At 40.2% G+C, this 144,179-nt stretch overlaps 5 protein-coding genes and 1 pseudogene across 10 annotated transcripts in view; 2 read left to right on the plus strand and 4 right to left on the minus strand.

Annotated features, from left to right (window-relative positions):
* Nucleotides 1–217: 217 nt before the first annotated feature.
* On the minus strand, nucleotides 218–39,405 carry EOGT (EGF domain specific O-linked N-acetylglucosamine transferase). Of its 3 annotated transcripts, none has more exons than XM_045992184.1 (18): nucleotides 39,258–39,405; nucleotides 38,254–38,478; nucleotides 37,313–37,368; nucleotides 35,311–35,534; nucleotides 34,107–34,207; nucleotides 33,337–33,445; nucleotides 30,657–30,751; nucleotides 30,202–30,306; nucleotides 25,476–25,582; nucleotides 22,320–22,423; nucleotides 15,784–15,876; nucleotides 15,367–15,438; nucleotides 14,703–14,789; nucleotides 13,544–13,612; nucleotides 8,708–8,769; nucleotides 5,133–5,252; nucleotides 2,859–2,961; nucleotides 218–2,422 (listed from the first exon to the last, which is right to left on the minus strand). In XM_045992184.1, exons 4-18 carry the CDS (start codon nucleotides 35,518–35,520, stop codon nucleotides 2,276–2,278), a joined length of 1,584 nt encoding a protein of 527 aa, XP_045848140.1. In that variant the 5' UTR covers nucleotides 35,521–35,534; nucleotides 37,313–37,368; nucleotides 38,254–38,478; nucleotides 39,258–39,405; the 3' UTR covers nucleotides 218–2,275. The 3 variants fall into 3 exon arrangements, with proteins under 3 accessions (XP_045848140.1, XP_045848141.1, XP_045848139.1); XM_045992185.1 differs by having other exon boundaries at nucleotides 37,313–37,391; XM_045992183.1 differs by lacking the exon at nucleotides 37,313–37,368 and having other exon boundaries at nucleotides 39,258–39,404.
* A 6,625-nt stretch (nucleotides 39,406–46,030) lies between these two features.
* Nucleotides 46,031–81,764, minus strand: TMF1 (TATA element modulatory factor 1). 2 transcript variants are annotated; one of them, XM_045991902.1, is made up of 18 exons: nucleotides 81,412–81,763; nucleotides 77,302–77,901; nucleotides 76,706–76,932; nucleotides 74,624–74,727; nucleotides 73,460–73,586; nucleotides 70,261–70,366; nucleotides 64,265–64,407; nucleotides 63,861–64,027; nucleotides 63,406–63,562; nucleotides 58,894–58,986; nucleotides 58,030–58,186; nucleotides 54,254–54,446; nucleotides 53,406–53,475; nucleotides 53,072–53,164; nucleotides 52,104–52,205; nucleotides 51,451–51,603; nucleotides 50,195–50,320; nucleotides 46,031–48,458 (listed from the first exon to the last, which is right to left on the minus strand). In XM_045991902.1, exons 1-18 carry the CDS (start codon nucleotides 81,551–81,553, stop codon nucleotides 48,315–48,317), a joined length of 2,904 nt encoding a protein of 967 aa, XP_045847858.1. In that variant the 5' UTR covers nucleotides 81,554–81,763; the 3' UTR covers nucleotides 46,031–48,314. The 2 variants fall into 2 exon arrangements, with proteins under 2 accessions (XP_045847858.1, XP_045847857.1); XM_045991901.1 differs by having other exon boundaries at nucleotides 76,706–77,901; nucleotides 81,412–81,764.
* A 2,706-nt stretch (nucleotides 81,765–84,470) lies between these two features.
* On the minus strand, nucleotides 84,471–109,154 carry UBA3 (ubiquitin like modifier activating enzyme 3). Of its 3 annotated transcripts, none has more exons than XM_045991906.1 (18): nucleotides 109,048–109,154; nucleotides 108,820–108,861; nucleotides 106,899–107,019; nucleotides 105,479–105,559; nucleotides 101,879–101,961; nucleotides 98,955–99,035; nucleotides 93,590–93,633; nucleotides 93,200–93,264; nucleotides 92,740–92,895; nucleotides 91,808–91,910; nucleotides 91,537–91,647; nucleotides 87,272–87,325; nucleotides 86,542–86,578; nucleotides 86,374–86,455; nucleotides 85,953–86,053; nucleotides 85,769–85,832; nucleotides 85,593–85,647; nucleotides 84,471–85,266 (listed from the first exon to the last, which is right to left on the minus strand). In XM_045991906.1, the coding sequence occupies exons 1-18, from the start codon at nucleotides 109,065–109,067 to the stop codon at nucleotides 85,178–85,180; spliced, it is 1,389 nt and encodes a 462-aa protein (XP_045847862.1). In that variant the 5' UTR covers nucleotides 109,068–109,154; the 3' UTR covers nucleotides 84,471–85,177. The 3 variants fall into 3 exon arrangements, with proteins under 3 accessions (XP_045847862.1, XP_045847860.1, XP_045847863.1); XM_045991904.1 differs by having other exon boundaries at nucleotides 91,537–91,650; XM_045991907.1 differs by lacking the exon at nucleotides 108,820–108,861 and having other exon boundaries at nucleotides 91,537–91,650; nucleotides 109,048–109,127.
* Nucleotides 109,155–113,056: 3,902 nt separating this feature from the next.
* ARL6IP5 (ADP ribosylation factor like GTPase 6 interacting protein 5) lies at nucleotides 113,057–134,251 on the plus strand. The gene is made up of 3 exons (XM_045991908.1): nucleotides 113,057–113,343; nucleotides 129,964–130,181; nucleotides 132,637–134,251. Exons 1-3 carry the CDS (start codon nucleotides 113,168–113,170, stop codon nucleotides 132,807–132,809), a joined length of 567 nt encoding a protein of 188 aa, XP_045847864.1. The 5' UTR covers nucleotides 113,057–113,167; the 3' UTR covers nucleotides 132,810–134,251.
* LOC123933035 lies at nucleotides 128,534–129,398 on the plus strand (annotated as a pseudogene).
* A 3,914-nt stretch (nucleotides 134,252–138,165) lies between the features above and the next one.
* The window catches only part of LMOD3 (leiomodin 3), a 13,172-nt gene continuing 7,158 nt past the window's right edge, over nucleotides 138,166–144,179 (minus strand). Inside the window, exon 3 of the mRNA XM_045991903.1 lies at nucleotides 138,166–138,349. Coding sequence (XP_045847859.1) covers nucleotides 138,323–138,349 — 27 coding nt within the window. The 3' untranslated portion in view covers nucleotides 138,166–138,322. The remainder of the gene's footprint in view (nucleotides 138,350–144,179) is intronic.

Below are 144,179 nucleotides of genomic sequence, written 5' to 3' on the forward strand. Positions count from 1 at the left end.
AAAATGAGAACAATACTTCTTACGTCATTTTTGTAAAAGTTACACACTATACCACATGTGAAAGCATCATATAATTAACTGCTAAACAAACATAAAGCATAGTTTTTCCTGAAAGTGATTTCTTCATCAGCGAGCTATTTAATTTTTCTAATCTAAAGCTACTAGATTGCCAAAGAGTAAGCGTGTAACAGTCGGACACAGAAAACCTTGAAAAGTGTTCCAGTATTCAAATAAAATATAAAAAGATTTATTCCAAAGTCATACCCAAAATGTACAATGAAATCCATCTCTTTTCAAGACTTAATTTTTTAAAAGCCCTCTTTACATTTAAATTTTATAGCCATTTAAAGATCTTTCACTCCCATATAAAAAGTCTGATAAAAGTTAATTCTATAAAGTGTCAAATGTACTCATTTATATAAAAAGCATTCTTTCTACAAATGCAAAATATTCAAATATAATAGTTGTATTCTGCAATTGTCCTCAGTTTCTGGAATTCTTGCTAGTCTAGAGAATTGCATTTCTACATACTTCTTAAAATGAGGTAAGAATATAGACATTGACTTTTTTTCCATTCACACATTTTTTTTCAGATGCTTATGCCTCCCTGATGGAAAGTGCAACGCTGCCTTCACATTCTTTTCAAGCAAAATCTTTTCCCCGTGGTGACTCACTATCCTGCACAAAGAGCAACCACACCATTCACTGAAAAATTCATGGGTTGTAATTTCTTTTACACAATTTTAACACCCAAATCAAAGCTATTACTACAGGGAAGCACTACTGACTTTACAGAGATTTTAATAAATATCCCTAACTCTAGAAGACTGTTCATAATCCTTTAAAGCAGGGGTCAGCCAACTTGTTCTGTAAAGGTCTCAATAACCAAAATAACAAATATTTTGGGTTTCTCAGGTTACTTCTCTGTTGCATATTCTCTCTTTTTTTCCCCTTACAATGCTAAAATGTTTTTTTAAAAAAAATTCTCAGCTCTGCTAATCCTCTACTTGAAAAAATAGAAGTCATTCATCCTAAATTAGATTTCTCAAGTGTTAATAAAATGTAAACTTCACATTTTGCGGAAAATGAAATCCATGGTTTCTGACCCCTGAATTGAAAGTTCATCAACAGTGAGAAATTAATTCCGAAGTGTGGGTCTGCATTTCAGAGATTCTTTTTAATCAATGCTACTTTCTCGTGGTTTTTCATTTTGAAATGGATAATTCACATGCGACTTTACTTACTTTTGGGGGGGGGTCTAGATTTTTGATCGGGAAAAATGCTCCTTCATGTGGCTACTGTGAAGCCTGCGAACTCACAGGGGAATCCGTGTGTGCTAAAAGAGGTAGATGGCACACACAGGTGTATGCCGTCACGGTCCGTGCACACCGGAAACAACACTTTGATGAATAAATGCGGCATAAAGGCTCTCCAAGGCTAAGAAGGAATTAGTGGAAACCAGCTAGAAGTATACCCGAAGACGTTCCAAGGGATATTCTGATTTGTTTTTATCACATGTAGTTGTTACGTTTTGGGAAAACATGATTTGCATCTGAAATCCATTAGAAAAATTACTGCAGCAGCAGGGTTTATACAAATTTTTGGTGCATATAACCTGGACATCACTTAGAAGATACAGCAGAGAATTCTGTGGGACTTGGTCTGGACTCTGAGAAGGTAAAACAGACCTGTTTCTAACACTGTTTGATCTCTAACATGGAGTAAGCTACCTACAGTTAGGTTCTGAGAATCACAACAGTGTGTGTGTGTGTGTGTGTGTGTGTGTGTGTGTGTGTGTGTGTGTGTGTGTGTGTTTTCCTTTCCTACCGCAAACAGTGTTAGAAACAGATTTTGGCAAATAAAAAAGCTTCCGTGAATTTACTTAAAAATAACACAAACAAGTTGGAAGCCTCTAGAATTATAATCCCATGGTAATCTACAAAAACATTTACAAATTCTAAAGCCAAGAAACGTGAAAACTTTGGTAGACCTAAGAAGCTCAAATGTACTAGCGAGCCTAGTACAGCCTTATTTTTGAACTATGAAGAAGAAAGTTTTCAGTGCAAAAACAGTATCTTGATAAATAGCTATGACACAAAAATCACAGGAAACAGTTGAAGACTCTAAAACACTTAAGTACTATCCTGAAGGCATGTTTTGGTATAGAAAAGGTAATTTGGGGCTAGGAAATAACAAGGTGTTTTACTGACTTAAACGTGACGCTGGGTGGTGGACTATTTAAACAAACAGACTTTTGCAAACTGATTCAGCACACTTATAGCTCATCACGTTTTTTCTTAAATGGCCACTTTGGGTGTTGTACCACGTGGTCTGCAGCCTGAAGGACAAGGTACATGAATTCTTCTACATCGAAAGAGTAGTTGGTAAATTTCGGATGTTCCCCCAGAGTTGGGTGGTGGCCCTACAAAACCAAACCAAAACATAAATCTGTAAGTCACCGAGGACATGGTTTTCTGAACAGGAATAAAATTATTTTACTTTGGCCAAGGCAACTGTCCCAATAAAACTTTATTTATAAAAACCGGTTGGGGGCCAGATTTGGCCTACTGCTCTATAGTTTGTTGATCCCTCCTATATATAATTTAATAGATCTTCCTAGGCCCAAATTTCCCCAAGTTATCTTCTTAACATACAGATACAGAGTTTTGAATTTTCCTTTTGCCCTAACTTGCAAATTAAAATTTAACTCACTGTTCCAGAGAAGAAGAGTTTATCTTTGGATTGAAGTTTAATGATAGTTTCTCAATAGATATTTTACACCAATGAAAAAGCAAAATGAGGTGAAAAGAAAAAAAACAAAAACACAAAACAAGGTGAGTTTCATCATTGAACTTTACCTTATCCTGAGGAAAGACTTTGTTCTGCCTTCGCCAGGTGATGTAGTGGATGCCCCTGAGCCTGGCCAGGTCTAAGTAACAGCGCTCATCTTCACAGTTGTACCTGAGGACACAAGGGCACGCACACATGAGACCTGTGTCCAGGGGTTTCGCCAAATCAACCCTTTTCTGAGAAATAACACACCTCCTAACTACGTTCCTGCAAAAGGTTGCGTAACTAGTATACAAGATCAATGGGGAGGGGCGCCTGGGTGGCTCAGTGGGTTAAAGCCTCTGCCTTCGGCTCAGGTCATGATCTCAGGGTTCTGGGATCGAGCCCCGCATCAGGCTCTCCGCTCAGCAGGGAGCCTGCTTCCTCCTCTCTCTCTGCCTGCTTGTGATCTCTCTCTCTCTGTCAAATAAATAAATAAAATCTTTAAAAAAAAAAAAATAAGATCAATGGGGATTATTTTTTTTTAATTTATTTATTTTTTTCAGCGTAACAGTATTCATTGTTTTTGCACAACACCCAGTGCTCCATGCAATAGATGGGGATTATTTTTTAAACAGCTTCATAACTTGGCTACCTCAACTTTAAAAAACCAAACAGGATCAAGGTTTGGAAGGAACCGAAGTTTATCAACTGGACTGACTGCCTGTGAACTTGGTACTATCTCCTGATGCCCAGTCTACATGCACCGAAGGGGACTTAGGGGAGGTACCACATCCGAGGGCACACAGCGTGGGAAGCACAAACAGCCCAATCTGCCCAGCTCCAAGGCCTAAGGGTTATCAGTCACAACTCTTTCTTTCCTTCTTCCCCTCCTTCCTTCTTTACCGCCCTCCTCCCCTCTCTCCCTCTCTCTGGGACAAATGAAGTGCTGAGACAGAATCCATAATTCTCCGACTATTTCTCTAATGTATCTGTATTTCAGAGATTTTTGCAGAATGTGGGAAGTTCACAACTTTTTTCTAAATAGTCTCCCATTTAAAATACTGAGTGAGGGGCGCCTAGGGGGCTCAGCAGGTTAAGCCTCTGCCTTCGGCTCAGGTCATGATCTCAAGGTCCTGGGATCAAGCCCTGCATCGGGCTCTCTGCTCAGCCAGAAGCCTGCTTGCCCCCTCTCTTTCTGCCTGCCTCTCTGCCTACTTGTGATCTCTGTCTGTCAAATAAATAAATAAAATCTTTAAAAATAAATAAATAAAATAAAACAAAATACTGAGTGAAATCTTGGCGTTCGGACACAGAGAGAGAAAGGAGGTAAGAGTAACCGCTGCTGGCGTGTCCAGAACGAAAGATGAGGCATGGTGTCCAGGGGAGAATTACCAAGGGGGAGGAGGTCACGTCCCCATAACCACCCACCCAGTTAGAGGAGCGCCCCGGAAAGATCACTTTCACTTGAATCCTCAGTTTTCCTATCGATGGGATCAGTGAGCACAAGGCAGACTTGTGTTTTGGAACCATGCTTTTCTGAGACATACAGGTTCTTGAACCAGTTTGAATGGTAGAAAACACATAAAATGTACCATCTTGTCCACTCTTAGGCGTACAGTTCAGTAGTGTTATGTGTATTCATGTTGTACAACCAAATCCCCCATCTTGCAAAACAGAAACTCACTTCCAGGCAACACGAACTCTTCACTTTCCTCTCTGCCCCCGCACCCCTCAGTGGGCCCCTGGCAACCCCCATTTCAGGCTCCGTCTCTATGAACCGGATTCCTCTGGGTACCTCACATAAGTGACATCACACAGTGTGTGTCCTTTCATGACTAGCTGATCCCACTTAACATAATGTCCTCGGGGTTCGTCCACGTTATGGCCTGTGACAGGATCCTCTCCTTTTCTAAGGCTGGCTGAGGCAGAGGTATGCAGATAGCCACACTTCATGTTCTGTGGACCCATTCATCCGCCGGTGGACATGCGGGTGGCTACTGGGAACAATGCTGCCATGAGCACAGCTATGCAACATACGGGTTTCCTCGTACCACAATAATGACACAGAGGGCAGAGAGATGATCACAGCCTGAGAGGCACACAGGAACGAGCTTTGAGACAGAAGTCACAGAATCGCATCTCCCACATTATCGTGAGATGGAGGGAGAAAGCAGAATTTGCTTGCTAAGTAAATGGTGACTTCGTATTTTTAACTTGAGGTCTCTTTTCTTTCTAGAAGCCTATATGATGGGACTTGCCTGTAAAGAGTAAATGTTACACCTTTTGAAGGTCTGAATGACCGTCTCGGCATGCATAAAAAGCATTATTCGCCCAATAGAAAGCTGTCTCCAAACACTTACAGTTCAAATACAGCAGCCCAGTCTGGAAGGAAAAGTAAATGGGTAAGACCAGCTCCGTGCATTCCAATAAATATGTCTGTGTTATGAGTGATCCTCAGCTGATCCAAAAACCCGAGTTCCCTGCGACCGTACGGAACAACAAAAGACAGATGGGGAGAGGAGAGAAACTGTTAAGATGACTTAGCTCATGACGCATGGTAACAATATCTATACATGTGCATTTCCCAATTTAAATCGCATTCCACTATGGTGTTTTACCAATTTCAAGCCTACTTCAGTAATTAATAACTTAATAATTTAATAATTCAACATTGTTTTCTAAGTACGCTCACTTTTTTAAAAACTTAAATGCATTTATTTTTAGGATTTCATTTTTTAAAAGTAATCTCTATACAATGTGGGGCTTGAACTCACAACCCCGAGATCAACCGTTCCAAGTTCTACCCAGCCAGGTGCCCCTAAATGCATTTATTTTAGAAGGAAACTTTTAGAACTCTCTTAAATGAAAAACCAGTAACATGGGTCAAACTAAACAGTAAAAGCAGACATAGTCAAAAGAAAAAGATTCGGATCTAGGCAGATCCCACAGAAGGCAAAGCTCTGAGCCTGAAGCTTGCTCTTTCTTTATGAAAAGGGAAATTAGGCACTAAAGAGATGTTGTGCTATACTAGCATCAGACTGAAAACAACTTCCTTAAGATAATAATAGATTTTTTTTTTACTTTAAAACATTTTTTTAAAAAATTTTATTTATTTATTTATTTGTCAGAGAGAGAGCGAGCCTGCGCACACACAAGCAGGCTGAGTGGCAGGCAGAGGTGGAGGGAGAAGCAGGCTCCATGCTGAGCAGGAAGCCCGATGCGGGACTCGATCCCAGGACCTAGATCATGACCTGAGCCGAAGGCATCAGCTTAACCGACTGAGCCACCCAGGCGTCCCTAGATTCTTTTTTAATAAAAAAATTCTCCTTGTGTGACTGAAGTTTATTCAGTGCCATCTGGGTACACCTAAAATTAGCTCAGACACCACCAAGGCATTGTCCTGCCTTTGTGACAAACTAATCCACAATTTTATGCACACTAAGATCATAAAAGTGTCCTCCGAATTCAAGACCCTAAAAAAACATGCCAACTCTGAATGCAAAGTCAGTGCCAAAAAAGTTCACTGAAATGAGGCTGGCAAGAAACACCAGACTAAGTATAATCCTCTGAACACACATAGGGGCATCAGATCTTCCAGTCCCGCTTACCCAAAGGGAAAAAAAATGACCAAGATTATTTGGGATTTAAGAAGAGAATGAGAATTTCCAGCTTCTCCTATTTTATTTTTTTAAAGATTCTATTTATTTATTTGCTTGAGAGAAAAAGAGGAAGAGAGAGAATGAGTGAGTGGTAGGGGGTGCAGAGGAAGAGGGACAAGCAGACTCCAGGCTGAGTGCAGAGCCCGACGCAGGGCTCGATCTCACCACCCTGAGGTCGTGACATGAGCTGAAATCAGACACCTCACCGACTGAGCCACCCTGGCACCCCCAGCTCCTCCTCTTTAAAGAGCGTTGAAAGGAAGTCAGAAGGCACCACGCGCATGTCTCACAAGAGGCGCATGTGCCTTGGTTTCTCCAGGAATGACAGCTGATGCCGGGGGAAGGAGGAGTCTGTGCCCAGGTGGCTAGAACCCCGGAGTCTGAGGATAAGGAAGCAAAGCTCCATGTACTGTAATAGTAAGGGTTCCCTCAGACTGGCAAGGTCTGAATTTATTGTCACTCCTCCTTCATCTGAAAAAAACCTGTATATCCTAAAAGCCAGTCAACGTCACAGCGTCCAAGGTGCCCTCCCCAGTTATGTCAGCCTGACCTCGGGCCCTCTTCTTCCTCCGTGTCTTCCCGAGGCAATGACGGTAGCCACCATTGCACCGTGTAATCCGTAAGACAGGAGTAGTTTGCCACCCTCCTAGGACTGTGGGAAGAGTGAGATGAGATAAAGCATAAAAGTAAGTCCCAACAAATGGTAGCTGTTCTTACGACTGCTATTTATTTGTATTCTGGGTCTGGGGTCCTCAAGACCAGAGCCATGCCATCCTCCGTAACTGGATTCTCTCTCAGAGCCTGTGACCAGCTGGCAGGTACGTAATAAAGATTTATTGTATAAATGAATGGCTGCATGAATGAATAAGGTGTGGAAACTCCCCTGCTTACTCTTAAGTTGTTTTTTTGTTTTTTAAAGTAGGCTCCACACCCGCTATGGGGCTCGAACTCACAACCTTAGAGTCACACGGTCTGCGGACTGAGCCAGCCAGACGATGCCCTTCTTACTGTTAAGTTCTAACTCATCAATAACAGAGACCCATATGCTGGTATGTGGATACTTTTTCTTTTTTTAACATAGAAACTGTTTGTAGTGTTAAATTTGGAAAACAAGACATTGACTGTAGGTGGGCAAGCGGAGGACAGAAGAGTCTTCCTTCTGGGCTTTTCTCAACACTGCTTGACTTTTTCAACCAGGAACAGGTGCTACTTTACAGCATTGTTGTTTTTATATACACAGGGCTTACCTTGACAGTAAATGTTAGGCATATTCTATCTTTCTAAGCCTTTTGCTTATGTTGGAGCTTTAAAAGAAATGCAAATACTCTGTAACATTTTTAGAAACTTCATATTTCTCTCTGACCCTCAAATTATTCCCACAGAACTAATTTTAGGCCAACCATGGAGACCCAGCATCTAGCAGGACAAATTAGGCCAGGAACATTTTAACATTTTTTTTAAATTCAGAATTAGTTGCCAACTGTGTGTGTGTGTGTGTGTGTGTGTGTGTGTGTGTGTGTGTGTGTGTGTTTAAGATTTATTTATTTATTTTTGAGAGAGGGAGACAGCCTGCGTGTGGGGGAAGGACAGAGGAAGAGGAGAGAAAGAATCCCAAACCAGACCCTGGGTCGAGTGCGGAGACTAGTGTAAGGCTTCATCTAGGGACCCTGAGCTCACGACCTGAGCTGAAACCAAGAGTCAGACACTTAACAGACTGCACCACTCTGGCGGCCCCCCGCTTTTTTTTTTTTTTTTTTGCACCACCTTTTAAAAATTCAGAAATTTCGGGGCACCTGGGTGGCTCAGTGGGTTAAGTCTCTGCCTTCGGCTCATGTCATGATCTCAGGGTCCTGGAATCGAGCCCCGCATCGGGCTCTCTGCTCAGCAGGGAGCTTGCTCCCCCCTCTCTCTCTCTGCCTGCCTCTCTGCCTGCTTGTGATCTCTGCCTGTCAAATAAATAAAATCTTTTAAAAAAACGGTATTGTAAAAATTCAGAAATTTCAAATGAAAATGTTAATTTGAAAAAAGAAATCTGGACTTGCCATGTATCTTGAACAATTAGATGGTGTCGAAACTTCAGACCCCCACACTGCTGAGGAGAAACCAACCCTGTGCACCCAGGGTCCCCTCTCGCTCACGTCACTCCCAGAGGTGTCTGTCTGCCTCTTCCGGTCTATCAGCACCCATAGCTCCCATCAGAAAAACCCTTCTGAGGCCCCATTAATGCATCCAAGCAAAAGACAACAGCGCCTGCCCAGGAGTGGGATATTACTTACTTATATTTGTAATCGACAATCTGTACCTCAAGTGTAGACACCGTTTTCAGTGCATTTACCAGCTAGGGGGGAAAAAAAACAGTTAGGACATCTTTTGCTTCCTTCTCTTCTGTTTTATTTTCCTTTGAGTCCTAAAAGGTCTTATTTTCATCCATAATATTTTCCGGTGTTACGTATCACTGAGGTCTATTGTCTTAACCTTTAACTGCTTCCAATGCAGATCTCACCCCTCGGTCACATCACCTCCGTAAAATCCCACTGCGCTGGGTTTGCTTGTCATGAAGGCTGAAAGCAGAACGTTCATGGGAGGGAAGTGCTCACCTCCCACTACGTGTTAGCTGCTACTATTACTACTTGCTAGTTAGTCCTGCAATTTTTCAACCTAGACGGGGCACCTACCTTGTTCCTGGCTTTAGGTTAAGAGTTTTCTCCCTATCCTTTATCTCATCTCAGACAAACTACTTGTGCTTTTGGCCTTATCTTCTGAAAACAATGAATTTTTGGCAGAAGATCTACACAGAAAGACAATTATTCTCTCAGTAAACAGAAAGTAACAAAGCACAATGAACCTAGTAGCAGAAATACAGCCATGGTTCTCCATGTCCCCACACGGTGGGTCACGGCTATCCGGAAATGTTCGCTCTTGTATCTTCTTGCCTGTGGTGTGCGCTCCTACAACAGCGATGGTAATAAAAGTGTCACTTCCACTGTGTTGGCAATGCTCAGTGCTTTAGGTGTTGGTCACTGAATCCTCATACACGTCTCATACCAAGTAAATACTATTTTACACCTATTTTTTAAAGTAATCTCTACAGGCCTCTGCGGGGCCTGAACTCACGATCCCAAGATCAAGAGTCACATGCTCCTCTGACCGAGCCAGCCTCAGGCACCCCCGTATACCTACCATTTTATTTTTTTAAATAGTTTATTTATTTATCTATTTGAGAGAGGGAGAGCGCCACACGTGTGAATGAGGAGATGGGGGGGCAGGGAACGGAGGGGAGGGAATCTCCAGCAGACTGCGCTGAGACCGGGGAGCCCTACGCAGGACTTGATCTCACGACCCTGAGATCATGAGATCATCTGGGCTGAAACTAAGAGTCAGACACTTAACTGACTGAATCACCCAGGCTTCCCCGACCCCGACCCTGCCACCATAGGCCTATTTTTAAATGATACAGTGGAGGCGCAGAGATGTTAAGGAACTTTCCCAGGATCTTGCAGCTAGCAGAGAGCAGAGCCAAAATTAAATCTAGGTCCTCTGACCCTGGAACCTATGTTTTTAGGCAATGCCGTGGAAAAAGCAACAGGCAGGGACTTAGATCCAATCCCCTCCCCCGTTACATACATACACACAGTCACGGAATGGAAGTTTCTCTCTCTAGACACCGCCTGAGTCCCCTGAATGTACTGGTTATGTCAGGGAGTTGAAGGAGTGAGGATAGGCCGGAATTCCGCTTTCCGGGAGTGAATTAATCCGTGGGCATGAGCCCTGGTCTTGTAATGAGAATCTCGTCCCAGAGGGTCCTTGAACAAACAGGTTTTTGTTTATTTGCTTGCTTGCTTGTTTTTACAATTTCTGGTCACACCGTGGAGGTGGCCACAGCCCCGGACATGATTATGCACCCCAGAGGTTGGGCAGAACTGCAGGAACTGGCATTTAACAAGAGCATCTGGATTTTGTTATTTTAAAGATTTTATTCATTCATCTGAGAGAGGGAGAGAAAACACAAGCAGTGGGAGGGACAGAGGGAGAGGGAGAGGCAGACTCCCCGCTGAGCAGGGAGGCCGATGTGGGACTTGATTCCAGGACTCTGAGATCACTACCTGAGCCGAAGGCAGCCTCTTCACTGAATGAGCCCCTCAGGGGACCCTGGGTTTTATGATCTATTCATGAATCAGGGTAGACTCAAAGGGCCTTTCTTCTCTGCTGGGTAGCTACCTTTTCCAGCGATGCCAGTCACTGGGAGAAAAGCAGCCAGTGGGTGCTCTTTGGCTTAGAGTTCAGATCTGAACTGTCAAGTCCCCCTGCAGGCAACATCGTTCGCACAGTCCGTGGGGCCAGAGGTGAGCATGTCGCTGGCTATGCTGCGGCCCCCACTGGTGTTACCCCTTCGTGCTGGACCACTGGTCAGGGTCTGATGCTGCTCCTTGGCCAGCCGTCCCGACGGACGGGGAGCCGAGGCGGGTCAGCGTCCTCTCACATTCACTTGTGTTGGGGCAGTAGAGCTCTCTGGTTAAGACGCAGCCTCAGACCCTAACGATATCAGCTCGCCCCCCATTCATCTCCTCCCTCGCTGGGTGACCTAAAGCATGTTTTGTAACCTCTAAGCCTGCATGTTCTTGTCTAAAACAGAGTAATAATAAAATAGGAACCTTATGCGTTTGCTGGGAGCTTTGGAGAACATGCAGGGGGAGCACACAGTACCATGCCTGGCCCATAATTAGCACTGGGTCTGTATTGTGTCCGCCAATATGCCCTAGTGATCTGCTGGTCCGTCTATGTGATGCAGCACTGCATCACTTGATACATTTTTATTTCCAGGTCTTTAACACACATACACACACACACACTGCTCATTTCTTCCACCCACAGCTTCCAATTGATGTCTCATTACACCATATGTTCATGTCCTCCATAATCCATATGGATCTCAAGACACTAATTACATAATTTTGATCTGCCTGTTACACACCCAAATTAATCTGCGTAAAACATTCTACCCATCCAAACCTGCTTCCAGTCCCCTCCTCGTGAACTTCTTCCCTCTCAATTCCAACTGACCTGCTCAAGCTAAAAGCCCAGGAATTCAGCTCTAATTCCTAGCACCTTCCCCGGCCTGACCCCACAGGCACCTGCATATTCCAACAGAAGTGTCCTAGACCCCATCTCTGAGACCGACCTTGAACCCATTTACTTGATCATCTCTGCTGTCACCACCTCCACCCAAACTCTCACCGGCGCCGCAGCAGCAGCTCTGCGTGAATCCCCCTGCTCCTACGCTTGCAGCCAGAGTGCGGTAGGAATAAATAGATAAGCCAGTTTGCATCTCCTCCTGTGTATCCATTTTCAACGAGCTGCTGGAACAAATTACCACAGAGTCCACAGCTCAGAAGAGCACAATGGACCCTCTCACTGCTCTGCAGGTCAGCAGTCCCAACAGCAAGACAGACAGCTGTCCACAGGGCTGTGCTCCTTCCGGGGGGCTCTACGGGAGAATCCGTTTCTAGATTCTAGAAGCCATCGCATTCCTTGCCTCGGGGCCCTTCACTCATCTTCAAAGCCAGGAACACAGCCTCTCTCTGGCCCTGTTTCTATCCTCATGACTCCTTCCTGGATTCTGCGCTCCTCTTCCACTTTCCAGGAGGTGCTCAATGGAAATACGGTCAGTGAGAAGAATCCAGCCAATCAAAGAGCTTTCCAGGCAGAGGCCAGAGTTCTCCGGTGGAGATGGCTTAAGGCCCTTTGGTGATTCCATCGGGTTTGATGATTCCTCCTGAATCATCCAGGTTAATCTCCCCATTTTCAGGCCAGCTGATGAGCAACCTTAATTTCACCTGCAAGCTTAGTGTCCCTTTGCCACATAACCTAACCTAGTCCTGGGTTCCACGGATTAGGACCGGGACTTCTTTTGGTGGATTCTGCCTGCCACACCCTGCTGAAAACTCCCCAGAGGTTTCCCTCCCACCAGAATAAAACCCGCCCATCTTCTCACCTGGGTCTATGAGGCTGATGAGATATGGGACCTCCTCACACCCTGCCTGACCTTCTCTGACCTTTTGTGGGGTCACCCTCACCTCTCCCACTGTGCCAGTCATGCCGGGGACCTCTCCATTCCTGGCGCACCAAAAGCTCTGGATACCACAGGCCATTTGCTTCTGCCAGGGAGGCTCACTCCTTAGCTGGCTGCTTACGGGTCAGCTCTGTTCCCCCCAGCACATCTTTAAATACCTCACCTGACTGCTTCCCTCTTCCTACTGCATCTACCCCCAACCCATCCCCTTGTTTCGCTCCCTCTGTAGCACCACCCACTACCTGAAATCACCTTACTTAGGCATTTGTTTACTTATTTCTTGTCTGTCCCACCTTGAGAGCGTAAGCTCCATGAGGACTGGGACGTTACCTGTCTGGTCCTTTGCTGTAGGAATGGATGATTGAAAATAGGCGTGTGGTGGCAGGGTGGGGGTGAAGGAAGAGCCTGGGTGATTCAGTCAGTGAAGTGTCTCACTCTTAGTTTCAGCCCAGATGATCTAGAACATGGCCCAGGACACTGCAGGCGCTCAACACGGATCTGTGCAATCACCCACACTATTGTGAGAACATCTCCCAGCCATGCTGTTGTAGGCAGTCCTTGCAGGGGGATCTTATTTAAGGATAATGTACAAGTCGACACTATCAAAATGAATTTGAGAACCTAAGAAGTGAACAGTTTCTAAGACTCACTGTCCTTAAAAAAGTGGAGACTCTTCCAGCTTGGCCTCTGGATGCCACCACGCTCCATCAACCACCGCTTAAGAGATACTCCTGCATTTCCGCTGCTAGTCGGTTCGGCAATCTGAGGCAGTAAAGGCAGGAATCTGAATTTCTGCCTCCGTTTCCCCCCGAGTTGGGGCAGATGCACCTTTCCGGTGAGGCAAAGCTAGTTTGGGCAACCAGTGGTTTGCCGACTCCCAGGAGAGAAGTCCAATAATGAACTGGGCAGAGCCATCAAAGCTTTCTAAAAGCTAATTATTTCAAATCAAAGCATTTAATGCAATGTGAAAAAAATTAAGCACATCAGTCACAGGAAGTTAAATTCAATATGACGATATTAAAAATGCATACCAAAAACTAACCTCGTTTTGGTTTAGTATTTTCCGGTACTCTGTGCTCCGTGCAAGGATGGTGACTCGGATTTTTCCGTCCTGTCATCAAAAGGAAAAGGCAAAATCATACTGTATATGCCTGCACGTATGAGTGAATGCTAGAACGTAAAACACAATTTTCACAAAGAGATGAAACTCAATGAGGATACATTTAGGGGACGATTATGTTTTCAGCCTGATTCCTTCAGAGTTCTCTCAGGAAACCAAAATGCATCCACGTTAGCCACAGAAGACAAAACCCGTTTATTACACTTCTGTTTGGTTGGCTGGGTGGAATTTTTTTTTAATTTAAATTTTTAAAATTTTTTTATAAACATATAATGTATTATTAGCCCCAGGGGCACAGGTCTGTGAATCGCCAGGTTTACACACTTCACAGCACTCACCATAGCACACACCCTCCCCAATGTCCATAACCCAACCACCCTCTCCCTACCCCCCTCCCACCGGCAACCCTCAGTTTGTTTTGTGAGATTAAGAGTCTCTTATGCTTTGTCTCCCTCCTGATCCCATCTTGTTTCATTTATTCTTTTCCTGCCCCCCAAACCCCCCATGTTGCATCTCCACGTCCTCATATCAGGGAGATCATATGATAGTTGTCTTTCTCTGATTGACTTATTTCTCTAAGCATGATACCCTCCAGTTCTATCCACGTCGTCACAAATGGCAAGATTTCATTTCTTTTGATGGCTGCAGAGTATTCCATTGTGTATATATACCACCTCTTCTTTATCCATTCATCTGTTGATGGACATCTAGGTTCTTTCCATACTTTGGCTATTGTAGACATTGCTGCTATAAACATTCAGGTGCACGTGCCCCTTCGGATCACTACGTTTGTATCTTTAGGGTAAATAGGCTGGTGGAATTTTTGGCAGGGGTTTGTGGGTTAGGTAGGGATCTGGGGGAGAACAAGATGACGTGGGAAAAGACAGAGAAAAGCACATACTTCCACTGTCCCTTAGCTTATCTGTCACAGGTTTGTGACATCTGACTTTGGATCACTTCAGGTGGCAAATTGTTAACCCAGAAAACACTGTCTTCTGATCCTTTTTCTGAAAAGGTGGCACTGATTTTTTTTTCGGGTGAAAAGTCAGGCTCATGTCAGAACCTATAAGGTACTCCTTACCTTGGGTCCCTCCTGTGTGACGTTCAGTCTGTGAAGCACATGCTGGGAAAACGCCCGGAACAAGCCTGTGTTCTGACAGCCAGAAATCTGACACAAAACGACAGTTCATATCACAGTGAATAACTGCGCATTAGCGTGGAAGATGTTCGCAAGTTACATATAAATGATATCTTAAAACCTATCAAGAACAGGGATGTCTGGGCGGCACCTGGGTGGCTCAGTGGGTTAAAGCCTCTGCCTTCAGCTCAGGTCATGATCCCAGGGTCCTGGGATCGAGCCCCACATCGGGCTCTCTGCTCAGCAGGGAGCCTGCTTCCCTTCCTCTCTCTCTGCCTGCCTCTCTGCCTACTTGTGATCTCTGTCAAATAAATAAATAAAATATTTTTTTAAAAAAAGAAAAAAGAACAGGGATGTCTGGAGAGCTCAGCTGGTTAAGAGGCCAACTCTTGTGTTCAGGTCAGGTCATGATCTCACAGTTCAGGGGGAAGCCCTGAGTCCAGCCCCATGTTCAATGGGGCGTGTGCTTAAGGATTCTTTTTCCCTCTCTCTTTGCCCTTCCCACGGCACATGTGTGTGCACTTTCTCTCTCTCTCTAAAATAAATAAATCTTAAAAACCTATCGAGAATAAATATATAAATACAAATTTGAAACAGAGATGCTTACCAAAGGGGTATTATAGAACAGCCCATATCGCATCCGAGGGAGTAAGGAAAAAACAGCTTCTTTAAAACATACCTAAGAATGAAGGGATTGTACAGGTAAGGGAATACAATTTGTACCACATCAAAACAGTACTTATCATTACAGAAAATAAATTTTAATTCATCTCTTTTTTGCACTAAAATATTGCAAGCTACTCCACTCAAGTGAAACTCATAATTTTGGAAAATCTAAAGGAAAAAAGTTTTTTTAACACTACATGGTTAATAATTAAGATTGATTCAAAGTTATAAAAAAGGAAACTACGAAGTCAGAAATCAATGGTAATAGCTAATAGAAGCTCTTATTAAATATTTATTTGATGAGTGAGTCATCTGCAATGACTATTATTTACAGACATTTCAGGAAAATTTCCAGTACCCTTTTGGAATCATAAGTTTTCAAATGTATAACGTCATAATCCGTAAAGGCTTTCCAGGTGTCAGAGAACAGGTCACCATATCCATAGGTGCTCTGCAAGTGGAAACAGAAGAGGTTAGGGCAACCAAAGTCTACAACATGGCTTTTCAAAGGGCAACAAAATACTTGAATCAGCTTGATTCTAAATAACCTCATAAAATTCATGGAAGAAAAATGGATTTTCATCTTAGGTCTAGGACTTAGTATGATGTAATGTCATCAGAAATAATCACCCATAATTATAATCTGAGTCTGTTAAAAACATTTTGCTTTTCTACCCTATCCTTTTATATACTCATCTCTCTGAACAAAACCTATGTGGGGTTTCTTCTCCTGTGAATCTTCTATCTAAATCACAAACACACAACATACACAGACACCACCATTTGTACACTTGGGATATTCTCAGTGAGCGAAAATTATCAGGGTAAATGGAATACACTTTTGAAAAGCAATTTTCCAGGGACGCCTGGGTGGCTCAGTGGGTTAAGCCGCTGCCTTCAGCTCGGGTCATGATCTCAGGGTCCTGGGATTGAGTCCCGCATGGCCTCCTTGCTCGGCAGGGAGCCTGCTTCTCTCTCCACCTCTGCCTGCCTCTCTGCCTCCCTGTGTGCTCTCTCTCTCTCTCCTTCTCTCTGACAAATAAATAAAATAAAATATTAAAAAAAAAAAGAAAGAAAAATTTTCCAGTAAGAAAATGCCTTGAAAGTCTTAACACTAAAATATGATGAACATTATCCTATGAAATCTCCCCACTGACTAACGAGTAACATGTGGAAACACCCCATTAACATTATTAGTAATGATAATAATAATTATTTTTATTATAGCATCTTGCATATTTCCTACATCACTAGAACTTAAAATGAGCACCCCACAAACTTAATGAGCTAGGTGATATCACCATCCCCATTTTACAGAAGAGGAAACTGAAATACAAATTTAAGTAATTGCATAAATGGTAGTAGTGCTTGTGTGTTTGCAGGGCTGAGATTAAATCCAGTCTGTTTGCTTCCGGACTCAAAGCTCTTAATCTCCGTACAGTGGTTTGCCTCATAGCAGGAAGTAGTTCTTTCTAGTACATTTACTGAATGCATTTCATTTTTGAAAAGTAGAAATTAATTATGTGCTTCATCAGCAAAAGGAAGGAGATCAATTTATTTAAAAACGGTATAACTTAGATTGAAAAGTTCAGCCAAAAGAAGTAAGAACTATGCATCATGGGACAACATTCAAGGTCTACAGTGGGTTATACATTATGTTCATGTCTTTTCATCATGATTGCCTTCTTTTTTTCAGGTTTTGAAATTTTTATGTTGCACATATTAGAGTTATTTCAAAGTTACTGAGAACTGTTCGATGTAGCCATACAGAAATTTTCTTCCCCTTCGAAGCTTCTCCAGTGCTGTTCTAATAAAGGCCCTTCTCAACACCATCAAAAATGAGCTGTCCCTCTTCTGGCTCAATAATAAATAAAGGGCGATTAAAAGAAGTGATTCTAGATAGTTTCTTGCGATAAAATACTTCAGATAAAATAAGGTACCTTTGAAGGGAACATTTACTAATAAAATACAGCAATCCTGACTGATCCCTTTTCAGGGAAATCATGTATTATTCAAGAAAAACCACCTCTAGAAGCTTCTTATTCATATCCCTCAACTTCAAATTAACTGCCATAGGGGAAGAAAGAACTTCTTTCTAGCCTCATGTTCACGAATATTTGGATGTACTTTTTTTTTTTTTTTAAAGATTTTATTTATTCATTTGACAGAGAGAGAGACACAGCCAGAGAGGGAACACAAGCAGGGGGAGTGGGAGAGGGAGAAGCAGGCTCCTGCTGAGCAGGTAGCCCGAGGCAGGGCTCGATCCCAGGACCCCAGGATCATGACCTGAGCCCAAGGCAGACACTTAACAACTGAGCCACCCTGTATTTGGATGTTCCTAAAGATGGCATAAAACTGGGCGCCTGGGTGGCTCAGTTGGTTAAGCCACTGCCTTCGGCTCAGGTCATGACCCCGGGGTCCCAGAATCGAGTCCCGCAACAGGCTCCTTGCTTGGTGGGGAGCCTGCTTCTCTCGCTGCCTTTGCCTGCCTCTCTGCCTGCTTGTGTGTACTCTCTCTTTCTCTCTCCCTGGCAAATAAATAAAACATTAAAAAAAAAAAAAAAGATGGCATAAAACTTCCTCCTGTGTATGTCTCCAACTTAAACATGCACCTAACCTATGACTTAGAAATTCTACTTCTATGGGGCGCCTGGGTGGCTCAGTGGGTTAAAGCCTCTGCCTTCGGCTCAGGTCATGATCCCAGGGTCCTAGGATCGAGCCCTGCATCGGGCTCTCTGCTCCGCGGGGAGCCTGCTTCCTCCTCTCTCTCTCTGCCTGCCTCTCTGCCTAGTTGTGATTTCTCTCTGTCAAATAAATAAAATATTTTAAAAAAAAAAAAGAAAAGAAATTCTACTCCTAGGAATGTGTCCTACAGAAATGATGGAATGGGGATATAAAGACACATGTCTATGGAAAGGATGTTCACTGCATTTTCCAAAATAGCACGAAAATGGAAACAAACAAAATGCGATAGGTGTGGGGCCAGGAGCGCATACACCCCCTGAGGCGCTCATCGAATATCCAAACATCCATAACGTCCGCCGAATTAAATACCATGTAACCACTAAAAAAAATAATAACCCTAAATGTACCCACTTGGAAAGATGTCCCTGATATAATATGAAATTAGCAAATACAAGAGAGCATATTTTCTGTAAGGGTATAAAAGAAACACACCTTTACACAAATTTTATTATATCCTTATACAAATCCTTATATAAATTTTGGATAAGGATATACTTATATTTGCTAAAGTCAAGTCTTGCTGAGAATTCATCCATGTGAACTGTAGTTAGTCACCTTTGAGGGAAATGGAGTTGGAGATGAGGAAGGAAAGGAGACCTTTTTCTTTTTCTTTTTTTTTTTTGCACAACCCTATGACTTATTTATTTTATAACTGGAAGTTTGTACCTGTTGATCCCCTTCATCCATTTTGCCCAACTTCCAACTCCTTCCCCTCCAGGGACAGGGGAATTTTCTTAAAAAAAAAAAAAAAAAAAAAAAAAAGTGGGGGCGCCTGGGTGACTCAGTGAGTTAAGCCTCTGCCTTGGAAGGTCATGATCTCAGGGTCCTGGGATCAAGTCCCCCATCATGCTCTCTGCTCTGCGGAGAACCTGCTCCCCCCCCTCCCGCCTGCCTCTCTGCCTACTTGTGATCTCTCTCTGTCAAATAAATAAATCTTTTTTTTTTTTTTTTAAAGTGAGTGAGTGAGAGAAAGCACGGGGGGCAAGAGGCAGAGAGAGAGGGAGAAGCAAGCTCCCCACCAAGCAAGGCGCCCAATGAGGGACTTGATCCCAGGACTCTGTGATCACGACCTGAGCTGAAGGCAGATGCTTCACTGACTGAGCCAGCCAGATGCCCCGACAGGAGACTTTTCTTAACTTCACATACTTCTGTTTTGTGTGAACTCATTATAAACAGGTATTACTTGCATAATTAAAAGTAATCATAAGCTACGCAACTACTCAGCACAAGAAAATGTGGAAAGCCTGTAGGAAGTCCCCTTTTATTCATTCTGCTTCCTAGGATCAGTCCTGCTGTGGCCAGAAACACATCTGTGGAGGGTCCCTCCGTGCATCTCTGCAGGCTGTGGCCTTGCCCATCTCACCAAGGAAGCCGTGTGCCTGAGGACTGGAGAGGATGACAGGGAAGGCTTCCCGCAGGGACAGTTTGTAAAATGTCACTAAGACGTGAACAGCGGGCCACAGCCAGTGGCCCCTCTTCTCTCAGTTGCTCTGCCCCGCCTGGGAGGCTCCGCCACTCACTGTGGGAGGTTTGTGTCCCTGCCTTCCTGAAGGCTGCCCTGTGGCTTCCTCCAAGGCCTTATCAGCAGAAGAGAAAAGTGAGCGGCCACACAGCACTCTAATGCTGTCGTCATCCAACCTACAGTGTCCGGTGGGCCTCGAGTCTGGAGCAACCTGGCAGAATCACTTGTCCCAAGAACCAGACTGAGCAACTAGGGAAGACCTCTCTGACCAGGACACCTGGGGGGCTCCATCAGTTAAGCATCTGCCTTCGGCTCAGGTCATGATCCCAGGGTCCCGTGATCGAGCCCCGAATGGGGCTCCCGGCTGAGTGGGAGCACCTCCTTCTGCCTGCTGTCCCCTGCTTGTGCTGTCTGTCTCTCTCTCTCTTTCTGGGGGGAAAAAAAAGACCTCTCTGATGAGTTATGCAGGTTGAAAGTGTACGCACAACAAACCAAAGGAGGTAGGTCACAGCAGGGGGGCCAATCAGCTCAGCTAAATCCATCCTGCCTGTGCCTGCCTGTCATGGCCATAATGCCCTCACACCACGTGTCTGGTTAACGGAGTAACCTGGGACTTCATGGTGGCCAGGATTTCTATCTATGCCCTCCCAGCAGGTGCAGAGAAGGGGAGTTTAACTTAGTTTAACTTACTTTAACTCAGTTTAACTTAGTCCGCTTGAGGAAGGCATGGAAAAACATGCCACAAGATATAAGGAAGCTTCTGGGAAAGTGTCTAGAAAACTTTCCATCAACTTGATAGGATCTGAAGGGAATGGGGCACGGAGGAGACAGAGCACTATGGTTTCAGGGCACAAGGCTGGGGTCTCACTGCCTGACCTGGAGCCTTGACTTCACCCCTCCTGAGCTATGTTCTCTTACAACAATGACCTGAGGCTCAGAATCTCAGCTTCTTCATCTGTAAAATAAGCTAATAAAAATCCTGCCTCACAGAGGGTTGTAAGCATTAAATGAGATACTATGGGGTGTAATTTTTTTTTTTTTTTAAAGCACAACAACCCTGAGTTAATCATGCAGGGCTTCTGAGAGCTAGTGACCGTGGCCTAGAAGCACTGCACAGATGGAAGAGGAGAAAGTGACCGTTATGCCCTTTGCTCACAGAAACATGTTCAAGAACAGAAACTGTGCCAGTCACTACGCAGGCACACAAGAGGGGAACGGAAATCCTTGCAAAGAAGAAAGTCAAACGAGAGAGTCTACATGTCAAGAATTATAAACCAGTTCTCATCGGACTTCAGGTCTATGGAGCAGTGATAAAGAAAACCTTTCTACACAGCTTTACTATGAGCCTCATATCAGTGAAAAAAGGGCATTCATGAAACCATTTCCCCTTCTGCACAAGAATGTGACCTTCAGTGACCTGGCTGGCTCTGCTCTCAGGAAAGGAAGACGGCACGTGTCAAGTGTGTTTTTGGTAATCCTGCGTGTGATTTAAAAAGTCTTGACAGGTACGTTCCATACGGACTATGAAAGGCTACAGTGACTCTTGGAACTGGCCGTCTCTTGTGGGGATCCTGGGGGCTCTACCAGGGCAGCTGGTGCTGGAGATAGTGGCCCCCGTGGGATGAGAGGTATCGGTACCTGCCCCAGGTGGAGCCTGGCCCTTCACCCCTGAGCTGTGCTGTTCAGGCTTCTAGAAGGACTCTCCCTGGAAGAAATATCTGCAACCGTCCTGCCAGCAAGCTGTGGTCCCCTGCAGGAATGTTCATGCCAAGAGGGGTTGCTATGAGCATCTTGTGAGCTGGAATGTCTAGGTGAACTTTCGATGATCACTTAGTGGCTGTACCAACTTCCCAGTTTAGGCAGCCTGCCATGTATACCATAAACCCCTCGTTCTCTTTATCTTCGTCATTGTCACGGTCAACGTGCAGAGCACACGAGCTCTGTGCCAGGCACTGAGACTAGCTGCACACCCTACGGTTCAGCCTCAAAAGGACACTAGCTAGATACTAGAATCATCCCATTTCATAGTTGGGTGGACTGTGGCCCCTTTGGGGGTTACCCTGGCAGGTGGAGCAGGATATGGAAAGAAGCAGGGAAAAGGAAGGCAAAGAAAGAGAAGGGAACAAAGACTGTGCTAAAAACAGCGAAGCAAAGAGCAGGTGTAATTCAACACATGGCTTTATGTTTACGCCTAAGACTCGCCTCTGTAGTGAGATGACATGCACGGTACAATGTGTCACTGAGCGAGTAGCAAAGGGAAGCAACAGTCAAGCAAGGGCCGAGGGCAATTACAGGAGACCACCCGGCAAAACAGAGGCAAATTCTCCCCACGTGGTTCAGGTGGGGGGGGTCAGAGAGGTTAAGCAAATAACAGTCTTCCCACATGTGTCTCAGATCAACACCGAGCACACATCTTTGGGGCTCCACCAGCCCAAAGGGGGACAGAAATTGTCCACCGCTTCATTCAAAAATTCAAAGAACAAAGGTGTATGCACACAAACCTATCTGCCCATACATTCGCAGATACGTACGTGCAGAGACACGTTCATACCCATCTGCACACATATCTACACGTGTGTATATTTCAATGTGTGTGTCTTAGAAAACCCCATTTCCCCACATTAGAGCCACACATCCAAAAATCCAGGCAAAGACAAAGCTGAAGCAGAGAAGACGTTCTTACTTACTGTGTCCCACATCACGATGTATACATCTGTGCTGAATGAATTATTGATGTGCTGAGTAATATAAAGATTGATAAAGTCACAGAAGTGGTGATACATGTTCACACCTAGTATTGGAAAAAAGAAATCTATGTTGATTAACCCCAGAGAGCAAAGGATTGAACAATTTTTATTCTACCCCACTTATTTACAGTGTGATAGATTTTTAGCTGAAAATAATTGGGAGAGGGGCGCCTGGGTGGCTCAGTGGGTTAAGGCCTCTGCCTTCAGCTCGGGTCATGATCTCAGGGTCCTGGGATCGAGCCCCACATCGGGCTCTCTGCTCCACCAGGAGCCTGCTTCCTCCTCTCTCTCTGCCTGCCTCTCTGCCTACTTGTGATCTCTGTCTGTCAGATAAATAAATAGGGTCTTGAAAAAAAAATCTCATTTAAAAAATAATAATAATAAAATAAAATAATTGGGAGAAAAAAAGTTTTCTCTAAACACAGAAGGATCTGTACTTGGGTAATCCTCAATTAACAGATGACTGGGTTCAAAAATTCACCTTAGAATTGGCTATTTAGAAATCAGGAATGCATTTCCCATATACACTAAAGAACAAACGATCAGTAAATTCCAAGAAAAAAATAATAGAAGTCTATATAGCTCAGAATGGGGTAGAACTATAAGGCCATGAAGACCAAGTTTATTTTTTACGACCACTTTTAAAAATCAATTAAGCAGGGGCACCTGGGTGGCTCAGTGGGTTAAAGCCTCTGTCTTCTGCTCAGGTCGTGATCCCAGCATCCTGGGATCAAGCCCCGCATCAGGCTCTCTGCTGGGCAGGGAACCTGCTTCCCTCTTTCTCTCTGCCTTCCTCTTTGACTACTTGTGATCTGTCTGTCAAATAAATAAATAAAATCTTTTTAAAAAATCAATTAAGCAATATCTATTTATCACAGAGGTATCAACGATGATGGCACTATTAACATTCTGGTATTTTTCATTTCTGTCATTTTTTTTTTCCTTTTTCATCATGGTTTATAGCATTGCCTCTTGGGAAAATATTATCTAACTATGATTTAAAAGGGTTCAGTGTCTCATGTTCTCATTGAAAGAGTATAAACTTTGGAGTCAGAAGAACCCAGCTGAACCCAGCTCAGCCATTCATTCATTCATGAGCAATGTTCTGAGCTGGTAATGTCCCTAAGCTTCGCTTCTCTAGGAGAAACAGGAAATTCTTATACTTAGGCGGCAACTTTGTTAGGAGACACCCAAAGATTTTATGCGTCAAGGCACCCAGCCCCACACAGGTCACACAGTGAAACCATAGTGAAGACTAAAGACTACCCAGATGCTGCTGGGTCCAACAGGGGGAAGGAGCGTGTGGGTGCAGCTATTTCTAAGCTGGTAAGTCCGTCATTCCAAAGAAACCGAACATGTGTTCTTTTGCCGGAGGTATGCAGAAGCCAGTGCCCTACTTGGCAATATGCAAAACTAAACAGCCCGAAATTCCAAGAACTGACATGTCAGACATGCACTTTAAAGGACAGAAAATGTTGGTTGGACGAAAAATGGTGACTTTCAAAAATCAGAAATCACCGCATATTGTGACTTCCCACCCACAGGGAAAATAATGTTGTGTGCCCGAAAACAAGAGTAAAAGATCTTCAGTTTCTGCCTGTGAGGTCATTCTGCTGTGTACGCTCAAGTTAGACAGGGCTGCGGGTCAATTACATCTCAAGGGAACAGAAGGAGAAAAGAGAAAAGAGTCCTTTTTAGAGTGGTATCTTGGAGGAATAATCTGGAGACGACTCCTTTCATCATTCAGAACCATCTGACAAAGAGCATATTTTCCGATAAATGAGAAAAAGACAGTTCTGGGATGACACGTCCTTATTGGTGGGTAAGCACCCAGCACACATGAGCTCCTTCATGTGTCATCATCCAGAAGGTTCTGGAACAAGGACTGGGGAACACAGCCAGACGGGCGCTGGGTGGTGCAAGGACTTAATCAAGGAGGGAGAAAATGCTGGTTCCATGCTCGAGAATCACGCTCCCAAGTAAGTCATGTTCTAGAAAACGCTCATTCTCTCGTGGGGAAGTCCATGCGGAAAGGGAACCGGTATGAGGGTGTAAGTCAGAAGAAAGAAGTAGAGTTTCAAATATAGGAGAGCAACAGCACAGGTCTACACGGGCCCATTGTTCCCACTTGACACGCTTTTCTGTCTGCGTACCAGCATCCAAGTAACAGCTCACAGGCAGCAGGTCACAGCATGTGCTCCGCCCCTTTCAGTTTGCATATTTAAGAAATGAGCCAGGGACCTCGCACGCAGCATTCTTATTGGCTCTCATTTCAAAAACTTTTACTTGTCTGGGTTTCTGAACCTCATACTTTGATATATAAGAATTTCGGCTCCAGGAGGCAGAGCACATTAAAAACAGCATCAATACATTATAGCAGTTCTGAACTAATCCTGACAGAGGGCGCTCCGTATTTCCCGGGAAGCCCTGCGTCTGGTGCGTGTGGACGCGGCACAGCAAGCCTCATCTCTCGGGAGGAGACATGCAACGCGGCGGGGCCCAAAATGCTCCTCTCCAGGGCAACTGGCTCCCCAAGGCTAAGCCATGCTCGAGAGCTGAGAGTCACAAGCTCTAAGTGTAAATGGGAAAATAATTCTAAATTTAAACCCCGCCCCCCAAGAATATACTGCCATGCCAGTTTGCAGAGGAATTTTAAGTTCATTTCAGTCATGGAAACGATGTCAGGAAGTTGCCTGAAGAGCTCAGTGGGCATTCCTTTTCCACCCATGGTACGCACACGGTTTTTACTCTTAAATGTTTTCTAACTCAGCACAACGCAAATCAAGTGATTAGAGAAACCGGGTGGGGTCAATTTTGTTACAGAAGGTACCCGTGTATATATAGCTTTTTCTCTCCTCTCTTGGTTCCGAATCATTTGATATACATGTGAAAATTCCCTCTAAAATACCAAAGGTATCAAATCATGGGAAGTTCAATAGAGCTCACTTCTTCAGAGAAGAAAGCAAAATCCAAACCCACTATTTCATATCCCGCAGCCTCCCAGAAAGTCAGAGGAAATCACTATGTGCACACATCAAAAAAGGAACAAAGCCTCATTCACCAATAACTAAGTAAGGGACAAATTTAACTTCCCACCTGCGTCCAGTTTCATGAAGTAGGTTGGCTTTTCAATAACAACATCACATTTAGCATCTTCTAGAGGTCTGAAGTTGAGCTGAGTATAGCTTTGTAGCTCAGCAAACCTGGAATGATGAATAGAAGACGGTTTCGAGGGGGTCCTCCTGAACTTGTGACTGCAACGCTGTAACTGAGAATCTGCTCATTATGGGATTTTCTTACTAGAATATGCTCTTATGAAGACATGTGGAACTTCTCCAACATACTAACATTTCTATAACTTGACATCAAATTTTAGCTTTAGTTCCTTAGCTGAGACGAGGAATAGAAATGATTTGGGGGCGCCTGGGTGGCTCAGGGGGTTGGGCCTCTGCCTTCCGCTCAGGTCGTGATCTCAGGGTCCTGGGATCCAGCCCGCATTGGGCTCTCTGCTCAGCGGGTAGTCTGCTTCCTCCTCTCTCTGCCTGCTTCTCTGCCTACTTGTCATCTCTCTCTCTGTCAAATAAAATCCTTTAAAAAAAAAAAACCTTTTAAAAAAACGATTTCAAATGTCAGCCTCGTGTGCAAGATAAACTGGGCATTTTCTAGACAAAGAAGAAATTTACACAGAGACTTGACTAAATAGTCTAACAATAAAGTGGGAAAATGCAAGAAGACTTCCTGGGATCTTGTGATCGACCTTTTGGATGCTGAGACAGATGACATTCCAAAACTTACTGAGTACCTTGGGAAGACAGCACACAGCAAAGCTTCCCAGAGGAAAGAAAAGTCTTTTTCTCAGAAAATGTCTTTGGAGGGCGCCAGGGTGGCTCAGTCACTAAGTATCTGTCTTCGGCTCAGGTCATGATCCCAGAGTCTTGGGATCGAGGCCCATATTGAGCTCCCTGCTCACCAGGAAGCCTGCTTCTCCCTCTCCCTCTCCCACTTCCCCTGCTTGTGTTCCCTCTCTCTGTGTGTCTCTCTCTGTCAAATAAATAAATAAAATCTTCAAGAAAAATAAATAAGTAATTGAAAAAAATAAAAAAGAAAATGTCTTTGGAGACCACATGGCAGTTTCCTTCCACATGAAAGAAGACAATCTTTGGTCTTGGCACATGCCAAGAGGTATTTAGAGTTGACCTAAAGACTGTAACTCTTCACCTTTGAGACCACAGCTGACGTAAAACAAATATCAAACAAACCCCTTTAAAATACACACAATGCTGAATTATTGTGGTGGTTTCAAAATAATGTCCACAAATTCTTTGATACTTCTCCCTTTAAAAGGTAGAGATTAATTCCCTCCCCGTAAAGGTGCGCTGGACTTAGTGATTCTCTTCTAATGAATGGAACATGGCAGGAATGATGGTACAGGATTTCTGAGATTAGGGTATACGAGGACGGAAGCCTCCATCCCAGGGCATGTGCTTTTCTCTCCCATGCATGCTTGTGTGCGCGCTTTCTCTCTCTCTCTCTCTCTCTCTCTCTGGGAAGCTATGCTGTGAGTAGCACTAAAGGAGAGGCCCATGTGGCAAAAGGATGACCCCTCTAGCTAACAGCCAGAGACAAACTGAATGTGACAATATAAGTGAGCCTTGAAGCAGAATCCCAAGGCCGGGTTGAGCCTAGAGACGGCTACAGCCCTTGTCCGTAGCTGCTCCTGAGTCAGGACCACCCAGCTTCACTATCACCAAATCCTGACCATCAGGAACTTCGTGAGTAATAAAGAAGTGTGTTGTCTTCGGCTGTTAAATTTTGGAGTGATTTGTTATCCAACAGATAATGAATAAAACTCTACCCTAGGTTATATCTTGGAGTAATTTGTTACACGGCAATAAAGACACCTTAGAGAACTTCCACCACGTGCAATCAGATATTGAAATGCACTAGGAATCAAAAGTTCCATTAGAATGGAAGAACTCCCTACTGCAAAACTCTGTTAAAATGTTAAAAAGAAACAACAGGCTCCAAATGGAGTCACTTACGCTAAGCCTAGGTCACCAGTTTCAACCTTCTCTAGGAATGTAGTCTTAACCAGACAGTCTATAATTTTCTGGTCTGCACCAATGAGGTTATCTGCCACAGAGACCCTGCCTATCCCCCACAGGAAGATGAGGTGATCTCTCCTTTCCTTGTTCCTGCCTCCTTCTGCCTAGAAGAGTGTTTCCATTTTGTACAGCTCCTGGAGCTCCTCTCTGTTTGCTAGATGGGATGCTGCCCAATTTGCGAACTGCTGAATAGAGCCAGCTAGATCTTCAAAGTTACTCAGCTGAATTTTGATCTTTAACATAAGTTAGGGAGGATATTACACTGTAGACTACAAAATGCCATACAGATGTATGGTAGAACATTATCCTGAAGGATCTGCTTAGCATGAATGTTTAACCTCAACAATTAACATTAAGTAAGAGTACCCTATGTGACCTGTGATATTGCCATTTATAATAAGATAAATACATATTCGGTCTTCTTTCCCATTTATCCAGAGAGGTCCTGAAACCCTTGGAATTTCCAAGTGATACAAGCCTGAAAGGTGTCTTTAGTTATGCTAACGCAGTACTTTTTGCACTCCCCAAGACTGGGGACTGGTTGCCAGGAAAACCAATCATGTGACTAGAGGGTTGGAGCTTTTGGTCCCACCCCACACTTTAACGAAATAAAGAGGGGCTGGAGTTTGAATCAATTGCCAGTGTCCAATGATTTAATCAGTCCTGCCTATGTAATGGCCAATGATTTAATCAATCGTGCCTATGTAATGAAGTCGCCATAAAAACTGAAAAGGAGAGGGCTCAGAGGGCTTCTGAGTTGGAAACGACACGGAGATACAGGGACAGTGGGGTGCCTGGAGAGGGCATGGAAGCTCTGCACTCCATCCCCCTATCTTGCTCTAGGCATCTCTTCCATCTGGCTGTTCCTGAGCTGTATCCTTCTATAATAAACTGGTAGACTAATGTATCTGAGCAAAATGTATCGGAAAGTTACTTGAGCCAGTCTAGGAAATGAATCTAACCCAATCTACAGCTGATCAGTCAGAAGCGCAGGTGATCACCGGGGCTTGCAACTGGGGTCTAAATTCTGGGACCAAACCCTTAACCTGTGGTATCTAATGCTGTCTCTGAGGAGATGGTGTTAGAAATGAGTGGAATTGTAAGATTTCTGGCTACTGGAGAATCACCTGTGGGAAACTTGACACACAGGTTGGAAGTGAGTGCTCAGCTTTGAATAAAGGGGGGCAGCAGGAGAGTTTCTTTGGGATGACAGAACAGTTCTGTATCCTGATTGTGGTAGTTCTTGCATGCCTGTGGACATGTGAAATAAATTTCATACAACTATATATCCATGATAAAAAATTTAAAGAGGATGCATATAAACACTGGTGAAATTCAAAAGTGTTTAGTTAAGAACACTGTACCAGCGTCAATTTCCTCATTTTGACCATTGTGCTAAGGTTACGTAAGATGTCATCATTAGAGGAAGCTGAGGGAAGGGTTCAAGGGGAACTCCTTGTATTATTTTTAGATTTCTATAAACCTAAAACTATTTTAAAATAAAAAGGTTTTTTTTAAGTACCCTAATTTCTTAATTTCTAGAGATAACAAATCAGACTATAGAACTAGTTTATTAAAAATGTTTTAAGTCAAAATGTATCCCCCAATTTATATACAGTTCAAAAGCTGATCAGAGGTACTGAAACTCAGGGTAGGGTTTACAACTATGAAGAGGAGCCTGGCGTGCTGGTGGAGCCCAATGCAAGGTTCATCCCGGGACCCTGAGATCATGACCTGAGCCGAAGGCAGACGCTTAACCAACTGAGCCACCCGGAGGGCCCCTAATGTGTATTTCTTTTAAAAAAGTATTCCTAAAACACATGTACAATTACAAGGAGTTAATAAAAATTCATTTTTGAACTGATTTTTTTTTCTTTCACTAGCAATCACTAATTCCTATACCATACTTCCTTTTTTTTTTTTAAGATTTTATTTATTTATTTAACAGATAGATCACAAGTAGGCAGAGAGGCAGGCAGAGAGAGAGGGGAGGAAACAGGGTCCCCGCTGAGCAGAGAGCCTGATGTGGGGCTGGATCCCAGAACCCTGAGATCTGACCCAAGCCAAAGGCAGAGGCTTTAACTCACTGAGCCACCCAGGCGCCCCACTTCCTCCTATTTTAAAATACACATTTAAGGGGCACCTGGGTAGCTCAGTGGGTTAAAGCCTCTCCCTTCGGCTGAGGTCATGATCCCAGGGTCCTGCGATCGAGCCCCACATTGGGCTCTCTGCTCCACGGGGAGCCTACTTCCTCCTCTCTCTCTGCCTGCCTCTCTGCCTAGTTGTGATTTCTCTCTGTCAAATAAATAAAATATAAAAAAAAAATACACATTTAATTCAAATACAACTGATAGACTCATTCTGTAGCTATCACTCCCTCGAAGCTCATGTCAAATTCTCCATAAATAAGAAAAATTTTCCATTCCAAAATCCCTTCTTGAGGTGCCTGGGTGGCTCAGTCGGTTGGGTGGCTGCCTTTGGCTCAGGTCATGATCCCAGCATCCCGGGATGGACTACCACATCAGGCTCCCTGCTCAGCAGAGAGCCTGCCTCTCTCTCCCCTCTGCCTGCAGCATTGCCTACTTGTGCTCTCTCTCTATCTCTCTGTCAAATAAATAAAGTCTTTAAAAAAAAAAAAGAAAAAACAAAATCCTGTCCAATGTGCCAGAAACAAAAGCAAATATTTTAGAAACATGTTTTAAAAAAAACAATCTCACCAAGACTGCAGAGGGCTTTTGCGCTGACCTTGAGACATCAGCGTTCGAGTGTCCAGTGCGCAGTGTCCTCCGATTTCACCACTCTGGAGAAAATCTTCCTTAAATCTGGTGGATCACCAAATATTAAGCTGACTTTGAAAAATTTTATCATTACGTAAGCACATGATGTTAACTAAGGTGGCTTACCAATTTCCAAAATCAGTGTGTTGGAAGAATTTAACTCGATTATAAGGGAATGTTTCAAACATACACAAAAGTAGCAGAATGGTACAGAAACCCGAGGGACCCATAATCTAGCTTTGCAATGATCCACCTGTGGTCTGACTACATCTTCCATCCTCCACCCATTCCCCAACCTCATCGCCATTTTATTATGAAGCAAATCCAAGGTCTATCTCTGGACCTGGAAATATTTCAGAATTTCTGTTAGGTTTTAACATCAACCACTTCCATACCTGTCATGGTTTCTCTTGATGTTTCTTAAATCAAGATAGAGATTGGCTGCTCTGCAGTATTGAAGGTAACGGGAACACACCAGGCTTGAGTCATGCTGAATTGAGGTGGAGAAAAAAGAAAGAAAGAACTCCGGATACTAACATTTTGAGGACATTCTCAGAATTGCCAGACAAGTTCACAGCATGTACACCTTCAGGTTGAACCACACAATATGAGGAGAACAGCTTCTTTTTTTTTTTTTTTTTTTTTTTTTTTTTAATTTTTATTTAGAGGCATCTGGGTGGCTCAGTGGGTTAATGCCTTCGGATTGGGTCATGATCTCAGGGTCCTGGGATGAAGCCCCGCGTTAGGCTCTCTGCTCAGCAGGGAGCCTGCTTCTTCCTCTCTCTCTCTGCCTGTCTGCCTGCCTACTTGGGCCTCTCTCTCTGTCAAATTTAAAAAAAAAAAAAAAAGTTTAAAATTTTTATTTAAATTCAATTAGTTAACATAGACTGCATTATTACTTTTGGAGGTAGAGTTCAGGGATTCATCAGGAGAACAGCTCCTGAAAGTCTGCTTGTGTGGATGGGTTTTCTCCCTCTCCAACAGACTCTGGTCAAGCCTAGTTTTGCCAGTGTGTATGCACACTTCTGGGTTACTACACCTGCAAGTGTTCTATTTATATCATCTCAAGCCTTAAGTCTTTATGTGTGGTTCAGTTCAGTCTTCTTTAAAAAAAAAAAAGCAAAGCACTCAGAGCCATCACTAACACCATAGCTATGTGGAAAAAGCATTTTTCAAAGCCAAGCCAAATGAAACAAGAATGCACACGTTAAGAGACGTTAAAACAGACTGGAAGGGCACTTTGCCGATTTTAATAAGACATGCTGTCGCTAAACCATAAAGCTTCTGGGAGTCCCTGTCCCCGCTGCAGTAAGAGGGCGACGATTTTTCAGTCACTGCAATAAAAGAGCTTAAGAGTCAACTACCAGAGCCCGCTTCTCTTTTTTCCAGTCCGCTTTGTGCCAAAATAGGGACAGTTTCAAAAACTTTTATCTGCTGTGGCTTTTATTTATAGATTTAAATGCCATTTTATTGTTTTCCCATAATTGCCAATGAACACAAGACATTCACCTTTACTCACGTGGGGTTTTGGAATCAGTCGTTGGTAAGGGATCAGGCTCTGACTGCACAAAATCTATGACGGTAGATCCCGGCCAGGAAAGATTCTAAATACTGCCTTGGAAAAAGTGTGTGTGTGTGGGGGGGGGGGTGGGCTGTGGCTCTCCCCTTGCCCCTTCCACGTCAACAGGTGGACTCCAGCCAGACTATGCAACACACACAAAAAACGTATGTAAGGGCACCCAGCAGCAATGCGGCCTAAAGCCACGCCTCCCTCCTTCAGGGTTCATACAACTCCCTATAATTGCTTCAAGCTCTATTATGTGAGAGCTCCAAATGCACTATATAGAGCGGGAGCCTGGGTGGCTCAGTCGGTTAAGCGGCTGCCTTTGACTCACGTCATGATCCTGAAGTCTTGGGATCAAGTCCTGCATTGGGTTCCCTGCTCATCAGGAAGCCGGTTTCTCTCTCTACCCCCCCCCCCCCCCCCCGCTCATTTTCTCTCGCTCTGTCTCTCATAAAAATAAAATAAAAATACTTTTTAAAAAGCACTATAGAGCATATATTCAGTTTCTTAATCAAAGTGAATTAAGAAAAAAATTTGCTCTTCATTTTCTCGATTGCCTGGAGATAAGAGACCCCCCCGCCGAAGATGTCAGAGACTGGGCCAGGGTTCAAGAACACTGACCGATAAGATGCCTTAACAGTGAGTGCTTAAAACCCAGGGACCATTAAAAACTTATCACTGAGCCTTTTGCTGGGATCCAGGTTCCGCACTGAGCATTTCTATAAGCAGAATGAGCATTTTTATAAGCTCAGATCCTCCCAGCCACAAGCTATGACATGAGCATGGCTTGAAGGGGAAAGAGACTGAAACACGGAAAGGCTGGGTGCTCTAGGTATCAGGTTTTGAATACTACACTGTGGATGGATCCTGCTCTTCTCCTGACTGCCCAAAACTGGCTCTTGGCAATGGGCTTGGCTTACACACTGAGCGCAATGCACTATGGTTGGAAGCCCACAGAAAAGATCCGTATCCCAGTTCTACATGGACAAGTCCACTGAGTATCTGTGTGGTCCTGGAGCAGTCACTTCACGCTTCGAGGACCTTGTTTTCCTCTGTGGTCAAGTGGCATCAGTACTATCTACCCTGTCCGTCTGCTGCAGGAAAGCTTTTTGGAAACTGTAAAGTCCTAAATGAACACAGAGTGGTCTGGGGTCCATGGGTGGGCCGGGGTCGGGGGGATGGTGATGTATCATTTGTCCTGAACTCTTTGCCAGGGAATTTGGAAAGATGCAGCCTATCAATTTCTCTTCTTTAGCGTAATGTGGGGGCGGGGGGGGGGGGGCGTGGAATTCTAAACCTAGTCATATTTTAACTGCCCCATAGTAGGATTATCTGTTATATGTGTGAAAATGATGAGCCGGTTTCCAAAAGAAACAGAATGACTTATTTTAGAAAGTTAAATTAAAGTCAAAGCCAACGAACACCTGAGTAAAGATCCCTCTCCTGGAGCCATCTATCTTGTTTTTCCATGATAATCTAAACACTGGGAGTATTTGAAAGGAAACACCCACCGTTTCCTTAGGCTGGCAGAGCACAAGCAGTTCCTCTAGCCGTTCTCCCGCATATCCAAAGTCAGCCTGTTTCCAGAATATGTCCTGGGCAGATTCAAGGGTATCTGTCCTATTTGCAATCAAAAAGATTCCATGAAGAAAGAAAAAAAAAAAAGATTCCATGATTTTTCTCTTTTTACCTTTTCTGAGCCTTGAGTTTCCTTTCTAAAGGTTAAATTGTCAGAAGTCTGTCATTAAGTTTTTTAACCATCATTATCTTCCTATAACTCCCTTGCTACAAGAAGATACCAAAATAAGTTATTCATAGACTTACTTTCTTATGCTAAAAATACACAACAGAAGTGTATGATGTTAGGGTCATCTGGCCCTGAAGAAAAGGAGAGAAAATGAGCTACTAGTTACTGTATTTTCTTTATTCCACTAACCTTGCAGGTATTGGAAACTAACCTTGCAGGTATTGGTAATTATACTTCACAGTCCCTTCCAGAATCAAGAGGAAACCATCGAGTTATGTTTTTAGTATTTGCTGGGGGGAAATACTTTCTGGTGATCCATACTGTTTTCTCTCTCAGAGGAAATGACAGATATTCCTGTGTGGGGTGGCAGGAGTGTGGGGAGGTAAGTCAACCTGAACTCCTAACTGTGTAAGCAAATTAGTATCTAAAGGAATGAATATCTAAAACCGAAGAGTCCAGCTGGGAGGTGGAGCATCGGCAGACAGGACAAAGAAAGATGATTTAAAGAGGAGAGGAGTCCATCTAGAAGCTTACCATCCCATATCGACGTAGGTGCAGACAGGGTTGCCAAACCTGAACTCTGGTCTGCAGGATTTCTCATAACCCCAGCAGTATTTTAGATTTTCTAAGTGTTTCTAGAACACAAAACGTTTACATTTAGACTGGTCTCCGTTCTTCTGACATTTAGAAAGAACTCTTCAGGTTTTTCCATGAAGAAAACAAAATCTTCATAGAACTTTTATTCTCACATCTTATAATACATATTCACGCGATAAAAGGAATTAGAATGAATCCTAAGTATAAGAGTCTCCAAGTTCTCAATCACAATGATCCTTAATCATCACTCCCCCACACCACGTCTGGGCCCCAGCGAAAAGCACGGGCTTTCCCTATACTACCAAAGAACACTTGAATTGGAATTTCCTGAAGGAGCTTAATGAAACTGCCTTTCTCAGGGAGCAAAGTGATCCTAAAATCAGTCCCTAAAGAGCCACATAAAATGAAATTTCTACGATCAAAAAATCACCATGAAATTAAATGGATTAGCAACTTTACTCATCAATCACGAGCAGCAGAAATGCCACAAGACTTGGACACAGCCGTGGCTGTTGGCTGACGCTGCTCTTCTGCGAGGCCCAGGAGCAACACTGGTCTGACTCCTGGGTCTCCTTCCCCATATGCTTCCTGAGCCAGCACCATGGGAAAGGAAGTTTCTCACAAGGCCCAGCTTTGATCTCTGAGACCTCGTGAGACGTCTTAATGGGCTCCAGTTGGAGGCCTTCCCAACAACTCTAAAACAGAAGGAAGACCAGAGTAACCGTCATAATTATGTGGAGACAGGGGCGGAGGTGTTATTACCGAAATTAAATGCTAAGAGACCCTCTCAGGGGCAGTTGAAGAAAAAAGAGGTGTGAAATTCTCTAGTTAGTTTTAAGAAGACATTCCTGGCCGGATAAAATCTAATTCCCTTTGTTTACAGAGTATACAAATAGTATTGGCTGACTATGTGTTTCATGAGGGATTGAGATTTTAAATTTTAGTTGCGATTCAGATTTTAAATCTCACTCTTGCGAATGGGATATAATTTTAAGCAAAGTTCAGGCACTTGGAAGCTCTAGACAAAATGCAAACAAAGTCTTACAGCTACCTTACAGAATGCTACCTCTAAGTTCAGGTCATAAAGCAGAGCCAAAATCCTTTTAAAAAATAAGTAAGAGAAGAAAAAACGAATACCTACCTTATAAGGACAATATGAATCTTTCTTACAGGCCGTGGCAATATGCCTATTATTGTGCAAAAAGAAGGGAATGTGCTCCTCGGGCAAGCGGATACTGGCATAGTGGAACAGAGGTTCGCCTGGAATGCCATCAGCCTTGGGAGGAGCCTCATCTTGGCCACTCAGTGAAACACCATGAAGCAATATTCCAAGGACAAGCAGCTTTAACATAGCAACCGCCAAACCTAGAGATCATATTGAAAAGATTTTTGTTAAGACATATCCTTTAAAAGTCAAAGGGATCAAGGGCTCAGTGTAATGACCACGGAAACTTGCTACATCACTAACAGCACTCCTTTGTTCCACAAATACTTATCATGCACCTGTTCTGCTCCAGGCACTGCATTAGGAGCCAGGTACTCAGGATGTGAACAAAACCAGGCCCTTGTTCTGATGGAGCTTATAATCTTTCTCAAACTTTCTCACTGAAGGGCCAGAGAGCGAAGATTTTTGGTTTTGGAGGCCGTACAGTCTCAGCGGCAACTACTCAACCGTGCCTTTACCACGAAAACAGCCACAGCGTATCGTAAAGAATGGGGAAGGTTGTGTTCTAATAAAACTTTATTTATAAAAATGGGGCAAAGGCCTTGATGTGACCCCAGCTGCATATCACTGATGTCAGAAATAAAGTAGGTAATATGACAGGCAATATAACACGGTGGTTCAGAATGTGAACTCGGAAGCTAGACCACCTGGGTTTGAATCTAGCTACAGTTTCCCGGCTGTATGATCTCGAGCTGTTTAACCTTGCTGTGCTTCTGCCTTTCTAGCTGTAAATGGAAATAATAAACCTTTGTCATAGGGCTATTGTGACTTAAATATTGGTAACATATTTAGAGGTACCTGGCATATTAAATGCTATACGAGCATTTACTGAGTACATATTTAAACCCATGTGGGATGGTGGGGAAAGGAAGGGGTTGTTAAATACTCTTTGAGCTAAGACCTGAATGGTGAGGAGCAGGAAAACCATGCCAGGGAGAGGGAAGAAAAGACAGTGCAACAGCTCTGGGTATATATGTATCTGCTGAATAAAAACTGATAATCATGGGGCGCCGGGGGGCTGGGGGGTTCTGTTGGTTAAGCGCCTGTGTCTTGATCTCAGCTCAAGTCTTGATCTCAGGGTCATGAGTTCAAGCCCCACGCTGGGCTCCATGGGCCTACTAAAAAACAAAAAAACTAAATAATCACAATTGTACATGGGTTCCTTCTATGTGCCGGTACTGTTCTAAGTACGGAGGATGTGGCATTGAACATGCAGTCTAAAACTCCTTTACCTTATAAAGCTCACTTTCTAGCGAGTGTAATAACAACCTATGATAACAGTAATGACAACTCAGGGAACTTGGAGACGGTGCCATTGACCTATCCCCATCCTGCCTTAGCAACGTGAAAGAGGTCATAACCATCATGGACCTTACTGCGTGTCTAACTCACCCCACAAGGATTAAACTTTGTGGACTACAATTCTCCTATGTATCCCAGACAAAACTGTGCCATCCTTGGTTCACTTTAGTAGTATTATTTTGCTCTAGGAAAAAAAAAAAAGGTGTTCTTCCCACCGAATGACAGGACCATTACACATGAGCTACTCCCCAGCAAGATCTGCAGTCACTGGGGCATGTTGGAAAAACCAGCTTTCAGAATCAGCCTTCACTGACTATGCCTAACGAAGATGAGGCCTTTAGACATAAACTGCTATGTTTAATCCAGCCTAAAGTCCCAAGGCCAAGGCTTCATAACCAAGAGTGTGGACACTGAAAAGGAATTCTCTTCCCCTCTGGAGTGCTAAATATCATGGCTTCTCTTCTTCATGGCTCCGAAGAGTATATTGTTACCTGTTGGAAAGGTGATCTGAATTCATATTTCAGTTAGGACTCTCACCCAACAGTGAGTTGACGGTGATCTTACAAAATTTAAAAATACGCATTAATAGTAATAGTGTCCTACTGGAAATATTTACCTCTTTAATTATCCGAACCACACAGAAGCTGCTGTGATGTTTCAGGTATCTGAACTCTGCCAGAAATGAAACACAGCGCCTTAAAAGGATGCCAAAGCAGACTTTATCACTCAGGTGATATTTTTGGATTAAAGGAAATATTAAGAGAGAAAAAAATTTAATGAGATAACCTCTGAGCACAAGGCCTGGCACTTAGTGAGACATTCTGTAAGCAAAAGGCTTGACTCATAGTGTGCTTTCTTTTCCCTAGTGAACAGCAGACTGCAAAAAGCAAAGTTAAAGGTACCACGCTCCACACTCACTTAAACTAGATTCTAACGGTACGCAGAAGGCTACGGTCCACTTTATACAGGCATAAACCGCTACAGGCCAAAGAGACACTCGGTGGATAAAACCTTCCTAGAGGAGGGGTGCCTGCGTGGCTCAGTGGGTTAAAGCCTCTCCCTTCAGCTCAGGTCAGGATCCCAGGGTGCTGGGATCGAGCCCCACAGTGGGCTCTCTGCTCCTCTGCTCAGCAGGGAGCCTGCTCTGCCCCCCCCCCCCCGCCCTACTTGGGATCTCTGTCAAATAAATAAATAAAATCTTAAAAAAAAAAAACAACAAAGAACAAACAAACAAAAACCTTCCTAGAGGAAACAACGTTCCTGGTTCTCATCCCATTAATTCCACTCACTGAACCATACGCTAGTTGAGCCTTCCTCTGTACTCCTCCAGCCTGACCATCCAACAGGTAGGCTGGCCTATTTTCTTGACTCATTCTTTCCAGTAATAAAGTCATTGTTATGACTAAGTCCTGACCGTCAGTTCTTCAAGTCCACCGTCCTTGACTGAGCTCTGGCTGAAACTAAACCCACCGATCCACGGAGAAGGAGTAACACCTCAGTCATGGGAAAAATCTGAAGTCTCGGATCAGAAACCAGGCTTTTGCAAAGGACACGTACCTGTTTGCGTAAGCTAGAAGGGGGTAGCTGCTGGAGCATGAAAGCACAGCCCCGGGGCCTGGCAGAAAGCCGGTTCGGGTGCGCAGTCCTCTTGCAAGGCCCCCCCAGGGATGGGTGGGTGCGCTTCTCCAGCAGATGGAAGCTGGAGCTCGGCGCTGCTTTCCCTTCAGCACAAAGCAACCTGCTCCTTTCTCTTCTGGATTCCTTCCCCGGATTTCCTCAGGCCTAAAAGGTGGAGGAGGGAAAAGGGAAGAAAAAAAAAAGGAAGAGCCTGAAAGATGATGAGAGCCCGAGGCTGACAGGGACCACAGTGGGTGAGATGGGGCAGGGCTCCATGCCTCAGATCTTGGGAAGTTTAAAGAATACAGTGGACAAATGCAAAGTTGAACGCGTTCTGAGACTCACAAGGACTCCCAAACGCTCGCCTGCGCGGGGGCCACGGGTCTCACGGTAGGCTGAGGCAGGGGATCAGAAAGGGCTTGGCTGTCTGAGATGCCGAGGGGAGGTCCACCCGCTGGGTGACCAGAACCTCAGTCGGGGACGCGGGGCGGCGGGGGAGGCGGCGGCGGCGACAGCGATCCGGCAGCCAGCCCGCCGCGCTCGGTGTCTTCACCCCAGGCGTCCGCGGGGCTGCGTCGGGGTCGCCAGGTTCCCGCACGTCGCCCGCCACCTCGCCCCCCCGCCCACCTCCACCCAGTCCCCCGGCGCCGGGGAGGGGCCCGGGGGAGCGACTTCGCCCCGGTCTGGCACACCGACCCACGCGGCGCGGGACGGGGAGAAGGGCATCCTTCCCCGTGGTCGGCGGGCTCCCGGGAGCCCCGCGCGCCGGGGCCAAGCGCCCCCCTCCCTGGCCCGCAGGCGGTGGAAGGCGCGGCTGAGTCCGGGGAGAGACTGCAGCCCGCGGGGAAGGCGCGCCGGGAGCCCCGGCGGGAGAGGCGCGCGCAGCCGGGCGGCCGCGGCAGGGCGACGGCTGAGGGCTCTGCGGATCCCCGAGCGAGTCCCACCTGGAGCCAGGAGAGCCGGGGCTGCGGAGGAGGAGGAGACAGCAGCCGCTCGAGAGCACCGAGGCGTCATAACCGGCTGCTGCCGCTCACCGGAAACCTCGGGCGCGGGAGCCAGGCCAGGGGGCGCCAGGGAGCCTCCGGGACTCCGAGGCGGCCTGCGCCGGGAGGCGGGCCCGAGCCGGGCAAAGGGGCGGCCCGGGTCAGAGGCGGGAGCGGGGCTCGGCGCGCGCGGCCGGACGCGGGGCGGCGGGGAGGGGCGGGGCTCAGGCTGCTCCTGGGCGCGCTCGCCCGCGGGCAGGCAGTGCCGGATCCTCAGTGCCCGCTGCCGGGGCGGAGCGGGGGAGGGAAGCGGGCTCACCCGGCGGCCTGGCCCCCTGCGGCGGGGGGGGCGGGGATAAGGCGCTCGGACGCGAGGACACCTGACTCTGCTTCCCATCTACATTCTGACTGCGTCGCACTCACCCGGACGGTTACTGTTTTCTGAAGCAGGACAGAAGTTGCCGCCCTAACTTTCCGAGGTGGGGCGCGAACGCAGTCGGCAGCCCTTGCGGGGTGGGGGGGCGTTCGGGGTGGGGGGAGGTTCTCTGCAGTCCTCGTACATCATATCGCGGTGTACTTGCCCCTCTCCGTACTCACCCGAAAACTCGACAAGTTCAAATGCTGCTCTGCGTTAAGTTTATCATCGTGTTGTTTTATAATTATTTGAATTCCTTTATAATTATATTATTTTATCATAGTCATTTGCCTGTCTCCCACGCTGCCTTCAATCTTGACACTCTTCGTGCTACTACGATATCTTCTATAGAGCCCAGCACAGTTGATCATTACGGATTCAACTGGAACTGATTAAAGTAAGGCTGATACCATCAAAATAAACATGCTCAGACACATAAAGTCACCACTACCAACGTGACCATAAAGAAACAAGTTTGTTTCCAAAGGCTTGAATGCTTTTTAAATACTTTTTAAAGATGCTGTCGAGTGTTACAAATTCATTAGCCATCTGCTAAATAAGGTTATCTGGATTTTTTTTCCAAATAACAATACTGCAAGGGAACACATACGGTATTTGACATGTCCCGGGCATAATTCTAAAGCACTTTACAGTATTAACTCATTTACTCTTCATGTGTTAAGACTGCCTCTAAGGGAACTACTGCTCTCTTATGTCATACTTTGCCTGCCCCGTACCAACAAGGGCAATAATTTTTTTTTAATATTTATTTTTATTTGTTTATTTACAGCATAACAGTGTTCATTGTTTTGGCATCACACCCAGTGCTCCATGCAGTACGTGCCCTCCCTATTACCCACCAAAAGTGCTTTCTCGGCTTACTTGTAACCATCCTATTTTTTTTTTTTTTTAAAGATTTTATTTATTTGACAGAGAGAGATCACAAGTAGAGAGGCAGGCAGAGAGAGAGAGAGGGAAGCAGGCTCCCTGCTGAGCAGAGAGCCCGATGCGGGACTCGATCCCACGACCCTGAGATCGTGACCTGAGCCGAAGGCAGCGGCTTAACCCACTGAGCCACCCAGGCGCCCCTAACCATCCTATGGTTATGTAGCTTTCCTGTTAGTCGATTTAAAATGAATTGCAGTCGGGGCGCCTAGGTGGCTCAGTGGATTAAGCCGCTGCCTTCGGCTCAGTCATGATCTCAGGGTTCTGGGATCGAGTCCCGCATCGGGCTCTCTGCTCTGCAGGGAGCCTGCTTCCTCCTCTCTCTCTGCCTGCCTCTCTGCCTACTTGTGATCTCTCTCTCTGTCAAATAAATAAATAAAATCTTTTAAATAAAAAAAATAAATAAATTAAATTAAATGAATTGCAGTCATTTAAAATACATTTTTGTCACTAAGTGGTGATTTGTATTTATGTGTTTTAAACCTAATACATGAGAAAAGTTTCTAAGAAGAGGTTAGTCTCATTGCAAGCACAACAAACCAATTAAACTGGTGTGACACACACGTGGTTCTATTTTAAATGGCTTAATAGTAAGGTGCAGTCCTTCAGGCTCAGAGGAAACGTGACAGACCTTTAAGAACGTCAGATCCAGTTCTAACATATTGCAGCAGCCAGGTGCAACACAGATTTTCCACCCAAAATACCAATCTTAAAATTTAAAGTTTCTTCAAACTGACATTTAAAAAAACGCAAATATCCTTTATTGGGGAGGCTAACTGAATAAACTGGTATATCCACACAATGTAGAACTATGCAGGCACAAAAAAAAGAACTGAGAAATATCTCTATACACTTCAGGGTTTATTTTTGAGCGGGTAAAGGATGTGTAATATGCTATTATTCACCTAGAAAAGGGAATATATACATACTATTTTACAAATAAAATAACATTTAAAATGATTACCTATGGGGAAAGGAGGGAATATGTGTATAGAGACAAGGAAGACAACTTCTCTGGGTGTACATTATATAGAAGTGGCTTTAGAATCATGTAAATATTTTACATTATAAGACAAAATTTTTAAAAAGTAATCCTTAAAAATTGAAAGTCAAATGAAACCAAATTTAAATGCTATCCAGTTGTGGCGTATACCACCACAAAGGACCTATTCCAGGTGACTTTGAAACAATTAGCATGTCCTGGTGGATGTATCCTCAGGACTAAAAGAATTTTTAAAAAATCATAAACTGTTTCCAGGAACCAAACTGAAAGTTGGAATATTGGTTGGGATACCTCAAATAGGAATAATTAAGGTGGTATCTTTGAAGCTGAAATTTTGGCATGTGGTGTAGATGTAAGCCTGATGAAGTTATATAAAAATCCTATAGTTAATGAATTTGAAGGTGATAATATGCATTAACATATTTTATTATTGAAAGTGGATCTCTCCAACATCTATTGAAAAGGCCTAGAGGGGTGCCTGGGTGGCTCAATGGGTTAAGCCGCTGCCTTCGGCTCAGGTCATGATCTCAGGGTCCTGGGATCGAGTCCCGCATCGGGCTCTCTGCTCAGCAGCGAGCCTGCTTCCCTCTCTCTCTCTCTCTGCCTGCCTCTCTGTCTACTTGTGATCTCTCTCTGTCAAATAAATAAATAAAATCTTTAAAAAAAAAAAAAAAGAAAGAAAAGGCCTAGAAATAACCAACCCTGTAGCAAGAAGCACCTTTTGTGCCCAGACTATGATCTGCAAACATTTCCCATTAAAAGGAACATGGGTTCCATTGAAAAATGGATCATCTTAGGGATGCCTGGGTGGCTCAGTTGGTTAAGCAGTTGCCTTCTGTTCAGGTCATGATCCCAGGGTCCTAGAATAGAGTTCCCCATCTGGCTCCCTGCTCATCTGGAAGTCTGTTTCTCCCTCTGCCCACTCTGCCTGCTTGTTCTCTCTCTCTCTGACAAATACATAAATAAAATCTCTAAAAAAGGAAAAAAGAAAAATGGATCATCTTAGAAATGGGCATGTAGGGGCGCCTGGGTGGCTCAGTGGATTAAGCCGCTGCCTTTGGCTGAGGTCATGATCTCAGGGTCCTGGGATCAAGCCCCGCATCGGGCTCTCTGCTCCGCAGGGGGCCCGCTTCCTCCTCTCTCTCTGCCTGCCTCTCTGCCTACTTGTGATCTCTCTCTCTGTCAAATAAATAAATAAAATCTTAAAAAAAAAATGGGCATGTAATATACAAGCAGAAGCTGAAAAATCTTACATGAGGAATCAGGGAAGCAATCAAAGATTATGAGGACTGTATCAGAAGGCCTCAGGAACCAATCTGAAAAGGCTTCCTCTGGCCAAAGATAGGATAATTTAAAGCATCAGTAAAGGTTAACTGTTGGGGCACCTGGGTGGCTCAGTCGTTAAGCATTTGCCTGGGGCTGAGGTCATGCTTCTGGTGTCCAGGGATTGAGCCCTGCATCAGGCTCCCTGCTCAGCGGGAGGCCTGCTTCTTCCTCTCCCACTCCCCCTGCTTATGATTCCCTCTCTCACTGTGTCTGTCAAATAAATAAAGTCTTAAAAAAAAAAAGGGGGTAACTATAATGGATTGAAGCACACATATACTTAAATCTTATATTCAAAAGACCCAACCAATCAACCAGATGCACAAACCAAAACCTCATTGTTCATCTCTGACCACAAAGGGAACCAAGATGGCAAAGGACCCAACGCTAAATGTGAAAACAAAAACAAGAAAACTGGTAAATGAAGAAAACGATTCAAGCATATTTATCCCATCTTTCCTCTATGAACCATGATGCAAATAACCAAATATGATAATCAAGTCTTATGTCTGCAATTTTCTTCAAAACAGTGTGGATTGAGATGAAGCACAAGTGGACTATAAATGAAACAAAATGGGCCATGAACTGTTGAACACTGTTAAAGAGTGTGTGTTAATGGGTACATGGGGATTCATAATCTGTTCTCTCTTTTGTACAAGTTTGAAACTTTATATAACCATTTCTACAGTGCATTACAATCTTACTAGATGTGTTTTAAGCTCATTGCACATATACTGACATTTGGAGAGCTCACAGTACTATCAGAATATAGCTTATTGGTTATCTTATATACCCAACTGCTTGAAATGTAATTCAATGGTTCTGAAGTTTTAAGCAAATAATTTTTTAAGATTTTTATTTGACAGAGACATAGGAACACAACCAGGTGGAGTGGGAGAGGGAGAAGCAGACTTCCCACTGAGCAGGCAGCTCAATGCGGGGCTCAATCCCAGGCCCAGGATCATGATCCGAGCTGAAGGCAGCCGCTTAATAACTGAGCCACCCAGGCGCCCCAGCAAATAAATTTTGACAAAAGTTGACCTTACGCTGCAGTTGATCTATACATTTATGGTTTCACAGAAAAGGAGTAAGAGAGTCAACAGTGCAGTTAATGGTTCAGAACATGTTCTCTGGAGCCTAACTGCACAAATTAGAATCTCATCTTTGCCACTTACTTACCATATGACCTTAAGCAACTAAACCATTCTTCATTTTAAAAATGGAGATTTAACAGTATTGACTTTAAAAAAACGATTTGAACATAGAGTGCAAATATACAATCCCTTTTCCAAAATCTTTGGGACCATATGTGTTCCCGAATTTTTTAGTATACAATAGGGTATGCACACAGTTTACTACTTAACACCCTGGATGTGCCCTGGGTCAACACCCCATAATCTCACACAGTATTTCTGCAACAAAGTATATGAATATTCACACTGAGTGAAATAAAGCTTCTAAATAGCCCCCATGTCAGTAAAAGTTAGGCTTTACCACCAAAGCAGATTTGATAGCAAACTTATAAAGACACCACCTATCAGCTTGCAGAGCTTTCTAGACTTCAAAACAGTGGATAAGGGATTATGATCCCATTTAAGTGAATTCTTTCCACAGTAACAAAGCAAGCACTGTGTCTCCTATAATCCACATGACCACAGATTTTTGAGCAATATGTATTTTTAAAAATTAAGATTGTAATTTCAAGAGACAAATGAGCATGGCATTGTTTAAAAATGAAAAGGAACACCTTTATCTGTCCATCACTACCTATAAAAGCAATAGTAGAGTTTAGAGTTTACTATTAAGCAAACAGCAACTGCTCTTATTATCCCTTGGCTTAGTATTATTTGAAGATTTTAAAATTACATTTACCTTACAGGTAAATGTAGGACAAATGGAGAATAAATTCCAGACAGCACTAACAAAAAATTCTCTGTACTGCAATTGTGGACTACTAAAGTATTTTGGGTTTTTTGTTTTGAGAAGCATTTAGTATTAAGGAGAAAGAAACAATTTCCATTCTATCTTATTAAAGGACTGTGATTTGCTAAAGGGAAAATAGCTATGTGTAAAGGCAAAACTTTACAAATACTTTTAAGGATCAAAGCTGCAGAGTTCAGTATTAAAAGCAATATGAACTCAGAATAACTTATGAATGGAGGACAACTTATTTTATCTATTGTTATTGTTTGAGTACAGAACTGTTGTAAGACTTTTGGAAGAGTATTCTTATAGTGTTTAAGATTTTTAAGACACAAATCATCCATATAGCAATTTAGTTGCAAAAAGTAAATTCTCATAATTGTTTTCCAAAAACATGTTTTCATTCGAAAAACTATACCTAATATTAATAACACTCTTCATAATATAACTCATAGAAAATTTGGGTTTATCCTCATTTTAAAATACAAATTCTGAAGTTATACAAGTCCTATTATCTTCATAAAACAATACACCCTCATTCATTGGTACTGGCTGGTCTAAATTATGGTAACAGTGAAATATACTAATACTATTTTAAAATCTTTATTCAAATCAGATTCATGCTTATTACCTTTCACTTAGAATTAAAATATTTTATCCATCGGTAGTTGAAATCATACTTTTAGCCCTTTACAAAATATTAAATTATACTATAAAACTGAATGGAATAGGGAAGATTAGAATTTTAAAGGGAAATAAAAAATTATGATACATTAGAAGAAAATGTACACATACCAGACAAATAGTAGTAAAACAAGATAAAGATACCTATAGTCATTTTCTCTTTTCTCTTGTGGCTTTTTTTTAAAAACTATAATTTGTATACTTTTAATAAGCATCTGAATAAAATTTTCAATTCAGAAATCAAATGTCAACTGGAAGAATCATGAGAAAAAAAATTTCTCCAGAAATTAATTGTTTAACTACAGGAACTCATGTTTCCCTAGCTCAGAAATTTTCCTTATCTTAAATCACAATATAGATACATTGTATCTATAAAGTATAAAGATTTTATCTTTATACAATGTATAGATACATTGTATCTATAAAGTATAAAGATTTAAGTATCTTAAATCACAATATAGTACATTGAATACATTCCCATATGCTAAACAGTATAAAACTGAAACTTCACAACAGAGTCAATGGAAAAGAAAGAAATTGGTAGTCTCGATCTAGCTTCCCAAGAATTGGAAAAACACCGTTAGTCTGTGCTCAGTTTATATATTAACAAGGCTCACACCTCTTTTACTCTTTTTTTTAATATTTCTGAAATTGTTGACTTTTAGTATCTATTTTTTTCAAGAGAAATACCTGATTGCAAACTATTCTCCTAAACATTAAAATATAATTTTACAAAATATGGATAAAGTTTTAATGACCAACAGTAAAATACAGCAACTAATATTATAATAGGTATTCTGTCACTTAGTGGGGTTTTTCAAGAAACTTATTCACTACACCTTCTCAACTTATAAATGTATTGAGATCCAAGTGTATAATAAAATCTGTGTGAATATCCATTATTAATTTTTGGATAAAGAACATATGGTAATATACACCCCGAGCCCTAACTGCTTATCATTTTTAAGTTAAATAAATTGAAGACACTTTAGAATTATAAGTTGAATGGATTTTATTAATGTAAATAAGAATTAAGAAAAGAGAATGTTTAATATTATGAAATTGAAAAGCATAGGAGTTTTATTTCAATCTTTTTTCTACAACCTGAAGATTTTATTTTCTCGCTAATGGATATTTTAAAAGAATAATTTTATAATTCCTGAACTTCTAGTTTCAAACACTTGATATTTTGCAACTTAAGTTTCCTATATTTTCTAATTTTGTACATTTCTTATTGCTATCAGTCTTGTCATTCCTTGTCAGCCCCTGAATATTAAAAAAAACAAAAAAAATTAAAAAGTCCAAGCTGACAAAAAGCTATTGCACTGCTTTTTACCACTAAAATATAGAAAATTAATTTTATGAATTTGGTTCACATTGAAAGACGATTTGTTAGTGCTACAAATTAGAGATCCAATGACAGAAATTCTGTCTGGAATAAAAAAGAACAAAAATGAGGTCACTTGAATTGCCCTGAAAAGCATTCTAAACTCTTCGACATGGCTTGCTTATAGTTATACTCCAAAGTTCTAGTGTTTAAAATTCAACTAAAAATTAAATGAGAGTTTTTATTTGCAAATAAAGTCAGGTAATGACTCTCAGTAATAAAATGTATCAAAATATTTCACAAATTTAAAACAAGGCCCAGTTAACTTTTAAACAAAATAACACTTGGAAGAAAGCTAGCTATTTTTTTAAAGCTATTCCACACTATTTTTGTGTGTGAAGTTTTGAGGAAAAAATGATAAATTATACAGAATTGAAGAAGGCCAAATTTAAATTTAACTCCAATAATTTCTCTATATTCTTATATTTTATAATATCAAATATTGATTTTTAATGTGCTGAAAAATAAAGCTTTACAAAATATGAACAATTAATTTTTAAGAGAATATCATGGTATTATTTTACCACTTTTGATTCATTTTATAGGGGAGGGCAGTAAAACAGTACCTCTTCAAAAATCACTCAAATGTCACTGTTATCATCACAAAATCATTCTAAGTAAAATTGTTCCACTATCCAATCATGCCTATATAACTAACTGAATAGCTACAGCTTTACCAGAGAGATACCAAAATCTGTACAGATTTAACTGTAGAATCTGGGTGAAAGAAATTCTCAGACCACAAAAATTTTAAAGTTTAAATCATTCACCCTTTAAGCTTCAGACAGTGTGTGACTTCTACTTTAAAAGAAAAAAAAATTAGTTCAAAATTTAGTAACTGCAGGTTTAATAATTTTTTTTACTAGAACACTTAATGTCTATTTTCATGAAGTAGTAATTAGATATGTTGAAATGTGAAAGATTTCAAAGTTTCAATATGTTAATATAACTCTTTAAATGTCCTTAATATATACAAACACATATAAATTACAGATACAATTAATTATATATTTACAATACAACATATGAACACTCTCTCCTTCCCTAATGTTGATATGAGGAAAAGTAATCTCTGTGCTATTCAAGACAAAAAAACAAAAACAAAAAACATTGATGCTTTAAAAAATAAATCTTTAAAGAATAGTTTCAAAAATAAAGTTCAAATATTACACAAAATAATTTAACTGCAAATATTACTATATACTAGAAAACAATTTTTTTCAGTTCTTGAACTCTACAGTAAATTCCACTTTCTAATTCTATAAAAGAATTTATTGGAAGTCTACATTTAGATATTAAATGTTACATTCAGTTTGATAGGAATGTAATTTTCAGAAGTTAACTGAGCCTTTGCCTTAAAAGTTCATCTATTTGAGTCTTATACATATTTTTTACATCTTCAAGATCTAATCGAAGTTCTTCTGCCTCTTCTGCTTTTTCTCCATACATCTGCAGAATAGTGTTGTACCTTTGATCCAAATCCTACAAAACATGTGTTCATAATTTTTAAAATTAACTCTATAAAACATCTTTAATATTATATTTATATTATAAATGAGTCAATAGTTAAACACATTACAATCTAAATAAAAGTATCTAGTCATCTCATATAAAAATTAAAATATTCCAATCTGCTGAAATAAATAGCAAGTAAAGGAATTAAAAAAAAAAAAACTTAAGCCAGATGGCTATCAATTTTATCTCTCCACTAATCTACAATTATCCCTATATAAATATTAATCTGTCTTTTTTCTTATTAACTTAAACACATTTGATAAAATTTTATTCTCTCTGGTTCATTGTGGTTTAAGTATTACCTGGCATTTATCCCATAGAAAAAACTGAAAGAAAATATATTCTCATATGGCTTAACAATGACTCCTAATACCAAATATGCAAATTGTGATGATATATATAACATCAATGAACAAAATACTAATAAGATCATGTAAAAGAGAAGCAGTATAAATGAGCCTTGGTCAAATAAAATCCAGTTATTTTCTTATTTTGGGGACAAGACATGATTATGAAAAATACTTTGTGTAGTGTGACAATCAAGAAGAAGGTTCCTCTTCTTACACTGCTGGTGGGAATGCAAGTTGGTACAGCCAATTCGGAAAACAGTGTGGAAATTCCTTAAGAAATTAAAAATAGAGCTACCCTATGACCCTGCAATTGCACTACTGGGTATTCACCCCAAAGATACAGATGTAGTGAAAAGAAGGGCCACCTGTACCCCAATGTTCATAGCAGCAATGGCCACAGTCGCCAAACTATGCAAAAAGCCAAGATGCCCTTCAATAGACAAATGGATAAAGAAGACATGGTCCATATATACAATGGAGTATTTTATGCCTCCATCAGAAAGGATGAATACCCAACTTTTATATCCACATGGACAGGACTAGAGCAGATTATGCTGAGTGAAATTGGTCAAGCAGAGAAAGTCAATTATCATATGGTTTCACTTACGTATTATGGAGCATAAGGAATAACACGGAAGACACTGGGAGATGGAGAGGAGAAGTGAGTTGGGGGAAATCGGAGGGGGAGACAAACCATGAGAGACTGTGGACTCTGAGAAACAAACTTAGGGTTTTGGAGGGGAGAGGGGTGAGGGGTTGGGTGAGCCTGGTGATGGGTATTAAGGAGGGCATGTATTGCATGGAACACTGGGTGTGGTGTGTAAACAATGAATTTGGAACACTGAAAAAAAATTAAATTTAATTTAAAAAATAAATAAATAAAGTCCACATGGGACCAGAAAACTAAAACCAGTAAATTGACACTTTCTAGAGAACACACACAAAAAAAGAAGGTTCTTGAAACTGCTTTTCTGAAATATTAATACCATTTTCAAAGAAATCATGAAAACTTGTGTATTTTATATAAACTAACAATATGAAATTTAATGTAACTGGATAAAAATACCTTGGACTCATCCTCTTTTTAAAGGATTTACTCATTTTGTAGAGAGAGAAAGAGAGAGCAAGTGTGCATGTAAGCGAGCAGGGGGAGAGGCAGAGGGAGAGGCAGAGGGAGAGAGAGAATTCTGAAACAGAGTTCCTGCTGAGTGTAGAGCCTGACATGGAGTCCGACAAGGGGGTCACTCCCATGATCTTGAGATCATGACCTGAGCTGAAATCGAGAGTCAACCACCTAACCAACTAAGCCATCAGGCAACCCCTTGGACTCATCCTTAAATGAAGAATACTTACTCTTAGCTGAGTTCGAAGTTTGGGTATCTCTTTCACTTTCTCTTCGAGTTCATCATTTTGATTTGTTAATTTAACTAGCTCCTCAGCCATTATTGCGCGTGTTTTCTCTAGGTTGCCAATTTCTAGCTGAGAAACATACCAGAAAGTAATTTAAATCAAAATATATCTTGTTTAATACTTCCACTAATAGAAATCTATTCAATATTATTTTGGGGGAAATAGTATGTCAACATATAGCCATAAACTAACTTTTTCTTAAGGAAATGGCAACAAGAGTTTCTGCTTTCCTCAGAAGTTATCATTTATAGGGCAAAAAGAACTAGAGAAAATCCAATAGTCTGTTTGAAATATACAGCCCTATATTTTTCTCTAGAGAAACAACGTATATTTCAGTCACTCTAAATTACTGCAGAAATTCAGAGAAATAAAAACATACTTTAATGCAGCACCAGCTGTGCGGCTCATATGACAGAATCTGTCAGCACTACCCAATAAGTTAATCTGGGCCCTCAAGTACAGCACACTGGGCTACATGAACATAACACTTATAAAGATGATTCTGATCTTATTTTCCAATTCAAAGACTTGTTCTTTAATAGAGTAGTATTTCAACTAACTAAACTTATATAATGAGAATAAACGGAAAGATTTACCTCTCAGTATATCAAGTGCAACAATGCAAATAGGTAAAATGTTTTAACACCTTACCATATTAAGTTTTTAAAAAACAAGGTGAAGTGGTAGGATGCTGCCTCCCGATTCATGAGGCTTCCTTTCACATGCAGGATGTTCTAATTCTAACCTCTCTTAATCTCCTTCACTCCTTCCTCACAAAGGGAAGTGACTTATCTAAGTGGTAAATCTGGGAATAAAATGACTTTTCAGATCAGCAACTTCCTTTTTTTTTAATGTTTGGGGAAAGGCGCCTGCCAGGAGTTCTCTGCTCCTAGATGCTTGAAAGTCTTAGCTGGCAGGCTACAACACACAGGGAGGTCCACTCCAGGCCCGCATCTGCTGTGATGGGGGAGATAAGTCAAGTCACCCTAACTCAGGCAGTCAGCAGGCTCATTTGGCTCTCATCTTTGGCTATTTTCTCCAACTTGTCTTTATCATTAATATGTGATATATTTTAAACTTCACATGCCATATCTCACTTTATTTCCCAATTTGCTCAGAAGTGAGGTGGAGATGTAGGGTGCTATTTACTGGGGCCCAAAATTTCATTTACCTCTGTAGCACATTTAATTTTTCCAAACCTGTAAATGAGTAATCTCTCCTTCCCTGAGTTTTAGCTGAGACTGCAGATTTTCAATAATGCTGGATCCTGCTCCCATTCTCACAGCATCATAAAGATTGTTTCCGTTAGCTGACATAGACATTGTTCCAAATGAGTGATCATGAGGCTCATCCTATATTGAACAAACCACATTCAGTTATTCAGTTATTATAAACTGAGTTCCATTATAAGGTTCAAACAAAACGCTTCTGCTAACTCTTGTTTTAGAATGTCTGTGACTGGGGCACCTGGGTGGCTCAGTCATTAAGTGTCTGCCTTGGGCTCATCCCAGGGTCCTGGGATCAAACCCCACTTCAGGCTCCCTGCTCAGCAAGAAGCCTGCTTCTCCCTCTCCCAATACCCCTGCTTGTGTTCCCTCTCTCACACATTCTCTCTCTCTCTCTCTGTCAATCAATAAATAAATAATCTTTAAGTAAAATAAAATGTCCAGGACTTTCTCAAAGGCAAAAAATCATCTCTATTTCCTCAGTGCAATTAGCACTCCTTTGGGAATATACAGATGAATTGCCTATGGAATGGCAAGGTCATGGCTCACAGCCAAAAGCTACCTGCATATTTCCTTTATCATCATCGAGTTTAACAACTAGGTACATGTAAGAAATAAAATATCACCTGAGACAGAAAAGATGTTTGTAGCCCTGCCATATCAACTCCACTTATTGAACTCGAACGTGACATGGTAGGAGTGCTAGAAACAGAAAATGGCTTCCGTTCCTTAAGGAGTGAAAAAAAAAACGGTCACATTAAAAACTAAAATGGTAAAAAAAAAAAAGAAAGCAAGAAACTTTTCTAGGACAAATGACAACAAAGACTCATTCTCATTTCCTCATAAATGTTATAGACAGGATATCTAAAGTCTTATTTAAAGGCCCAATAGTAATTTAAAATTGTAGACAACTTGGCCAAATCATCTCAGGACCCATTTATATTACAACATAATTTATTTTTAATGGAACGAGAATGTTTTTGTTCTAACAAGTATATGAACTAACTTCTCTATATTATATATTATATCACCAATTGAACCTAATTCTTTACAGTAAGATTACTAATGAGTTTTATAAACCATCAAGTTTCTGGCTTACCCATTTTATTTTTAAATACATAGTTTTAAAATTCCAAATGAATTCAAAAGGTAATTTCCATGTACACAGAAGTAGCTTTAATATAACATGCTAACTCCCTAGTATACTCCAATCCTTCAAATACAGGAAACTCATTTTAGAAAATTACCTTCCTTAACCAGAAATAAAGTAAATAAATCAGTTTTATTCCCAAGGTAACTAGAGGCCAAATAAAGTACATTAGTTTCAGTGAACGACCACAAAATTTATTTAAAATTGGGCAACAGATTCTATCATTCGAATCCTAGAAATCACAGATCTCTTTGGATAAACAACAAATTACTTTGGACCCACTCTGACAGGATACTGATTACAATACTAGAATTCATCACTCTATTGATTTTAGATATAAGAAATGATATTTACAAAGTATAGCTAAAATTACATAACAATGATTAATCACAACAGCTACTGCCTGGTTATACCAAAAACAAAACAAAATCCAAAATTCAATACCTTTTCTTTTATTGCTTCCTGGTTGAAAACAGCTTTCTTCCTTTCCTGTTCAACTTTCATTTTCTCCATTTCTAACTGACTATTCAGTAGCATCTAATGGAGAGAGGTACAGTTAGATAATTTCTGTACTAAATCATCCTTTTAAGTCCATTCCAAAGTCAAGAACATAAAGTATGTATTCCTATTTGTTTTACTACTAAAGACCAGCTTCCGAAAGTAGTCACATTGCTCACTGCACCATGGCATCTCATTAGTTGGCTAGCATCCCCAACCATTCTCTAGTGGAGAATTATCCCCTATCATTCTCTAGAGGCAACTGAACACTGGTAAATACCTTTTCTTTCCTTGTCTCTTCAAGTGTTCTTACGTATTCATCTTTTAGATTTTCTAATTCAACCTGGTACCTACAAAGATGATAGTACATGCTATTGAAAACTACTTTATTAACTCTTTAATAGACATTTCTACCATCAGCTTGATTTTCCAAATGTATTTTCCAGATGACAGGGATTTTACACTCAGAAGCCAAGCTAGTACTTTTGTGCATTTGATTACATTGCTATTCCGAGCTAGGATTTAATTTAAAAAGAGACTTTCTAAGAAGAATTTGCATACCACCATTCTGGAATAAGTTCAGATTCTGCAAAAGCTTTTAGGGAGTCCTATGAAAGTATCTGTATAGGTTCAAGTATTTTACTTCATAAATCATTTTTACTTGGCCATTTTTTTTAAACTAAAATCTCTAAGGAAGAACTCAGGGAATAATACCACACTAATCGCAGCCTTAATACAATTTCAGATAGATGGATTTTATAGCTTATAGTTCCAAAGAACCCATACATTTATGTAGAAAGACCGGAACACTGCTAAGACCCTTGTAAAATACAAAAATATAAAAATAACTCCAATGAGTAGATTCCAAACTATTTTGTAGTTATAGACTCCTTTCAAAAAAATCCCTTTTAAAGTAATAAATTCTTTCCCTGGAAAATGCAAATACATACAGAACATGCCATACAATTTCAAGAGCCTATATAAAGTTCAATAAATCCTCAAAGCATCCTGCTATAACATCTTATTATTAAATTAATTATTATTAATTTAAACACCATAACATCTTTTTTTAAAGTGCTTTAAGATGTCACAAAACTACCAAGAATAATACTCAACAAACATGCTCACCTATTATTTTCATCCTCAAGTTTTCTTAGCTTATTTTTCTCTGATTCTAACTGGGCCTGAAATCTACTGTTTTCCTGTCTTAAGAGAGAATTCTGTGACTCCATGGAGGACATCTGAGTTTTGTTGGCAAGGAGTTCTTCTGCAGCTGCACGTTCTCTTTCAACTGCTGCTGCTAACAAAGTCTGGGATTCACCTGATTGTAGGATAAAAAAGAAAAATCACATACACTTATACCCAAGATACCAAGTATATTCTGACTTCAAATGGTTAATGATTCAAGTAGCCACACAGGAATCTGTAACTGCTTATTGCCTAAGGCTGACTGCCTACATAGACAAAAGAACAAATCTTAACTTAAAGATATGCTTTACTATTTTCTCTTATTTTACCTTGAATGTGGAGACACATATTAAAAGAGTAATGGACTACAAATGGTGCTGGAGCAATTGGATATCCACAGTTAAAAAAGAAAAAATCAGGGGCACCTGGGTGGCTCAGCCTTTGGCTCAGGTCATGATCCCAGGGTCCTGGGATAGAGCCCCGCATCGGGCTCTCTGCTCAGCAGGGAGCCTGCTTCCCCCCACCCCCGCACCTACTTCTGATCTCTGTCAAATAAATAAAATCTTAAAAAAAAAAAAATCAAACTAAATTATAAAAATTTATATATTTATATACATATATAATTTATATATATAATTGTACATGAAAATTAACTCAAAATGGATCATAAACCTAAGTATAAAACAAAACTATAAAAATTTTAGTAAAAAAGCAACACAGGAGAAATCTAGGATCTAGGAATAGGCAAAGAGTACTTAGGTTTGACACCAAAGCAGAGCCAGAAAAAGAAAAACATAAACTGGACTTCTTCAAAATTTAAGCTTTTGTTTTTATGGAACAGGATAAAAAGACAAGCTACAGCCTGGAGGAAAAAAATTCAAGCCACATTATCCATTGTCTAGAATATGTAAAGAATTCTCAAAACTCACTAGTGAAAATAAAGAGAATCCAATTAGAAAACGGGCAAAAGACATGAAAAGGTGGGGTGCCTGGGTGGCTGAGTTTGTTAAGCATCTGCCTTTGGCTCTGGTCATGATCTCTGGGTCCTGGGATCAAGGCCCTCATTGGCCTACCGACTCAGCAGGGAGCCTACTTCTTCCCTCCCTCTGCCCCTTCTTCCTGCTAGTGCATGCTGTCTCAAATAAATAAATAAAATCTTAAAAAAAAAAAAAAAAGACATGAAAAGATATTTCACTGAAAAGAATATACAAACAGAAAGTAAGCACAAGAAATGATATGCAACATGAGTCATTAGGGAAATACAAATGAAAATCACAGTAAGATATCACTACATGCCTGTCTGATTGACTAGATGAAAAAACAGATACAACACAAAATGCTGGCAAGGATGTGGAGAAACTAGATTACTGTCATAACTATTGCCACTTTGGAAAACAGTATGGCGTTTTCCTAAAAACTTATACAACTACCCACACAACCCAGCAACTGCACAATTAGGCATTTAGGCAGAGAAATGAAAACATGTTCACACTAAAACCTATACAAGAATGTTCACAGTAGCTTTATCTGTATAGAAAAAATCTAGAATGAGCCCAGATATCATTCATCAGGTAGATGGTTAAAGAAAATGTGGTATGCACATACCATGGAAACACACTCAGCAATGAAAAGACTAAATCACTGATACGCATGATAACTTAGATGAACCTCCAGGGAATTATGCTGAGAGAGAAAAAGTGAATTCAAAATTGTCACACCGTATATGCTTCTATTTATATAACATTTTGAAATTCCATAATTTTAGCTGTAGGGAGAGTTTAGTGGTTGCCAAAATTTGGGACACAAAAGGAGGGCCACGAAGGTGAGAAAGTGAGGTTCTAAAAGGACAACATAAAGGATCTTTGTGGTACTGGAACCGTTTAACATCTTCAGTGGATACCTGAACCTACACAAATGATAAAATTGTGAAGAACTTAATACAAACACACACACGTGCACAAATAAGGACCACTAAAACTGGGGAAATCTGAATAAAACTAGTACCTTGTATCAGTGTCAATACCCTGGCTATGTTATTATACTATGATTTTGCAGTGTTAACATGTGGGGATATTGGGTACAACATGCAAGGGACCACCTCTATTATTTCTTATAACTACATGTAAATCTACAATTATCTCAATAAAAAATTTCAGTTAACAAAGATTAATGGATACAACTCTTGAGATTTTTTTCCCACCGAAGTAGACCTAATTCCACTTTATATGGTTATATAATGTATTTGTACTATTAAAAGCATTCTTTAGGGGGTACCTGGGTGGCTCAGTTGTTAAAGTGTCTGCCTTTGATTCAGGTCATGATCCCAGGGTCCTGGGATCGAGCCCCACATCGGGCTCCCTGCTCAGCAGGAAGCCTGTTTCTCCCTCTCCCTCTCTCCCACTCCCCCGCTTGTGTTCACTCTCACTGTATCTCTCTCTGTGAAATGAATAAATAAAATCTTAAAAAAAAAAAAAGCATTAGTTGGTATTTGTGTCCCATGGCTTTGCTTTTATTCCAGCACAATACCACATATCCCTGAGAGGATGTAGAATCCAGTTTAAAGATGACAGTAACAGGTTCTAGTTTTCATTTACTGCTAAAAAATATTCATTTCAGTAGGTGTCATTTTCAGATGTCTGATTTTCACAGCAAATGTCTCTTAATAACAAATGACAGACCTAAAATTTATTCCTATAAATTAAACAATATATAAAGGTTCGTCTAGTTCAGTGATTTTTTTTTTTAAGGAGATGAATCTTTTTCCAGATGTAATCTCACATGAAACTCAAAAAACAAAAAAAGATCGAAAAGAAGGCACTAGTTTCATTAACGCAGCATGGAGGGATATATCAAGCACCTTAATTACAAAGCTGCCCTCTCACCATGACATGGTAAGCAACGACTGATACTAAGATAGTCCTAAGACATCTAAGGGATCACTGAATACTGTTTGAAAACCACTAATCTAGTCTACCCCTCATGATTTACAGGGATACCCATCAGACCTGCTTTTATCACTGTACCATGGTCTCTCTCAAGTAACAGTTAGTTTTAGGCATAGAAAGGACACATGAATTTTTCATGAATATATGCATGCACATATATGCATACATACTTATCTGTGCTTACATAAACAACTTGGAATAATTATTTTCTTAATAATAGTACATAAGGGCAACCTGAAGCATTTCTATAAAGAAGGCTCTTAAGACTCCTCAGAATCTCACAGACCTGTACCCCTGGGGCAAATAATACATTATATGTAAATTTAAAAAAAAAAAAGTTTCCTCAGAATCTGTCTAGCAGAGTTTGATCAGGATCCTCCTTAGACCTATCTCTGTTCTTGGAATTCTACCAAGGACTAGAATCATATCTGATCTCTACCTCCTACTATATTGCAGACAAGCTAGAAAGGGGTCAGATGTAGCAAAAGGCAAGGAAAAAAAATGATTGCAATGGTCTGTAAATATGAAAGGATGACATGGAAGTATATGGGACAGATTTTGACACACTGTGCAAAAGGAAAACAAATGGTTTGAAAGGGTCAATTAGGATATTGGAAAATCAAAGTAAAAAAGGAGAAGAGGTAAAACTCTACAAGTTAGACATAAAGTATAACTATCAAATCAAGTGGATTTCAATTCCATACCATTATTCTAATTCCATAAACAAGAGGAAAGGGCTTCTGCATTGAGCTTAAGAACTAAAGCACTTACCAAGTCTATCAGAAAGATTCTTCTCTAACTTCTCCCACGATGATGTCTGGGACCCCAGAGTTGCTTGCAAATTTTCTATCTGTCGAAGCAATGGTCTTGTTGTTGATGAAACGCTTTGACTCAGCTCTTGGTTTCGATTCTCTGCTTCCTGGAGTCTCTGAATCATGAAATTCTTAAGTCATTACCACTAACACCAATGAAAACTCTAAAAATACTAGCAACAACTTTATGAAAGATTTTTGGAAAGTATTATTTCACCAAGATGAAATTGTTTTTTAATTACATTATTTTCTAATTATTCAATCCTTAAGGTAGTTAGAATGCATAACAGTGTCTAAATAAGTGCTTCTTTACAAAGCTTTTCTAATATAAAGATAGCTTTTGATTACCTTACGGTAAAAAAGACTATCATCCAAACCTCCCAGCAGTTGTCTCATCATCCAAATATTTCTAAGTATTTACAAAAACAGAAAGATCAATCTGAGATGCATTTTCTCTCCCTTTTTCCATGCATGTTCACTGACTGAAAATTAATAGAGTACTGGTATAAAAACTGGAACTGATTATCTGCGCTAGGGTAAGCAAAGACTGATACTAATAAACTGGCTAAAAACAAATGAAAAAACAATACTAAAAATAAAACTGTCATTATAAAATTACTTTCTATATAACAAAATTAAGGCTTTTCATGTTTATTTTTAAGGTGTCCACTCTGGTATTATTCATATAAGCTATAAAAATACAGCAAATGATAAACTATGGTAGTAATCTGCTCACTACCATGATTATTATCTCCACTGAAGGATTTTTTTATTTCTAGGAAGACACATCTTGGATTTGTGTCTAGGAAAACTGTGACAGTACCTGCTGGAGTTCACTGATCTCATGGCGTAAATAATCCTCTTTTCTGGCAGCTGCTTGTTCTGCACGTTGCAGTGCCAGTCTAAGGTCTCCAACCTGTACAAAGAGAACCAATACACTATCACAAATAATATCAAAACATTACTTATAACTTCCTGACTACATTCTGTGTTATGCTGACCTAGTTTATGTATAATACTTACACTGTCCAGTGAGCTCTTACATATGATTATGACATAACCCATTCATCAAGCAGTTGTGAACTGTATGTATACTCAATAAATATATACTTAGAAAAGCATTGTTAGCATTGTTAGGCCAAAAAAAAAAAAGGCACATAAACTGGCACAGGCACTGCCGTGCAGTATAGGAGGAGAGACAGTGCCTCTATAAATGTTTGCAATGTAAGGCGGAATGTGATGGCTATAAAAGCTAGTTGCTATACTCATACACTGCTGTAAATGTAAACTGCTATAGTCTTTTTGTAAAACAATATGGCAATATGTTTAAACAATCACAAAACTTTTCACTTTCTTTCACCTGGTCATCTTGGTCTTGAGCATTTATTCAACAGAAGCAAATCTAAATATATAAAGATACTCACCTAACACTATTAGCTAGACTAGCAAAAACAGACAAAACAAGAAATAGTCTCAATATTCATCAACAGTAATCTATTTTTGCAAATGTTGATACAGCATGAATATTCTCATTAAAAATTATGATAAATGTGAGATAACTGGGTGGTTCAATCAGTTGAACATCGACTCCTGATTTTAGCTCTGGGTTGTGATCTCAGGATCCTGAGATCAGCCCACTGTCAGGCTCCACACTCAGCAGGGGGTCTACATCTCTCCCTATCCCTCTGCTCCTCCCTCCCTCATGCATGCATGCACGCTCTCTCTTATAAAATAAATAAATAAATCTTTAAAAATAATTATGATGGATGTAAAGAAATGTAAAATTTTATAATTTAATCTTAAATGAGAAAGCTGTAAAATAATGATACCAATTATTTAAAAATATACACACAGAGATGAGGATAAGAAGTTAATACCCCAAACTTAAAAGGGGTGCCTGGGTGGCTCAGTGGGTTAAAGCCTTTGCCATCAGCTCGGGTCATGATCCCAGGGTCCTGGAATTGAGCCCCACATCGGGCTCTCTGCTCTATGGAGAGCCTGCTTCCTACTCTCTCTCTGCCTGCCTCTCTGCCTACTTGTGATCTCTGTCTGTCAAATAAATAAATAAAATCTTTAAAAAGAAAAAAATTTAAAAAAAAAGAAGTTAATACCCCAAATTGACATTTATAAATGTGATGATTTTCCTCTTTTAAAGATTTTATTTATTTGAGAGAAAGAACATGCACACAAGCAGGGAGGGGCAGAGGGAGAGAGAATCCCAAGGAGACTCTGCACAGAACGCAAAGCCTGATATGGGGCTTGATCCCACGACACGTGAGATCATGACCTGAACTGAATCCAAGAGTCAGATGTTTAACCCACTGAGCCAGTTAAGGCCCCTAAAAAGTGATGATTTATAAATGGTAGCCCCATGTGCTCTGTCTTTCATTGCCCTAATGTTTATTATTGTAGCATACTTTTAATTTAAAATATTAAGATTTTATCCAACCCAGTTGTCAGAAACACAAGGGGTACATTGATGTGATTTATCATAACAAAATACTGGAAAGAGCCCAAATATCCATCAGTAGGAAATGACTGAATTAACAATGGTATAATAACAATATAACAACAGTATAAATAGCAACAGCAATGTATTACAAAACTGTAAAAAGAAATTCTGTAAAAAGCTCCAAGTTCTATTATGGAGTGAATGATCACCAGAATATTTAAAGAAAGTAAACTATAAGATGGTATAAATATTAAATTATATTTTATGTAAGAACTATGAGGGAGATACAAATAAATATGGGTATAAATGTTATCTGCGTATATATGTGCGGAGGTATATAATTAAGTGTATAGATTTATATACTTTCTTGCATTTACAAACTCTAATGAAATGGTTACTTATAGGCAAGGAAAGGGGGTGGGGCAGCTAAGCTGGAAGCAAATTTTGTCTTAATATATTGTTTTATAGCTCTCGCTTTGGAATCATGTAAACATTTTACATATTTGTGTAAAATTAAATCAAAACTGCACTAGGGTCAAAAAAAAAACTGCACTAGGGTCAATGAGGAGAGAATAGTCTTTTCAACAAATGGTACTGGGACAGCTGGATATCGATGTGCAGAAAACCTAAATGTGAGAGTTAACACTATAAAATTCTTAGAAGGAAATAGGTAAAAACCTGCAAGACCTTAGATTAAGCAACGGGATCTTAAATATGACACTCAAGGCATAGGCAGCAAAAGAAAAAATAGTTGGACTTCATCAGAATTTTTAAATTCATACATCAAAGGACATTATCAAGAAAATAAAAGACAACCTAAAAAATGGTAAAAAATATTTGCAAATCCTACATCCGATGGGAACCTAATGTGCAGAATACATAAAGATCTCTCACAATTAAACAGTTTTTAAAAAGCCTGGTTTAAAAATGGACAAAGGATTTGAGTATTCAAATAAATTCCTCCAGGGGCGCCTGGGTGGCTCTGCCTTCGGCTCGGGTCATGATCCCAGGGTCTTGGGATCGAGCCCTGCATCGGGATCTCTGCTCACCAGGGAGCCTGCTTCCTCCTCTCTCTCTCTGCCTGCCTCTCTGCCTACTTGTGGTCTCTGTCTGTCAAATAAATAAATAAAATCTTAAAAAAAAAATAACAAGACAAAAACAAAAACAAATAAATTCCTCTAAAGAAGATGCAATAATATATATACTAGTCAGGGGTGCTTGGGTGGCTCAGTCAGTTAAGTGTCCATCTCTTGACTTCTGCTCAGGTCATGATCTCAGAGTTGTGGGGTTGAGCCCGCATTGGGCTCCTCACTCAGACAGGAGACTGCTGGAGATTCTCTCTCCCCCTCTCCTACCCCATCCCCATAAATAAAGAAATCTTAAAAAAAAAAAAAAGATACATATAAAGATGCTCAACACCATTAGTCATTAAGGAAATATAAACAAGCACACCACAATCAGATACCATTTCACACTGACTAAAAGGGCTATATAATGAAAAAAATAAATAAAAAAGACAATACTAAACACTGGCAAGAGGAAGACCATCATATATTCCTGATGGGAATGTAAAACGGTGCAAATGCTACAGGAAAGTTTGGCAGGTTCTCAAAAAATTATATATAGGGTAACCATATTGACTATAGGGTATATACTCTACTCCTTAAGAATCTGGAGAATATTGAGTATAGGGTATATACTCTATACTCCTTAAGAATCTGGAGCTATAGTATATACTATATATATAAATATAACTATATATATACTAGCTATATAATATATACCCTAGAATATAGGATATATACTATATATGGCATATATATATAGTATATACTATATATATGGCAGGTCCTCAAAAAATTATATATAGGGTAACCATATATGTCTAGAAGAACTTAAAATAAATGTTCACACAGAAACTTGTAAATGAATGTTATAATTGTGCTATAGCACCATTAATCATAATAATCAAAAAGTAAAAACAACCCCAAATATCTATCAACTGACGATTTTATAAGAAAAAGCCCGACAAATTTCAGTTTTCCTCCTCTATCTGAACTACATGGACTTCCACAGATGTTGTGAATAAGCTTAGGACTTCCATGGATTCTCCTAAAATTGTAAGCAACGCTTAGTATTTATCTCCATACATGCAGTAACACGGTCTTTGCCTTTCATAATATTCTTAAATAAGTATGAAAAGTTAAAAAAAAAAAAAGCAATACTAGTACAATGTAAGCATCACTTTAACAACAGTTCAAAACCACACAATTAAGACTGGCACAATCAAGTACTCTTAGAAAAGTGTCCAATAAGGGGTGCCTGGGTGGCTCAGTGGGTTAAGCCTCTGTCTTTTGCTCAGGTCATGATCTTAGGGTCCTGGGATCAAGCCCCGTATCAGGCTCTCTGCTCAGTAGGGAGCCTGCTCCCCCCGCCCCCGCCTGCCTCTCTGCCTACTTGTGATCTCTCTCTGTCAAATAAATAAATAAATAAAATATTTAAAAAAAGAAAGAAAGAAAGAATAGTGTCCAATAAGATTAGAAAGGAAATTTAGCACATGAACCGATACATGAAGTTTGATTCAAATAACTAATGTAGGGGCGCCTGGGTGGCTCAGTGGGTTAAGCCGCTGCCTTCGGCTCAGGTCATGATCTCGGGGTCCTGGGATCGAGTCCCGCATCGGGCTCTCTGCTCAGCAGGGAGCCTGCTTCCCTCTCTCTCTCTGCCTGCCTCTCTGCCTACTTGTGATCTGTGTCTGTCAAATAAATAAATAAAATCTTAAAAAAAAAAAAAAAACAAAAAAAAACCAAATAACTAATGTACTCTTTAATTTGCAAAAGCACAAAGTTTTTAAAGACTAATGTAACTCTATCTATTGCTTACTTGAATTGCTAATGTTTCTTGCTGCTGACGGGCTTCTTCTTGGGCCTTCTCTAGCGCAGTAGAAAGTTCTTCTTTAGCTTTCATTTCACGACTTAGAGCAGCTTCCTGGGCTTCACTATCCTTCGCAGCATTGGCTTTGTGGAGATCAGTAAGTTCTCTTAAAAAATGAGATTGATAATTTCTATTTAAAATAGTTAATTACGCAGCCACATTAGTAAAGTTTGCATGTGGATTTCCGTAAGTTACACAATGAGGGCAAGTTCATAATAATAAAACTGACTACATAATAAACACTGACTACAGTAACAACACTCTTTTGAACTTGCTTTGACCAGTCACAAGTTCATATATAACTAAGTTCATAAATATTGTTAGTGATTAGATAACAGAAAATATGTTTTTCAATATCCAATTCGATCATTTTAAATGGGTTGCATATTTGTTCACTTTCTTACTTGTATGCACTATCCAGAGCAGCCTGAATACTTCGGTTCTTTTCCTCAAGTTCATCCATGTCTATCTGAAGTCGGCCAAGATCCTTCTCTTGGCGTTCCACCACAGAATTTAGTTTCTTAATGTTTTCTCTATGTTGTTTCTCAACTTCTTCTTTGCCATCAAGGACCTATATTATAAAAATAGACAAAAGTATTTTCAATAAATAACACCATGGTAAATAATTGTATTTCAGGAATCTTAAGTGTTACAATAATGAAGAAAAATTTTAACACTCACTTATTAAATTGCTTGACAAATTCTTCCCACATAATATACCCTGATAAATTATTCTAAATGTCTTATAAACCATGGCCATTGTTCAGGAAGTAATAACAATATATATTTAGAAAATGATTAACATCACCTGTTTTAAATGTTGCAAATCTTCTTCTAAGTCTTTAACTTTTTTGTTCAGCTTTGCAATAATATTTTCATTTTCTTTGTCTTTAGCTCTTAATTTCTTAATAATGTTGGAATTATGCAGTTGCTGTTTTGAAAGTTTTTCTCCTGGCAATGGCAAAAAAATAAACAAATAAATTTAAACAATGACTCAAGAATATGGATAGAATGTTTTATCTAACCAGTGACATAAAATGATAGAGTATTTTTAAAATCACAAAATCGGTGCTCGCTTCGGCAGCACATATACTAAAATCACAAAATCGTAACCATGAATGTTAAACTGATTTGGACAAGAACCATCCATGAATGCTAAAATTACTAGGTAGGGGGCACCTGGGTAGCTCAATGGGTTAAGTAAGCCTCTGCCTTCGGCTCAGGTCGTGATCTCAGGGTCCTGAGATCTGCTCGGCGGGGAGCCTGCTTCCCCCTCTCTCTGCCTACTTGTGATCTCTCTGTCTGTCAAAATAAAAATAAATAAATAAATAAATTAATTAATTAAAATTACTAGGTAGAAGAATGGTAGGTAATAGGATATTTACACCTTAAAAAATCATTCATACCTTAAAAAATCATTCCCACATACTACTTATGGCTTATGAAAAGAAAAATGTGCTTTTACAATGGAGAAATGTGGCTGTCAGTACCTTAACCAAACATTCAGTTTTGGCATCACCAATTGTGGTATATTATGCATCTACTGATGTAATGGAGAGGTGGGTACACAGTATCAGCAATGATATTTCTTACTAGAAATCTCACCTGAATCTAATCATGAAGAAAGGTATAAACTCCTGAACATGGGAATATGTAGGACAACTGGCCTGGACTGCACAAAGCCTTCAATGTCATTAAGACAGAGCCATCCTAGATTGGTGGAAGACTAAAAGGACATAATGGTCAAATGCAATATGCAAACTTTGTCTAGATCTTGGGGCAGGACAAATGACCAGGTATAAAAGTCATTTTTTTTAAGATTATTTATTTGACAGAGAGAGAAATCACAAGTAGGCAGAAGTAGGCAGAGAGGCAGCCAGAGAGAGAGGGAGAGGCAGGCTCCCTGCTGAGCAAGAGCCTGAGGTGGGGCTCGATCCCAGGACTCTGGGACCACGACCTGAGCCGAAGGCAGAGGCTTAACCCACTGAGCCACCCAGGCATCCCATAAAAGTCATTTTTAAAGACCATGGAGATAAATAATGAAATACCTGCTGAATTAATACTTCTTTAATTAATTAATAAGTACACTTCTGAATTAATACTCATTTTCTTAGGTATGATTATGATATCATGCTTGTGAAGCAAAATGTACTTGCTTCTGGAAGATGGAGACTCATAAATTTAGGACTGGACTACAGATTAACCGTAGTATCTACCAAAATTCCAATCACATATTTCACAAAAATTTTTAAAAATCCTAAAATTCATGTGGAACCACAGAAGACCTCAAACATCCAAAGCAATCCTTAGCAAGAACAAAACTAAAAGTATCACATTTTCTCATTTTAAAACATGCTATAAAGCTGCAATAATCTAAACAATGTGGTATTAGCACAAAAACATACAGATCAAAGTAGAGAGCCTAGAAAACCCACTCAAAATTTAGAAAGAAATTTACAGCCAACTGATCTTCAACAAAAATGCCAAGAAAACATAAGGGGAAAGGACAGTCTCATCAATAAACAGTACAGTGAAAACCAGATAATCATATGCAGAATGAACCTAGACCCTATCACACGCCAAATACAAAAGTCAACTCAAAATTATAAAGACTTAACACACCTGAAACTGTAAAATTACTAGAAGAAAACAAAGGGAAAAAACCTTCTGTCACTGGTCTTGGCAATGATTTTTTTGGGTATGATCCCAAAAGCACAAGCTTTTACAAAAGCAAAAACAGACAACTGGGATTGCATCAAACTAAAAAAATACTGCCCAGCAAAGGAAGCAATCAACAGACTAAAGAGATAATCTGTAGTATGGAGGAAAATATTTGCAAGCCATACTTCTAATATGGGATTAATATCCAAAATATACAAAGAATTCATATAACTCAACAGCAAAAAACAAATAAGCCAATTAAGAGATGGGCAAAAAACATGAATAGACTTCTCTCAAAAGAAGACATATGAATGGCCAGCAGATATATGAAAAGGTACTCAATGTCACTAATTGTCAGCGAAATGCAAATCAAAACTATGATGAGATATCACCTCATACCTATTAGGATACCTATTATCAACAAGACAAATGGTTAAGAACTGGCACAGATGTGGAGAAAAAGGAACCTCGGTATACTACTGGCAAGAATATAAACTGGTACAGACACTATGGAAAACAACTTGGAGATTACTCAAAAAATTAACAATAGATTACTATATGATGCACAATCTCACTTCTAGGTATATATCCAAAGGAAATAAAATCAGTATCTCAGAGATATGTACACTCTGTAGCATTATTCACCATATCCAAGTAACCTAAGTGTCATGGATTAATGGATAAAGAAAATGTGTTGTGCACAGAAATACAAAGAATTATAAGAGAATACTATGAAGATTATATATGCCAACAAACTGGACAACTTAGGAAAAGAAGGGATAAATTCCTAGAAACATAAAATCTCCTGAAACTGAATCAGAACGAACAAGAAAACCCGAACATGCCAATTACTAGTAACAATATTGAATTGGTAGACAGAAGACTCCTCTCAAAAGACCAGGAGGTCTTCACAGGTGAATTCTGCCATTTAAAGAATTAATACCTATTCTTCAAATGTATTCTATGAGGCCAGCATTATCCTGATACCAAAACCAAAGCCACGCACACAAAACTAAACTATAGGCCAATATCCCTGATGAACATAGATGTAAAAATCCTCAACAAAATATTAGCAAACTGAATTCAACAATACATTAAAAGGATCACGTGACATGATTTCAATTGTATGTGGAATCTAAAAAACAGAACAAAAAAAACAAACAAGCGAACAGAAAACTCTCAAAAAGAGGGGAAAAAAGGTGGCTACTGAAGGGGAATTGGGGGTGGAAGACTGAAATAGGTGAAAGAGATTAAGAGGTACAAACTTCCAGTTATAAAATAAGTCAGAGAAATAAAAATTGCAGTATAGTGAATATAGTTAATAAAACGGTAGTAATGTTAAATAGTGACAGATGGCTGATATATTTATGGTGAGCACTGAGCAATGTAAAGAATTGTTGAATCACTATGTTGTACACCTGAAACTAATATAACATTGTATGTAATTATACTTGAATAAAAAATTATACTGTACATACAAATGTGTAATTTGTCTTTGCTATCTAAAATTGTGAATATTGGGACGCCTGGGTGGCTCAGTTGGTTAAGCAGCTGCCTTTGGCTCAGGTCATGATCCCAGCGTCCTGGGATCGAGTCCCACATCGGGCTCCTTGCTCAGCGGGGAGCCTGCTTCTCCTTCTGACTCTGCCTGCCACTCTGTCTGCCTTTGATCCCTCTCTCTCTCTCTGACAAATAAAAAAATAAAAAAATCTTAAAAAAAAATAAATAAAATTGTGAATATTTTCCTAGTTCATTAAATATTCTAAAAAAGAAAAAAAGTAGCATATGTGTATATAAAGTAACATTATTTAGGCTTGAAAAAGAAAACCCTGCCATTTGTGATAACGTGGATGAAAATGGAGGCTGAAATAAGCCAGACTCAGATACTGCATGATCTTACCTATATGTGGAATATAAAAAAGTTGAACTCATAAAAGCAGAGAATAGAATGCTGGTTACCAGGGATGGGGGAAATGTGGAGATATTGGTCAAAGGGTACTAAGTTTCAGTTATGCAGATGTGATGTACAGAATGGTGACTACAGTTAATAATACTATATTATACACTCGAAATTTGCTACAAGAATTGATCACAGGTGTTCTCATCACATAAAAAGATGATAACTATATGAGGTGATTGATAAATCAATTAGTATGATTGTGGTAATCATTTCATAATGTATATGTGTATCAAAATTATATAAAATTCTTACTACTAAATTATACCCCAATAAAGCTGGACAAAAAAATTAAGGGGTGAAATGTTATATCTGTCACCTACCTTCAAATGATTTGGCAAAAGGAAAGTGCATGTGTGTGCAGAAAGATATGAAGCAGGTCTGCATAGATGTTAATAATTGATGTTAATAATTGATGAAGCAAGGTAATAAAGTAATCAGCTGTTGTGTACTTTCAACTCTTAGTCTTTCAGATTTTCAACTGTGAATGTAAAAATATTTCTGGGGGAGAGGCACTTGGATGACTCAGTCAGTTAAGCATCTGCCTTTGGCTTGGGTCATGATCTCAGGGTCCTGGGATGGAATCGCACATCAAGCCCCATATGGGGTGCCCTCCTCAGCAGGGAATCTGCTCCTCTCTCCTTCTGCTCTTCTCCCCCCCCCGAACTTGTGTGCTCTCTCTCTCAAATAAATCAATAAAATCTTTAAAAATATATACTTCTGAGGGATACAGAAGCAGTAAATAATTCTATATGAGATCATGGTATTTTCAGTATAACGAACTTCATTAAGCAAAAGAGAACATCATCCCACTTCCTATCTAAATTAATAAATACCAAAACAGTGACACTTGATATAAATAAATATTTTTTTAAATTATGAAACCATGCACACAGCCCTCTCCTCAGTTTCTAGTGTTGTTAACACAGGCAGCTCAAGACCTCAGCATGTCTTGAGATAATGTGTTTTATCAATCTTCCCTTCATTCTGTTGCAGTGCTTAAACTGTGCTTTATAATCATCTGTGCAGTTATATTTCCCTCTCATTAAATTGTAAATTCCTAAAAGACAGGGAGTGTGTCCTATGTATTACTGTATTAAACATAGTATCTGGCACACTAACTGTTAAATATTACCTGAATAAATGAAAAAGAAAAATCGGGTAAAACTAACTTTTTCAAATACACTGATTGTGTCCAATTCTTTTCAAACACTTACTTTGGAAATTCTCTTTAGTTCAATGATTTGAAATGTTCATTCCACCACTACTTGTAATTTAATTTTAGAAATAAATGTACAACATTAGAAAAAGAGTAAAATAAATTATAGTATATATAGCCATATAATGTTTCAATACAGCCATTAATAATGCTTGCAATGCATTTAATAGCATAGGAAAATGTAAAATAATTATAAAAATGTAAAAGATTACAAATTAAATACATGACCTTAATTGTGCTTAATGGTGTATTAAAAACAATTTTTAAAAGGAACTAAAAGAAATTGATAGTTCCTTATAAAACCAGATTATGATCTCTTTTTTTTCTTCCTACGCCTCCTAAAACTTTAAAAATTTCTGCAAGTAACAAGAGTTATTCTCAGAACTAGAAAAACCTTAAGAGGAAAAGAAAAACTCAATCACCTTTTCCAAAACTACCTTCTTTCCTATAATACATATAGAAATTAATCCAGTGTCTATTTATAATAATTTATCCCATGAAGGATATTTAATTTCTATAACCTTGCTAATTTTAGGTCTTTTCATAGAGTGCTAAGCAACTGAAAAAGTAACTGAAAAATTAAAACAAGAATATAATGAAAAGTTCACTATCAAACAACCAAACAATATTATGATACTACATAAACTCCAGGATTATAACCTTCAAATATCTTGGGTTACATGACAGGCTCTAAAACCTGTTAAAAGCTTTCTTATGAAAGCACAAATATTTATTTTTCAGCAAGTTATTTTTTTTTTTACCTCCCTAGAAACAAAAGGCTACATTCATGCATCTCTGCCTCTGTTCACATTGCTCCCTGTTCTTCCATAAATTGTCACCTACCATTTCTGAGGTTTAAGCACAAATCTTTCTTGCTTCCAATTATTTTTTATTGGGAAGTAGCAGCTAATGACGTGGCAAGCATTTCCCTTGTTACAGTATTTTTCATAGTTAACTAAATACGCACCTTCTTCCATTAATCCTCGGATCTGCTCATCTTTCTCTTTCAAAAGATCTGAAGTCTCACTACTATTTAATCTAGTAGCAAGTTCTTCCTTCATAGTTTTAATTTCCTAATTAAAAAAAAAGAATGTGAATACCATAAAGAATTTCACTCTGGGCATATTTTTCAATTTTTTCCATATTCAAAGAAGTCATCAATAATGAAATTTTCTATAAAGATCTGTTAAGTCTTATTCTGTTAAACTGAGTTTATTACCTCAGTTAATTAAGTAAACAGTTTGAAAACAACATAAAAGGGGCGCCTGGGTGGCTCAGTGGGTTAAAGCCTCTGCCTTCGGCTTAAGTCGTGATCCCAGGGTCCTGGGATTGAGCCCCTCATCGAGCCCCGCCCAGAGCCCCACATCGGGCCCTCTGCTCAGCCCTCTGCTCGGCATTCACCACCCCCCATCCGCCTGCCTCTCTGCCTACTTGGGATCTGTCAAATAAATAAATAAAATCTTAAAAAATAAAATAAAGTGTTAAAAAAAGAGAAAACAGCATAGAAAACTTGAACTCAGATATAAATAGGTTTGTTTTTTGTTTTTTTAATATCTCTCTTTTATTTATTTATTTTAAGATTTTATTTATTTCTTTGACAGACAGAAATCACAAGTAGGCAGAGAGGCAGACAGAGAGAGAGGGGGAAGCAGGCTCCCTGCTGAACAGAGAGTCCGATGCGGGGCTCAATCCCAGGACCCTGGGATCATGACCAGAGCCAAAGGCAGTGGCTTAACCCACTGAGTCACACAGGTGCCCCATGATATAAACAGGCTTTAATATGGAAATGCAAATGAGAATAAGTTAACTTTCAAAACCTTTCTTGAGACCTCTATACACTTATTATTAGGTTAAGCACTATATTTGGAACAACATATTTCTCCATTTTTCACTGTATTTCTTTTTTTTTTTTTTTTTTAAAGATTTTATTTATTTATTTGACAGAGAGAAATCACAAGAGAGGCAGGCAGAGAGAGAGGAAGGGAAGCAGGCTCTCCGCTAAGCAGAGAGCCCGATGTGGGACTCGATCCCAGGACCCCGAGATCATGACCCGAGCCGAAGGCAGCGGCCCAACCCACTGAGCCACCCAGGCGCCCCTTTCACTGTATTTCTTTTCCTCATCTAAAACTTGCACTTGCTAGTGCATTGTGAAATGTGGGAAAACATAATTATATAAGGTCCAATCTACTTTAATAAAGCAGAGATTCAGCACAAACATGTCAGGACAGTTTATCTCTTAAAACAACAAATGGAGGGGCGCCTGGGTGGCTCAGTGGGTTAAGGCCCCTGTCTTCAGTTCAGGTCATGATCCCCGGGTCCTGGGATCAAGCCCCACATTGGGCTCTCTGCTCAGCAGGGAGCCTGCTTCCCTTCTTCTGTCTCTGCCTGCCTCTCTGCCTACTTGTGATCTATCAAATAAATAAATAAAATTTAAAAAAAAAACCAAAAATGGAAATGTGAAAAGTGCTCTATGATTTAAAATAAGGTTTTAGGCAATGATCTGAAACCAAACAGCTAAAAACAACTATCATTAGGTACTTGAACCAAGCTTTGTCATTTTATCCTCACAACAATCCTATGAAGGAAGCACTTTATTCAACTTTATTCAATACAAAATTAAGAAAACTAAGACAACACCAGACTGAATAAACTTTGGAGGTCAGAGAGCTATTAAGTGGTAGAGTTTAACTTGAGACCAGGTTTATGAGTCCACAAAGCCCATGCTCTGAACCATCCACAACACTGCTGCGCATTTTCAGCTGTTAAAATTTGATTCACCCATCAAGGCCCAGTAAGACTAACCTGCCTTCCATGAAACTTTCCTCAATTCCCCTGGTCAGACTTCATCCTCTGTGATACCATTCCAAACTGCTTATTTGTCTTTCTCTGTAATTTATTTCATTCTGCCTAGTCCTACGTAGGTGTTGACATTATCTGTTTTCCATCATTAGAAAAGCCAACTCTTCACTTAAGGTACTTCAATTCACCTTGAATTACCTACGGATCCTAAGTTTGGGTGGTGGGGGTTCATACATAGCAGTACACAAAAAACGTGTTGAAACTTGGGGCCCAAGCTTTTCCCCACCTATAGCCCACGGTTTGGGTCTAATTTAGATCTACAATTCAAAGTACATTATAGAAAACAAGCGTTACTTAAAATCTAGTTTGTCGGTTAGACTGGTCTAGATGCAATACAGTAGGGACAAGAAGAGGTGAGCTGGTTAGGTAGTCTCAGGTTACTGTCAGATTCTGAAACAAGGTAGCTAATTAAAGCAACCTAAGCAGAAGAAAGTCTATGACTTATTTCTCTTCTGTAAGAGAATACAAAGAAAAAATATAAATATTAACACTGGCTATGAAGAAGGAGAACTGAGAAAGGCAAATGATGAGAAAGGCTATTCATAGTTAAGATAGAAGAAATAATTACTAACCTTAGCTGGTTACCTATTTCTGAAATAGCCAACGGCTGCAAATTTTAAGAATTAGGAACAATGATTCCCAAACAGGAGTGACTAAGCTCTCAAGAGGATATTTGGCAAAGTCTGCCAACATTTTCAATGATCTTAATTCAGGAAAGGGTTTGATGGATGTGCACTGGGAGATGGGGGGGAGAGGGTGACACTGGATGCTGGTAAACACCCTACAATGCAAAGAAAAGTCCCATACAGCATAAAATCATCCAGCCCAAAATATGAATAGTGCTGAGAAGAAATCTTGTATTAGGATAAATCAATATGATTCACAAGAGTCACTAACCCTTACAATTTTTTTGTTTTAAAATTATTTTGACTTGAAGAAGTACATATATGTCTGAAGTGATTCGACAGTAATAAATGGGAGTAATGATATATTTTTTAAATTTACACAGTGCCTTTTAGATTTAATTGTTACGTATTTTAATGAAATTACCATTTTTGAAAATTATTCTAATGATCCTAGCTATGTATCTTGCAAGGACTTATAGATAAATTATACAAATACTGGCTTAGATTCTTTTAAAACATCAAGAACCTATAAGTCTAAAGATATTAAAAAATCTACAATTTAAATGTTAATATACTATATGGTATCCTTTAATCTTACTTCTCTTTTTTTCCATACCAAAATATTATGAATGCATCCCACAAAAATCCATTTTTGTCCAGAATTTAATTAACTTTCATTACCTTTTTAGCAGCATCTCTCTCTTTGCAGGCTAGCTGAACTTTCTTTTCTGCTTCTGCAATTCTTTGAGTAAATTCATCTTTCAAGGAAGCAATGCTGCTGCTTTCTTCTTTCACTCTAAACATTTCACTAAATTAAAAACAACAGACACAGAGATACTTGTTTACACATTCCTAGGTAACAAGATGAGTGCAGTTTGCAAAAGGAAAACAACATTGTCTTCAACATATACCTTACTAAAACAGATTAGTTTTAGCCTTGTTACTTTCAAGAAAAAAAGCACCTGCTTAATTTATTTTAAAACACCTGAACAAAAACCCATTAGAAAATGAAAATGTCACCAATACTTGATGTATAAAAGTAAGATAAACAAAATTTTTCATTTCTGAATCTATTACATTTTACTAATTACCTCCTGAGAGCAAATATTCAGTGGTTTTTTTTAATATCACCGTTTTTTTAAAATATATGTTTTAAATCTCTGATCCTAAAAGGTAAAATGATTTTTTGTGTTATTTTTGCAAAACATCTCTCTTCAATGCCAAAGGTAATATGATATAGAGATAATTTGAGGAGAAAAGAAATCTCTATGGTGGGAATTTATTTTTTTATTTTTTTAAAGATTTTATTTATTTATTTGACAGACAGAGATCACAAGTAGGCAGAGAGGCAGGCAGAGAGAGAGAGGAGGAAGCAGGCTCCACGTTGAGCAGAGAGCCCTGCGCTCGATCCCAGGACCCTGGGATCATGACCTGAGCCGAAGGCAGAGGCTTTAACCCACGGAGCCACCCAGGCGCCCGCCCCTATGGTGGGAATTTAAAAACTACTGCATTTCCTTTCTTTCTTTCTTTCTTTTTTTTAAGATTTTATTTATTTACTTGTCAGAGAGAGAAAAAACAAGCAGGGAAAGTGGCACACAGAAGGAGAAGCAGAGTGTGAGCAAGAAGCCCAATGTTAGACTTGATCCCAGGACCATGGAATCATGACCTGAGCCAAAGCAGACACTTAACTGACTGAGCCACCCAGATATCCCACTATTCTATTTTCAATAATTATACACAAGTTAAATTTTAAACATTTTAGTTTAAAATACAGTCTTACATAATAACCAAGTATTTGGGCCTCTACAAAACATACAAAATTTTTCACATTTGTAAAATACTTACTCTTTCAGATTATCATAGGCTTCTTCTAGAAGTGCTTTTTCTTTACTAAGAGATAATAACTGAGCCTCCCTTTTATCCAGTTTCTCATTCAGAAATTCAACTCTCTGAATAAGGAGAATACACAAAAGTCAAACATTTAACCTTAAAAAAAGAAAACCACTTCTACATGCAGGTGATGAGTTGTAAAGGTAACCTAATCACTGTAAAAATAAAACAGCATTTTCTCATAAAAAGAATTAAAAACAATATTGAAGACACAGTGGATTCAGAACAAGAACTCATACATTGCTGGTAGGAGACTATAAATTAGTACAACCACATACCTGGTAGGAGTATAAATTAGTAAACCACTTTGGAAAACAATTAGACAACATCTAGCTGAAGATCTACACACTTTTTTTTTTTTTTTAAAGATTTATTTATTTATTTGACAGACAGACAGAGATCACAAGCAGGCAGAGAGGCAGGCAGAGAGAGAGGAGGAAGCAGGCCTCCTGCTGAGCAGAGAGCCCGACGTGGGGCTCCATCCCAGGACCCTGGGATCATGACCCGAGCCAAGGCAGAGGCTTTAACCCACTGAGCCACCCAGGCGCCCCAGATCTACACACTTTTTAATGTAGAAAATTCTTTTAGATATATTTTAGAGGAGAAAACTCTTGCATAAATATACAAGAATATTTATAAGTTTGTTATAGCAAAAATCTCGGATAGGTGTGCACATCCACCAAAAGAGAAAGGAAACTAGAGAAAATAAAAAAAGAAAGATCCAAGAAGGGCTGTAAAGCCTTCCATAATATTCTGTATCTTAGCTAGGCAGTGGATATACAAGTGTGTGTCTGTTACTCCATTTTATTCTTTAATCCAAATATGTAACATGTAACTTTTTTTTAGTATACTTTGCATTTAAAAAATAAAACCAATTTTATAAAATCCATAGGAATGTAACTTTAAAATCTCCAGAATATATCAGTATAAAGCTAAACAAAAAGGAATGGTTAAAATATCTTACCCTTAGGTCTTGCTGATGTAGGGATTAACTTGAGTATGAGGGGAGAAATGATGCTTTTATGCAGTAAAAAAAGTAGTCCTACCTGATTGAGATCTAGGATAATTTAGAAATCACTTACCTTCTGAAAGTAGCTCAAAAATATCTTACTGATATTAAATAATGTTAGTTTCAGGAATTCAAACTGCTATTATAGTTAGAGCACGGCATTTCATTTGTGAATAATATTAAACCTAGGTAACAGAATGTGGCACTTTTTTTTACATTAAATAATTCAATACATGGCACTTACAGGACATTTCTTCAAGACATCCTATATCTCAGAGGAGTCTATTAAAGATGCCAAATCCAACTCAATTTCTATATCTAAAAATCACAGGAAAAACCAAAACTGTGACTTAATGTTAAAGAATTTACACCACTTTCGTTTTATATGTATCAGATAGAAGCAATATGTCATTCCTAAGCAATACCATTGCTCCTTGGACATTTCCCATTCTTACTCATGTAAGACAGCCATCAGGGAAACATCAAAATAACATAAAAGAGAAAATAAACAAGTAATTAGTAACAACAGAAACACATTAATAAATAAAGACTACATTTTCTTCATTTAAGATTTGCTACACATAATATGAACAGCGAAAATTTTTTTGATGTAGGAAAAACCATACATTTGTATTCATTCATTTACCTACAAAGGATTTAAAGATATCTGTTACCTTAAGATAATCCTTTGCAAAATGACAAATTAATGAGCACAGCATACAAGAATTTTAAGGTGAAAGGACTCAACAGTGATGGTGCAAGATGGAAACTTGATTATGCTTAGTTATATTGAAATGTCGATTTATGTTATCATAGTTGTCTCAGAGAAATTTCAAATAATTTAGTATCAATAAATCAACTTTGAAATCCTTAATGCCACACTTAAATGTCAAAATGCCTGCCTTTTTTAATCAGTACAAATCATTAGACAATACTGAATGTTAAAAATAAACAACTAAAAGAAAATAAACAATGATTTAATCTCTGGAAAGCATATCCCCAAATCCCCTTCCAGTCTCTAGAGTTACCTTGCAAACATCTTCCTTTTCAGAATGCGCTTCCGGCTTACTTTCAGCAGCTTCACCCTCCTCAGCCACCTTGTCTAAGAGAATATGTCCTTCATTTATTGGTGTAGCAGAAACCAAAATATCAGGCTGTTCACAATTAACGGGTGTTGCACTTCGTCCACTTTCTTCCATTTCCGTTTCCTCCGTGGGTACAATTAATGTTTCATTCACTTCTTCTTCCGATTTTCCTTCAACAGATTCATTTATTTTAGTTTTGGGAGTTGAAGGATTAACTATAATAGGTACTAAAGCATATCCCTTGCCTGACAGTTCATCATCTGAATTGATTTCACTTACACTACGGCTATCTAATGACTGTACACTAAACGAGTCTATTCTTTCAAAAGCATCAGATGAGCAGCAACTCTCGGTGAGTTTTTGGAAATCATCTAAACGATTATATTCGGGACAGGCAGATGCTGAGAGAAGCTGAAAAGATGTCTGCATCAAGTGAAGACTTGATTTGGAATCTGTAGTCTCTTGTCTCGAACTTGCTGAGCTCTCACTTATTACACTTTCATGATCTAAAACTTCAATGTCACTGGTGGTAGACGTACCGGACGAGAAGGTGCTAACAGGAGGCGAAGGTGTGTTACTCTGTCTGTCCTCATGTTTTTGTTCCTTAGGTTCCAAAGCCATGTCCTTCGTGTCTGCTGCAGATATATTAGATATGTTTTCTCTAGTTGTTTTCACATTGATTACACTTTCAGACACTTTCAAACGTACAGCTGACCCCTTCATATCAGATTCTTTATTAACAGTTTCTTCATGCTTGCCCTCAGTTTTAGGCGACAGAGCACCTACTGCTGGAGTTTCCCCTGACGCAGATGGGGTAGAGTCTTTTACTTCTGACTCAGTTGTTTCAGATGTTCTTGACTGTCCAGTGTGTAAGGATTCCTGTAAAGTGCTCTTCACTTCTTCTTCTGGTCGTTGTGATTTAGCTGGTGGTTTTGACACCACTGGACTCTTCTGAATGGTCTGAACATCCGTTGCAGAGAGAAAGGCACTGAAGAAATTTTCAGATTCATCCACTACAGTTCTCCGAACTGGCTTTGTAATTGCTTTAGGAGAGGCTACCGGCTGACTCTGAGGTTCGGTGTTTGACTTTAACCCCCAGGTTGAAGAATCCCATCCTCCACTGACAGGAGTACTTATTCCTTTGGCAAAATAAAATAAATATTTTATGTTAATATTACAATCATTATAAGTCAACATAAATAAAGTTTAAAAAAAGGAAATTTATGGAATACGACCTATAATTTGGACTTGCTAAGTTCCCTGCATACTGTGTAATTCATTAGTTCATTGTTGAACTTTGGGCCTTAAAGAGGAAAACTGGTATGGATCTGCCTAAAAGGAACTAGGAGCAAAATGGACCTGGCCATTTTGAGACCAAAATGGGCCTGGCCTACCAGAAGCAAATATGTTATAACATTAAATAACACAATAAGAGAGTACCATTATAGGGGCACCTGAGTGGCTCAGTGGGTTAAAGCCTCTGCCTTCGGCCCAGGTCATGGTCCCAGGGTCCTGGGATCGAGCCCCGCATCGGGCTCTCTGCTCAGCGGGGAGCCTGCTTCCCCTCCTCTCTCTCTGGCTGCCTCTCTGCCTACCTATGATCTCTGTCTGTCAAATACATAAATAAAATCTTAAAAAAAAAAAAAAAGAGAGTACCAGTGTATGTTCTATAACTCATGCTTAGTCTAAGGCAGACATCATGCATCTCACAATAGGCGGTACCCTTACTTACAGGTCATGCATGAGAGTAATCATACCAAACTGACCCTACCTTCTATTCAGTTAATTTAATTTTATCCTTCTATTAATTTTATTCTTCTAATATCAGTAATAAAATATGGTTATGAGTTGGACAGAGGGTAACATTCAAAAACTAAACTCGACATACCAATGACAAATGTTCTTTCCCAAAGATCAAAGTAAATTGATGGGAACAGTACCTTCTAGAAGACAAATTCACTTTTATCTACTCAATGACAAGCTCATTCTCCAAGTGTCACGAATCCCACTCTATGAGAAAGTTTTGTTCCCTTCCTGAATTCCAAATTTAGTAGGAATTTAGAAGATCATATGAATTTCAGGGCCACCTAGCTGGCTCAGTCAGTGGAGCATGTACTTCAATCTCAGGGTTGGGGGTTTGAGCCCCACATGGGGTATAGAGGTTACTTATAAATAAAATCTAAACAGGATGCCTTGGTGGCTCAGTCAGTTAAGCTTCCAACTCTTCATCTCAGCTCCATTCTTGATCTCACAGCCAAAGTTCCAGCCCAACACTGGGCATGGAGCCCAGTGTGGAGCCTACTTTAAAAAAATAATAAATCAATAAAATAAAGCCTAAAAAAAGGTCATATGAATTTTTTAAGAAGTATTGCGTTTTGTTTTTTTTAATATATGTATAGATGGTAGTTTACATTATGCCTTTTTTAAAAAGTACACTAAGGAGAAAATAACTCCTGGGTAAAAAAAGATAAGTCAGTCACAGAAATACATGGTACTAAAAAACCCAATGATTAAAAAAAATGACATATTTACTAAAATATTTAAAGCATTTCTTTTAAGAAAATTCTTTTTTCTAAATTCAAAAGTGGCTGAGCAGAATTACAAAAAATTCTGCACAATTAGAAGTTGTTGGGGCGGCAACAAGCACTGAAAAGCTCCTAAAAACTATTAAGCCCTAAATTAAAGTCTATCCTATAATACAGCTTCAGACGTATAGAAATATGTAGGAAACTTCAGTTTGGGGTCAGTTTTATACCCATTGGTTTAGTATATGAAAACACTGAAAAAAAGGGAAAAAGCCAAAAGTAAAGATGCAAATGAACAAGCAAGATTAAGTGTGCTAATTAGCTTAATTTAGTAGTCATCTTAATGAACGACAAAAGTTAAATTTGCCTCTTGAAGAAACTGAAGAATGTTTTATATAAATCCCAGGGGTCATCAGATGGTCATCTTTGAGTAAGGCAATGTAAAACACAGGTGATCAATAAGTATTCACAGCATTTCACTAAATCTGAGTCTATTCTGGATAACCTATTTTGAAAAATGAATCATATAGACTGATATGGGAAACAAAGGCAGAAGAAAAATTATTAAATTTCCTTACAGTCCATTAACAAGTAGTCCATTGACAAGTCCTTGAAACAGGCAGAGTTCTTTTAGGAACTCAGCTGCCTCAATGTTAATACTTGGCTAAGGGCAAAAGGAAATCTTAGCCAGACCCCCCCAGATCCTGTAAGTCTACTTTAAAATATAAAAATTCGTTTAGAAATCTCCTGTATCGCTATCCCCAAGCCATATGTTGGCAATCATCCTCCCAAAGATATGACCCACCAATATACATCTGAAGAGTCTCACGACTGCGTTTTTACTAAACAGTAATAAATGACCTTCTCCTAACAACAGCTAGGCCCACTTGAAGGTATAAAAATGGGCCACTCATGACCCCGGTGCAGCTCTTTCTGCCCATGGGTCTGTCCCTGTGCTTCAATAAAACCACCAAGAATTCTTTCTTGGATGTGAGCTTCAAACCCTAACATCTTCCTTACATCATAGAGGATTCAAGCCCCAGATTTCATAAAATGAGTATCCTTATATCTAAAGTTTATACTCTGTCTCTTGTAAAGTTTAGTAATTCAAAATGCAGGGTATCTGTGAAAGAGGAAGTTGAGATACTCCAACAAGGTCCTATAGCATCTCCTATAAGGTAGTAAGATCATGACATACAGCCATGGGCCAAAATCTTAAAATGAGGTACCTCCAACTTAGGTCCTGACTTTTCAAAGTTGTACATTTAAAAACAAATCGGAAAATCGCTTCTCGGCCTTTTGGCTAAGATCAAGTGTAAAAACAAATCGGAAGGAGTTAGTCAACAACCACTTATTCTTTTTTCACAGCGGTTCAGAGCCCCCACTCCAATGCAAATTTTTACCCTTCATACCAAAATGCGGAGCTGTTTCTTAGGCTTAAAGCCAAAGCAGCCGAAGACCCCTGTAAGATTCAGCTCAAGAAATCTGCAAAGGGAGACGCAGCTCTTTGTAAATTCAATGGGACGCAACCCAAAACTCCTGGGCCGGCTCGCCCGGGTGATACCTCCACCATATTCTGTGTAGCCTGGAGGAAGCTACTCTGCCTTTCTCGGCCTCGTTTTCCCCTTCTGTAAAACACGGACCGTAACCAACCTAACTGGGGGAGCTGTCTGGAAAATGGGAAAGCCATCAAAAAGCACATTCCGCGCCACCAAGCACAGCATGCTCATTAAGGGGCAGGGACTGTTCCTCCTGTCCCGGCTGATGGACTTCAGATGCTGGCTCCTCAGTGTCGGAGCGCGCAGCAATCCTAGTTTCTGGGTGCTCGCGCCCCGCGCTACGTCGAGAGAGGGCGGGGCACAAGCCCGACAAATCGCGACCCGGACTTCCGAGGCCCGCAGGACCCGCACCCGGGGCCACAGGTACGGAGGATCCCGAGGCTGGGATTTCCCTCAGGAAAGCCGCGAAAACCCACTTCGAGAAAACGAGCCTTTGTGGACGGCTGGGGAGACAGAACTTGCTCAGAACTCCGTCAGCGGGGGAGGATCCCTGTCTGCACCTCTTCGCCTGTTTGCCTCCGCGAGCGCAGGGACCCCCGCGGCCCCGCTCCTCTCTCTCCCTTACCTGGCTCCCCGTACGGAATGGTCTCGGCCCAGGCGCTCGGCTCCTCTTCCTGGATATCCAGGACCCTGTCGATGGACTTCTGGGCCTGGGACAGGGCCTGCTTCGCGAAGCTGGAGAGCTGGGAGGCGTTGAACCAACTCATCTCCCCTCCTCAGCTGGAAGCGGCGGCGGCAGCACCAAGCGGGAAGGCCAAGGGCCAGCCGAACGGCCTCAGGCCCGGGGAAGGGTGCACCGCAACGGCCTCGCCCCCTTCTGCACTCAGCGGACCCTGTCAGCGGCTGGCCATGACCCCGACCGTCTCCCCCGAGCCCGGGATTTTACCCTCAGCCCTGCCCGCACAGCCGGGACGAAAGGTCCGGACTGCGCATGAGCTGGCTTCTTCCACGTACACAGCCACCAAATCCGGGAGCCCGGAGTTCCGTCAATAGACGGAAGAACAGGAGGAGCGCTAACGTCACATCCGGGACCCGAAGCTTGCCATTAGTTACGAAGAACGCAGAACGATTTCTGTTGGTACAGATTCCAGGCATAGCACGCAAATCCATGGGCACAGAGAAGCTCTGTGGCTACTAGCAGAGGTAGAGTCGTCTGGGTGGGAAAGCCAGTTTTCATGCCAGCTTCTTCCTAGGAAGAAGCTCAACGTACTTAAAAGCTAGCCCCTAACCAGCAAAGATTTGCAAACAAAGGTCAGCTTTCCCTGTTAGCGCTCGGTCTGAAATATTTAATCAGTCCTGTGTTAACGTGGCCTTAAGGTGGAACCCTGGGTTTGGGTTTGCCTAAAAACACTGGACATTGTATAAGGCCTGATCCAGTCCACCTGATGGCGTGGGTAAAAAGGCGTCTTCTTCAAGGTGTTAAAAGTTAGAGCAAGGGTACGCAAGGCACAACCTCTTCACAATGCAGGGCCACTCTCGGTCCCAGGCAAAAGAAAACTTGAGAAGCACTAAAAACTATTACTCTATTAATGTATTGAAATACACCTTTTCTGCCTTCACTCTTCAAACATTTCGCTCTTTGAAAAAAACCCAAATTGCTGTCCTTCCTAATCTGGTCAGTAGCTATGGGATTTGGACACTAGCTTCTGTCAACATTTAAAACCGGATTCCATACAAAAATCCAGATTTCCAGATGCTTTTGAAATATATGGATACCAAAAATGGGACAGTTAGTTGACGTCGTTGCCCTTTTGGACAAATAATTTTCATCAGTTTGCCACAAACCCCACTAATCTTATTAAACCTATTAAACCTCCCTGCTGTGATTATTTACATTATCACCTGTCCCCTATATTTGAGTATTTTACCCCAGTATAAACTATGCCATAATGCCTACAAGTAAACATGAAAATAGTTCCCATATCCATGCACAGGTATTCGGCTATAATACCATTTACAAATTATTATAGACAAGGTAACCTTTGCAATAATTAATATTCATTTGGACAACCACAATTAAATGAGTATTAAATCAAGCAAGAAACAGGTGTAATAGTCAATGTCACTTAAAACTTAATTTTCTTTAGAGGGATATCTTTTTATATGTGGGTGCTTTTTTCTTTAAAACAAGATCAGATATGGGGCGCCTGGGTGGCTCAGTGGGTTAAGCCGCTGCCTTCGGCTCAGGTCATATCTCAGGGTCCTGGGATCGAGTCCCGCATCGGCCTCTCTGCTCTGCGGAGAGCCTGCTTCCCTCTCTCTCTCTCTCTGCCTGCCTCTCTATCTACTTGTGATCTCTCTCTGTCAAATAAATAAATAAAATATTTAAAAAAAATTGTTAAAAACAAGATCAGATTTAAATTCTACCCTTGAGAAGTTATAATCTTCAAATAATTTCATCTAACCAGTAAAAATTTTCATATTAAAACTCCTAATATTTAGTAACCTACCCAAGTAGTAGATTACCCATGAAGTATTATGATGTTTGTTGAACTTAAATAAACAGACTGCACAGGAGCTTGGAGCTGACTGGGATTGGAATCCCAATTCCAAGATTTCTAATTGTACAGTTTTGAGTAAATGATGTAAACTTTTTTTTTTTTTTTTAAAGACTTACTTATTTTAGAGAGAGGGAAGGGGGGCTTAAGGAGAAGGACAGAGAATCCTCAAGCAGACTCCCCACTGAGCACAGAACCAAACAGGGGTCTCAATCCCAGGACCCCAAATTCTTGAACTGAGCAGAAAGCAAAAGTTTGGTCCCTTAACAGACTGTACCACCCAGGTCCCACTGATTGAACTTTCTAAAACCTTTGAGCTCTCAGATGGAGATATTACCACCCTCTTACAAGGCTACTTTGAGAATTATTAGAGCACCTGTATAAATGTTAGTTGCTTCATGTTAAAAAATTTAAACTGAAAGGGATGCCTGGGTGGCTCAGTGGGTTAAGCCGCTGCCTTCGGCTCAGGTCATGATCTCAGGGTCCTGGGATGGAGTCCCACATCGGGCTCTCTGCTCAGCAGCGAGCTTGCTTCCCTCTCTCTCTCTCTCTCTGCCTGCCTCTCTGCCTACTTGTGATCTCTGCCTGTCAAATAAATAAATAAAATCTTAAAAAAAAAATTTAAACTGAAAAAAAAATTTAAACTGAATCTGTAACTTTTAAAATAAAGCATATCTACAGAGCTCATGACTTTATAATGAAACAAATTATTTGTCAGTTTGGAGCTAGAAAGAATAATGAGTAAAAATTTAACTCAGTAACATGTAATCACAAGTCTTTTGAGTAGAAAATTGCCATCCAGTCAAAAACTGAAATACAAATGCATGTTCCCACACTGAGATACTCAAACTCATTTTTCAAAACTTAATTTTGTTTTAAGGCTTAATTTTAGTTTTTTAGGGGGAAAAGGCATTTTAAAAGACCCTAATATAAAAAGATTCCATTTCATTATTATGTTTGAGCAAATTAAATCAGGAGATATTTATTGTGGTAAAAGTATTAATTCAGGTACCATAAAAATTCTGTATTAGTAATCCTGCTGCACATTTGAAAATTATTCCCTACATTACTATGGAACTACTTATTACTATCTTTAATATACTTTAAAAAACTTCAGTGAGAAAAGTAGACAATATATGATTTTATTAATAAATAGTGTGAAAGCATCAGTGATAACGGCCTGAACATTAAATTCTTTTAAACATCCATGTCTTGGCTTTAATATTGTGCATACTGGCCTCTATGGCACTACAAGTAAACATGAAAATGGTTCCCATATCCATGCACAGGTATTCGGCTATAATACCATTTACAAATTATTATAGACAAGGTAACCTTTGCAATAATTAATATTCATTTGGACAACACAATTAAATGAGTATTAAATCAAGCAAGAAACAGGCTATGTTCAACATGTTCTAGATGTCAGGGTGTAATAGTCAATGTCATTTAAAACTTAATTTTCTTTTTTTTCTTTAGAGGGACATCTTTTCTATATGTGGGTGCTCAAATGAAAACTGAGGAATGCGTTCTTAGACCACAGTAACAAAAGTCAGACGCAAGAGAGCGCTTGCCTCTTCTTCTGAAAGAAGCAATACATTTGCTCATTCTGTTTCTCTCCAAGCATCATTTCCCATATTATTAATGAAAATGCTTACAAGTACCAATCCCAAAATTCTGTCTTCAAGGGGAAGTTATAAATTTTAAAAAGAGTGGTTCATTATATAAAAAAGTCAAATTCCAGCAACACTAATGCTAAAAATGACATTAAATGTCTTAGCATCCATGTAATATATTTCCACAAGTTTTCTATTATGTACAAGTTTATTTTCCTTAAGAAGTAAAATGAAGTTTGAATAGTACAGTCTGTGGTGTGGTGACATCAGCAACTGCCAGTTCTTGCCCATCAACGAGTCCCAATTCTAAAATAGAAAAAGTATAATTAACCCAAGCAAAAAAAAAAAAAAAAATCTCAACAAAAAGCACAACACACACATATATAAACTATACAGTTTTATGTCTAGATAAACATCAAAATCTAGTTCTCTTTAATCGAGGTAATACTATATTTGATTTCTTGGAGTTTTTTAGTATTCTAAGAGAATAATTCTATCATTGCTTCTAAAAATATAATTACAACGGTATCACCATTTTAAAGGCATTAAAACAAACCTAGAATAAGCATTTATTACTTTTAACAAAAGAAAAAAAAGAAGAAACTGACTAGTAAATTATTCATTTAAAGTACCTTTCAACGTCTTGGAGAGATTTGGCCTTGTTCGTTCTTCAATAGAGGTTACTGACTAGAAAACAAAATTATTTTAATGTAAAGCACATTAAATGAAATTAAACTTGTGATATAATTTTGTAGGGGGAAAAAAAAAACCTAAAAAAAACCACAAAAAACAAGCAGACACTGATTACCTGTAGGTAAAGTGTTCTATTTTTTCCCTCTAATGTAGCTGTGATGGCTGGAGATTTCATCTGCCTAAATAGAATAATGAGAGAGGAAACAAAAAAAGATCACCTTTTAGAAACAATTCTAGTTTTTCAAGTTTTAAAATCACAAAAGTATTTCTACAACAGAACAAGAGTTCACAACACTTACAGAGAAGCACTATTGGTTAAATAATCCAAAACCTCCTGTAGTTTAGCAGATGGAGAAAACTGAATATTTTGAGGAAGCTGGCTACAAGCTGGGCAGTTTTCCTACATATATAAAACACAACAAATAACAGTGGCACATGAACCAACAATAGTCTATAAGGATGAAATGAGAATCAAATTGTTTTAATAATCATACATATTTCCTATGAACAAACCTTTATGCTTTAAAATTTCCTAAATTATTTTGCTACATACTATTTACTTCAGGTTATAGTGTAAAAGACAGATAGTGAATAGGGTTCTAGAAGTTAGAAAACACTTAGGCTGTGGGCAATTTCGTCCATATTTTTAACCAATAATTAATATGTAAAAATCTAAGTATGAGTGATCAAAAAAATTTTCATTAGTGTAATACTACTAACCTTTCTCTCTGCTTCAAATGTGTATGTGTATAGTCCATCTACATCATTGAATACCAAGTAATTATTAAGAGGAATATATGCACTGTAAAGAAAAATGGTTCATCTTTATATAATTGAGTCAAGTCAAAACATCAATTTATATACATATTAAAAAATGAAATCCATTACCTTGTGGCTATTTTAAAAACCTCAGTGGCACACACAGCTGAAGAGGGAGAAAATAAAGGTTCAACTCAATGCAAATTAGAAAACTTAAAATTTCAGTTTTCTTTTTTTAAAGGTTTTATTTATTTATTTGACAGACAGAGATCACAAGTAGGCAGAGAAGCAGGCAGAGAGAGGGGAGGAAGCAGGCTCCCGGCTGAGCAGAGAGCCCTATACGGGGTTCGATCCCAGGACCCTGGGATCATGACCTGAGCCAAAGGCAGAGGCTTTAACCCACTGAGCCACCCAGGTGCCCCAAAATTTCAGGTTTTTTTAAAAGTTAGTTAAAGTTATAAAGCAGCTGATTAAAAATAAAGAATATACTCTCAAAAATTGAAAAAGTAACAAATTTTATATTTGTTTTGTATAATCCGAGCAACAGAGTAGCATTAAATGCTTTCCTTCCACCTCTTCAGATTAATGAGCAACCTTTTCACATTGATTAAAAGGCAAGGTACTAAAATGTCCCCTTACTGCAATGCACTTTAAGACAGAATGTAAGGCAAAATATATACAGATCCAACAGCTTGTTCTTTTTTGGACAGGTTAAAAATTAAACCACCCACCCAAGAAGATATCAAATTCCTAGAACACCAGTTTTCTGAAACCAAGTAGCTGTTGAAATATCAGCTTAGATAGTGAATCAACAATTAAGGAAAGAAATCAAAGTTAAGCAGTGGTCATTTTTCCTTACCTGCTATGACTGCATTTGTAGAAGCTACTGCAGGAATGATTCGTTTTACTACTCCTGAAACAAATATTTTGATTAAAATACAGTCAAATCTTTTAAAGAATAGGTATCTTAAATTAGACAATCTGATTACTAAATATCATTTTCCACAACTTGCTTTTTCAGGATTTTAGGTCAGAAAAATAGAGAAGTTTAACAAAGGAATGATCTTCTTTCACATTCCCATCATTTTATCTTCAGAATCTTAAACGAGTTACAGTAGCAAAGAAAACTCTTCACTAAGCTTCAAATAAAGATGAGACAATATAGTAACAGCTAACAATTAGAATGTTCCGAGAAGATTAAATAAGACAGAATTTTCATAACACCCTTGTTAGTCTCCTTACTCTGATTTTAAAACAAGGGAAATGAAACTGAGACAAATTAATATCCACAGTTATATATCTAGTTAAAGTGATAGGAATTGCATATGAACTATACTCAGTGAGCTCTGAATAAAGCATAAAGAATAAGACTTAATTAACTTTCTTCATATAATAGTTTCAGCCATTTGATTCCCCAAAATTTACAACAAAAAACTGCCCCTTGTCTCATTTCCCTATAGTAACATGGACTGCATGAAATATTAATTGTACTTCTATTTCTACCTCACCTTTTCCATATCAGTATTCACAGAACAGGAATGAATAAAGCCCCACCTTACAGCACTTTTTTTAAAGCAAAATATAAATATTCTCTAACTATATTTGAATTGTTCACTTTAGAAAACAAAAACTTCAGAAAAAAGTAGCCGTATTATCTTGGGGTGTGGGGGAGCACTTAAAGACATGTCCCCGAGGCTTCAAGTGTAGGCAGGTTTCAAGAACTTCAGAAAAAAGCCAAATAATCGAAGAAGACAAAGGAAGACAATGAAAAAGTTTGAGAAGCTGTTTTAAAACATTAATCCTAACCATATGACAACATATAATTTCAGAGAAGGGGCAACAGGGAGGAACTAACTTCCTGATGGTTAAACTGGAAGCTCTCCAGGGAACCATACAGAGCAAGATGTACTGAAAGGAAGAAGAGGTCGTCACAGTGAGGAATAGCAGACATACTGCCCAAGAAGAGCCAAATGGTCAAGAGTTCTCTCATCTCCTACCCCTTAAAAAAGCTAGATTTCGGGCGCCTGGGTGGCTCAGTGGTTTAGGCCGCTGCCTTCGGCTCGGGTCGTGACCTTGGGGTCCTGGGATTGAGTCCCGCGTCGGGCTCTCTGCTCGGCGGGGGAGCCTGCTTCCCTCTCACTCTCTCTGCCTGCCTCTCTGCCTACTTGTATCTCTCTCTGTCAGGTAAATAAATAAAATCTTTAAAAAAAAAAAAGCTAGATTTCACTTCCAATTTTGCTTCGGTACTACTTGTCAAGGCTCTCAATCATCAGGCTCAAAAGTACATACCAAACCTTGCTGAAAGTTATGGAAATATGAAGGAGACTACATACTGAAATGAGTTTATAGTTCCTGATCAGGACAAACTGAAATCACCTAATTCAAACAGCTGCCACATGTGCACTATATGCCAGACTACTGTTCTAGGTGTCGTGCAAAAAACCTATTTGCTCTGACAGAGCTTTCCTTCTGCTGAGGGAGATTACATGCAAGTAAGTAACAAAATGTCAAATACTAAAGAGTTCTATGAAAATAAAGTGGAACAAGGTATATAGGGGCACCTGGGTGGCTCAGTGGGATAAGCCTCTTCCTTCAGCTCAGGTCATGATCCCAAGATCCTGGAATCAAGCCCCACATCAGGCTCCCTGCTAAGCAGGGAGTCTGCTTCTCCCTCTCTCTCTGCCTGCCTCTCTGCCTACTTGTCATCTCTCTCTCTGTCAAATAAATAAAATCTTAAAAAGAAAAAAACCCAAAACAAAAGGTATATGGTAGAGTTGGCAATGACGGAGGCAGTCCAACAGTAGATGATCAGGCAAGACCTCAGGAGGTGGTAATTTGAGCTGAAACCTAAAACCGTAAGACCCAGCCATCCAACAACCTAGGGAAAGAACATTTCTGTAAACAGTTAAGGGCAAAGGCCCAACAGCAAGGACGTATGAGAGTGTAAGTATGAAATATTCTTTGCACAGAAAAACGAGGCTACCATTATTTCTGAGGAATTATAAAAATGTTAATAGTGAATGGCTCAGAAGTCATTTTCAGTTGAATAATCAAGTAAACTGGTTAACTTGATACCAGAATAATAAGCAGTCAGCCTTAACGGGATCCAAAGAAGAACATTCCTGGCCTAAGAATCAGGAGTGTTAAAGCTCCAAGGTGGGAATGAGTTCTTCAATGTTTTCAAGAACAAAGCAGATCGGGAACAGGGGGAATAAAGGGAGCAACAAGAAGCATATAAGAATAGAATCTTTAAATGACATCACCAGAAATCAGTAAATATGAGAACAAAATCACCGAAGAGAAATGGCACATTTTCAAAAAGAAGACAAAGCTTATTTTCTGGTGAACTCAGTGACGAACTTGGGACAAAATTTCTAGAAAGATGAACTATGAGTACCTAGCTTAGGAAACAATGATCACTAGACAGAGCATTATGATTGTTCACTGAGACAAGTCGTGCTGGACTCTGTTTCTGTGACTACTAACTTGTCCACCCAAGGAAATGTGGAAGATAGCACATCCAGGCTTGAGGAAAAGAGTTAGAAAGATATCCTTGTGAATAAGACAAAGAAATAAGAAATACTCAAGAAGGCCTGATCGGAAAAATGAGATAAAACAAAAAGGGCCTGATTCCAATGTCTGTTCTCAGGCATTTCAATCTTGTTAAAAATTTTTAATTATTTGAGAAAGAGATAAAGCATTATTATCAAAACAACTAAATGAAAAGATGCTGGAAAGAACAGATTAGTTGGCAGGCATAACAAGGTATGTGAGAGAGAGAACAGCAGGTTTAAGAATAAACTTGTAAAGACCTATACTTGAGTATAAAAAGATAACACTACCACCCCCAAAAAACCGCCAAACCTATTAATGGGAAAATGGGGCTTAGCAACTGCCATGTAGAAAGAACTTCCAGATTTTAGTGAACAGTGACCTAAAGAATCAGAAGTATAGTATCAACATAAATGACAAACAACAAAAAACCCTGCTCTCCTTTAAGACTGCATCAATTATCAGAAGTCTATTTTAATCTTAGCGTGCTTCACTCTAGCCTAGATAAGTATGGATAACTGGAATATGGTTAGAAAAGAAAAAGAAGAAAAAAAAAACAGGATGGAAACTTAATGTCAGCCAACATGTAAAAGGGTGAAAGGAACTAGAAAGATTGATAATAGTGATTTGGAGGGAATGTGATTACTGTTCTGTTTATGTAAAAGGCTATTACTTAAAAGGGAATTTGATTTATATTTGATGTACCTTGGGACAATACTCAGACCAAACTAAAGAGGGAGCCTTCTGCTCAATATACAAAATAACTGTCTTAACAGTCTTTTTTTTTTTTTTTTTAAAGATTTTATTTATTTATTTGACAGACAGAGATCAAAGGTAGGCAGAGAGGCAGCCAGAGAGAGAGGAAGGGAAGCAGGCTCCCCGCTGAGCAGAGAGCCAGATGCGGGGCTTGATCCCAGGACCCTGGGATCATGACCTGAGCCGAAAGCAGAGGCTTTAACCCATTGAGCCACGCAGGTGCCCCCTGTCTTAACAGTCTTATCCAAATGTAAAATAGATTGCCCCAGGAGGTGACACCTTCCTCTTCAATTAAAGATAAAATGCATGGTTCGCCTTAGATGACTTAGTGTCTCTTCCAATTCTAGAAAGATTCAGTGATTTTATGAAGTTCCTCCTAGCTGGGGTGCCTGGGTGGCTCAGGCAGTTAAGCATCTGACTCCTGGTTTCAGCTCAGGTTATGATCTCAGGGTTGTGAGACTGCATTGGGCTCTGTGCCCAGACCAGAGTCTGCTTGAGATTCCTTGCCCCTCTGGTCCCTCCTCGCCTTGAGAGAGAGCACCTTCTCTCTCTCAAATAAATAACTAAATAAAATTTAAAAAAAAAAAAAAAAAAAATTCCTCCTAGCTAAGAGGTAGTTTGGATTCTGTCAAACTCTGTTCCCTCCTCCAACCAAATTTAGGACACCTGCAAACTACCATTTCCATGGTACCTTGACTGAACCTCAAATGGCCAGTACTATCTGAAATCACTTATCCATTATTTCCTTCAGAGTATTCCAACCCCTGAAAATGGGATTATCCCAAAGTTATAATTCATAACAATTCACTAACTTACCTTGAGTGAGTCTATAGGTCACACCCCTAATATTATATTGTGATGCTCTCTCGAGGGACTTTTGGAAAATCCACTGAATGTGATCAGGATCATCTCCATCTAATGGAACTCCTTCTGTTACAAAAAACAAACAAACAAACAAAAAGCAAGGAGGGTAAGACAGAAACATGTAAACTTAAATCAGCTCATCTTTTAATGTAATGATACAAATGAATAATATAAATAAATATATATCTTACATAATTCCAGATTATGAAATTCAGTTTATTACCTCCAAAAGGCTGCTCCTTAGGCCACTGCAGTATCCTTACATACTCAATACAGTGTTCTGGTAGCCTGGGCATTGACGCAATGGTGCACATGGGAAAATTAACCTAAAACCACAGTTGGTGTTTTTTAGTGGATTTTAAGTAACGAATTATTTTAAAATGTAACTTCTACTTAGGTCTATTTCGTAAAAGTAGACAGGAGATTAAATTCTTATTGCTTTCCACTTACAAAAACAAAATTTTACAAAAACAAATTTTATACCACTAATAATGCTTCTAAAACTAAAAGACAGCATCTGAGTCACCTTACATTTACACAGGAATGTAGATTTGTGCTACATTTACAGGGTATATAAATTTAAGCTTGTTGGATCATGAGAAGTGCTGAGTAAGTTCTCAAATATGAGTATTTTATTATGTTTACACATTTAAATCTGAAGGTATAACATAAACCAAAGCAAAAGCACATCACAGAGTTAAATCAATTCCAAGTAAATACTAAAAAAATTATCTTTATTTATAAATCAAAATTCTAACTATTCCCTAAAGTGGGTATACAGCTTAAAGAGCCCCGTATCTGGAAGGACCATTCTCATTCCTGGTATCTTTATCTCCCTGAAACAATCACAGGCAAAAACCAAACAAGATAGACTATAGCTCTATCCCAGCATTTAACTTTGTAGTGGATCCCTTGATCGCTACTCTCCAAAAAACAAAAAAAATAATACAAATCATGAGAACAGAATAGTATCAGTATCATACTATTCCGTTCCTTTCTTTTCACAAATAGAGAATTTCATATTTTATCTTTCTTCTTCATATGATTTTTAAAATATGGTTACCCCTAATTAAAAATCCTAAATATTGACTAGACTTAATAATTAATCCTAACTCTACCCCAAGAGACAATAAACAAATGCAGGTGCTTCTTTACCTGTGGAGGATACAGTTCTAGTGTGCATTCAATACAAGCGGTCATTCCAGGCAGAATCACCCGGGCATTTCCTTTAAAACCTTCTGTCCCCCCATCTATTAAAGGGACAATGGAGCTTGGATCTAATACACCATCTTCATAATTCAGAAGAGATATCTAGGAAAATTATTTAAAGGTAAGAGAGGGGAGTAAGAATTCAAAAGAGAAACATGCTCTCTAGAAATTCTACAAATCAATCACACTATTGAGTACTAGATTATCAAATCATGGGATTATGATACTAGCAGTTTATATTATCAACTGAAAGTTAATGACTGGCACTATATCATGATGTACATCTACTTAGTTAAAAATTAAATAAACTCTGATTTGTCAAAAACTTGGTACGGTATCCTAATTTTTGGTATGTTAAGAGCAGCAGCAAGAATTTCAAAGAACCATAGAACATTAAAGTCTTTACCAGCATGCCATTTATCCATCTTCTGGCTATGATAGAGTCCAGTCCACATACAATTATATGAAATTCTATGGAAAAAAAAGCAAGTTTGGCTTTTAGAAATGCCACTGCACAAAATAATTCACTTTCTAAAAAACAAACAAAAAACCCCCCACCTTTTATTGTAATACAAACACACATGGTTCCTAATCCTTGAGTAATCCTTACTCAAGACAGCATATAAAAATGCAGCTAATGATATCAGCTAAGAAATAAAGCAGTGGCATTCTCTGTTCAACTTTACTAAAAAGCAAACACCAAGAGATGAAAATGAATGAAGAAATAGCCTTCAAGTAGCTAGCAACAAATACAGTAAGAATTTAGTGAAAAGTTAATTTCAAGTAGAAAACTTACGTCGATAGAAAGTGTCATTAAAATCCTGAATCTTGTTGAAATGTCTGAACATAAGTAAAGGAACTTAAGCTGCTAAGTTTTTAACTTATGAAGTGAATTTAATAATGCCATAAGGAACAAATTATAAAGGTACACAACAAGAATAAGCCATTAATGTTCAAAGCACTGGAATTCAGGAAATATGACAAAATGACAACCCTAATTCATGACAAAACCTCTTTTGTAAACACTCCCATTACTTACAGTAGTTTATCTCACCCCTGAGCCCCCAGACTACATTTATGTCTTACAGTCTCTACTCTGCTTCAGTTTTTATAAAAAACCATACATCATGGGAAGGCAGACTGTGTATCCTCAACCAAAGGCAACAATGCATTTTAGTGAAGGAAACAAGCATATTACAATTCTCATTTAGGCAGATGACTACAAGACTCAGAACACAAATTAACATCTTGTACACCTTAAATGTATACATTATATAATAAATATTTTTAATTAAAAATTAGAGTAACTGCTACAAAGCTACTTTAAAAAAAAAAAAACAGATGTTCCCACTAGCTTTTTCAGGTACAAATGTGATTTGTTATTTTTGGGGTAAGGAGAAGTATGAATTCTTTGTTCCAAGTCTCTTTTTATTCTACCAAACCCAATCAGCAGTCTTTCCCTGCCTGGAAGCTGTCAAGAGAACCCCATCAAAAATGGCTGTGGGGGGGTGCCTGGGTGGCTCAGTGGGTTGAGCCTCTGCCTTCAGCTCGGGTCATGATCTCAGAGTCCTGGGATCGAGCCCCACATCAGGCTCTCTGCTCAGCAGGGAGCCTGCTTCCTCCTCTCTCTGCCTGCCTGTCTGCCCACTTGTGATCTCTCTCTCTCTCTGTCAAATAAATAAATATTTTTAAAAAATGGCTGTGGGTGTTAATCGTAGCATTTAATATCATAATAGCACATGTATACAAAAAATTTTAATTTTTCTAATGGAACAATTTTTTTAGTAATATATATACTTCTCTAAAAGTACAATAAATAATCCACCACATATATATATATATATATATTTTTTAAAGATTTTATTTATTTATTTGACAGACAGAAATCACAAGTAGGCAGAGAGACAGGCAGAGAGAGAGGGAGGAAGCAGGCTCCCCACGGAGCAGAGAGCCCGATGCGGGGCTCGATCCCAGGACCCCGAGATTGTGACCTGAGCCGAAGGCAGAGGCTTTAACCCACTGAGCCACCCAGGCGCCCCAATCCACCATATATTTTTAAAAACCAAAATGGAGAAAAGAGGGACAATATAAAAATACACTTGTCCTAGATTTTTTTATTCTGGCCTACAAATAAAGCTATAAAAAATAGATTGAATTCTCGCCCTCACCCATTCAGGCCTCTTTTCCTTTTGAATGCTAGGCAAACAGGAAGCATAAACTGCAGCTGTAACAGGGAGGTCAAAAGAGAATAGATGCAGCCACTCTGGGAAACAGTATGGAGGTTCCTTAAAATGTTGAAAATAAAAGTTGCTTATGGCTATCCAATGGCTCCCTATGACTGGGTAGCAAATGCACTACTGGGTATTCACCCTGAAGATATAAATGTAGTGATCTGAAGGGGCACCTGTACCCCGCTGTTTATAGCAGCAATGTCCACAATAGCCAAATTATGGAAAGAGACCAAATGTCCATCAACAGATGAATGGATAAAGAAGATATATATATATATATATACACAATGGAATATTAGTCATCAAAATATGAAATCTTGCCATTTGCAATGACATGGATGGAACTAGAGAGTATTATGCTAAGTAAAATAAGTCAATCAGAGAAAGATAATTATCATATGATCTTACTGATAGGTGGAACTTAAGAAACAAGACAAAGGATCATGGGGAAGAGAAGAAAAAATGAAACAAGACAAAACCAGAGAGGAAATAAGCCATAAGTGACTCTTAATCATAGGAAACTGAGGGTTGCTGGAGGGGAGGCAGGTGGAGGGATGGGGTAACTCGATGATGGACATTGGGAAGGGTATGTGTTGTAATGAGCACTGGGTATTATATAAGACTGATGAATCACAGACCTGTACCCCTTAAACAAAAAGAGAGAGAGAGAGAACCAGAGCAAACAGAAGAGTAATAGGAGGACCCAGGAGCCACACCAAGAAATTCCACATCCTAGATTTCTCTAAAATACCCAAAGTTCACAGATTTAACTTTTAGAGTATGCATATTCTTCTTTTAGAAGAATTTTAACTTTTAGAGTATGCATATTCTGTATTTGCCTTTTCGAACATTTACTTTGAAATAACATATACCCAGAGGGTTGCAAAGCTAGTATAAAGATGTCCAAGGAGTCTTTGTTCCAGTTTTTCCTAATGGTTACACCTTACAGGACTATAATACCAAAACCACAAATACGACATTGATAAAATGAGTATGTACAGTTCTGCGACTTAAACACTTATGTAGATTTGTGTAACCACAACCATAAAGTTATACAACTATTCCATCACAGCAAAGCTCTTCCTCCTGCTACCCCTTTAAAGTCACACCTCTCCAACCTCTGATGCCTAATCCCTGGCAATCATTAATTTATTCCATCTCTAATTTTGTCATTTGAAGAATATTACATTAACAGAAACATACAACATATGACCTTCTGAGACCAGGATTTTTCATTCAGCACATCTTTGATATCCACCCAACTTACTGCATGTTTTGTTAATTACTTTTTATTGCTAAGCAATATTGTTAATATTCCTTTTATTGTTAAGCAATACTCCACAGTATGGCTATACCACAGTTTAATAATTCTCCTAGTGACAGATGTTTGGCTAATGCAAATAAAGATGCTATGAACATTCAAGAACAAGTTTAATGCAGACCTGAGTATTTGTTTCTATGGGGTAATGCCCAGGAATGAAACTGTTGAGTCACATGGAAAGTGTATGTTCAGGTTTTTTAAAAATGGGCTATTTTCCAGCTGACAATACCATTTTACATCTCCCACTAGGAATGGATGAGTGATGCAGTTTTTCTGTAGCTTTGCCAGGATTTTACATTACCATGCATTACTTTAGCTATTTGAAGTATATTTCATTGTGGTCGTAATTTGGGTTTCTCTTATAGCTAGTGATGATGAACATCTTCTCATCTGCTTTTTGTTATCTTCTTTAGTGAAATATCCTTTCACATTTTCTGTCCATTTCCTAACTGCATTGTTTTCTTATTGCTTAATTTTGTGAATTCCTTATTTATTCAGAATGAGTCTTCTGTCAGATACTACCTCATAATGATATCTCATTCTCATCATTATATATATCTCATTCTCTAAACAGGGCCCTTCACAAAGCAAAGTTTTAAATTCTAATATAGTTCAATTTATCAATTTTTTTCTTTCAGGGATCACACTTTTTTGATGTGATCTAAGGACTCTTCACCAAGCTCTACATAACAAAGATTTCCTCCTATCCTGTCATCCAAAGTTTTACAGTTTTACATATTATACTAAAACCTATGATGCATTCTGACTTAATTTTTACAATTTTTGAGGTTTGAGTTGGGATTCGTATTTTTGCTTATGGCTATCCAATGGCTCCATCATAATTTTTTGATAAGAAATTATCCTTTCCTCCACCGAACTGTTTTTATATTTTTGTCAAACATCAATTGGCCATATTTGCCTGTGGCTATTTCTGGTTGCTTCTGTTTTACTGATGTGTGTCTCTATCTCTGCTAACGCCACACAGTCCTGATTATTGTAGCTATAGTAAGTCTTGAAATTATATCGTGATTTCCTCCCACTTTATTCTTTATCCGCACTGTTTTATTTTTAATTTTTTAAAATATTTTATTTATTTAAGAGAGAGAGAAAGAGAACACAAGTGGGGGTCGGGACAGAGAGAGCAGCAGACTCTCTGCTGAGCAAGGAGCTGGATGAGGGGCTCAATCCCAGGACCCTGAGATCATGACCTAAGCCAAAGGCAGACACTTAACTGACTGAGCCACCCAGGCACCCCTCAGAATTGTTTCAGGTATTCCTTCACCTTTCCATATAAATTTTACTTTATTTTTTTTTAAGATTTTATTTATTCATTTGACAGAAAGAGAGTACAAGTAGGCAGGGCAGTAGGCAGAGGGAGAAGCAGACTCCCCGCTAAGCAGGGAGTCTGATGCGGGGCTTGATCCCAGGACCCCGGGATCATGACCCGAGCCGAAAGCAGTCACTTAACAGACTGAGCCACCCAGGCACCCCTCCATATAAATTTTAGAATAATTTTATCTGTAGCAACAAAAAATTTTGCAGGGATTTTGACAGAAAATGTATTAGACTTGTATACAAGTCTGGGAAGACATAACATCCTTACTATGTCAAACTGCCCAATTCCTAAACACAGAGTATCTCTCCATTTATTCAGACCTTCTTTGATTTCTTTCATTAGCATTTCGCAGTATTCAGCATTCAAGTCATATACTCATTTTATTCGATTTACACCTAAGTATCCCCCCCTTTTTTTGAGCGGTTGTAAATGGCATTCATTGTATTTTAAATCTCTCTCCACATTTTTACTGCTAGTACACAAAAATATAATTGATTTTTGTATGTTTATTTTGTATCCTCTAGCATTTCCCAAACAGCAAAGCTCACCTCATGAATTTCTATAAAACACACTGGAAGTTCTCCAGATAGAACACTTCTTTTTAAAAAACATCCTTCTTAGGGGGCACCTGGGTGGCTCAGTGAGTTAAGCCTCTGCCTTTGGCTCAGATCATGATCTCAGGGTCCTGGGATAGAGCCCCACATTGGGCCCTCTCCTCAGCAGGGAGCCTGCTTCCCTCCCTCTCTCTCTCTCTCAGCCTGCCTCTCTGCCTACTTGTGATCTCTATCAAATAAATAAACAAAATCTTAAAAAAAAAAAACCAAAACCAAAACATACTTCTTGGAAAAATAAATATACTTTGATACATGTTCCACTTGGTTAATATATAAGGAGTGTCTATTCAGTCTGCTACTGTAGGGAGACACAAAGATTAACTATGGCCAGACAAGGAACTTACAGTCTAACAAAAGAGATATGTAATTCAAACTGAAATTAAGGAAGGGCAATAATGCAAATAATGCAAAATAAACAATTGTACTGGCCATAAATGCTTAATTTAAAAATTAGGGCAAGAAATATTTATATAACCTTAAAGAAAAGACTAGAATATAAAGCAAAATGTCACCAGTAAGTACCTCAGTAATAAGCTTACTGCTGATCGTTTCTTTTTTTTTTTTCTTGGTTTATCTGTATTTTCTGTTAAAGACCTCTTTTATAATAAAGAGAACACAAAGCTTAGAAAGTTAAGTAACTTTTTTTGTCAAAAGGATACGGAACTACATTGCAGTTAGGAACTCTGTCATTTAGAAATTCTGCAGCAACTTCAGCCTTAGGTCTTCCAACATCTTTGGGCCTATAGGAAAAATTATATTTAAATTATCATTCATAACATAAATCTAGATGATCTATATAATTTATTTTCAGACAGAAAAGATATTCATGGTGAGCTTGTTCAGAGGATATTTAGAAGAAACACTTTTATCTAAATATTTTTGATGAATAATTGGTCACAAATGTCAATGCTTACTGATGTTCCAAATGAAGTATTTACAGGTACTGACAAGTCTAATTATTTCTTAAATGGAAATATAAACAGTCCCCCCCCCCCACCCCAGAAAGCATAACAATGGTATGTTTCCTGGCCACTTCCCACTGTGGCATTTCCCAATGTAAAAAATTATCCCATACCCAGAGTCTTCCAAATCTGCCCTGAACCCCAGAACCTTAACTATGGAGGTCTTGGCTGAAATATACACACAATTCATTCTAGGGATACAAGAGCCTTCATGTATCCAAACAAAGCCATAAGCACGTTTTGAAGAAATAATGCTGAAGACATTATCCAAAATTGCAAATGATGCCAACATTCCTATGAAACTAAAAACAGAAGACCTCAAAAGGTTACTCCTAGATAAGAACCATTGCTATAGACAGAAAAGGACACAGGGAAGTCTCTCTTCTTATCTCAGTACAAATGGTATTTTCTTTCATAGTACTTCCTCATTCTCCTCACAGAAGTCATTCCCTCATACATACACAGTGCTTCATTACTACTTTTCCACAACATATTTTTTTATTAGATACAGAGGTCTTTCATACCCACTAGACTATGAACATTTGGAATAAAGTAACCATATTCTATTTCTTTACAGTCCTTCATATACAAGCACAGAATACTTTAAATGAAGATTTTTTAAAAAATCAATGTTACTAATAAAAATTACTTTTTATTTAAAATTGGAATTTTAAAGAAAAATAATCTAACAGGTCAATTTTCTCTCTCCAATGAAGCAGTATGCTTTTTTTTTTTTTTAAGATTTTATTTATATATTTAACAGAGTGAGAGAGATCACAAGTAGGCAGAGAGGCAGGCAGAGAGAGAGGGGGAATCAGGTTCCCTGCCGAGCAGAGAGACCCGATGCGGGACTTGATTCCAGGACCATGAGATTATGACCTAAGCCGAAGGCAGAGGCTTAACCCACTGAGCCACCCAGTGCCCCAGTGTGCTTCTCTTGATTCAAAACTTCTGATAAGAGTTTTACTCTGACTTGTCCTGTAACTAGGCTCTAGTTATAGATCAAGGAACCTGACTTCAGTACTGCATTTAACTAGTCTGGACAGAGCTCTTTGGGTAAAAGAAATAAAGGAGACTTTCAAGATTCTTTTACATTGTGGATTATATGTGCTTCTACAGCAGATCCCGAACAAAAAAAAACTCCTAATGGTTTCTGTGGAGACTGCTAATTTACCTTTCCAGAATTAGGGAATCAGACTGTTCCACCTAAAAACTGCACTTTGGAACAAAAGGCCTTTCACAGGTATCATCTTTACAGGACACCTTGGCCTAATTGCTTAATCTTGAGAACAAGTACCAGCCCTGAGGGCTGCTCTGAGATTAAAACAGGTACTACAGATGAAGAGTTTACTACAACCCAAGCACTCAACAAATGTTAACTACCATTATGATTTTCAATCATTTTTTTAGCTACAAACTAAAGGGCATTCCTTATTATCAATAACCAACCAATTCAGTGTTATCTTTATTAGAGCATTCATATACTAAAACGTGTCATGAGGGGCGCCTGGGTGGCTCAGTGGATTAAGCCGCTGCCTTCGGCTCAGGTCATGATCTCAGGGTCCTGGGATCGAGCCCCACATCGGGCTCTCTGCTCCGCAGGGAGCCTGCTTCCTCCTCTCTCTCTGCCTGCCTCTCTGCCTACTTGTGATCTCTCTCTCTCTGTCAAATAAATAAATAAAATCTTTAAAAAAAAAAAAATAAATAAAACGTGTCATGATCCACGAAGTTTCCTACAGAGAAGGGTAGTTTCAAGGGTTAAAAATTAAACAAGATAAAGCCTAAACAGGAAATGTAGAGTTCATATAGCAATTACAACACCTCCTTAACTTGACTTTGACCCATCCTTCAACCTCTTTAATATCTTCCACAAAGAAGAGGTTTCATGCCTATCCAAAAATTTAAATTTACCTTCTCTGCTATCTGAGCACTTTCTGCTAATAACCTAATAATCTAGAAAGAAAAATAAAAAGTCCTTATCCCTCCATATGTGTAGTTCTTTGACCAATGACACTTATATCTGAGCTCATCAAATCTCTAAATGCTACATACTAAAATTCACTAATGAACCTCTCCTCATGTCTGCATATTCGGCCTACCTGCAGTTTTTAAAGTCATTTCTAACAATCCATTCCCAGATGCCTTCTATATTTCATGTTCATCTAAGGTAATTATCCCTTTATTCCATTTCAACCGCTCCTGGGTTTTCTCTCCCTAACTGTCTGTTTTCTCTTTTTTCTGTAAGTTCAAACTCTCCCACAACTTCATTGCCCCGGAGTCACCATACAATTCTTGGCCCATCGGTCTCCACCAATGTATCTCACTAGCGCCCAATATTCCAGCTATGTTTTCTTTTGAAATCAACAGGAGGAAAAGAGCCTCGCCCCTAATCACATAAAGCATTTGGAAATCTCTTTAAACAACAACAAAATCATATATTTGTTTTTAAAACTAGTTTCACCAGAATGCTCACAATTTTCTTGCAAAACTTTACCTAAAAAAGAGAGTGGTAGTTATTTTTAAAATTACTGTTACCCTCTCATAGTTTGTAAAAATTATTACTGCAATGTACTCAAGTTCAAGTGATTATCAGAATTTTAAACTAGGATCTTAAAACTTACCTAAATAAAAACTGCCTATTTAGATTGGAAACATCTATAGTGTCCATGTCTATAACATGAATCTGTCTAAAACCAGACAACGCCTGTGGGAATAAAAAAAAGTCCAATTAAGCAGAGGTTTCCGCACATTTGAAATTTTAAGATTTGTTTTTAAGGTAGTCCTTGAAATTTATAAATGCTCAATAATAAATTCTACAGAATTGTATTCAATGGTTAAAGTATCTTACAAGGTATATAAGGTATATAAAATTTAGTGTTCTTGTAAAAGTCAAAAATGTGTAGCTACTCAGTTTTAAATAGTCTACAATCAAAAGAGAACAACTCAAAATTTCTACAATTGTTTTATAATCCCATAAACACATTTGTAAAGTTTGTTGCTTTCCTGCTGCCGCCAGATATTTTTAAGTTTACTAGTCTTACTAATTAACTGAATTTGCTATTCTTTTTCAGAATACAGTTAAAAAGCAATTCCTACAAGTTTTATCGTAGATGACGTAACATTAAATATGTTACGATTCAGAAATAACTATTAGAAGGTGTACACTATCAACACACATATGTATGTAGCACATGTAAAAGGAATATCCTAAAAGTACTGAGTCAAGAACAAGCAATCAAAAAAGCTAGGGAAAAGCAACAAACTGTTGCAGTACAACTAGTGCTCAAATTTACCAGCAGAAGCGAAAGATTAAAAAAAAAAGTCTGAATAGTTAATCATGCTTTTCTGGTTTTGGTCAGTTAAGTAGTCAAATTAAATCAAGTGTTAATAATTTCCCTACTTTTCAGCCCCTCCTTACAGCAAGAGATTCTCCAAAGTTGTCCATACATGCTTTCTCATATTCCTATCTCACACTTAAACGTAACAAGCTTTCACTCCCATCACTTCGCAGAAAACTGCTCTTGTCAAGGGCATCAACGATTTCCATGTTACTATTTCCAATGACAATTTTCAGTCTCTCTGATCTTACCCACCTAAAGTATCTGGCAGTGTGTGGATCAATTCCTCCTCTATAAAATAAATTCCTCACTTGGTCAATACACTCGTGAGAAATCTGAACATTAAAAATTGGTTTCCAGTTCACCTCACTCAGGAGTTTTCCTCCTACTGTACTGGCCAGAATTTGGAGTGCCTTTGTGCTTAATTCTGGTTAGTGCTGGTGAACTCTGACAATCTTGTAAGATAAAGCATTGTCTAACAGACACCTCAAAATTAAGTTTCCAAAACTAAACTCAATTGTCCTTGCTCACCAACACCACTAAATCTATTCTTTTCCTAGTGTCTCCCATTTCAATGAATGCTAACCATCTTTCCAGTTTCCTTGTCATAACATCCTTGGCTCCTCTCTTTCTCTTATTTCCCATAACTAATCCACTAGTGAATCCTGTTGACTCCAACCTCAAAACATATCCATCACTCACAGACTCTCACCACCTCCAGTGCTACCATCTTGCTCCAAGTCATTGTCACCTCTTGCCTAGATGACTGTAACAACCATCCAACCAGCCTCTTAGCTTCCTGCTCTGTTTTTCCTTGAGTCTTTTCTCCGCACATCAGGCTCAGTGATCCTAGTTAAAAGGCAGATCAAATCAACTCATCGGCTTAAATCTCTCCAGTGGCTTCCTGACTCAGATAAAAGGCAAAGTTTTTACAGGAGCCTCTAAAGCCCTTTGTAATATTCACTCTGACCCTTCCATCTCCCATCACTTGATATCATGTGGGAAACTGCTCCCCCTTGCCCACTTCTGCTTCAGCTATAATGACCTCATTTCCTCCTAGAACATAAAAGTCATGCTCCCACTTCGCAGATTTTGCACCTGATGGTCCCTCTGCCTAGAATATTCTTGCTCACCTCTCTGCTTAAATAGCATCTTTTTGTAAACCACTTCCCCTCCCACCAGTCTACCTATCTTCTATTCTTCCTTTCCCCATAGCATCTGACACACTATGTATTTTACTTATCTTTTTCCTTCCATAAGACCCCAAAACACAAACACCTGGCAGTACTTTTCAATGCTGTATCTTTAGCTTTCAAAATGGTACCTGGCATATGGGGGCGGGGGGGTTCTATAACTATTTGTTCAATCAACAATATTAATGTCATATTCTTTTTTCAGAATGAGCCTTTGGTGGGGGGCTTACAATCAATTTTAAAAAACCATGCACATCTCTCATATATTTATGTCTGAAATAAGCAAAGTAACAAGTGGTAATTGAAAAGAATTAGTTTTCTTCTTTTAAGACATTACAGTGCAATAAGGCCATTCCTAAAGTTCCTTGATAACTATTCCTCAGATCTAATCTCCAATTAATTCACATTTAAAATTACTATACGTCACATGCGCAAGTCACAGCTTCATAACAGAAAAAGTTAAGTATTAGGGGATTTTAACATAGAATGCCTGCCAAAACTCCTACCTGTCTTCCATAAATCTTTCCCTTCTAGAATTCTTTGGTACTGCAAGGGTTTTTAATGTTTGAGAAAGTTCTGTCATTTTGGCACCCCATCTCATAGTATATCATACATAATGCTGTTTATTTGATATAAGACTTGTCTCTCCAACGAAATTTCAAATTCATTAAGGACATGGACCATGATGACCTAAAATCCCTTCAGAACTGAGCAGAGCAGTTAAGTACCAAGAAGTCTATTAAGTTTCTGCAGTTTCACTAACACTGACATTAGTGTTTTCTTAGCAAAATGAATGTAGCTGTTGACATTTAAATTACAGCCACAAGGCCAGCTTCGTAGGTCCCTCATGTGGTTATGTGACCTGATTCATTGCCTAAGGAGTTTCCTCTAGCATTTCCAATTTTCTACACACCAGTAAGAAGGCTGACATACAACACCTTTAAATCAATTCTTGTCCTACTCATTTTTATTAAATAAACTAATAAAGCCCTATAAAAAGTTATTTGTAGTTACGAGAAGTCAGTGAAACTATTAAGTCACATATTATGGATTTCAAACCAGTATAAAGAAATAGCTTCTGTAAAGAGTACCCCCTCTTAAGATGATATTCAGTGAAAACAAATCGTACAAAAAAAAAAGTTTAGCTATTCCAAATTTTATGTTTAAGTCCTGTAATGACCTAATGGTTCAGTGAAAAGCACACTTGACTAAGAATTAATGATCTGGACTAGGTTCTAGGGATATCACTATTCAGAAAAAATTATCTCCCTCTATATAAAATGAGACAATATTCTATCCACCTAACTGGGTTATTTTGAGAAATAGAAGAAATAATTCTTTGAAATTATATGTTAAAATGTGAATTATCAGTTTTGTTATTAATGTCACCAAAATTAATGACTGCTATGCAAGAGGAAGCACATAGATTTGTTTGATAAATATCAGAGAAGAAAACAGAAGAATTTTCTATCAATGACTTTACAGTTGAGGACTTCAGAGTGTAAAAAGTTCCAGTTCTATCATTATTTTAATTACTATCTCAAATCTGACCTGCTAAATTTATCTAACAAAGGCTCACAGGAAAAAAGGTTAACAATCACAACAAAAAATGTCCTAGTAATAGAACAGAAAAAGAAAATGCTTTAATTGCCATAAGAAGAAAAAACACACACATATATATATGTATTACCAGATTTTTCAGGAGCTCACATCCTAAGCCACCAGCTCCAATGACTAGAACTTTACATGTATCTAACAAAAACTGGAGAGACTGTAAAGAATGAAAAAGCATATTAAAATCTGGTTGATAATAACCATAAGTATCATCAATAAGGCAATAAACCATAAAACACTTTCTGATGTTTCCATGAAAAACCCACGTAAGAATAAAGAGCAGACTTTGTAGTTAATAAATTATTTTAAATTTATGAACAAAGTGGAACCAGAAATTCTGTAATCTAATGACTTCAGAGGGTTTCAATTTTAATGTTTTTAAATTGACTTTTATGAAATTAGAAGGTTATTTCCACTACTATCCCTAGTTAACTAAGACTTACCTTTTTTTAAATTTTGAAAGGGGATGGAAAGCAATTTAACTGACTTGTTACAACGAAAAAAGTGTAAAAACCTTAGAATAGAGGCTCAAGCATGCACAAAGTGTTTAAAGGTCTAAAAGTAAAAAGGTAAGAACAAGAATTGCTGCTATTGAACACAGTGACGGAAACTTACAAAACAGGAGATGACAGAAAAAAAAGATAAAACTCTTAGAAAATTGTATATCAGCAGAAATACAATTTAAAAACAATGATTTAACAGCAGTATCTTAAATTTTATCAGGCCAAAAAAAAAAAAGCAAACCATAACAGAATTCAGAAGCACAAGAAAATATGGTGGAGTACCCAAAGAAACACAAAATACTTTAAATTCTGTCCAAGATTAAAGGAGAGGAAAGTTATACTGATGATACAATGAATGAAACCCAAGAATCTGTGCCTTAATTTTAGGAGTAGCATAATACTGCTATTTCAAAACATCTCTTCATAAACACAAAAGACATAAAAATTAACTATAAAGAATATATTTTCTATCTTGCAGTAAAATACAAGTTGTATGTAATTGAACATTTGCCTTACGTCAAACACTACCAGTCCAAAATTCTATCCCTCTATTATATAGCAGTCACATAATTTAACATGCGATTAATTATTTTCAATTCCACGTAAGGATGCTCATTTCAACTAAATTTCCAAATTTAAGCAAGCATATCTACATTTCTATCAGATTTAATTTCTCATAGTACAGTTAAAAAGGGGAACGTGTCTCACAAGTCATTTAAAACTAATTCTCAGTGAAGTAAAACTTAGAATCTTAAATGAGATTATGAAGTTATTTTACTCTTGAGAATTTTCAACATATTACATGAGAAACGTGAAAATGACTCAAATATTTGTCATTTAAATATAATCAACTGCAATATTCAAATATTTAGTATTTCAAGGTAACTTGTATAATTATTAGTTTTATTAAAGAGCAAACTAAAAAGAAAGCATTTTATTATTTTTGAAATATAAAACTATTAGAGGAGTTATTTAAAAATAAATGTTTCTCACTTCAGTGCTCGGTTCGAAATCAGGGTGTGTGAAGGGTCCAGATCGCTCGAGGAACTTCTTTACATGGTTCCAGCGACCTTCCCAGTCTCCAGTGTCCCCACACCCACCATCAACAGCCATTCTGCACAGAACACAGTAAATTCAGCTGCAAAGATCAGTAGGAAAAAGCCACACCTATAACTATTATGGTTTCCCCAAATGAAAAAGTAAGCACACCAGACCTGCTCAAATAAAAAGGGAAATGTCAATGTGGTTATGCTTATGCTTTTACCTTTTTTCTTGGCTATTATCTAGTTTATTTAACGTTAAGAACTACATATGTTGATGAAATAAGTCCACATGTTTCTGGGATCTTAAAGCACCCCAAGATCAAACTTGGGATATTATTGGTCAATTGGTGAGAAATGGGCTTTTCTACATTTGGAATTTATAAAAGATCACTGTAAACTTCCCCAGTTTGTTCCAACAACACACTTGGATCAGGGAAAGAAAAAAAAAGAAAAAAGAAACTCTACTTTCGGAATAGTGATGCTTCAAATCTAGTAAAACTTATGTGTCCTTTCCAAGTTTGACTTTTTTTGATGAGAGAAACATTCACACATTTTTCCCTGAAAGAGATCCCAATTTTGTTTCCACTCAACACAAAAAAAGTTTGGGGTTATAATTACACTACAGATAGACATTACCACCTACAAACTTTTTAGAACATGCAACTGAATAAGGAGGGACTCCCCTAACAAAATACAAAATGTATTTTCTAACAGAAATGTATTTTTTACTTTCTGCAAGATTTATATTTGGTTGTGATTATTTTTAATTTTCAAACTTCCTGTAATCCCAGTTTTTACCTCCAAATGTACTAGTAATAACCAGTTTTTACAGAAGGGACAAGTGTTGCTGAACAATAAAGACCAGAGCACGTGACGTCAAACTGGGTCTGGTTCCACAACATTGTGACTTTGAGCTGATTATTAGCGGCTATTAAGTCTCATTTGTAGCTACTCCTTAAGGTCCGAACAAGGATAAAGAGATAATCCACATAGAGGCCTTAGTACAATACCTGACATATAGTAAGCATTCAAACCTTTACTGTCATTTTAAGCAAACGTGGAAAGGAAATGAAAAGTGGGAAGGAATTCGTGAAATTAATTATCATCCCAATCCTTTTGCAACTGAAATTAAACTTTCAGAGGGAGATACGTAAAGACTCTTAAAGCACGCTACTGGGAACTGGCACAGAAATTACTAACTCACCACACCCACTTCAAGAGTACCTTCTACCCCTCCCCTGCAGGGAGACGAAAAATTATGTGGCGTGGGACAGGCTAGAAACACTGCTTAAATCTGTCTCATCAGCACAAAATTAAATATCTGATAAAACAAACTGGGTGTGTAGTAAACGGGGGAAAATAAGCTCTTTGTGGAGTCAACACCCTCCCTTAAGAGCCAATTCTTTGGCAAAACTGATTGAAGTGCTTACTACAATACCTTACACATAAAGTTCTCCTAAGAAGTTTGCAATTAATACTATTGTCTCCGTGTTTACGAAAGGCCAAAAACGGCCTAGTGTCCATTTCATGAGTTAATCACAAGGTCACGGCTATGACAATTTGGGGGTGGAGGAGGGGGTGGGGCTCAATGGTCCTTCCGCAAGACCTTTGGGTCAAGTACCATCCCCGCGGGCCAGTGCCGGGCCTGCTGCGGTGGACCCCGGCTCCGGCACCCGCCGGAGATAGAGACAAGGAGCCGCCCGCCCGGCCCCTGGGGCTCCGGGATGGGGGTCAGGGGATGAGGCCGTGTGGCCTGCGCTCCGGGTGCTCCCCTCCCAGCCCCCCGGGCCCGCTGCGGCTGGTCCCCTAGGCCTGGGGTGGGGGGAGGCGGGGGTCCCCGGAGAGGGCCCCGGCCTCCCGGCAGCACTAACTTCTCAGCCAGCAGCTCCTCTATTCTCCTTCTTTTCTTCTCCCTAAAAGAAAGAGAGAATAAAAGAAGGGTCAGCATCACGCTACACATTGGGCGCCGCGAGGGGATGGGGGGGCGAGGGGTCGGGGCGGGGGGTGGGGGGACCTCGGGTGGCGGCGGCGACCGCCCACCGCCGCGCTCTCTCACAACCCAGCCCGACCCCGCACGCCTGCAGAGCTCTAGTACTTACGGCTCCTCGCCATCCGCCATATTGTTCTCCGCCTCTTCCCAGGAGCCCCCACGGCGGGCGGGCGGAGAGGCAGGACGAAGCGTAGGGGCGGGACCGGCAGGGAGAGTTGGAAAGGGGCGGGGAGGAGCGGAAAGGGGCAAGGGGGCGGGACCTGAGGAAGGGGTGGGGCTGACTGCGCCTAGGCTCCCCTGGGCTCTAAAGCTTTTTCATGTAATTATAATCTTGATTAAATACACTTAATTACATAAATCTTACCCAGAGTACATTATTTTGCGTGAAAATATACGCATAATACGCCATATGTTTATACAATTTACGTGGTAATTAATAATGATAAAAAATGGTATGTTCTGTGAAAAAAAACTCCTTGGAAGAGCCACCCTTATGCTGCAGAGCGTCTCTCTGAGGCTAAGTAAGCATCAGAGTGATTTTCACCTTTAACTTTTCAGGAAACATTTGTGCATAAGAGTACGCACTTTGAGAATAAAATCTAAATCAGTTTGTAGTGATGGGATGGAGAGATTATTATTTTCTTCCTTTGTGAATATCGAAGGTAGTCTTTTAATGTCCCATGATTCTGTCAGATAAGAAGTTCAGCAGCAATGGAACCGAATAGAAAAAAACACTTTTTTTATGGGGAAAAACATAGATTTAGAAAAAAGGCACAAAAATTAAGGAATAATTTAGAACACCTCTAACCTCTTCACCTGAAGATAAATGATAAAAATTTGGACTATTTTCTTCCAGTCAGACAGAGATAGATAGATAGATGAAAGTGTGTGTGTCCGAATGACTGGATACAAAAGTTCATATTAAAAAGAATATGTCGGGGGCGCCTGGGTGGCTCAGTGGATTAAGCCGCTGCCTTCGGCTCAGGTCATGATCTCGGGGTCCTGGGATCGAGCCCCGCATCGGGCTCTATGCTCTGCAGGGAGCCTGCTTCCTCCTCTCTCTCTGCCTGCCTCTCTGCCTACTTGTGGTCTCTCTCTCTCTGTCAAATAAATAAATAAAAAATCTTTAAAAAAAATAAAAAGAATATGTATATATATATGTATATGTGTGTGTACATGTGTATATATATGTGTGTGTATATCTATATGCATATATAACATATATATATATAGCCTTTCTTAGAGCTGGAAAAAATGAGATTTAGATTCAAGAAGAACAGTTTCAATTCTTAACTCTCCACTTATGAACTATGAGAGTTTGAGCACTGTTGGGTCTTCATTTGTAAAATATTTGCCTTATAAGACTGAGAATTGAATGAACTACAGTGGTTCTCAGAATACAATCCCTGATCAACCACTTGGGAAATTGTTATAAATGCAAGTTTTTAGGCCCCATCACCAACCTTCTGCAAAGCCCTGTATGATTCTGTGCAAAATAAAGCTTGAGAACCACTGACGTGGAGTTTTGTAAAACCTAATGGGTACTCAGTAAATGTAGCTGCTATTAATAAATTATGATGTTGTCTCCTCTTTGTCCTTTATTATCCCTCAATCAGGTTCAGTTCAATAGCACTCATTGAGCTAAAAGTCAGTGCCAGGCAGTAAGTGGGAGAAGACAGAGTTCACAGACCACAGTCTGTAGCAGGAGACACCAGCCACTTCCTCGGGTCACATGTCTCAGTAACAAGCCAGAAACCTCTTTTTTTTTTTTTTTTTAAATTTTGCCCAAGCTACTCAGCCCATAGAAACCACTGAGATTAAGCCCATGCTTTTCAAAACAGGCTCAATGGATGGGGCCCAAGCCATGTTACTTTCTGATCAAAAGGAGACCTTCTGATTAACAACAGTAAGCTCCACCCCCCCATGATAAAAACCAACAGGTGCCTTAAAGATCATCTAGTTCAAACCTACCCATTTCATAAAGAGGAAGGTAAGGCTTGGGAACAGGGTGCTGATGGACAATGAAGAGGCGTGCAAAGGCATCTAGCCCTTCATCTGTGTGCCTTGGGACTAACACCTAGACTCCTGTGGTGCTGTTTTGCTAGATGACACCAAGGCGCTCCCACTGACTCAGACAGACCAATTAGAAATAGCCACCTGCCCTCGCCAGCAATGAAAGTAATAGATTTGCAACTGACTTATTTCATTTCAAAGGGAATATATCATAAACTATTAGACTGTCCACTATGGTTTGTATACAGACAGATGAACATTCAGGATGGGTCCATCTAGAAGCACAGGCACAGATATAAGAGCCACAGGAAGGCCTCTACATTGAATCTGACCCTCTAAATGAATAGTGACAAAGTACCGCTACTAATAGCATTTCAAAGAGTACCTGAAATCAAGTAAGGATTCCAGATGTGTCCATTTTTATTTAAAATGATTTTGACAAAGACAGAAATGTGTAGTGGGGGGGGAAAGTCATATGCAGCCAGAGAAAGAAGTCTGGTTAGTATTTTGTAAGAGAGGGAGAAGGAAATCGTGCTAAATACAGTTATATCTGGCTTTTTTCATTTCTTCATTATTAAACCTCTTTGGAGGTTTAAACAAATAAATTCATTCTTTTTTCTTTCTTTTTTTTTTTTTTTAAGTGGGCTCCATTCCCAACATGGGGCTTGAACTAAAGACCCTGAGATTAAGAGTCACATGCTCTACCAACTGAGCCAGCCAGGTGCCTGTAAACAAATTAAAAAAAAAAAAATCATAGAACAAATGTTTACTGGATATCAATTGCCTATGATCAATAAGGAATCATATTATTACTAACAGACATCTGACAGTTTACAGTCATGCAGTCCTGAGTAATTAGAAGGTTCTTGGTCACAGCTCCTAACGCTCACTGAGCTCTCCAACAGGTGTGGGGTCCTACTGGCGCTGGTATGCTGGTCATGACCAAGATCATCTTCTCAGCTTGCCCACAGTGTGGCTTCTTGAAATTCTAAGCCCCAGGGAATTCTTCCACACCCTCTAACTTCCTGTAACTGAGCACTAAGTTCTGGGACATCTCTACTCAGTCCTCCTCTTACTGCAATATATTTGTTAGTCTTTGCACTGCATTGCAAGATCCTTGAAGGCAGGGCAAGGTTGCACTCTTTTCACCTTTTTTTTTAATCCCCCACAGTGTTTTCCTAGAGCCGTGAAAGGACTCAAAATATCTGTTGGCATCATACTCAAATTTTCTACCTTTTTGTCCCCTATCAAGCCCACTCAGAGACAACTACGAAAATAAAATTACAAGATAGAGAAAAGTCAGTGGACGTTCATTATAAACCACAGAAAACGAATCAGGTTAATACACTATTATTAATACCATATAGATGAATCATGGACTGTACTATTATTAATAATAATAGCAGTAATATCTAACTCTAAGCAATTACTCTACACTATTGGTCACTGCAGACCATTGCTTGCTTTCTAAGGTGAACAACATCCCAGCTCAAGGTTGATGTACCCAGAGTGCCCACTGCATCAGAATAGCACAGTAGTTCAATAATTTTGTCTGGAGAAGACAGAGATGGAGAAAAAGAGAGAGAGAGAGGCCATAACAAGCCAGCCCTTATGTTACACGTTCTTCTTTCCCATTTTGCCAATGTGATTTCACTCAATGACTCATAGTGAAGGAGAAAACATGGGAATTGCATTCAGATGTGCAGAGGTTTAGTAACTACTTGGTTTTCAAAACCAGCTCATCTTCCAAGAACGCTGTAGTTGTCTTCCGTTCCATTTCACTTAGACTGGCATCTGAACAGCTGCAAAAAAAAATTTCCCTGAAGTCCAGAACACATTCTTATGTTGAACACCCAAACGGGGATATTTTAAAGGAGGTGGTGTGTATTCGCACTGTCAGGGAGGGCATTGCCATCTCGTCTCACACTGGGGATTTCCTCTGGTTTCTTTGTGTCAGTTTCATCTCCATTTTCCACTCTGCCCTTGGCTCTGTCGCGAGGCCCCACTTTTCATAACCAACCTCTTAGAGCCAATCAAGAAGTAAAGAAGAGGAAAAACGCCCGCCCGCTCCCAATTTCCTTCCCTCCGCTGCTCACCAACCGCAGAGCCGGCTGAGCCTCAGTCGCTGTCATCTTTAACCCAGCTCAGCTGATCGGTTGGCGCCGCCGCCGCCGCCAGATTCCAGAGGGGAAGAACAAGAAGCTGAGAGACTAGACATGGACGTGAATTTCGCCCCGCTCCGCGCCTGGGACGATTTCTTCCCTGGCTCTGACCGCTTCGCCCGGCCGGACTTCAGGGACATTTCCAAATGGAACAACCGCGTGGTGAGCAACCTGCTCTATTATCAGACCAACTACCTGGTGGTGGCTGCCATGATGATTTCCGTTGTGGGGTAAGTAGGGTCCCCCTCCGGGGCACTGATCGAAGGCGACACCGTGGGGCTCCGGGTGTACAGGATCCGGGGATGTGGAAACGCTCTCCACGCCCAGCCTCCGCCCTGGCAAGTGCAAGCGGTCAAGCCAGTGGAAACTTGTCAGGGCGAGGCCGCAGCAATCTTGATGTCCCCCTTTCCTTCCCGTGCCCGGGGCGGAGAGGTAAAGGGATTGCTAGGGGTGAGGAAATTTTGCCAGCTTCGAACAAGGGGGGGAGGGGGGGCGCTTTTTTTTCTTCTGTGCCCTGATTAGACTCTTGTTGTAGATATTTGCAGCACCCCAGTCTTTTAAAAATAAGAACCTGTGAAGTGGTGTAACCCTATCCTGGGGCTGGCGGGAACGGGCGCCGCCCTGGGAGACTTGGGCGACTGGGTGTGGATCCGAACTCTGCATTCTGGGGGTTTTAATGTAAAAAGGGCACCCAGGAGGCGACGCGCTTTGTCGGTTTCTCCGCCTAGTGCCCACCTCACTGTAGGAGGAAGATGAGCTTGGAGCAAGAGGGTGGGTGTTTCCTGGTGGCGCAGCTCCCGGTGTGGGGTGAAGGCTGCCCTGACTCTAGGAACGGGGTTCTCTTGCGTTTTCATCCAGGACTTGTCAGGCGTGGCTACTTTCTCTCCTTCACTTCTAGCCCGTGGTCTCATAGTATTAAAGACCTTCTCAATAGCAGATCTTAAAATAAGTGTTCTGTGTCAAATACAGTTCCACCTGCTTCTCGCACGCACACCTGTTCTTCTAGAAACCACCTTTTCTTTCTTTTTTTTTTTTTAAGATTTTTATTTATTTGACAGACAAAGATCACAATTAGGCAGAGAGGCAGTCAGAGAGAGGAGGAAGCAGGCTCCCCAAGGAGCAGAGAGCCCGATGCGGGGCTCTATCCCAGGACTCTGGGATCATGACCTGAGTCGAAGGCAGAGGCTTTGATCCACCCAGATGCCCCGAAACCACCTTTTCTTGTAGTTTACCCTTTAAGAAATGCTTTTCTGACTTTTGCAGGATGGCGATATTCTAGATCTTGCTGATTCTATGCATCTTTAAAGAAAGAGGCAACCTCAGATTTTATAAAGAACTCGCTTGCCAATACAGAGGGAAAGTTGGCCTGGGAGAAAGAGGAGGAATCTGCAACTCAGAGGGTGTGGGAAAGGCCAAATAGGGTGTTTCTTAGGTTGGTTTGCTGATCCTTGGCTTATTTATTATTGAGTCACTTCTTGGTGACAAGCTCAAAACAACACCAAGATCGATCAGACATGACTTCTAGCCCAAGGGCATGTGGCAGTCGTTGAGAAGCTATAGGACCAGGAACAGCACTGCAGAGAGAGTTCACAATTTCCAGACGTGGTTCCAAGTAGTTGCCCCCATGCAGAAGAGAACCCTCGTTTGTGGGATTCTGTGGACAATTGCACAGATCCTCATTCTGTGTTGCTTAAGGAATCACAAACTCTGAGAGTGACTTGGTGTGTGGAAGGCATAGGCTCTGAGCCGACCGACTCTGAATTAGAGTGGCAGCCAAGTTAAAATTAGTTGGGGTAGAACAGGCCTAAGGCCTGGGGCGGCTGCTTCCTGAACCTTTCCCCTATCCTTATGCTTGAAGCTCATTTCCCAGAACACGAAAAGATTTTGTTGAAACATAATAAAGAGTATACAGGATCGCATCTGTTGGTTTGCTTTCTTCTTTTCTCCCTCTTAGTAAAGAAGCAAGCCAGACATACTATCTGGCGATCTAGATATGAGGCTTTTTTTTTTTTTTTTTTTTTTTTTTTTGTGTGCAGTAACCCTCGAAACTTAGATATCAGACAGGGTTTGACACATACTAGTCAAATGTTCAGAGAAAACTATTGCTTTTCTTTCTTTCTTTCTTTCTTTTTTTTTCGATTTTATTTATTTATTTGACAGAGAGGGACACAGTGTGAGAGGGAACACGGGCAGGGGGAGTGGGAGAGGGAGAAGAAGCAGGCTTCCCACTGAGCCCGTAGCCCCATGCAGGGCTCCATCTCAGGACCCCATGCCCATGACCTGAGCCAAAAGCAGATGCTTAACGACTGAGCCACCCAGGGGCCCCAAAACTATTGCTTTTCAAAGAGGTGTACTGCCCAGACTAGTCACAGGCTTGGGCAGACTTGCTGCTTTGATGGAATCCATTTTTCACTGTGAAGGTCAGGGTCCAGCCCCCTGACTAAATATAGCTCCTTCATTATAGTGCCATAGCCTACTCACTCCAGGCAGTTTTGAAGAGTTGGCCTTTGCCATTCTCCTTTCAAGTAAGAAATGTTGGTTGGCAGTGAACTTTTTGAAGGTAAAAGTAAAAAATAGCATCTTTACTTTTATTATTATTATTTTAAAAAACTTAGAAAAGATACAGGCCAGCAGTAAATTGATTTGAAAACTCCATGTGTGTAAAAAATGGGATTTCCTTCATACCCCAATAAAAATTTGGTGTATGACCTTTAACTGTTTTCTCTGCACCCACAAACACACAGTAGTTTTTCTACAAATGACTTTTCTTTGCAATCTAATAATAATAAAAGCAAACATTTATTGCATACTGAGTGCTCTGTGTGCCAAGTATTTGGTAAATAATTTACCTTCATTATCTCATACAACCCAGTGAGATAAGATATTATTATTTTATTACTATTATTATTATCCTTGAGGCTCAGAGAGTGTAAATTGACTTGCTCAGTCTTGTGCTATGAACTAATGTTCCATCTGGGGTTTTTTTTGTTGTTTTTTTAAGATTTTATTTATTTCTTTGAGAGAGAGAGAGAACATGAGTGGGGGGTGGGGGGAGCAGAGGGAGAGGGAGAAATAAGCTCCCTGCTCAGTGTGGCTCCATGCCAGGAGCCCAGGATCATGACCTGAGCCGAAGGTAGATGCTTAACTGACTGAGCCACCCAGGTGCCCCTAATGTGCCATAATGTGTCATCTTCTTATGAGTCATGAAGTTTAGTCTCTTAAAGCTGGAAGAAACCAAGTATCTTTGGTGTCAGAGAGCTTAGTTGACTCTGGAACATTTTTCATTCTAAAGAGAACTCTTCTGTCTGTGATGTCAGTAGATGGGTGGCTCAGAGCAGTGTTGGAGGCTGTTTATCTGGATCTTCTATAGCTTCTGATAGTTTCCCATACTTTGGTAGAGTGTGTGTGAAAATGTGGGCTGGGTATTTACTGGGGAAGGAACTATGTTCAAAGGGTGTTCTTCAAAGCTTCTGTCCCTTAGTAGTGACGAGGGGCCTCCAGGGCCTTGTTGGAGGGCTCTAGTCTCAACTGTGAATTCTCCTGTGTTGCAAACTGGCTTGGGTCAGGATGCAGAAAGCCTGCTCTTCCAGCTCGCAGGAAGGAAGAAGGAAGACCAAGTGGATATCATCTACCTTCAAAACAGCAGAAAGGACTGCCTTTCCCAAGATGGAGGTTAAGAGGGATTAGGATAGAGGTAAATCTGTATCTGAGGGCCTGATCAGGCAGGGCCTTATAAGCCATGGTTAGAAGTTCCATCTTCCGGGGCACCTGGGTGGCTCAGTGGGTTAAAGCCTCTGCCTTCGGCTCAGGTCATGATCCCAGGGTCCTGGGATCGAGCCCCACATCAGGCTCTCTGCTCTGCAGGGAGCCTGCTTCCTCCTCTCTCTCTGCCTGCCTCTCTGCCTAGTTGTGATTTCTCTCTGTCAAATAAATAAAATATTAAAAAAAAAAAAAAAGAAGTTCCATCTTCCTCCGAAAAGCCTTATTTACCAGGCATGTGACTTCCACTCAGTAGGTCTACTCTGGCTCTTAGATTAATTCTGAGTGAGTCTCTTAGCTAACAGCCCTTGTTAAAGATAGTTGTCAGGGCACCTGGGTGGCTCAGTGGATTAAAGCCTCTGCCTTCGGCTCAGGTCATGATCCCAATCTTCTGGGATCGAGCCCCGCATCGGGCTCTCTGCTTGGCAGTGAGCCTGCTTCCCCCCCACACCCCCCGCTCACCTCTCTACCTGGTTGTGATCTCTGTCTGTCAAATAAATAAATTAAATCTTAAAAAAAAAAGAAGATAGTTGTCATATGGTCTGGTTCTTCAGAGAGTATAAAGTAGTGGTTAAGAGTTCAGGCACCAGAGCCACATTAAGTAAATTTTAAATCCCAACTGCCAGTCACTAGCTGTGTAACCTTGGACTTCAACTGTGCCCATGCCTCAGCCTCCTCATCTATAAATGAGTCTAATTATAGTACCTGCCTCATAGGGCTTCTGTGAGGATTACCCGAGTTACTACAGGCGAAGTTCTTAGAATAGTGTCCAGCTCTTAGTTTTTGCTCCACCCATGTTACTTATTATTATTATTATTATTATTATTATTATTATTATTTATCATTGTTGGTGTGAGAAACAGATAGCATCTTTATCCCGATAGCTCCATCCTCCCAAGCTCCAGTTGCCAATTTACCTACTCCTGCTTCTCCTTCAAGACTCAGCTTTAGTATCATCTCTTTGGAAACATTTTCCCTTTGTCCCTCACTTCCTTGTGTTAGTTGGGCCACACACCTGTGCCTATATCTTTCCGGGTAGTTAACCTCACAGGCTTCTAAGTTGTCTGTTTTCCCTGTCTCCACCCTGCACTATAAATTCCTTGAGGCCAGAGACTGTGGGTTTTGTTTGTGATTGCTTTTTCTTTTTCTTGTGGTGGTTATCAATTGTCGTGGTTATACAATTACTTGTATTTGCTGTATCCCTGAGGCCTCCTCTATAGCAGATGCTCAGTTGGTGAATACAAAGTAAATAGATGAACAGAAGGCCGCAATGTAATCACAGGGGCAACTTGTAACCGACTAATGGAATAAATTATGTTGAAGCACATAGCAGCACTCTAGTACATAGCAACGGCATGCTCCTAAAGTGATTCTAACTGGGTCATTGCTGACAGCACTTGCTACATATTGGTTAAGATTACTATAGTGTAAAAATATAATTTAGAAAAGGTTATAATGCAAACTCATCACTAATTCATATTGCCCTTATAGAATTTTGGTGAAATACTCCCCTGCCAGCTTTCTCAATATCAGCATTATGGACCATTGGGATCATACAATTCTTCGTTGTAGAACGCTGTCCTGTGTATTGTAGGATATTTAGCAACACCCCTGCTCTCTATCCTCTGAATGCCAGTAGCACCCAGGCCCTCAAAAAACTGCCTGCAGATGTTGCCAAATATCCCTTGGGGGTCAAAATCGCCCCTGGTTGAGAACCACAGCTCTATTGCCAAGAAAATCATGATAATTTAGTGATCACTTTTACTAAATGCAAGTCAGTTTATAACAAGTTACAAAAACAGAGTTCCTGGCAGTTACTTAGCAAAACAATTTGATTTTAGCTCCTGGCTTCTGAGTTTTCATACATAACTATGGAGCAGATTTGAAGCTTACATGGCTTTGATCATTATCTTTGATTTATTAAATTTGTTATGCTATCATTCTTTTATTATTCTGCCTGGAAGACTCTGCTGATTCCACAGACTCCCTTTCTATTTTTTGACAACATTCTGGCTGTTGCTTTTCTTTGTTTTTGCTTAAAAGTTCATGTGCTCTGGAGTCCCACTACCATAAACTTGGAATTACATGACTTAATTAATATAAAGTGCATTAAGGCCCAGCAAGTGAAAATATTTAAACAGTAGCTGATGTTATTATATTATGTCCGAGGTTCCAAGTATATCTGGAATTCTCACAGCTTGTGTATTCTCTTAGAAATATTAGATGATGATTTGGGGCACCTGGGTGGCTCAGTGGGTTAAAGCCTCTGCCTTCAGCTCAGGTCATGATCCCAGGGTCCTGGGATCGAGTCCCGCATTGGGCTCTCTTCTCAGCGGGAGCCTGCTTCCTCCTCTCTCTCTCTCTGCCTGCCTCTCTGCCTACTTGTGATCTCTGTCTGTCAAATAAATAAATAAAAATCTTAAAAAAAAAAAAGAAATATTAGATGATGGATATGCTTTAGTGGTTTTGTCATAATTGTAACTTGTTTCTTGTAAACACTTGTTTTGCTTCCCTTGAAGATTTCAGTTTCTTTTTGAGATTCAGGCATCACTTCAGAAAAGATTGGGTGACTTAAAAGGAATAGCATTAATAACAAGCAGGGAAGTGTGTGTTTTGCTGAAAGGGGCTTCGCATTTTTTAAATCAAGAAAGGAAAAATGCCTAAGATTGAAGAAGATACGACGTACCTCCTCCATCCTTAACACAATACATCTTGCCATTAGTTATTCTTTTTTTTTTTTTTTTTAAGTAATCTCTACTCCCAGCGTGGGGCTCAAACTCACAACCCCGAGATAAAGAGTCACATGCTCCAGTGACTGAGCCAGCCAGGGGCCCCTTGATACTCTTTTTATATCATACACAGCAATAGAAGTTTCTGCCTCTATTTCAAAGTGAAAAGCAAAGACAACACCTACTTGCACTTCCAGTTTAAGTGCTCAGTATATGATGCATTCTGGTTGTGGACAGGAATTTCTGTGCTTAACAGAATGCTGAAAGATTTGAGCTCCAGAAATCTAAAATACGGGCCATAGAACAGCAGCGTCTTTCACCGTAGGAGCGTGTTGGAAATGCAGAATTTTAGGCACCCTCCCAGACCTCCTGAATCATAGTCAGCTTTCTGACAAGACTCTCAGATGATTCATAGGCACGTTAAAATTTAAGAAACACTGGTCTGGCCTGGTTCAAAAGAACCACTGAGAAAATTTAAATAAATGTACCCATATGCCCAGGTGCTAACTTCAGAAATACTAAATAGATCCTTCGTGGGTGAGTGCAGGATCTTAACTCCCCAAGTGATTCTGATACACACCCCCAGGTTGAAGATAAGAAGTACTGATCCCATCAAACTCCCAGTTTCACAGTTGTGAAGGCTGGAGTTCATGTGGCTAATTAGGACCAAAAGCTGCTAATAAATAGTAGCCTCTTTTATTGCTATGAAGTAAAATACTTATCCTGTTAAGTCCCATTGCAAATATTCTGAAGCTTCTAATTAACCAAATTCATTGCCGACTCTCACAATTTGTATTATTTGCCTTTCTTATTTTCACAAATTCCTCCTTGCCATCAGGAGTCTTATTTCCTGGCGTGGCATCAGAAAGCACCAACCACACACAGAATTTTCAAACATATAAATGCCTCCAGTGCCTCTCCAGCTAAAAGGCTCATTTATTTTCATATGTGTATGATCAGGCCTCTCCTTTAAGACAGCACAGTGTAGCTCCTGAATGAGCCCATATTTTTTTCTTTTTTGGAGCCCATATATTCTTAAAGTACTTCCTTACCATGTAGCCTGGGGAGGTGTTACCAGAGGGTGGAAACTCCAGGTGCCACTTCATGCTTCTAGTTGCTTGAAATGGCAAGACATTTCTGGAAGGCTGGTACTTCTGTTTGAAAAGAGCATTACTTTAATCTTTTCAGAATGAGTGTGGTCCCATAATATGTTTGAGGCCTATGGCTGCCAGTGTATGGTATTGAAAAATTGTCAAATTGTTGGTACTTTTTGATGCTGCAAGGATGAAAAACCCAAGTTTCTAGTTGGTAAAGGAAGAATGGGATAAGAGAGCTCTGGGATGTTCTGGATTGGAATGTATTAAAACATTTGCAGGTGGAATTCATGGCAGTTCTTTTATGCCAAAACCTAGCAAAAAGTTGTTGAGATTAATCAACTCCCACACCAATGCTACAATATTACTTTTTTTTCCTTTTTTTGCTTCGTCCACTACACAAAGACTATGAAGCATTTACCAACGTCTCAGGCGCCGTGCTAGGAGACACAGTGGAGGATATGACACTGTCATACCTGCTTTCATTGTGTTTAGAGTCTAGAGGGGCAGCAAGGTGAAACTACAGACATAAGTAATTTTTATACAAAGATAGCAAGTGTACAGAAATATACCCGTACATCAAAACATTCTTTTCAACCGGACTTATCTTCTTTCCCCTGTTCATTATGATCCCAAATTTCAAAACTCAGGTGTTGAAAATGGGAGAGGCCTTGAGTGTGGACAGGGGAAAGGAAAATTACGTGTTTCCTTCCCATCCTCCCCCGCAGCTCAGTTTCTTTTACTCAGTTCGATAAGTATTTACTGAGCATGTGCTGTATGTCAGATACTGTGCAGGCGCAGAGGGCACAAGCAGGAGTACTGCTCCACCTTACCTTCCCAGTCCTCCCAGAATTAATCCCCTCTTGCCCTCCGGTCCTTCTTTCTTTCTTTCTTTTTTTTTTTTTTTAAGATTTTATTTATTTATCTGACAGACAGAGATCACAAGTAGGCAGGCAGAGAGAGAGAGGAGGAAGCAGGCTCCCTGCTGAGCAGAGAGCCCGATGCGCGATGCGCTGCTCTATCCCAGGACCCTGAGATCATGACCTGAGCCAAAGGCAGAGGCTTAAACCACTGAGCCACCCAGGTGCCCCCCCTCCGGTCCTTCTTTATCTCCACTTGAGACAGGGCACGTGCAGGGCTCCCCTGTGCCTTTCCTTGATGGGTTATGTGCTACTTCTGAGTACAGAACTGTAAGAGGTCTGTCAACCCTCAGTAAAATTTATGATCTCAAAATTCTTCATCTAATAAGACTTGCCTTTCATTAAATCCTCGGATACTGTTTATGAAGCCTTGTTCTTCACTTCTCCCCGACACTTAAAAAAAAAAAGAAAAAAATTTCCTGCTACGATCAGCCTGGGGATGGTAGTGTCTGTCTCCTTTTCCCATATTAGGATTTATAATGATTCTGGATAAGTGTGCAAATGAGCGTATTTTGGATTCCTGGTCCCTTTCTTAGAAGGCAAAAGCTCTGAATCTACTTAGTAGGGGCCAAGAGCTCTGCTTTAGAAATCCAATTCTGAAAGATGAACTTGACCTTAATACCAAATTACGCAGCACTATTAGAAATTTCTGATTCTTTTCCTTTTGGACAAATGAATTCTATCCCTTATCACTCAGCTTCAGAATGCGTACCCATAACATCCTCCTCTGTCTGTTGCAATGGGCTTGCTTGCTTCTTATTTCCGAGAACACTGTCATGCCTGTGATCTCAGACAAAAGGTGCAGGCTGCCTCTCCCTTCTGTAAGGATTTGCCATTAAACAGGTAGGATCTCCCAGCCTGCCTTTCCATGGAGCAATCACTAAAGGAGACACCACTGAGAAGGCAGAAAGTCCAACCGAAGTGGAAAACTGAAGCTTTGGTTCCTGCTTCTCTAATCTGCTTCCGTACACATGCACGTGGTTTCTCCCTGTCTCAGAGAAACAGAAGGGAATGGAGGAATTGGGTGTTGGTGGGGAGAAAACCGGCCGGATGATCCCTGTAAGAAAGAAGATTAAGTGCCACCAGGCTCATTTACATTTGCCCATCCCTGGCCTTCTCCATGCTGTCAGAACCTGCTGTGGGAAAACAGTTGAATTTACTCTGCTGGAAGGATTCAGAACAGCAAACAAAGATCTTTCCACCTCAGTTCCAAAACATTATCTGTTGCGAGAGTGCCCGTAGGTTCCTAATTGCTGAAAGCAATGATGAGTATACGTGAAGGTCCAATATACCGTTCTCTCAGCATCGTATGTGGTAGAAATTTGCCCTCATGTAAAGTTTCAAAAGGGACAGTTGCAAGCTAATCAGATCCTTGTACGCTGTGATTTAAAGTGACATCGCTGAGGGAAGTCTGAGCTATATGGCTTCTAAACCAGCCCCAACTGACTGTTGGCTAAGAAAAAAAGAAGCAATTAGCTTAATAAACAAAAGAAAACATGGAGGTTCATAAGGTGTGTCTTCTGTGAATACTTTAAACTTGTCAGCTGCTGCCAACAGAGTGGGCCAGTTGAGTGTTTAGATCATGGTGCCGAGTGCCCAGGATATGACTGATAGACAGGACCAACAAGGATGCAGTAAATTCTGTGGGTCTTCCTAATTCATTTGGCTAAGATCTCAATGTTGGGTTACGACGTCCTTTCTGTGACCAAAGAGGAAGGCTCCCATCCCACCTTAGACTGCTCCAAAGTCTCCTTTACCTGGTGATTATTAAGCCGAGGTGACCCTGATCATACTGACTCCCAAGCTGATTTGTACATTTACGTCTATACTTTACAGTCAGAAATAGTATTTGCCTGGACAGAAGCCATGCTGGGAAACCGGAATAACCACGGAAGGCCACTGGGGTTATCTGGGGAATCAAAGAGCAAGAGGGGCCTGTACAGACATGTCTGCAGGACTCTGAGTCTCCTGTGCTCCCCCACGCTCCCTGCTGATCCCCAGCACGTGCTAGTGGCAAGACTTACAAAGTTCCTCCTGCCGGGAAGCCAAAGGGCCCTTTCGGACCACATCACAATCATTCTGCCTCACATCTGGACGGGCACACATGATATTTCCTACTTTTCTTTTTCCTCTGTTCCTTTCATCACAGCTCTGTGAAGGTACAAAGACAGGGACTCTTTCTCCGGTAATATTTAGTGTGCACTGAGAGTAATAGTGATTTGTCCAAGAGAAACTTCCTGTCACTTCATTCCTGTCATGGAAAGTTGCTAGGTGCCAGGGAGAAAATGTTAGAGTCCTAGCCCTCAAAGAGCTTAATCCAGTGAGAGACAGATGTGCACCCAATCCTCATTCAAGTAAATGTAACACCACCGCTGTGATGAGGCTAGGAAGGAGAGGCATATGGTGCTCTGATGTGGCCAGAGAGACAGAAGAAGGGCTGATCAAGCTGGGTTTTGAAGGAAGTAGGAGTGAATCATGCAGAGAATGGCTTGTGTGCAGGCTTGTGGGGGCCAGAGACAGGGCGAGGTCTAGAGGGAGATCAAAACCCCCAGGGGACAGAGTGTGAGATCAGGAGTCTGTGTATGGAAAGACCACAGGCAGGGCTGCTGCTAGCCCTCGGGCTCCCTCAGACGGATTATTGAAAGCACCCCTTACTCCTAGCAGATGCAGCCCAAGCCAGATTGGTTAGTGAGTCAAATGTGGCCTGGATTGTAGCCCCCCGCCCCCATACCACCCCAGCCAGTCCTCCTTGTGCCAGGTACAAATCCCATAGCAGTATTTAGTGGCCTGGAGGCACACACAGGCAGGCGCCAGACCCTGTGGGGCCTTGGAGCATGTGTAACGAACTGTGTTTTCATTCTAAGAGCAAAGAGAAGCAAGAAAATGGATGGGCGGGTTCGTCTGTGCAATGACCCTTCTGGCTATTGAAGGACCACAGAAAAACATCACCAATTTAGAGAAATATACTGTGAGCAAATTGTTCCCTGCCTTTCTTGGTGAGTCAGGCTTCCTCAGGAACCCAACTACAAAAATACCTTTTGGGGTTAGAAAATTGGAACTCAGGGCAAAGCGGCTTCCACTGCTCAGGAAGTATTTCACTGCCTTTTTGGCTCTCGTGGGCCTTGCAGTGTGCCCAGAGTTACCAAAGGTGCACTTGACTTGATCTGAGGATGTCTGTTTTGGTAAACTTTTATCGCCCATCCTACAGCGGATGGGTTTGGACATATTTACTAACCTGTGCATTCCCTAGCTTGCTTATGTGTAGAATGGGATGTGTTTTTCCACATCTGTCCTAGCTCTAAAATTGTGTGGTCAGCCAGGTTTTGTGTTTTTGTTTTTTCCCTCCCCTCCTTCAAGAACTGAAATTATTGCTCTGGCTAGCCGAATCATGTTGGCACATTCAGAACATGTGTCCACACCTGCTGGTAGCCACCTCGCCTCAGAGAGAAACCAGAATGTCAAGGGATTTCCCAGAATGATCCTTCGTTGCTGACCCCAAGTGGAAGAATACTGAGAATGGGTGTGTGGGGGGGAGGGGGGATTGGAGTCTGGAAGCTGCCTAACAATACACAAGGGGCTCTGTCATGAATTGCTGTCATGGTTACATCAGCTGGCATCCTTTTCTCTCCCCCACACCTCTTCGAATGTGTTTCCAGGCCTCAGTTTATTCATCTGTGCAATGGGACTGAAGCTCTTTATCTTTGAACACTCTACTACAGGATTCTGTGATGAGATTGTAAACCTTTCCACAACCATCAATATTTCCAGTGGAATTTTTAACCATTACATTTATTTATTTGTTTACTCAGTTGCTTACGGAATAGGAGGTATATGTATGTAGTTGTATGTTTTTAATCTCACAACAGAAAAACATGTTGATTGCTTTTGACTTGTTAAACTAGATCCTATTTCCATCAAGGACAGAAAATTGCATTCTCTCTCTCTCCCACTCTGTCCCTTCTCCCTTCTCTGTCCTTTTCCCTTCTCTCGAGCTTCCTGCCTCAATTCCTCCCACCCTTTCTCACTGGGGGACTACCAGTAGATGAAACTCCACCCATCAGAGCCTGGTGGCAATTGTCCCCACGAAAGCTGGGGTAACATATTTATGGGAGTTTTTGTCTAAAGCTTCCTGGGCTTTATTGTGACTGGCATGGCTAAGAGCCCAGCTGTTGACTAAGAAATTTCACTCATCTCGGATGAGAACCGGCTCCCAAGCTCCTGCACCCACTGGAAAATGAAATTAAACTCTGGAGGGTGGTGTATGTGTTTTATTTTCCTCCAAGTGCAAGTAGGTGCCAAGGCCTTGGAGTGGTACAAATTTTACTCTTTGTTAGAATAGAATGGCACTTAAGAAGAATAAGGAAGAAAACCATTTCTGCTCCGAGTAACTTTGTTCATTTTTTCCAGCTTGGAAACTTGGTAACTTTCTAATTATAGATTGTGGCCGGGTGTGTTGTAAGCTAAAACCAGTTCTATAGGGCTCTGTGCTGTGTTCTTTTCCCTTGAACATGAGCAACAGGAACAGGTGAAAAGCAAATTTGGAATTGCTTGAGTCAGGCCTGGATTTTTTGTTGTTCTTTGTTCTGGGCTTTATTTAGACATTCAACATAGAAGCCTACTTTGCTTGTCCAGAGGAAAACAGGCAAAACTTGGCATACTTTTTATGATGTGCTTCACCTCATGAATTATTTTGATAGGTGTTCTAGAAGGAACTGAGTAGGATACCTTTGCTATTTTGCTACCAACCAACCATCTTTTATTTGCAGTTTATGCAAGGCAGTTTCCTTAAACTTGAAACCTCCACTTGAGTGTTTTGCATTAATGTTGATGTTTGCTTTCCTTTACAGCTCAAAAATATTTGGGTGAAACTAGTAAACAGGTAGGAATAAACTACCCAAGATGCTGCCTAGTATAACGGCTCCAGTCTCTCAGGATAACTTCTTTTGGCGTCTTTCGAGGGCTAGGAATGAGATGTATTAATCGGCGACAGTTTCTCGGCCTCTCTGCTCCGTTTCCTTTACCACCTGCTAAAAAAAATTTTATTTTTGCCCTGTCCAGTTCTTCCCTTCTCCAAGCCTGCAATAGTCTTTCCCAGATCTGGGCAGAAGGTACAGCATAACCCAGATAAAATTTTTTAAAACAGAGAAAGTACAGAGTGACTCTGTGGGCCCAGACGATAAAGAACTGGTGAAGGACAGACGGAACAGTTCCATTTCTGGACTCTGGGAAAGCCTGGGGAAGTGGGGTGGTACCTCTTGCCACAAGAAGATCTGGAGAAGCGCCAGGAAGCCAGGCTTTGAGCGGGAGAAGGAACAGCTTCGCTGTATGAATTACAATTGCATGAATGTTGTTGGAGATACCATGGAAGTAAAGATGGGCAGTTGTAGCTGGCCTGTGCTCAGCCTGGGTCGTAGACCAGAGAGCAGCTGCTTTTATATTTTTATATTTTCCTTTCATATATGTTCATTTTATTTCTGATTACAAAATAATGTACTGATTGTAAAAATTTCTACTTCTCAGGTACATGACATATATAAATCCACCTAATGGAGAGAATGTAGTATGATTACTTTTACGCACTCAATAGACTCGTAATATCTTTCCATATTATTGAGTATTTAAAAATAGCTGGATATACCACCTCTAGTAAATTGGTGACTGTATATGTTACTGCTGTAAGTTTTCCATCATAAATACCACTCCTGTGAAGATTGTTACATCTCAGTCTTTGCATTGTATTTGTTTCCTTTGATTGTATTCTGAGGAGGAGATTTATTGCCTGGAAGGGGATGAATATTTGAACAAAATAAGCAACTTACTATTATGGGGTTTTACTCTAAATTATGTCCTACTGCACTACTCTTACCACTGTTTAATTCCATGCGTTTTTTTAATTCACTTTTTAAAAAATTATCCCATGCGTTTTTTATTTTAACTTTACCAAAGCAGTTTCGCATTGATTTTATCCCTGATTTTGCCCATTAAGGAAGGCAGTACTTCCTCTCTTACTTGAAACTATTTCACATAGCTTTTGTGTTTCAGAAGGCAGAATCAGAGCTAAAACATAAAGGGATTTTTAAAAAAGAACCTTACTTATCCCGAATACGAACCCTGCCATGAGTGCGAATCCTTCATCTGTTCTGTTTCAGAGAAAGTAAGCTCTTGGCATCACCCCCCAGTCCTGTGTTCCCCGCCTCTCATTTCCAAATCAGTCACGTTGATATTCAGAGCATGATGAAAACACGCTGACCCTCATTGTCCTTGCCAAGTAAAATGCTCGTTAAGCCCATTGTGAGGGTACAAAGTTAGTAACTCATTGTGCTTACTGACCACAAATGTCATATTAAGGACTCTGTAGATGCTGCAGGTTGGGTGTCGGCGAGGGCCACAGCACCCAGTCTCTTCTCACTTTGGAACTACTGCGTCTAGTTTTCCTCTTTCTTAACAACAGTGTAAGCTTTGGGTATGTAACAATGAAGGTGGGGGCTCTGTGCTTGGAAATCTCAGCTGATAACCCATCTCCTAATGACACTCTTGCCCCTTTTAAAGAATTATAATGGAGTCTCTGTGCCCGGAGTCATAGACTCAGATGCCTCCGAGGGCCAGGCAGGTTATGTAAGAGAGCAGTGCAGGGCAGCTGTTAGACAAGCAGTGATGAATGGTGGCTCAGTGAGGGCCATGTAGTAGATGGTCGTAGGGACACCGGGGCTAACTGGAGAGCATTTGTTCCATATGAAAGAGAAGGCGCTCTAGCCAGTCATTGACAGGTGGAAAAGTGGGCCTACTCTTGTTAGATTTTCTCGTTTACAGGAGAAGCTAGAAATCCCAAGTTGTATGGATTTTTTTCAATACATTGCGATTCAAGTAAAAGTTTTTTTTTTTTTTAAACACTGTACCATCCAAACACAAATGTGAAAACAGACTGGGTCTGGCCCATGGAGGCCATCATGGGACCTCTACATACATCTGTTGTGGCAGCTTCTGTGAGGATTTAGATAAACCCGAAGAGCTCAGAAAATACGTGAGTGCTGTCCGGGGCGTGCACAAGAGCGCAGGATATAATGAAAGTGAAACACCCCCTCCAAAAGAGGCAGTCTCTTAAATTATAAAAGTCTCTTAGCTCTTTGCCACATTTCCTGAGAGAATGAAGACCGTTCTCAGCAATCGGACTGTCGATGTTCTAGCAAATGTCAGCATCACTCTGCAGGGACAGGATCGCGAGAGGCCCGCCAGGATCCAGTGGGGGGATGTCAGTCACATCAGTGTAGACATCAGTCTCCTGGAAGGAGAAAGAAGAGGCTCAGAGTTGACAAACCTGGGGGAAGAGAAAGCGTCAGGCTCCTGTTCGCACCATCTGTAGTCACGTACAGAACGTGATCAAGGGCGTCACACTGGGCTTCCCTTACCGGGGGAGGTAGGGCTGTGCTTGCTTCCCCAGCAATGTCGTTCCCTGGGAGAATGGTTCTCTTGTCAAAATCCAAAATTTCTTGGTGAAAAATACATCTGCAGGGTTTGGATGAGGCCAGGCCTGGCTTGTTCAGTATCTCAAGCCCAGGAGAATGAGTTCATTCTTGAAGGAAACAACATTGAACATGTATCAGATTTGGCGGCTCTGGTTCAGCAAACCACAGTTGAAAACAAAGATATCAACAAAAAGTTTAGATGGAACCCGTGTTTCTGAAAACCTCAGAACCTCAGTCTTCTTGCTCGGTCAGCAAGGTGATGGACGAGTGAGGCTGAAGTTGTCCAGCTATAGAAACAGCAAGATCCCAGATGGTTTCTCAGACTTATTTGTAGTATGTTTTAAAATGCAATAAAAACTGGGCGCCTGGGTGGCTCAGTGGGTTAAGCCTCTGCCTTTGGCTCAGGATATGATCTCAGGGTCCTGGCATGGCGCCCCACATCAGGCTCTCTGCTCAGCAGGGAGCCTGCTTCCCTCTCTCTCTCCACCTGCCTCTCTGCCTACTTGTGATCTCTCTCTCTCTCTCTGTGTCAAATAAATAAATAAAATCTTAAAAAAATAAAATTCAATAAAAACTGTGTATAGACTTTGGGGGGAAAATGGCTTTGAAAATTATAGGCCTCTAATAAGATGACCAGTTTGTTGGGAGTTAGACTTCCAAATGTCTTGGCGCCACCATTTTTCTCACCTCCATGCCTCAGTGTCTTCTTCTGAGAAATGAATTAATACTGTCTGCCTCATCACATTATGAGGATTAAATGAGACCATGCAGATAAAATGCTAAGTACTCAGCATGTGACTTGACTCCTCCTCACCTTCCTCATCTTCATTCACATCCTGCGGCTACCAGTGCTGACCTCGCCTCCCTCTTTTCTTCGTATTCCAGGTTCCTGAGCCCCTTCAACATGATCCTTGGAGGCATTGTGGTGGTGCTTGTGTTCACGGGGTTCGTGTGGGCAGCCCACAACAAAGACATCCTCCGCCGGATGAAGAAGCAGTATCCCACGACATTTGTCATGGTGGTCATGCTGGCTAGCTACTTCCTCATATCCATGTTCGGGGGAGTCATGGTCTTTGTGTTTGGCATCACTTTCCCTTTGTTGTGTAAGTGAACCTCAGTCTTCTTTTCTTATGCCATAAAAAAAAAGAAAAAAGGAAAGTAGGAGCAATTGTTCATTGGGAATTACCTGACCTGTTCTTTTTTTTTTTTTAAAGATTTTATTTATTTATTTATTTGACAGAGAAAGAGATCACAAGTAGGCAGAGAGGCAGGCAGAGAGAGGGAGAGGGAGAAGCAGGCTCCCTGCCGAGCAGAGAGCCCGACGCGGGACTCGATCCCAGGACCCTGAGATCACCACCCGAGTCAAAGGCAGAGGCTCAACCCACTGACCCACCCAGGCCCCCACCTGACCTGTTCTTTATGTGTACTGGCATGTCTGCAAAATTATCTGAATTTTTTGCCACAGAAGATCAAGGCCTGATGTTTCACTAATTCCACAGAGATATGTTGAGGGCCTGGTATGTGCCAGACAGTCTTCTGGGGATACGACAATGCACAAAAGAAATACAAATCCCAAGTCCCATGGCAAGAAATTAGCACAGCCTGCATCAGCCTCTAGATTTGTCTAATGTTCAAGGCTGTTCTCAATCTCCTTAAAGATCCCTAAAGGACATTCATACTGTCCTGACACAGAATGAATGGATTTCATTTAGAAATAAACTCTTTACTGTCTGCTTACTCAATAGATCATGTTTAGTGTCAAAGTGCCCTAAGTCTGTAAGAATAAGTGGCCCAGAATATAGTTACCAAGTACTCTGATTTTGGTGGAGAGAACCAGGTATTTCCCAAATTTTACATGTCCATTTACTGAGATCCCAAATGCTTGAAACTTGAAATAGAGAACAGATATAATTCCAGTCTCATCAGCAGAAATCTAATTAAAATTCTATTATATTAAGTCACAGGAAGATCCCTTTAATAGCATTTCACATGGGCATTTATTTCATTAAATAAAATCAGTTGCTTGTTTGGGGTTATGTTAGATTAAGCCCAGATATTTCTGGGTGAATTCACACCTTATTGGACAAAATATTTGTTTTTGTAAGTTATTTATTTAAGTAAACTCTATACCCAATGTGGGGTTCTAACTCTTGATCCCGAGATCAATAGTTGCATGCTCTTGCAACTGAGCCAGCCAGGTGACCCTTACTAGATAAAATATTTGAATCAGCAAATTCAAACTTTTGAAATATTCCTGAAGTTCTCCTTATGTGCCAAGCTTAGTATTTCAAAGGTTCTGGTTTGTTTTTAACATAGCTTGTTAACTTCAGTACCTTTCCACATTAGGGCCCTGGACAGGCCAGTGTTATGAAATAGATCATAGGTAGAGAGTCAAGTGTCTAGATTTCTATTCCTAGACCTGCTGGAAACCAGCCATGTGATTTGGACCAGGTACCCTATATGGGCTGCAGTTTGCTCATCTATAAAATAAGGAAATTAGAGAGGATTCGTGACTCCTAGACCTTGATGATTTTCAGAATCATATAGGACACTTAAAAAATACGGGTTGCCCAGCCATATCCCTTAAAGGTCTTGCTTCTGTGATTTGACAGTGGTGCTCCCCAAACCTGTATTTTTAGAAAGTTCCTCAGATGTTTCCAAAGGTCTAGGTTGGGAGTCTCCAGATGTAAGGCATACCAGTGTTTCTCAAAATGGGGTCTAAGATCACATATATGAGAATCATCCAAAGTGAATAGTGGCTTTTTACCTCGTGGAGCTTTACCTCAGTCTTTCTGAATTTTGGGTGGTGGAGACCTGGAATTTGCCTCTTTTTAACAGGCTCCCTAGGTGATTTATATGTGCATGGGGGTTTGAAAATCGCTGATGGAGATCCCCTGCTGGGCCTGTTTAAAATACAGATTCCCAGGGCCATCCCTTCCTGGTTCTGGTTCAAGGAGGTCCAGGAGAGGGGTCACGGAATGTTTTTTCGTAAACAGACGTGAGTAATTGTAAGTGATGAAGCAAATCTGCAGAACCTTGAGGTACCTGAGATCTATAAAACCATGAGTTTTTATCTAGACATCTATACCCAGCACTGGGGGAGACTACCCCTCGGGAGGCACATCCTGGGTGGACTTCACCCGCACGCTTCCTGCAGGAAGATTATCAGTGAACCGAGCATGAGTTCCATTTTGGAAAACTTTGTGTAAGTTGGTTTTTACGTGAGTTGGAATCCTGTTGATTCACTGTGAATTTCAAGGCATTTAAGTAGTAGCGGAAGGGTAACAACTCAGCGTGAGAGACTGTGGCTGCCAGATTAGGGTCCTTCCTGCTGAATACGTTTTCCTTTACACATAAAGAAAACTTAATATATGACTTGACGATGAAGAGCCTCAGGCCAAGTCCAAGGATCCCTTTGAGGACTTGGATCAATCAGAGAACCGGATGGGTCTACAGCTAACTGAGGCGGTTTCCCTAAAGTGTGAAGACAGGGAGCGTAAGGTCGCGGTGGATGGGGAACCATTGCTTCCGTGCTAACCGGGTTTCATTTCCCCGCAGTGATGTTCATCCATGCGTCGCTGAGACTTCGGAACCTCAAGAACAAACTGGAGAATAAAATGGAGGGAATAGGCTTGAAGAGGACACCGATGGGCATTGTCCTAGATGCCCTAGAACAGCAGGAGGAAAGTGTTTCCAAAATTGCTGACTACATCAGCAAAGTGAAGGAATAAATCCCCATGCCCCATGGATAGGCAGACATCAAGTTACAGTTTGCCCTTATCCAGACCTACTTCCCATTTGTGTTCTTGAACTTGGAGGCGCCTGTACCATCCACCTACCTATGGCAGCATGCATGTGTAGGCCCAACTGTTCACATCTCCGATGCTCCAGAGAGAAGCCCTCAGAAACCGCGAGAAAACTACCCTCCTATTATGCCTGAAGTCTCAAGTGTGTCTATGCAAACTGCTAGGAAAGGGATCACACTTGCTTCTGTAGAGAAATAAAAGAAAAAGAATTCTGCATTGTACAGCAACAGTACTGTTAACTTGTAGGGAAAAAACTAATTTATCAAGGCAATACGAGTAAATGAAAAAAAAAAAAAACTTAAAGTAGATGTCAACGCGTTAGACTGTTTTAATCCTCCCCCCTCAACCCGTGTCCTTCTCCAAAAAATATTCCCTGGGACTAGAATACGTGCAGTCTAAACGAGTTTGGCTTTTCTTTTAAAATCAGAGATGATCTCTATCACTTTGCCACCTGTTTGACGTGCAGTGGAAACTGGATAAACCAATTTTTATTTTGTTTACAAATATAAAGATAGCTGTTTAGGAGACTACTTTGTCAAGTTTTTGTAAATTTTTGAAATGCTAGTAATACCTTTTCACTAGTGGGCATCTGTTGCAACCTCAAGGTCACCTTCTTTAAGGTTATAGCTATATAACCTATATTATTCTTGACAGTCTTGTTTAAAAAAGCAACAACAAAAAAATAAAACTCGAGTTCTGTTCATGTGGCACATCTTTTGTTGTTTTGACAAAAAGGTGTCCAAGATAATGTTTCCTATATTTTTTTCACTGTTTAGTTTTTAACTGGAACATTCAGAAAGAAGGAAATCGATGTACATTGTATTGATTTCTTAGGGGCACAAAGAGAACAATAATGGTTGGTCTTTTGAAATCTGAAAGGCATCTGTCGATGACCAAGCAAAAAGACTTATGAAAATGGGAGTCACTAGTGGCTTTCTGTGCTTCATAAAAATTGTAGATAGTAATGGTTACCACCGTATGTTTTCATAGCTAGACGTTAGAGTCAAGATAGCATGAGTTTATATATCCCGTTACTTTCTTCCTTTTATTTCTCATGTATTTAGAAATAGATGATACGAAATGTTTTGCTTGCCAGTTGAGTGATTTCATAGATGAAGAGACAACATTTGGGTTTTCCTGAAACTGGGTGATGAAGACAACGGGAGCAGTCCTTACCGAAGAGACTCTCTGTACGTCCTAAAATAAGAAGCCACAGCACATGCTGCTCCTGATTTGTCTTGCATTTTAACTTCTCAGCCAACCCGCAGCCTTCCTTCTAGCAGTGAGAGCACCGTGACTTCACAGACATGGTGTAGAGTTTGTACCCTTACCCGAAGATGGAGAATAAAGTTTATCCAAGATTTTTATTTGTGAGGCTTTGTTTCATACACATCTGTTGCTAAATACCTGGGATACTTGGTGACAGCCCTCTCCACGATGAGGATGTGCCCTGCGGCAGAAACCACTCAGCTTGTGTTTCACACACATAGTCTCCCTGCCATGCCCCTATCCATGCTTTTGCTTTCCATGGTTTCAGTGACCAGCAGTCAACCTCGGTCCAGAAGCAGACGATCCTCCTCCTAACACATCAGGAGGTCAATGGTAACAAATATGACGACACAATGCCTACGTCATTCCCCTCACTTCATCTCCACAGGAGGCATTTTCTCATCTCACATCATCACAGAACAAGGGTGAGTATGTACGGTCAGATGATTTTGAGAGACCGCATTCACATAACTTTTATCACAGCATATTATTGTTGTTGTTCTAGTTTATTATCAGTTTTTGTTGTTCATCTCTGTGCCTCATTTATAAATTAAACTTTGTTGTAGGCACGTATAGGGAAAAAACAGTATATATAGGGGATTCAGTACTATCTGTGGTTTCAGGCATCCACTGGGGTTCTTAGGCCATATCCCCACTGGATGAGGGGTAGGGGGACTATGGCACTATTTAGTAATACTTTAATTCTTTGGTAATTTCCAGTCAGAATAAAATTGAATTCCAATGGGATCCTTTTTAAACCTGACATATTTGAGCCCTTTCTAGTGTCTACACGAATTCTGTAGACTGAGTGCAAAAGTGACAACTTAAATAAAATATATACTCATAATAATTAGTAATGGTTGATGGTCAATTCCAAAAGGAAAATAATATAAAAATGTGAGAGCATGTGAGAGCTGTAAATCATTGCATTTTAAAAACAAGTTAAGGGGCACCTGGCGGGCTCGGTTGGACTGGGATCAAGAGTGCGACTCTTTTTTTTTTTTTTTAAGATTTTATTTATTTATTTGACAGACAGAGATCACAAGTAGGCAGAGAGACAGCGAGAGAGAGGGAAGCAGGCTCCCTGCGGAGCAGAGAGCCCAATGCGGGGCTCGATCCCAGGATTCTGGGAATCATGACCTGAGCTGAAGGCAGAGGCTTTAACCCACTGAGCCACCCAGGCGCCCCAAGAGTGCAACTCTTGATCATAGGGTTGTGAGTTCAAGCCCTGTGTTGGGTTTAGAGATTGCTTAAAATCTTAAAAAAAAAATTTTTTTTAAACAAGTTAAATATATACAATGGAATATTATGCAGCCATCAGAAAGGATGAATATCTAACTTTTCTATCAACATAGACAGGACTGGAAGAGATTATGCTGAGTGAAATAAGTCAAGCAGAGAGAGTCAATTATCATATGGTTTCACTTACTTGTGGAGCATAAGGAATAACATGGAGGACATTAGGAGAAGGAGAGGAGAAGTGAGTTGGGGGAAATTGGAGGAGGAGACAAACCATGGGAGACTGCTGTGGACTCTGAGAAACAAATTGTTTTGGAAGGAAGGGGGTGGGGAGAATGGGTGAGCCTGGTGGTTGGTATTAAGGAGGGGACAGACTGCATGGAGCACTGGGTGTGGTGCATAATGAATTTTGGGAACACTGAAAATAAATAAAATAAAATTAAGATGGTAAAAAAAAACAAGTTAAAATCTTCAACTAAGATTTTTAAGTTAGGAGTGGGTAGGTGGAATAAGTGTTAAGTAAGCGGCTTAGTAAGTAAGATTTGACAAAAATCTGTGTAGTGAAACAGTAAGCTATGAATTTGGATCATCTTTTCTTATCATACTTCTAAAATTAAAGCCGTCTTTTGGGACTATTAGCACTTTTTGAAATTCCTGACTTTATTAATACTGTGGCTATATAAGCAAACATATAAGGTCTTTCAAGAACTTCAACCACTGGGGTCCCTAGGTGGCTCAGTGGGTTAAGCCTCTGCCTTGGGCTCAGGTCATGATCTCAGGGTCATGGGATAGAGCCCCACATTTTGCCTTCTGCTCGGCAGGGAGCCTGCTTCCCCCTCTCTTGCTGCCTGCCCCTCTGCCAACTTGTGATCTCTCTCTCTCTGTGTCAAATAAATAAATGAAATCTTTAAAAAAAAGAAAAAAGAACTTCAACCACTTATTAGTGGCTTTTAAACATTTAAATTTAAAATTTAAACGTTTAAATTTTAAACATTAAATTTAAAATTTAAAAAATTAGTAAGCTTTTAAACATGTTTAGAACACTATGTGCCATGGGTGGTTAGCCTCTTGATGTAGAATATGCTAGACACTTACAAATCTCCTGCTTGGCATGCAAGGAGGTTTTATAGAAATGGTAACATAGGAGAAAAAAACCTCTCAGCTATTTGCTATTGTAAAATCAGTTACCTGATCGAAACTATAGCTATTCAAACGTGGATACTTTAGTACACACTAAATTATCCTTAAAAAAATGGAAACACCATATTTCTTTCCCATGACTTGTCCTAAACAACTTGTGTTGTTTAACTTTTCTCCATTAGATCTATTCTCTCCTAGCCGGTTTTGCTTGTGATGTACCACCTATGATTATATAAAAGGAGAAAGAAAGGGGCGCCTGGGTGGCTCAGTGGGTTAAGCCTCTGCCTTCGGCTCAGGTCATGGTCTGGGGGTCCTGGGATCAAGCCCCGCATCGGGCTCTCTGCTCAGCGGGGAGCCTGCTTCCCCCTCTCTCTCTGCCTGCCTCTCTGCCTGCTTGTGATCTCTGTCAAATAAATAAATAACATTTAAAAAAAAAAAGGAAAAAGAGAGCAGGTGCCATCTGTTCAGTCAGGTAAAGAAGACAGAAAATGCACCAATGTGTGGTTTCCTGATTTCCAATGTTCATGCCACGTCTATACAAAATTTCAGATTTTGTATAAATTTTGATATAAATGTAGATTTATATCTAGTGACTAGACCAGATAATTAAGAACTCTAGGAACTAGGAAAGACCACTGGGGTTGGAGTTGTTTGGAAGATTTTTATGGAGGATTAGGACCTAACCCACCTGTAAAGATGGGGTAGGACTTTGGTAACAGAGAGAAGAAGGAAAGTGTCTTGGAAAGTGTTCCGCGGAAGGGTCAAGGAGAGCAAGGCACAGGGTATGTATGAGGATGTCTTATCAAGAGAAGTATAAAGAATCTGTGGCAGAGCAGACTCAATTACCAAATTGGGAACAGATAATGGAGGGCCTTGTATAATGTTAAGAAACTGAAGGTTAATCCTATAGCAAGTTTCCTTTAGAAGGTTTCTAACGAGACTTATAAGACCAAATTAGCGTCGCCAACTAAACTTACATATATTTCATTAGCGAAAACTAAAAACTTGTCATTAACTATCTTATTTATGCAAAAAGTTTTATTTTTTAAACAAAACAAAAATGCTCTCTGCCTTTGTTCCTTTATATATGGAAACAAGGAAGTCTATACGTATATATGTATATATACCTGCAGGGTTTTTTCCCCATGACTTTTCCTGGAAACACTGTGTTCTCCATGTCCTGTGCCTCCTTGCTCCACTCCTCACAGATACATACCCTTTCCGAAGTACGATGCACCAGGGGAATGGCCAGGAGAGCAAGCCAAACAGGGTTGGAAACTGAAAAACCCGCCTGCTTCTCTGGAGAAGAGCTAACGAACAGGTCTTCAATTTCAGACCATCAGCGGGCCTGGAGTTCAATTCACATTTCCACAGAGTGAAACAGATTTGTGCCATGAATTACAGTAGGAGATGAAGGAAGAAATATTTAACACATCTATAGTATTTATTGTCATTTACCAGAAGAAAGCAATAGTAAAACAAACGTTTATGGGGAAAAAAATTTCTTTTTTTTTTTTAACTGCTGCTGGAAACACAACTAAATATCACCCGAGTCGCTCAAACAGATTGGAAGTAGAAAATGTTGTCCCAGAATAGTAATTTTTTTTTATCTCCCCCTTCCTTGCCAGCCTCTTATTTTGCCCCTGCCTTTACAGAATACTCCTATCAGATGCCAGCCTTGTTCCCAGTTCCACCACCTGGCTCCAGAAGTATGCTGCTGAGACGGTCTCCAAGCTCTGACCAGACTCATTGCCTCAATTCCTTGTTCTTCTAGATTATTCTGTTGCCACTTATGCCAGTTCCTTTGGCAGTTGCACCTGTGGATTGAAGTAGTTGAAAAAAAGGGAAAAAAATTAATCCTGGAAATTCAAGAGTTTGGCAGCAAAAATGACAAAACTTATGTGCAAAATGGATGAGAAATTTGGGCCAGAGAGCCTCCCAAAGTATAATAAAACAACAGTAACAACTGTATCCATCATCTGTGGGGCATTTCATGATGCCAGGGACTGATCTAAGGGCTGTAAGCACTTGGTAAATCATCTCATAAAAACAAAAGGGCAGGGGCGCCTGGGTGGCTCAGTGGGTTAAAGCCTCTGCCTTCGGCTCAGGTCATGATCTCAGGGTCCTGGGATCGAGCCCCACATCGGGCTCTCTGCTCAGCGGGGAGCCTGCTTCCTCCTCTCTCTCTGCCTGCCTCTCCACCTACTTGTGGTCTGTCAGTCAAATAAATAAATAAAATCTTAAAACAAAACAAAACAAAACAAAACAAACCCCAAAAGGGTAGATGCGGAGTCTGCCCAGTTCAAATCCTGGTACTGGTATTACTAGCTGTGCGGTGGCGGGTATCAGTGTTCTCAGCTATAAACTGACCGTAACAGCACGTGTCTAGCAGACAAAGCTATTTTAAGGATTATGTGATAGAAAACAAGTTAGTAAGCAACACCACACTTCAAGAACATTTTCTCATTTTATTCTACAATAGCCTTGTTAAGGAGGGGACAGGCTCAGAGAGAAGGCATTTCCCACCCAGCTGGTTAGTGCCAGGACAGGATTGCAACCCAGATCTGCCTGATGTCAGTACCCAAGCCTGAACCACAAAAAATACCACAAGAGTATACTATAGATGTTCTTTTATAATCTGGCCTTTCCTTTTTGAAGCACATTCCCAATTTGAAGGTCACTTAAATTTAAAAAGCCAAGTATTTGGAGAATGCCCAAGGGCAAAATAAAAGACCAAAGAGTCTGACTGCCCATCAACTTTCAGGTTTGTATCATAAGAACGACTTAAAGAGAAGGCAAGTTCTTAAACAGTGTTGGGTGGTGTACATCTTGGGAGAGTGACTTATCCATCATGCAGGAACCTTCCAGAGGACACTGAAGAAGTATAGAGGACACTCAGAGTTTGTATAATAATGAGTAAGAATTTTTCTCCTGTTCCCCATATCCACCTGCCAATGTGATGAGCCATTTTGGCCATCTGTTACGGCCCCTGCTGCAGCCAGTTTTCTCTCAGCCTTTGGCTGGAAAGATTTCCCAATATCCTGCCCACCAGGGAAACTGCCCTCAAGCAGTTGCTGCTGCCTCCCCAGCCTTCAAACCTGACTTTCAGGATGCACCTTTCTAGGGCTCAACCATGGAGAACACCAACAATGAAGAACACCAGTGAGCCAAAAATACAATACCACGTAGTTAAAATAACTACAGTGCTGCAACAAATAATTAAAACAGTGTGTTCTTTGTATCGCGGAATGGGAAAAAAAGCATTTTATATAATGCTATTCCAGATATATGTTTATATTCAGGGGAGGGATCCAAAACAATACAAATACTTTAAAAAGCAAAATGTGGCACTGACCCAACATAGTAAACCCAGACACATACTGACATAGTTAAAATAGGACCAAGATGGCAATTCAGATCACTGTGAAAAAGAATCAATGGTTGGCTATCATTGATCAGCGATTTGGGAAAAAAAAAAAATCAAAGTGGGTTTCTTGCTCCCTATGTCCTTCTAAAATTTAACCTTTTAACTCATCTGTAATAGGGAATTTAAAAAAAACCCTAAAAGTGATAAAAGCAGCAATAAAAGATGGGCAAATATTTCAGTAAGCTTCAAAAGAAGTCATTTCTAAGCAGAACACAAAAGACAGAAACTAGAGAGGAAAAGATAACTAGCCTTGATGTTATCAATACATAAAACGTACAAACATGGCAATCTGCTTGCCGTATGGTTAGGGAGCCCTGTTTCCCCTTCACTGGTTGGTTAAAATTCGTTTAAGAAAAGTATGTGTGCAGAGCATCACACGGGGCACACACGTATGTACACTCACAGAGACTGGGGCAGAAGGGAAGACCGTCTCCGGGGATTATTTCATTGGGCACATCAAGCTGAATTGCTACTTTCAGTCAACACCCCAGTGGGTGTCCAGAAAGAGCTGAGGAAGCCCTACTCTGAGGAATTCAGAATCTACTAGGAGACCCACACTATACCCATATGGGTGCTCAAGCAGAATGTGGGAGATGCTGAAAGACAGGTATGCAGGAAGGGTCATGGAAATATAAAGGGAGCATATTCACTCCTGATGATTTGTTTGGTTTCTTTTGCTATAAGAAGTCCTGTTTGAGCCAAGTCTGTTTGGATAGTTTTCAAGAGATAGAATTAAAGGTCATATGAGCAGAGGGTATGGAGGCAAGAAAAGAAGGCCCTTCAGGGGAAATATCAAGGGATGTGATTTGTCGTGGGTGCCACAGACTTGTGGTTGTTGTCAGTGTGATGTCCACAGTAGTGGAATCAGTGTCACCAAGGACCTGGAGAGAAATGCAAATTCTCAGGCAGCACCCAAAATCCATTGAATCAGGATCTCTAGAGACGGGCTCAGGAATCTGTACTCAGCCTTCCAGGTGGTTCTGATGATGCTAAAATTTAAGACTTACTATCACAAACTTCAGAAATATTGTACACCATAAACTCTTTTTCCAACTAGGTATTAGGAAAAGGCAGTTCCTATGCTCTGTAGTTCTGGTCAACACATGCTCTTTCAGAATGAGTTTGAAATATTACACAGCTCTTTCCCGGGGAGGCCTCTTGTATAAGGAACGGATGGAACAAATAAAATAAGAAACAAAAATAGAGGGCAGAGGGAAAAGTCGTTGAAGACAGCTCTGGGGCTTTAGACCCAAATGTGAAAGAGAAGGGAAAGAACAGTGAACACAGGGAACCAGAAACACAAGCAGGCCTCAACTCAAGAGGTTGGCTGGGGAAAGACTGAACGAAGGTGATAAGAAAACTCCAGTGATCTAAACGGAAAGAGAGGTCTGGGAAGTATCGTAGATTATGTGACAATGGAAACAAAAGAAGATAAAATGGAAAAGAGGAGGAAATTGCCGAAGTATGGAATCCAGAAATCCTTAAGAGAAAGAAGATCTTGTTAATGAGGCGAAGAAGTAATGGCCAGAGGTGGAAATGAAGACTCCATGGTCTATAATGTCCCATTTCATAACTACCTACAGGTCATGGAGTCTTTTGGCGAACCAAGGCTGCTTTTGATAGTCTTTTCTTTTTTTAAGGTTTTATTTATTTATTGGCAGACAGAGATCACAAGTAGACAGAGAGGCAGGCGGGGGGTGCAGGGAGCAGGCTCCCTGCTGAGCAGAGAGCCCAATGTGGGGCTTGATCCCAGGACCCTGAGATCATGACCCGAGCCAAAGGCAGAGGCTTAACCCACTGAGCCACCGAGGTGCCCCATGCTTTTGATATTCTTAAACTGAAGTCTTTCCAAAGGAGAAATTTAGCTGTGTTTTTAGGCAACGGGGTGGAAGCAATCCAGGTATATAGAGGTGAGCCCAAGGTGAAACTGAGTGAATGTTAAACCACCTTCTTTGATTGGCACTGAAGCCTGTGTGTGCTATAAATGCATTTGGCACTGGGCATTGATATCGGTAAATGAAATCGACACGGATGGGATCTTATCTCAGGGAGAAGTACAAAGACCCATCTGGGATGGTAGGTAGTGAATGGTCCACAGAATTTTTCAGGATAAAGGGAAATCCCGGGGCACCTGGGTGGCTCAGTTGTTTAAGCCTCTGCCTTTGGCTCAGGTCATGATCCCAGGATCCTGGGATTGAACCCCAAGTTGAGTCAGGCTCTCTGCTGAGCGGGGAGCCTGCTTCTTCCTCTCTCTCTCTCTGCCTTCCTCTCTGCTTGCTTGTGATCTCTGTCTCTCAGGTAAATGGATAAAATCTTTAAAAAAAAAAAAAAAAGGAAGGAAGAAAAAGAAAATCCCACATTTGCCCAGGGAGGGGTAAGCCTCCAATTAACTCAGTTATTAACTCATCAGGAAAGGAATCTGTGATTACTGAACAAATTTACTTCGTTAGACAAGTCAGAGAGTTTTAAAAGCACAGCTAAAAACAAGAACAAAACAAACGAAAAAATTCTACAGGAGCCAAGTAAGTAATGTCAACAAGTGAAACAGGCCAGGTGTTAGGCAGTAGGGCATGGTGGAGACTGAGAAAAACTGGAAAGTCCATTATCTGTCTTAAGAGAGAAGCCAAATGCCAAATCCAGCTGATGAGTGCCATGCAAATGCAAGTCCACGGTGGCCAGCTCTGATGTTTCAGGTGGTGCCAGAGAACTAAGTGTTATTATGGGATGTTTTAAATTTGGTACAACAAAATCCAAGCCAAACACTCCAGGTCTGCAGATGTGACTGACAGTCGGCCTGTTCTCACATACCTGGCCCACAGAACACACCTCTCTTAAACTGGGTAAACGGGCAGCTTCTGGGAGGACGTAGCATTTAAGCCAAGCCAGTGTACAGATTTCCCTTTATTCTTTGCTACCAACTTCATTTTAAGGGTCCCACACCAGAAATATGGCATGGGGGAGAGAACAGGCATTGAAATGAAAAAAATACAATTAAAAACTATAAACGGACTGCTTGATGGGATATGTTTTGCATATACAAAATTACTATTTCCAAGTCCATGAGAGGAAAACAGAAGACTGAAAAAGGAAAACAAGACTATCTAAGACTAAATCATTTATGTTTTTGGATATTCAAGATTCCAGTTAGGATCCTCAGCTTTTAAAAAATCACAACAAAAATGAAATCTTGCTATTTGCAATGGCGTGGATGGAACTAGAGGGTATTATATTATATTATATTATATTATATTATATATAAGTCAGTCAGAGAAAGGCAATGATCATATGAGCTCACTGGTATGTGGAATTTAAGAAACAAAACAGAGGAGTATGAGGAAGAGAGGAAAAAAAAATAAAACAAGGTGAAATCAGAGAGGGAGATAAACCATGAGTGGCTCTTAATCATAGGAAACAAACTGAAGGTTACTGGAGGGGAGGGAAGTAACTCCAGTTACTGGAGTTACTGGAGGGAGGGGAGCGTTACTGGAGGGGAGGAGATAAGTGGGTGATGAACATTAAGGAAGGTATGTGATGCAATGAGCACTGGGTATTATATAAGACTGATGAACCACAGACCCGTACCCCTGAAACCAATAATACATTATATGTTAGTTAATTGAATTTAAATGGAAAAATCACAACATTTTACACTTTAATTCTAACCTCATCCTTGAAAACCCGGGGGTTTGGAGGGCATCTCTGTCCACCAGTCCAAGAGGGGGGGAGAAAAACCTAAAAACCTTTAGTTTCACTTTTCCCAAATGAGGGCTGTTATGTCTCATTTGACTGGCTAAAAATACCCCTTTCTGCTGGGATTTTGTCGTATCACCACCAATGGTGTTTTCTGTGTTCCACTCAGTCTACGAGGCACATTTTGTGGCATTTCCACAGATCCCCAAATCAGAAAGCATCTGACAGTCCGTAAACTTTACAACAGTTGACGGCAGATTCGAGCACGAACACACCATGGCTTTCCACTCTAGGAGCAGCCCCATTAACTATGCAGGCAGATGTGTTGCCATTTAGAGTAGCTTTTGGAAGAAGGACAACTTGACAAGACGGGGTGGGAATGTAACAACTCTTTGTACTATTTTTGAACTTCTGCAAGTCAAAATGATTTCACAATAAAAAGACTGTCTTCCAAAAAGATCCCACTGCGATTCAGCATGAAAGCAGAAATTTACTATGGATGCAGCAAGGAAAACAATTTGATCGGTGGG

This window comes from Meles meles, chromosome 20 (genome assembly GCF_922984935.1).
Source record: "Meles meles chromosome 20, mMelMel3.1 paternal haplotype, whole genome shotgun sequence".
In the NCBI taxonomy this organism is placed as follows: domain Eukaryota; kingdom Metazoa; phylum Chordata; class Mammalia; order Carnivora; family Mustelidae; genus Meles; species Meles meles.

What these genes read in the sequence shown, in the direction of transcription:
- EOGT (XM_045992184.1), bottom strand. Translation starts at nt 35,520, where the DNA reads ATGTTAAAGCTGCTTGTCCTTGGAATATTGCTTCATGGTGTTTCACTG. An exon ending in CTTCATGAAACTGGACGCAG is followed by an intron (nt 22,424 to 25,475) that starts GTGGGAAGTTAA and finishes TTCCAATACTAG; the next exon opens with GTGTGAACATGTATCACCAC. An exon ending in TGTTCTATAATACCCCTTTG is followed by an intron (nt 14,790 to 15,366) that starts GTAAGCATCTCT and finishes GTTTTGTGTCAG; the next exon opens with ATTTCTGGCTGTCAGAACAC.
- TMF1 (XM_045991901.1), bottom strand. Translation starts at nt 81,553, where the DNA reads ATGAGTTGGTTCAACGCCTCCCAGCTCTCCAGCTTCGCGAAGCAGGCC. An exon ending in AGATCAGTGAACTCCAGCAG is followed by an intron (nt 58,187 to 58,893) that starts GTACTGTCACAG and finishes TTCATGATTCAG; the next exon opens with AGACTCCAGGAAGCAGAGAA. An exon ending in GAATCTTTCTGATAGACTTG is followed by an intron (nt 54,447 to 58,029) that starts GTAAGTGCTTTA and finishes TCCTACAATCAG; the next exon opens with GTGAATCCCAGACTTTGTTA.
- UBA3 (XM_045991904.1), bottom strand. Translation starts at nt 109,067, where the DNA reads ATGGCGGATGGCGAGGAGCC. An exon ending in GAGGAGCTGCTGGCTGAGAA is followed by an intron (nt 107,020 to 108,819) that starts GTTAGTGCTGCC and finishes TGTTCTGTGCAG; the next exon opens with AATGGCTGTTGATGGTGGGT. An exon ending in TCTCTCCAAGACGTTGAAAG is followed by an intron (nt 85,267 to 85,592) that starts GTACTTTAAATG and finishes TTTCTATTTTAG; the next exon opens with AATTGGGACTCGTTGATGGG.
- ARL6IP5 (XM_045991908.1), top strand. Translation starts at nt 113,168, where the DNA reads ATGGACGTGAATTTCGCCCCGCTCCGCGCCTGGGACGATTTCTTCCCT. An exon ending in ATGATGATTTCCGTTGTGGG is followed by an intron (nt 113,344 to 129,963) that starts GTAAGTAGGGTC and finishes TTCGTATTCCAG; the next exon opens with GTTCCTGAGCCCCTTCAACA. An exon ending in CATCACTTTCCCTTTGTTGT is followed by an intron (nt 130,182 to 132,636) that starts GTAAGTGAACCT and finishes ATTTCCCCGCAG; the next exon opens with TGATGTTCATCCATGCGTCG.